The sequence below is a fragment of the Trifolium pratense genome, linkage group LG1 (assembly GCF_020283565.1).
Source record: "Trifolium pratense cultivar HEN17-A07 linkage group LG1, ARS_RC_1.1, whole genome shotgun sequence".
In the NCBI taxonomy this organism is placed as follows: Eukaryota; Viridiplantae; Streptophyta; class Magnoliopsida; order Fabales; family Fabaceae; genus Trifolium; species Trifolium pratense.
Window position 1 is genome coordinate 36,777,463 of NC_060059.1, and position 125,161 is coordinate 36,902,623.

The 125,161-nt window shown below is 31.8% G+C and overlaps 12 protein-coding genes and 1 long non-coding RNA gene across 20 annotated transcripts; 7 read left to right on the forward strand and 6 right to left on the reverse strand.

The window, feature by feature from the left end:
• Nucleotides 1-7,759: 7,759 nt before the first annotated feature.
• Nucleotides 7,760-14,975, forward strand: LOC123887428 (wax ester synthase/diacylglycerol acyltransferase 11-like). Of its 2 annotated transcripts, none has more exons than XM_045936748.1 (8): nucleotides 7,760-7,962; nucleotides 10,648-10,904; nucleotides 11,680-12,261; nucleotides 12,673-12,739; nucleotides 12,881-12,993; nucleotides 13,322-13,531; nucleotides 14,009-14,146; nucleotides 14,713-14,975. In XM_045936748.1, exons 2-8 carry the CDS (start codon nucleotides 10,719-10,721, stop codon nucleotides 14,878-14,880), a joined length of 1,464 nt encoding a protein of 487 aa, XP_045792704.1. In that variant the 5' UTR covers nucleotides 7,760-7,962; nucleotides 10,648-10,718; the 3' UTR covers nucleotides 14,881-14,975. The 2 variants fall into 2 exon arrangements, 1 of the variants encoding a protein (XP_045792704.1); XR_006801491.1 differs by having other exon boundaries at nucleotides 7,783-7,962; nucleotides 13,996-14,146; nucleotides 14,713-14,848.
• A 118-nt stretch (nucleotides 14,976-15,093) lies between these two features.
• On the reverse strand, nucleotides 15,094-17,379 carry LOC123887442 (protein BOBBER 1-like). The gene is made up of 6 exons (XM_045936761.1): nucleotides 16,913-17,379; nucleotides 16,164-16,336; nucleotides 15,936-15,984; nucleotides 15,626-15,792; nucleotides 15,374-15,457; nucleotides 15,094-15,269 (listed from the first exon to the last, which is right to left on the reverse strand). The coding sequence occupies exons 1-6, from the start codon at nucleotides 17,295-17,297 to the stop codon at nucleotides 15,231-15,233; spliced, it is 897 nt and encodes a 298-aa protein (XP_045792717.1). The 5' UTR covers nucleotides 17,298-17,379; the 3' UTR covers nucleotides 15,094-15,230.
• A 3,341-nt stretch (nucleotides 17,380-20,720) lies between these two features.
• LOC123893469 lies at nucleotides 20,721-32,895 on the forward strand. Its single transcript, XM_045943248.1, has 11 exons — nucleotides 20,721-21,201; nucleotides 21,958-22,130; nucleotides 22,310-22,358; nucleotides 22,506-22,672; nucleotides 22,906-22,989; nucleotides 30,190-30,631; nucleotides 31,557-31,729; nucleotides 31,910-31,958; nucleotides 32,038-32,204; nucleotides 32,440-32,523; nucleotides 32,638-32,895. The coding sequence occupies exons 1-11, from the start codon at nucleotides 20,808-20,810 to the stop codon at nucleotides 32,674-32,676; spliced, it is 1,821 nt and encodes a 606-aa protein (XP_045799204.1). The 5' UTR covers nucleotides 20,721-20,807; the 3' UTR covers nucleotides 32,677-32,895.
• Nucleotides 32,896-50,014: 17,119 nt separating this feature from the next.
• On the forward strand, nucleotides 50,015-54,107 carry LOC123905324 (zinc finger protein CONSTANS-LIKE 12-like). Of its 2 annotated transcripts, XM_045954941.1 has the most exons (5): nucleotides 50,181-50,319; nucleotides 51,966-52,041; nucleotides 52,282-52,788; nucleotides 53,003-53,149; nucleotides 53,608-54,107. In XM_045954941.1, the coding sequence occupies exons 3-5, from the start codon at nucleotides 52,306-52,308 to the stop codon at nucleotides 53,695-53,697; spliced, it is 720 nt and encodes a 239-aa protein (XP_045810897.1). In that variant the 5' UTR covers nucleotides 50,181-50,319; nucleotides 51,966-52,041; nucleotides 52,282-52,305; the 3' UTR covers nucleotides 53,698-54,107. The 2 variants fall into 2 exon arrangements, with proteins under 2 accessions (XP_045810890.1, XP_045810897.1); XM_045954934.1 differs by lacking the exon at nucleotides 51,966-52,041 and having other exon boundaries at nucleotides 50,015-50,319.
• Nucleotides 54,108-57,899: 3,792 nt separating this feature from the next.
• LOC123905337 (histone-lysine N-methyltransferase ATX4-like) lies at nucleotides 57,900-67,976 on the forward strand. Of its 2 annotated transcripts, XM_045954947.1 has the most exons (23): nucleotides 57,900-59,742; nucleotides 59,863-59,918; nucleotides 60,016-60,232; nucleotides 60,573-60,701; nucleotides 60,836-60,904; nucleotides 60,997-61,065; nucleotides 61,173-61,264; nucleotides 61,479-61,571; nucleotides 62,337-62,472; nucleotides 62,672-62,774; nucleotides 62,871-62,970; nucleotides 63,147-63,271; nucleotides 63,548-63,693; nucleotides 64,065-64,169; nucleotides 64,509-64,573; nucleotides 64,710-64,923; nucleotides 65,350-65,436; nucleotides 65,560-65,616; nucleotides 65,705-65,794; nucleotides 66,727-66,813; nucleotides 66,936-67,010; nucleotides 67,168-67,268; nucleotides 67,572-67,976. In XM_045954947.1, exons 1-23 carry the CDS (start codon nucleotides 58,876-58,878, stop codon nucleotides 67,660-67,662), a joined length of 3,174 nt encoding a protein of 1,057 aa, XP_045810903.1. In that variant the 5' UTR covers nucleotides 57,900-58,875; the 3' UTR covers nucleotides 67,663-67,976. The 2 variants fall into 2 exon arrangements, 1 of the variants encoding a protein (XP_045810903.1); XR_006808366.1 differs by lacking the exons at nucleotides 65,705-65,794; nucleotides 66,727-66,813; nucleotides 66,936-67,010; nucleotides 67,168-67,268; nucleotides 67,572-67,976 and having other exon boundaries at nucleotides 58,054-59,742; nucleotides 64,710-64,922; nucleotides 65,348-65,436; nucleotides 65,560-65,622.
• On the reverse strand, nucleotides 67,022-67,664 carry LOC123905347. The gene is made up of 2 exons (XR_006808367.1): nucleotides 67,525-67,664; nucleotides 67,022-67,386 (listed from the first exon to the last, which is right to left on the reverse strand). It is a non-coding gene; the product is annotated as an uncharacterized LOC123905347 (long non-coding RNA).
• A 1,311-nt stretch (nucleotides 67,977-69,287) lies between the features above and the next one.
• LOC123905352 (signal peptide peptidase-like) lies at nucleotides 69,288-74,043 on the reverse strand. 2 transcript variants are annotated; one of them, XM_045954960.1, is made up of 13 exons: nucleotides 73,851-74,043; nucleotides 73,699-73,749; nucleotides 72,833-72,948; nucleotides 72,580-72,731; nucleotides 72,375-72,460; nucleotides 71,528-71,655; nucleotides 71,334-71,360; nucleotides 71,190-71,240; nucleotides 70,974-71,060; nucleotides 70,791-70,860; nucleotides 70,575-70,711; nucleotides 70,314-70,391; nucleotides 69,288-69,544 (listed from the first exon to the last, which is right to left on the reverse strand). In XM_045954960.1, exons 2-13 carry the CDS (start codon nucleotides 73,736-73,738, stop codon nucleotides 69,419-69,421), a joined length of 1,098 nt encoding a protein of 365 aa, XP_045810916.1. In that variant the 5' UTR covers nucleotides 73,739-73,749; nucleotides 73,851-74,043; the 3' UTR covers nucleotides 69,288-69,418. The 2 variants fall into 2 exon arrangements, with proteins under 2 accessions (XP_045810916.1, XP_045810923.1); XM_045954967.1 differs by lacking the exon at nucleotides 71,334-71,360.
• Nucleotides 74,044-78,574: 4,531 nt separating this feature from the next.
• On the forward strand, nucleotides 78,575-81,389 carry LOC123905366 (rhomboid-like protein 11, chloroplastic). Its single transcript, XM_045954973.1, has 7 exons — nucleotides 78,575-79,065; nucleotides 79,242-79,369; nucleotides 79,723-79,808; nucleotides 79,965-80,005; nucleotides 80,099-80,265; nucleotides 80,354-80,416; nucleotides 80,968-81,389. Exons 1-7 carry the CDS (start codon nucleotides 78,864-78,866, stop codon nucleotides 81,124-81,126), a joined length of 846 nt encoding a protein of 281 aa, XP_045810929.1. The 5' UTR covers nucleotides 78,575-78,863; the 3' UTR covers nucleotides 81,127-81,389.
• A 5,530-nt stretch (nucleotides 81,390-86,919) lies between these two features.
• On the forward strand, nucleotides 86,920-90,920 carry LOC123905374 (PXMP2/4 family protein 2). Of its 2 annotated transcripts, none has more exons than XM_045954979.1 (3): nucleotides 86,920-87,401; nucleotides 89,607-89,710; nucleotides 90,119-90,920. In XM_045954979.1, exons 1-3 carry the CDS (start codon nucleotides 87,252-87,254, stop codon nucleotides 90,504-90,506), a joined length of 642 nt encoding a protein of 213 aa, XP_045810935.1. In that variant the 5' UTR covers nucleotides 86,920-87,251; the 3' UTR covers nucleotides 90,507-90,920. The 2 variants fall into 2 exon arrangements, with proteins under 2 accessions (XP_045810935.1, XP_045810939.1); XM_045954983.1 differs by having other exon boundaries at nucleotides 89,619-89,710.
• A 1,365-nt stretch (nucleotides 90,921-92,285) lies between these two features.
• LOC123905383 (pentatricopeptide repeat-containing protein At2g30780-like) lies at nucleotides 92,286-94,406 on the reverse strand. Its single transcript, XM_045954988.1, has 2 exons — nucleotides 94,136-94,406; nucleotides 92,286-93,448 (listed from the first exon to the last, which is right to left on the reverse strand). Exons 1-2 carry the CDS (start codon nucleotides 94,394-94,396, stop codon nucleotides 92,450-92,452), a joined length of 1,260 nt encoding a protein of 419 aa, XP_045810944.1. The 5' UTR covers nucleotides 94,397-94,406; the 3' UTR covers nucleotides 92,286-92,449.
• Nucleotides 94,407-95,877: 1,471 nt separating this feature from the next.
• Nucleotides 95,878-96,225, reverse strand: LOC123893485 (cold and drought-regulated protein CORA-like). Its single transcript, XM_045943249.1, has one exon. It carries the CDS (start codon nucleotides 96,223-96,225, stop codon nucleotides 95,878-95,880), a length of 348 nt encoding a protein of 115 aa, XP_045799205.1.
• A 365-nt stretch (nucleotides 96,226-96,590) lies between these two features.
• LOC123905391 (2-(3-amino-3-carboxypropyl)histidine synthase subunit 2) lies at nucleotides 96,591-103,106 on the forward strand. Of its 2 annotated transcripts, none has more exons than XM_045955002.1 (10): nucleotides 96,591-96,845; nucleotides 98,118-98,341; nucleotides 98,661-98,769; nucleotides 99,013-99,364; nucleotides 100,176-100,245; nucleotides 100,331-100,398; nucleotides 101,148-101,263; nucleotides 101,344-101,450; nucleotides 102,295-102,431; nucleotides 102,715-103,106. In XM_045955002.1, exons 1-10 carry the CDS (start codon nucleotides 96,765-96,767, stop codon nucleotides 102,951-102,953), a joined length of 1,503 nt encoding a protein of 500 aa, XP_045810958.1. In that variant the 5' UTR covers nucleotides 96,591-96,764; the 3' UTR covers nucleotides 102,954-103,106. The 2 variants fall into 2 exon arrangements, with proteins under 2 accessions (XP_045810958.1, XP_045810952.1); XM_045954996.1 differs by having other exon boundaries at nucleotides 96,598-96,845; nucleotides 102,712-103,106.
• Nucleotides 103,107-106,832: 3,726 nt separating this feature from the next.
• On the reverse strand, nucleotides 106,833-112,044 carry LOC123905407 (indole-3-pyruvate monooxygenase YUCCA6-like). 2 transcript variants are annotated; one of them, XM_045955007.1, is made up of 4 exons: nucleotides 110,801-112,044; nucleotides 108,985-109,233; nucleotides 108,453-108,575; nucleotides 106,833-107,674 (listed from the first exon to the last, which is right to left on the reverse strand). In XM_045955007.1, the coding sequence occupies exons 1-4, from the start codon at nucleotides 111,518-111,520 to the stop codon at nucleotides 107,447-107,449; spliced, it is 1,320 nt and encodes a 439-aa protein (XP_045810963.1). In that variant the 5' UTR covers nucleotides 111,521-112,044; the 3' UTR covers nucleotides 106,833-107,446. The 2 variants fall into 2 exon arrangements, 1 of the variants encoding a protein (XP_045810963.1); XR_006808369.1 differs by having other exon boundaries at nucleotides 107,541-107,674; nucleotides 108,453-108,588; nucleotides 110,801-111,967.
• Between the last annotated feature and the right edge of the window lie 13,117 nt (nucleotides 112,045-125,161).

The window sequence follows — 125,161 nt, forward strand, 5'->3', positions numbered from 1 at the left end:
ATTTTCACCCGCATTCGATTACGAACTTCGCAGTTATGTGTGTTTCTTATAGTTCTTGTTGCATCATCTATTGGCCAAAAAAAAAACCACCTCACAATGTTATGAAAACAATTTATAAATAAGAATTTAAATGATAAAGCTTTCATTAAATAAGTACAATTATGCTTATTTATGTCTTGTTTGCTTTGTTAAAATAAAAACATTTTCTAATTTTTTATAAAGTAGCAAAGATATCATCCACACAAAATTGTACTAATTCTCTAAAATAACTTAAATTCATTCAAGAGATTGACTTTATAATTGTAAGATTTAAAATTTTAAAATATATCCTATAAAAAGAGATAAAAACAATACATCTTATAAAAAAGGATAAAAATAAATCTCAAAAGTGTCATATATTTAAGGAAAGAAGCAATATTGTTGTTAAATTAATGTATTTGTTATTTTTATAATCAATTGAAATTTTTGTATATAAAGTCATGATTGATGGCTTACTAGTATATACTATGTTCACTATAACTATTTCATTATTCTAACTATTTATAACAAGACTTTCAAGATTTTGTCAAAAAAAAAAAAAAACAAGACTTTCAAGAAATGTTATTAATTCATCAATGTAGGATAAACCCCCCAACCCCCATAGTGGAATTAAGGGTACGTTGTATTGGGCAAGTAATTAATAATTAAGGACCACAATATTAACAATTTGTCCTAAATGAATATGGAAATTTTACCTACGAAGAATAGTATAGTAGTAGTGAGTGGTCCATGCACTCAGATAGTTAAGGACCACAAACCTTTTTTCTTTTTCATCAACGAATAAAGACTTTTATCTATGAGTCACAAGTGGTTCATGAACTATCATTTTGCTCAAATGCTAGACTAACAACTCACTCATTCGTGTGCTTTCATTACCAAGTTTCTCACAAGCTAAGATTTCTAGCTACAGTGTTCATGTGTATAAAGGGAGGTAATGAAAGAGAAAGTTCAAGTGACACGATTGAGATTAATGTGGCCATCAATTGTTAACATGACACTTTAGGAAAGTTGCTTCAATTATTTTTGTTATAACATGGTTTCATTAAAAGGGAAAGTTCTATGGCTTAAAAATAGATGACTTGTAAAAATATTTATGATTTTTGGAGTGATAAGAATTGGTGGCTGACGTCAAACAGTGAACCGTTAAAATTCAAGTTGGTAGAGGTACAACGCTCAAGTATTTATGATTTGGAGTGATCAGAATCAATGGTCGGCGTTGAATAGTGAACTGTCATGGTTAAAGTTGGTGGAGATGTTTGCAAACATTCCGACGCTCAAGTTAGTATGAGAACATGAAGTGAGAGATTTTAGAATAGAAAATCTCTATCTTAGTCCTTATGGTAAAGAAGTATATATAGACCTGGGTGGAGATGTTAATCATTGATAACAACACTCATAAATGATCAAATTGATGGTCATTAAATTTTTTTATTAGCAGTAGAAACGTTTAAGAATTGGAAAGATCCAACAATTTGTGATTTCGTCAGTTGAGGTTTCCAGAATGAATCTATTGACTCTGTGTTATTGGGCCGAAATAATTAGTGGTGAACATATGGGCCTCAGCCCAGTTCAAAACAATTTATGATGACATTCACAACATTTTTTGTATATTTCTATTAATTTATCTTAAAAACATCTACTAATGATACATAAACATTCACGACATTTTTTTACTTGAATACAATCTTGTTAATTAATCATGCTTATATCAACATGCAATTTTTTCACTTCATTTAAGTTGTGATAATAAAAAGTGAATATTTCCAAGAATGATGAATATAGTAAGGCAATGGCGTTATCAATAAGGCAATAGCAATAGTGGAGACTTCATCAATAAGCAATCATTTGTGATGCTTATGTAATTCCTTCCCCTTCTTTGCCTAAATGCTTTACAAAAGTGTTTTCCACTATAACAGTAAACCATATTGGATAGTACATTATATGTTCCTTATGACACGATTTGTAAAATTATTCTTTTTTCTATTTTGAGCTCTTACTTCAAATAATATGATTAATAGCTTTTTGTATAGTTCTCATATCCAGCTTGATGATACATTAATGTTTCTATAACTGTGATTAAAGTATTACTCCAATATTCTTTTTTAAATTATTTTAAAAAATATTTTCCAATATTCTTAATTAAAAAAAAGCCCTATCTTCACCACCCTTTTAAAAACCAAGTTGCAAACAAAATGCAATCCAAGCAACTAGGTATGGTCTAGTGATGAGGGGTTTGGGTAGTACGCTATAGGTTCTGGATTCGATTCTCAGCTCATTGTAAACCAAAACAAAATGTAATCCGCACTATGATTTTTCAAAGTTAACATTTGAGTTTGTCAAAATCCCTAATATATTATGGTTAGATTAGATGTTTGGCCCCCAAACCGAATTCACCCAAAATTGATATGTGAAAAGTAGTTGTCTTCCTATGAGATGAGATCAATGTAATGGACCCATTTAACACCGCCAATTTTATCCATGTTAATTTATCAACAAAACAATCATCTAGGTCTGATGGTATCGGTGTTACAAAGAACTCCTCATCGCTCAAGTAAAACGATACCAAACATGGTCCAACGTTGCTATAATTTTCTTCACACAACCAATGACATACTCCATCCATGTAGACTTGGGTGTCGTCAATATAAAACAATAAATACGGCATGTCAACATGAAGTTTCCTCAACGAGTTACTTCTTAGACTATATATCTCCCAAAAGGAGTCAAAACATGTGAGCCTCAACTGGTCTAAAGTTATAATTTCTTCTTCGGTGTCGTCATCGGATTGAGCTGATGATTCTAAATAAACATCTATAAACCGAATGACCTTATAGTCATTTATATATAACAGGGTCCTAACCAAATCCGTGAAGATAATAATCAACAGAACAACAAACATAACCCCGAGCCTCATCTGGGATAGACAACTCAATCAATTGTGCCTCACTGTCAGGAAGGAGCTTGATTGTTTGGGTAGCTGGGTTCCACAATACAATGTCATCATAACCTCTTAGGATGAAAGATGGTGGAACATGTTCATTATTATAAGATAAGAACTTGTTAAGGAACATGAAGTGATGATTTTCAAATAAGAGAGACCATGATTTTTGAACACATTCAAATCCTTTCAATGACTTAAGAGGCAATTGGTGGGTGGGGTGTTTTGTTTCATTGTGTCTCTTGAGGGAGACGAGCCTCTCCATTTTTTATCCTTGCTTTATCGTTACTAATGACAACGTTTTGAGAATATAAATGTAGCAATGTGAGAATAGGTAAGTAGTTTTTTTTTTTTTTACAATATCGGCAAATGATGATCGAACCTAAACATCATGCATATTACCAAATTCTTCACCGCTAGACTAAATCTAGTGGCTTAAATAGTTAGACCAACTAAATGTTACATTATTGCATTGGTAGGTGGTAATAAGAAATCAAGCTCTGATACCGACAGACGCAGTACGGAAGCGGGAAGGATCAGCAAGCGCTAATCCTATAACAAAACACAGGTTCACAAGCGACAAACCTGTCGGATAAAAGCTCTGGAATCCACCAGATTTCCGGAATCCAGCCGAAAGAATAATTTAAAATCCACCAAATTCTCTATATTTTATTGAATGAAAAAGTTACCTTGAAGGCTACAATATTTTACTTAAAACTAGAGAAATATAAAATTAACAAATCTAGCTAAAAGATAGTAAAATAAAATAACAAACTTAGCTAAATAAAATTATCAAATCCAGCTAAAATATAATAAAATTAAATCTATTTAAAATAATAAGAACAAACCGCTTCTCCTTTGTAACCAAGCTCCGCAATTATTTTGGTACTTAAATCAAGCCAACCTAGTTCATTATATTTTCTCATGAAGAATATTTCTCCTTTCATCTCCACTCCAATAAGACGCTCAACACAAGATAATGGTCCAACAATTAAGAGTTTAGTCCACGATTCCTTCGTACCAAATTCACCCAATATTTTTATGTGAAAAGTAGCCATCTCTTTATAACATGAGATCAATGTAATGGACCCATTTAACAACGCTAATTTTATCTATGGTGCTTTAACATCAAAACCACAATCTACATCTGAGAGTAAGGGTGTTATGGAGAACGTCTCATTGCTCAAGTAAAATGATACCAAACATGATCCACAATGCTATAAGTCATTTAAATTTTAAAAATATTCGGCTATTAATTTAAAGATTAAATGTACCGGTATATGCCAAATTGAATAATGCACCGTTAAAATTTTATAATTTAGGTAATTCAATAATGTGTAGGGTATGACGTAAATTATTCTACTTTGCATAAATAAATAAAAAATGTGTAGGGTAGAGGTATAGTTTGAGGGGTATGAAATAAATTATTCTACTTTTTTTTGTTTTGTTTAGAGGAGCTTTGCTAGTTGGGTTGGGGGCGGGGCGGGGCGTGGTACTGAAAAATTCTCTTTCCACCCCTCACGTTTCGGTAAAATTTACACTAAAAAACAACTTCAGAATGTATTTTCTGAAATTTTTTATGTGCTAGGGGATGAAAAGGAAACATGAAGGGTGGGAAGAGAATGTTTCCGTGTGACTTGCACTAGAGAAATTTATTAAGCCCAAGTAGCAGAGGCTATGATCAAATATTGGTTTTTCTTGAGAGGACTGCTTTTCAGAACCTTACTTTTACTAATATATACTCAATCTTAAGTTATAAATAACTTTAAAAAAAAATATCAAAAACTATAAATCATTTTACAGTATTAATTTACTAGTGAATTAAATAAATTTTTTAGCAATTTTTTTATCTCTCAAATATTTTTCGTCACAATATTTGGATCCTGCTTTTAAATCAACTCATATGTATCTTCACATATTTGAATGAGTTTTTGTCTTCATATTATAATATATACTATAAGAATCTCTGGTACAAAAATCTAAAACTTTTCAACCCAAGGATAAGATGTCTCTCCAAATAAGTTGTGTAGTGTTGTATTCAAAGAAAAAATGCTCCAAAGATTCTGCATCATTACAGAAGTTACACACACCATCTGTCATTACTCTGATACCAGCCAATCTATCCTTAGTAAAAATGCAGTGCATAAGTATTAACTAAAGAATAAATGTAGCACACATTTGTTTGTAGGTTGTGTATTTTTTCTTCTCCTATTGAGTACTTCTTATACATTGGAGCTTATTTATATATATTTTCGCTGATTAAAAAAATTAGTAGTATTTATTACTCTATTTGTTTTTAGTTCTTTTAATTTATCTTTTTCATATCATTTATATATCTTTCTCATACCATTTATATATGAAAGATATTTTTATGAAATAAGTATAATATTTTTTGTGTGGAAATACTGAAATGACTTAAAATTTATTATTTAAAATACAGTTGTTCAAACTAATATATGAGTGGTTGATGGTATGATAACACCTTATTTTCATACGGAATTTATTGTGGTTGATGGTCTTTTCAATTTTAGTAACCTTACCAAGCATTTAGATTTCAAGCACTAAAAGTAAAAATGCTATTCATTTATTTTATACACAGTATGGTAGAGAGAAATGATTCAACTTGAGGCATGGCAACAGAACCCGTACCCGCGGGTACCCGCCCGAACCCACCCCGAGTTTGACGGGGAAAAACCGATTTGACTGGGTTTGGGTTCGGGTTTGGGTTTTCCCCGATTTCAAAACATGGGGATGGGGCGGGTAACGGAGATATTGGTACCTACCCCGAACCCGTCCCCGAACCCGCCCGTTTATATAAAATTACTATATTTTGGAATATTGGTTTGTACCGGTACTATTTTATGGTTTTGATAATTTTGGTTTGATATTTTGGAATATCATTTCATTTGTATGTTTAATGCATTGAAAATTTGGTTTGTACTTTATTATTTGAAATTTTTTGTATTGTATGTATGTCAGCGTTTAGGAAAATTTAGCGTTTAGAAAAATTTTGGGTTCGGGTAAGGTTCAGCAGGGCAGGGCAAGGTTCGGGGATACTCGAACCCATTTGGGTATACCCGAACCCATTTGGGACGGGGATTGGGTTCAATTTTTCATCCCCATCGGGTAATGGGCGGGGAACGGGTATTTATCAATGATTCGGGTATGGGGAACGGGGAAGGTAAAAACCGTACCCGCGGGTACCCATTGCCATGCCTAGATTCAAGACATAACAAAATATTTCTTACACTTCCTAAATGCCTATTTTTATAGTCCAGCATCCCTTGATCTATAACGAGTCTTTTCTTAGATTGAGGTGTCAATGCTAATAAATTGTGACATTGAGATTCATATGCAGCTCGTCCGTTCACGACATGTGAGGTTGAAACACGCGTAGCTCACGTCATTCGTTCGTGCAAATCATGTGGAGCAGGAGCATGTGTAGTTTACATCATTATGTTCGAACAATATAACTAGAGGTAGAGCTCAACACGGTATGAATGATCACTCTGAGCTCGTCGTGGTGTAAGTTGGGTTTAACATGACCTAGACGGTCAAGTTGAGGTAGATATGTTGCATGTTGAAGTGGAGCTGATGATAAAGTTGAGCTAGCCCTGTAGAAGCGGGACTCGTGATGGTCTGGTGGTCAAAGTGTAATATAATTCATATGGTATGGTCTTCGTACTAGTCCAAAACTAAAGTTGGAATCACAAACTCATATTTAACATCCAACACGCCTCAAATAAGATTAATGAAGAGATAGAAAACTTCTTTTTTTTTTGACTAAATAAAAGATAAGAGAGATAGAAAACTTAAATTAAAAAGGCTAAACTGCAGTTTTGAACCCTCATGTTTTCTAATTGTGTGATTTTGGTCTGGCTAGTTTCAAACGAGCGATTTTGGTCCCCCTAGTTTCAAACGAGCGATTTTGGTCCCCATATTTGCCCCATTTTGCATTTCTTGATCCCCGTTGACTATTTTGACCAAAAAATTGCTGACATGAATTTTTTGACACATGTCTTAATTATATTGGACAACCTATAAAAAAATTTATATTTATTTTAGAGAAAAAAAACAAAGAAGGGTCACCCGAGTCTGTTGAAACTAGCCACATGCATACAATGTTCCTTGCCATGACGGATGGAAGAGTTGTTCTCATTAAATTGACAGATCGATTATATAATATGATGATGTTGAATGCATTGTCGGTTAATCAGCAGATATTTGCAAAAGAGACTTTGAAAATTTTTACACTTTTGGTCAATCCCTTGGGAATAAAATTAAAAAGTAATAAAATTAAAAAAGAGACATAAACCAAACTTGTGTACAATCATTAATTCACCACATATCCAAAAGTGAAAGTGTCTGAAAAATTAATTAATATTTCAGTCACATACTGTAACTGTGGAGACCCCGTAATTAAAGAAGAAAGAAGAAGAAAAAATAGAATAAATAAAGGGTCTTGTTAACATGTGCCCTTAGGGCACATGTTAAGATATATCAAAATAGAAATTTATCATTTAATGATATAAGAAATTTAATGCTTCAAAAGTTAAAATGCACAAATTAGCATTTAATAATTTCTATTTTTACTTTCTTAACATGTGCCTTAAGGGCACAAATTAACATTCTCCATAAATAAATACTAACGGAGTGAGTATATGTGTCCTGCTACCACATTTAAAGGAGCATCATTGTCAAATATTAAAACCTCAACTTTTTATAATCAAACATATTGTCAATGATGTTGACTATGTGAACAATGAAGAAACTATCCAATTATCTATTCCCACAAAACATAAGACAGAAGGGGTCAGAGAGACCACAACACAACACAACACAACACAAGAGTTATTAACAAGAACAGAACAGAACAGAGATCAATCTATATATCAAGTTTCAAGGACAAAGTTTGTTTCATCTTTATATCTTCTTGTCCTTCATCCAGACACAAGCTTCGTTCTTGGCCCAGATCAGTTTTTCAGGTTCCTTCCTTCAACTTTCTCCCTTACAATTTTTACTTTTCAACAATCTCCAAACTCCAAAGTATTTAACAAAACATAAGATGGTAAGATATATAGTCCAATTTAACTAGAAGTTAAATTTCTTAAGGAATTAGTCTTTGTAGTTCGCACAAAATATTTGATTTTAAAAACTGATTAAATTCCTAACATATGTGTGTGTGTCATGCCTATGGAGTTAAGGTGTGTTTACGGGTACAAATTTGATCGCGGTTATCCAAACTTATTTTTTAGATTCATTGAAAAATTGATATATCTTGCCTATCTATGCTCAATACATCAATTGTTCAATCTATACCAAACTGTTTAAATTCAAAGGTACTTGGTTCGTATATTGGATTTCACATTTTGAACCCATAATCTCAAATGAGTTGGCATAGGTCTATATAAATGATATTAAAATGTCAAACTTTTTATATGACATTTTCGATAATTCTTTATCCGATAATCGTATTACAAAATTGACCGTTAAATTGAAAGATATTATAATATAGATCATATATAAAAAATATAACATTAATTGGAAATCATTTGATACGTCAATGAGATACATCAAAATTAACATCTTACGAATATTCAAAAAGTGAGTTAATTTTGATGTATTTCATTGACATATCAAATGATTTTTGATTAATGTAATGACATACAGTATTTTATAGACATAATTCTATGTTATAATATATTTCAATCTAACGGTCAATTTTATAAGACGATTATCCACTACGTAAGATTGATGTAATGTCATATTTTAAAGACATAATTCTAAGTTTGACACCCTCTTTCATTTGATCCTAACTCATGTATATATATCAACAATTATAAGTTGTGTATTTTCATAAGGTGTTAAATTTTGAATATTTAAGTCCCCGTGAGCTTAGTTTAGTTCGTAGGAACATCAGACTATATGTGCAGGAACCGAGTTTGAACCCGAGGTACTCCACTTATTCACTAGGATAGATTTTCTAGCAATTAGGCTACTTGACAAAAAAAAATTAAATATTTAAAAAGCTAGCACCACTCTTTCTTTTTTTCATAATAAAATAGCACCACTCTTAATAATATGTACAAGTATGGTTCATATAAATTTTATTTTTCTATATATCTCCGCCAAATGTAGAGACAAGTTAGTTATTATCATCATAAAAAAGGGACTAGTTAGTTACTATAAAAAAAAAAAGGACAAGTTAGTTATTCAAGTAAGATTTGGACCACTGGAGTTGTAAAATTTTCTCTAAAAAGTTTAACTTTGTTATATTTTCATAGATAAAATTTAATTAATTTATTTACAAAAATAAATAAATTTTCAAGTAAGATAGAACAAGTTGCTTATTCTCCATCACAATTTTATGCTATAGTCCCTGTCTCATGTCTATTTGATTACATTCCTCCTTTATTGAGAAACATTGTTTAGATTAAAATTTATTTATAAATTTGTTATGGGAAAAAAATAAATGGAAAAAAATAAAATATTATCCCATCCAAACATTATTAGTATTCAGATATACCAATGTATGTATGTCTCTTGCTATATAAGAAAAAAGATAAATACATATATAGAAAAGACGTTTGAGGGGTCCCTGAGCTCAACTTAGTTAGTAGGCAGTAGGCACATCACTTATATTATGCAGGTGCTGAGGTTCGAACTCCGAACATTCTATTTATTCATCTTTAAGGTGAAATTTCAAGCCACTAATATAGCCTACTAGACAAAAAAAAAACGTTTGAGGGGGTTCAATTGATCTTAAAATATTGTCACCCCTTAAAAATTGTGAATATTTAGGGGTTTGACTCCACTAATTGGTATAATTTTTTATTTTATTTGTCAAGCACTTGGTATAATATTTTTTGGAGAAGGTTAACATGTTAAGGAAATAAATTTAGAAATTATTTATTGAAATTAGTTGTGCATTTTATCACTCAAGCATTAAATTTCTTATATAATTAAATATAAAATTTATATGTTAAAGTATCTTAACATGTGCGTTAACATGACCCGTATTTTTTAAGGAAAAAGAAGAAGATAAATTGGTGCATCTTAAGCTCACATTGATTGTTGACCGTTATAATATATGTTGGGTTTATTTAACATGTGCAATATTGAACATGTTAAACTGTTAAAGTAACAAAAAATGATAACTATTTAATAAAAAACAACAATTATTTATTAAAAAATTATATATTTAATAGGAAATCACAAGTTCCCATTCAAACTTATTTTTTAAAATTTCTTGTGCAAATTTTTGCCCATGATAGAAAAACTCACACATGTTATCCACCCATCCCACATGTGTAAGGACAGTTCCTTAATTTATCTACTGCCTAATTCCCCACCCGCCCACCTACCGACGTTTTAAATGACATATTCAATATTATTTTTTTAATATTTTTTTTCATTAGCAGTATTCGGTTTATTGGACCATTTAATCTGATTTGGGGATCAGTTCTGGGATCAACTAGTTCCAGCCCCTTTTTTATCGTAGTTGTGGGGATCAAACGATGGTCTCTATCAAATCCAGTATCAGTCATTACTGAATCAACTAACGATTGATTTTATAATATATTTTTTTTTATAATACCTATATGCAATATTATATAATATCTAGAAAAAGTTCATTAATTTTTGTTAGTTTGATAACATTAATTGATCAGGCACATATATATGTTGGCGGGGTGTCCCTAGCCAAACAGTTGTGTCTTGAGGGTTATCTAAGTAAATTAACATGGCATTGGCATCTTCAAGAGATGTTGATCAACCATTGAGTCCAGCTGCAAGGTTGTTTCATTCACCATCCTTTAACTGTTATGTGATTGCCATCATTGGTTGCAAGACAAACATCAATCTTCAAGTCATTAGAGAAGGTTTATGTCAAACTCTTCTTAAGCATCCAAGATTTACCAGCAAACTTGTAAGTGATCACACACTATCCAACCCTTTTTTGTTCAAATTTTATGTGTTTCATTAGAATTTTTTAAAAAGCATACTTTCTATTTATAGAATAGAAATGGTGAGTCCAAGCAAACATTGTATTGCTTTTATATCTTTTTGGATTTTTTTATCTCACCTCGAAATATACACACTTATATGATGTCGACATACAATAATATAGACTTTCTTATGTGTGGATTACATATTTGTTACAAAATTATCATTAAATTGAATTTGTTGCATTTTAACAACATATCAAATATTATTACTAACCAAAGTGATTAATGATTACCAATAGAGCGCTTAGAAGAGATGATACGTATATTTTCTAGTTTAACCAATGTCCTGAGTTTGATCTATGGTTTGGGTATGAAGCAGCGTTAAAACTCTTAGAGAGTTTGCAGCCTATTTAAGTCACATGAGGCTTGAAAAATTAGCTTCTGCAGTTGTGCGCAAAGGATACCTGACTTATGACAAAAAAAATTGACTAATGATTGATTTTACAATCTCACATTACAAAGTCAAATTCTTTTTTTTTTTTGACAAATACAAAGTCAAATTCTTGACACTTTGAGTTCATAGATAGACATGCAATGTACATTTGTACTTCATTATATTTAGGAGAGAGATAAAAGGAGATAAGATGAAAAAACAAACCAACAAACAAACTAGAATGAGAAATATTTGTCTTATCTTATAGTTTATGATTTTCACATGACCATATATATCTTTGAGTTCTTTGTTTCAAATTTCAGGTTAAGAATGGAAGAAAAACAAGATGGACACAAACAACAATTGACTTAGACAACCACATCATAGTTCCTAAAATAGATTCCAAACCAGATTTCCCAGATAGATTTGTTGAAGACTACATTTCAAATTTGACCAAAACACCACTAGACATATCAAAACCATTATGGGAACTTCATCTTCTCAACATCAAAACCTCAAATGCAGAATCAGTTGGTATATTTAGAATCCATCATTCACTTGGTGATGGTACATCTCTTATATCACTTCTCATTGCAGCTACTCGAAAAACCTCCGATCCTAATGCATTACCAACTGTTCCTACAACTCATAAGAGAGTTGAGTCTGTCTCAAATGGGACCAATTGTTCAATTGTTGTCAAGTTTTTGTTGAGTATTTTGTGGGGGTTGAGGTTGATTTGGAACACTATTGTGGATGTTTTGTTTCTTGTTTTGACCATTTTGTTCTTTAAGGACACTCAAACTCCTTTAAAAGGTGCACATGGAGTTGAGCTCAGTACCAAGAGATTTGTGTATCGGATGGTTAGTATGGATGACATTAAGCTTGTCAAGGCTGAAATGAAAACGGTAACTTAATTTTCCCTCTTTCTTCTTTATGTTTTTTTATCGGAAGATATGTCTAATGTCTGATATGTGTCACTGTCAATACGACACTAATGTTTGTAAGGCAGTAAACCTACAACTGCAAGGGAATTTGAATTTCTCATTTTGAATTCCTCATTTTCTCAGATCTGTTGACATATGTCATTGCATTTAATCACTTCTATTTTTATAAATTATTACCGATGTAAATATGTACTATCGTCTCACGTGCTTGTGTTCATATTTAACAATGCACTACTTAATTATACTTTCTTATTCTTGTACAAATGCTACTACTTAATTCCTGCTACACATGAATCTTGCTTCTAAAGAAACGATTGGGAAAGTATTTTGATTATTGTATGTGTCTAATTGTGATAAATGTTGATTAACTAGACCATCAATGACGTTTTGTTGGGTTTGACACAAGCTGGTCTCGCTCGCTACTTGAGTCGGGAATATGGTAAGCTTCTACTTTTCTTTTTCTCATTTAGATTTTCTCAAATTTAAGTTACATCGATCCAACAGCGTTTAAATAAGATAATACAGACCTAATTGTTTTTCAGTAACATTCTGTAAACCATGTTATATATCCTCTAATTAGGTAAGGAATATACAAATGATGGTGCTGCAAAGCAGAGGAAAAGTAGCATCCCCAACAACATTCGCATGAGGGCATCAATTCTTGTTAACATTAGACCTTCTCCTGGAATCCAGGTAATTTTCGTTTCTAAACTAATACATCTTATCCTTTTTATAAGAAACAGTTGACTTTTTAGATTTATTGAATATTGATGCATTTGGTTTATATTATACACAAAATAGATATAATAAATTTAAAAAATGAGTTGTTTCGTATTAAAAGGACCGGAGAGCGCAATATAGAGTTATATGCTTCTTTGTCATTTCATAAATTAGTAAGTACATACATTTTGTTTTGTTACTGTAAGTACATAATCTTTTTTATGATTAGTTTTTCTTTTCTACAGTTAAAAATAGTTTCAACTAATGAAAGAAACTGATACATTAATATTATGTTAATTAGGATATAGCAAATATGATGGCTGAGAAAGGAAAAGCCAGATGGGGTAATCATATGGGATATATAATGTGTCCTTTTAGCATTGCTTTACATGAAGATCCATTGGAATATGTTCGTCAAGCTAAGGCCACAATTGAAAGGAAAAAACAATCATTGGAAGCTATTTGCTCTTATGCTTTTGCAAAGTTGGTACTCAATTTATTTGGAGTTAAGGTATACAATATTAACAATAACTTGTTTCTAGATTTTTATTATGTTATATTATTATATTTTAAAAATTGAATCGGCAAGACCTCTGAATTATGGTTCAACCGCCTTAAATAATAGTTCAGTTTGTTCAAACTAAAATAAAATTGTGATCGAACTGTAAATATAACCGAACCGTAGTCAATAGTAAAGGTTGATTCAAGGTTTTGTTGTGTAGTAAATGTGAGTTAGAAGTCCCACAATCATAGACATGATACCTTAAGATTTTAGGTAAAGATGTGGTGTCCAATCATGATCCAACAGGTTCAACTTTTGATTCGATTTTTAAAACATTGATTTTACAATCCAATTATACTAAAAAAAGATGTGTGTATCCATGTTAAACTACTCTTAGGAAAGCTAAATTGATCAAGTAGTTAGTGTTATCATTCTTGTATTTTAAATTTTTTGGATAACATTTTTACATTTAGAATTTGCATACAGATTGCTGGTGCCATTACAAGAAGAGTTCTCTTCCACACTACCATGGCTTTTTCTAATGTACCTGGTCCAGTGGAAGAAATTAGTTTCTATGGACATCCTGTTGCATACATTGCTCCAAGTGTATATGGACACCCACATGTAAGCATTTAATTTCTCACTGTCATTCTTGTTTTGGGGAGTGTGAATAGGAAGTGATATAGTATTGTTTAATAGGAGAAAAACCAAAATTCGTCCAAAGTATGTTGTAGTAAGTGTGAGATAAACTAAGTTTTACATTGTTTGAAAAAATAAAGGTTGAGTATTTTATAGGTGAGAGTATCTATAAATCTATTATTTTAAGATTTTGGGTAAAGACATGGTGTCAATGTGGATAAATCCCGAGTTACCCCCTGGCCCAACTGTTGTATCATAGCCGATGGTTTGACAAAAGGTTCGGTCGGCCCCTTGTATCAAAAGTTCTCCTAACAAAGGTGATCAGGCGACGAGACACGTTTAACACACAACGTATCCAACTCACTTTTATAATTATTTTGATCTCAATGTGGATAATCGTTTGGTTGCCCCTTCGTAACCAAACAATATTATATGCCGAAAGGAGCTTTAACCATAGATTATTTAAGTAGTCTTGTCTTTATCCAGTAATTTTATACTTACTCTAATATTTATAAGAGTTCGTTTAAATCTTTCATTTATTTATTTTGCAGGCACTAACCATCCATTTTCAAAGTTATGCTAATCAGATGACTATTTCTTTGGCTGTGGATCCAACCATCATTCCAGATCCTTACCTACTATGTGATGATTTAGAAGAATCACTCAAACTCATTTGTGATAATGTTGTTAAGAAAAGGCATATTACTGAAATAATTTAAATATTTAAACAATTTAATGACAAGCTACTGTGAAACTTTACTATCACCATTGAGTTTTCTTAAATTAAAATTTACTTAATGAATGAAATTATTTATATAACTTATGATTTTTATAGTAATAAACTTCAATGCTTCAAAAAAATTAATAAATTTCATAAAATGTAACGAAGTAATCATTAGAGGAACTAGTCACAATATAATCATTGGAGGAGCTAGTCACAAATGTAACTTCATAAAACTAGTCAAAATATGTAATCTAAGGTCATCACAAAATGTAAGCTGAGATCATCACAATATATATTTCCAAAGAGATGTAATATTTTCAATTTTAAAAAAAGCACGAGACCAGTCTAAGATAATTTTGCCCCGGAGAAGTCCATCTCAGGATGCTGCAATACAAAATTTAACATATTAGCTTATATACGAGAGATCGAAAAAGAGTGCACGAGTATTGAGAAGGAAGAAAAAATCAGTACAAAAGTCAAATGTTCACCTGGCTCATAAATTTCTTCATCATTTCCTGTTTTTGAATCTCCTCACTTGTAGGAAGGCCCCTAGACTTCTGCCTCTGATCAAACTGTTGAACAACACGAGATAACAACATTAAACAAACAAGCACACAACAATCCGTAAATCTAAAATAACCCGTTTTAACTTTGGCATGTTATTTCCATTGATAATTTTATTTTTTATACTTAAGTGCAAGTTGTATAAGTACTTGAAGTAACACAAATCAACTAGTTACCATCATTTTTTCAACAGTTTGTCGAGTCTCAGGATCGAGGTCACCAAGGTTGCTGGTCTGAGGTTCAACTTTCTGGGTGTTAATTTCAGGATCACCCTTTACCAAACATTTCCACCAATCCATTTGATCATGCTTGGTTAAAAGAATAGAAACCACACTCTGATCCTCTGCAAAAATTGGTTGCAAAACAATTGACAAAACGTCAACAAAAAAACCTTATGATCAGACGCCAACAAAATTAAAAGTATCCATCATGTTATTGTAACATAAAAAACAGAATTTCCACAAATGCAATTTAGTAGTTTTATACCTATGCTCCAATAACATTCATCAGGCTTGATAGATTTGTATAGCTCCCCCTGGGAAATTTAAAAATCATAATCAATCAGCACAAACGTCATAAAAACATCAAATAAGCTACAAACTTCTGATTGAAGAACAGAACGAACAGTCAATTTCAAAACATAAAACAAACAAATGTTCTAAGCAGGAAATATCTTTCAATAGCAACTATTAGTATAACTTAGTACAAGCTTACATCAATAATCGGTGGCTGGCCTTTGAGTCCGACTGTCAGATGGTTCTTCTTTATCTCACAGGTGAGAAATCTTGATTTTGTTCCATGTGGCACTGGAACATTCACATTGAGCTCTTGGAGAGTTTGAGTCCAAGAATACTTCTCCAGATCCATACCATTACCCTTATTTGGAGCTGTCCATTAAAAAGAGCAAAAGTGTAAAGAAAAAACCTTCAGATATAGAGTTCATTACCGCTTCAATGTTAATTGTTACTATTCAATTAGTTAACAAAGAGTAAAATTATATCAAATGACAACAACAAAATATACAATAAAATTACTACTCCATCCTTTGGATAATTTTACAGTATAAAACATAGAACCGATTCCTCACACACCATCAAATTAGAGAGGAGAGACAAAAGATAGAATACTAGTGTCAAAGTCTATTGGGGTTCCTAGTATTTAAACAGTTATTGCTTCCCATTCTCTCCAAATTCCCTCCACCAACGATATCAAATTCATCATTAAAAAAAACACCATAAAAAAACCAATTAACAATTAAAATTTTCAGCTCAATAATCAACATCATAACATAACTAAGTATTATCATATAAATTTCAAACAGGCACAATGCAGTCATTAATCAAAAACACTCTACAATAAATCACTACCACAATGTTCATAACTAACACAGTTCAATATTAATAACAATATTTTCAAAAAATAAATAATAATTAAACAAATTAATCAAATTGTAAATCTCTTACCGGCTAATGAACTTTCTTGATCCTTCTTCTCATCTTCCTTATCTTTCTTCGCGACGGCCGCAACCTTCTCAGCCTTCGCCTTCTCCTCAGCAGCAATCTTAGCTTTCTCAGCAGCAACGACCTTAGCTTTCTTCACCTTTGCAGCGCTACCGGCAGACAAAATCACTTTCTCAGCGGAATCCTTTTCGAAGAAATCGCTTTCCTTAGCGATGAAATCGAAAACCTTATCAAGAAAAGCGGTTGGATTTGATGGATCGAAGGTGGAAGTGAATGGAATGGATTTGGAGGGTTTTGATTGAGAATATGATGATGATGATGATGATGATGATGGAGGAGTTTGTTTCTTGGTTTGTTCATCGTCTTGATAATCGGAGATAATCGCCATTGTTGGTGAGTTTGTTAGGGATTCAAAAGAGGTCTCAGAGTCAGAGTGATGTTAGTTTTCAATTTCAAAGTATAAATAAACACGAGACAAGGTTTATGTATTTATACATGTGACGAAGATTTTAGAATTTGTTTTTACTTTTTGGCCCAATTTTTTTTTTTTTAAGTAGTATAAATTTTTATTAAGAGATATATTTTTGAAGGAATTTAATTTATATGTATTGTCAGTGTAAAGTTATTATACACATGCGTCTATATCTTATTGAAGTGTACTATATCTTATTGAAAAAAAGTAAAAATACATAAACCTTGTCTCGTGTTTATTTATATCTTCAAAAATTATCTCTTTTAATAAGTGATAATTTTTGAAGTGTACTATATCTTATTGAAAAGATTCCTTCAAAAAAATTATTAATTTGTGGTCAATTTTAAGTTTACTATTAGTTAGATGATATGAATATTTTTCTAAAGATGAGATAGCTTTCTTTCAACAAAGAAAAGTTTTGTCAAAAAAAAAAAACAAAAAAAGTTATCAATAAAGTTCTCATTATCATTGTCTTATACTTACACTTTTATTATTGGGGTTACTTTTCATCGTGCTAAATAAAATATGAAATATGAACTGCATTTTTAAGAGTCAGGTGGAAAAACTCCTCGTTTTCCATTTTACACCACTGAGACTCTCTCTATTTTTATCTATCTTTCGTCTCTGTTATAGGACTTTATAGCTGCTCTATGAACAAAAGATAATTGTTCATTCTTTATTATTTTTTAAATGAATATCAATAAAATTTTAATGCTTAGTTCTCAATATCATCTACACACACTTTTCATCACGAGGATCACTTTTCGTAGAACATAAAACACGTATCCAACCATGGGGATTGTTTTCCTAATGAACATAATTTTTTCTTTAAAATAAAATAAAATGTATTTACATAAAACATATAAATTTGTATAAGCTTAGTTGTTAATATAACATAGAACATAACTTATATATATCCAATTAATTTAGTTGTATGTATCTAATCATCCAACAAGTAAGTGGAAAACGAAGTGGGAGAGAAGGTTTTTTTTTTTAAATAATGGGTTAGATAAGATTAAATTGAATGTCATGTAAGCAAGCTCTCGACGAAGTGGGTTAGAGAATTTTTTTTTTTAATAATAGGTTAAAGAAGATTCAATTGAATGCCAAGTAAACAAGCTCTCTAATTGAATGCCAACAAAGTGGGTTAGAGAAAAAAAATTTCATACTTTTTTTATAATGAGTAAGAGAAGATTCAATTGTTTTAAAAAAAAAAAAAGATTTAATTGAATGACAGGTAAGCAGCTTTTTAATTGAATGTCACCTAAACAATTTTTATTGAAAATGCACGAAAGAGCTCTGTAGGAATCTCTTAATGTATATAATGGAGATGAAGATAGAAATTTTTCAATCAACGACATGTAAAGATGTACATTATTTAAATTATGAACTTTTTGTTATGCCTACCATATTTCGTCAATTTCAAACAATACATTAACCTTTTATTTCAACAAAATACTCTAGGTCTTGTTCCTACCGTTCCCAATCATAATTTTACATGTGTATTCTTTTATTCTCATTAAAAAATTTGTATAAGCTTAGTTGTTAATATAACATAGAACATAACTTATATATATCCAATTAATTTAGTTGTATGTATCTAATAATCCAACAAATAAGTGGAAAACGAAGTGGGAGAGAAGGTTTTTTTTTTAAATAATGGGTTAGATAAGATTAAATTGAATGTCATGTAAGCAAGCTCTCGATGAAGTGGGTTAGAGATTTTTTTTTTTTTTTAATAATAGGTTAAAGAAGATTCAATTGAATGCCAAGTAAACAAGCTCTCTAATTGAATGCCAACAAAGTGGGTTAGAGAAAAAAAATTTAATACTTTTTTTATAATGAGTAAGAGAAGATTCAATTGTTTTAACAAAAAAAAAAAATTAATTGAATGACAGGTAAGCAGCTTTTAAATTGAATGTCACCTAAACAATTTTTATTGAAAATGCACGAAAGAGCTCTGTAGGAATCTCTTAATGTATATAATGGAGATGAAGATAGAAATTTTTCAATCAACGACATGTAAAGATGTACATTATTTAAATTATGAACTTTTTGTGATGCCTACCATATTCCGTCAATTTCAAACAATACATTAACCTTTTATTTCAACAAAATACTCTAAGTCTTGTTCCTACCGTTCCCAATCATAATTTTACATGTGTATTCTTTTATTCTCATTAAAAAATTACACGGTTAACAAACACCGCCCTGAAGCTATATTCATTTTCCTTTTTGCGAGTGAATTTTTTCTCTACCATTTATCTTCAACTATGACAACTCACCGCCATGAATACGTCACACCCACCATTGGATATTTTCATTCATCTCACAAAAACTCTCACCGCCATGAATAAGTCAATCCAATGCACTATAAGTACTGATCTTTATCATGTTTGCTACATTAAAAAATTAACAATATGTTTGCCGAAAAAAAATAGTTTTTGAACAATATAAAGTCTTTCAACAATAAAGTAATTTTTAAGGGCAATATACCGGATGTTTCGTCGTTATTGGAGACAGGGCCGGTCCAATCAAATTGGAGACCCTGCTCTAATATTAAAAATGGACCCCTACTAAAGAAGAGATGGTTTTTTTAAAAAAAGTCATTCTCTATTTAAATTGTAAAAATCATATAAAAAAGTTTTCTACCGACTTAAGTATAAGACAAATATGATCTACAAATTTCTGCTTAAATTTATGAATAACTTGATTGAGGAATAATGGACATTTGTTGAAGGCAAAAAAGTGAACAAGTAATGACTAAAGTTTCCAAATCATATGCATTCTTAGTCCACATCGCCTGTATGAAAAATTAAATGATGCTAAAGCCTATATAAAAACAAGTGTAGTTGCTTTTCAATAAGAAGTGGATGCTAGGCCTATAGTGGATTAAACTTGAAATAGTATATTTTATCTCATATACATATATATTAATGAAGTTTTAAAAAATTTGGCCCCCTATAATTACGTGGCCCTGCGCTGCAGCACACTCTGCACCTGCACTTTGCCGGCCCTGATTGGAGACAACCAAACTTTATTTTTGATTGTGGTTCACTAGTCGGTATGGGCGTAAGACTTGTACTCTTTTCCTTTTTTGGTGATTAAATCTTATGTCTTGAATTATAAACACTTAGTTTAGTGCTGTATGTTGTAAGGATTTGAGTATACCTCCGTACTCCCTTATAATAAATTTTTAAATTTTTGCTTATAAAAAAAAAGTACACTTCAAAAATATCTCTCATAATAAAAATTTATACTACTAAAAAAAAAGATTTGGGCCAAAAAGTAAAAACAGATTCTAGAATCTTCGTCACATGTATAAATAAATAAACTTTGTCTCGTGTTTATTTATACTTTGAAATTGAAAACTAACATCACTCTGACTCTGACACCTCTTTTGAATCCCTAATAAACTCATCAACAATGGCGATTATCTCCGATTTTCAAGACGATGAACAAACCAAGAAACAAACTCCTCCATCATCATCATCATCTTCTTCTCAATCAAAACCCTCCAAATCCATTCCATTCACTTCCACCTTCGATCCATCAAATCCAACCGCTTTTCTTGATAAGGTTTTCGATTTCATCGCTAAGGAAAGCGATTTCTTCGAAAAAGATTCTGCTGAGAAAGTGATTCTGTCCGCCGGTCGCGCTGCCAAGGTAAAGAAAGCTAAGGTCGTTGCTGCCGAGAAAGCTAAGATTGCTGCTGAGGAGAAGGCGAAGGCTGAGAAGGTTGCGGCCGCGGCAAAGGCTGAGAAGAAGGATGTCGAAGGTAAGGAAGATGAGAAGAAGGATCAAGAAAGTACATTAGCTGGTAAGAGATTTACGATTTGATTTTATTAATTTGCTTAATTAATATTTTTTTTTTTAATATTGTAATTAATATTGAACTGTGTTAGTTATGAAAATTGTGGTAGTGATTTATTGTTGAGTGTTTTTGATAATTAGTTATGTTATGATGTTGATTATTGAGATGAGAATGTCAATTGATTTTGTATATGGTTTTTTATTGTAATGTTGAATCATAGACAATAGGCTCATAAAGGTTTGATGAATTCACACACATTTTGTTTAGCTTGCTTCTAGACAATGTGACATTAATACACACACATTTGAATTGTATCACTCTGCTTATACCACTGCGGTTGATTGGTAATAGAAAAACTGCCTAACCTCACTTAATTGTAGTAGTTAGGAAGACTTTTGATGCAGTGATCCATACACTCTTCCATCGATTTTAACCATTGATTTGACACTGTTAGTTGAGGGAATTTGGAGAGAACGGGAGCAGTAACTGTTTAAATACGGAACCCCGAGAGACTTTGACACTAGTGTTCTATCTTTGTTTCTCCTCTCTAATTTGATGGTGTGCGAGGAATCGATTCCATGTTTTATACTGTGATATTATCCAAAGGATGGAGTGATAATTTTATTGTATTTGTTGTTGTTGCTATTTGATATGATTTATGTCTTTGTTAGCTAATGGAATAATAACAATTAACATTGAAGCGGTACTGAACCCTATATCTGAAGGTTTTTTCTTTATACTTTTGCTCTTTTTAATGGACAGCTCCAAATAAGGGTAATGGTATGGATCTGGAGAAATATTCTTGGACTCAAACTCTCCAAGAGCTCAATGTGAATGTTCCGGTGCCACATGGAACAAAATCAAGATTTCTCATCTGTGAGATAAAGAAGAACCATCTGACAGTCGGACTCAAAGGCCAGCCACCGATTATTGATGTAAGCTTGTACTAAGTTATACTAACAGTTGCTATTGAAAGATATTTCCTGCTTAGAACATTCGTTTGTTTTATGTTTTGAAATTGACTGTTCCTTCTGTTCTTCAATCTGAAGTTTGTAGCTTATTTGATGTTTTTATGACGTTAGTGCTGATTGACTGTGATTGTTAAATTTCGCAGGGGGAGCTATATAAATCTATCAAGCCTGATGAATGTTATTGGAGCATAGGTATGAGATGAGACTACTAAATTGCATATGTGGAAATTCTGTTTTTATGTTACAATAACATGATGGATACTTTTAATTTTGTTGGGGTCTAATCATAAGGTTTTCTTGTTGACGTTTTGTTAATTATTTTGCAACCAATATTTGCAGAGGATCAGAGTATTGTTTCTATTCTTTTAACTAAGCATGATCAAATGGATTGGTGGAAATGCTTGGTAAAGGGTGATCCTGAAATTAACACCCAAAAAGTTGAACCTGAGACCAGCAAACTAGGTGATCTTGATCCCGAGACTCGATCGACCGTTGAAAAAATGATGGTAATTAGTTGATTTTTGTCACTTTCAGTATTTATACAATTTGCATTTGTTTTTGAAATCATTTTTATTTTTATTTCATCAAACTGTTGAAAGTATGTATCCATTATTTTGTTTGGTTTACTTCGTAATAAAATGATTGATGAAAATAACATGACAGTCAAAGTGAGTTATTTTAGAGTTAAGAATTTTTATATGTTTGTTTGTTTAATGTTATGCTGTATTTTTTTCAACAGTTTGATCAGAGGCAAAAGTCCATGGGCCTTCCTACAAGTGAAGAGCTTCAGAAACAGGAGATGATGAAGAAATTTATGAGTCAGGTGAATATTTGACTTTTGTGCTGTTATTTTCTTCTTTCTCAGTACTGTGCACTCTTTGCTGATCTCTTGTATACAGCATATGCTAACATGTTATATTTTATGCATTCCAGCATCCTGAAATGGACTTCTCCAGGACAAAGTTATCTTAAAAGATTGGAGCTCTGATCATACCGTGGTTTCTGAAAATATTACTTTTTTTGGGATAATATCTTAGCTTACATATGTTTTGACTGGTTCTAGTTCCACCAATTGGATTTTTATTCACAAATGTTTGTTTGGTGAAATTACATTGCCTTATCTTTTGAACATACATTAGAGTTTTATATCGCTGATTAAGCAATAGCTAGAAAAAGTTAATTTTCTCTATTGATTCATATCTTGTTTATATATTCTTCCTACGTAATGCTAAAATAGATCATTTTAACAAAAATAAAATAATTTATAGGGCAATTTGCCAGCAAAAAATAAAAATTGTAGTGCATGATGGGCCTTAGGTAGGCATGGCAATGGGACGGATCCCTTATTTGGTGAAATCCCTATAGGCATGAGATAAATAGCTTAACTGATACATAAAAATAAAATAAATGTAAACAATCGTAGCCTTGAGCTTGAGCAAGATTGATGACTGTCTAGGACCCCCTTATTTAAAGAGACAACAAATATTTTTTAATAATGCATATAATACATATAAATATTGGATGAACATAACATTTATTTATTTATTTTTGATAAGAAACATAACATTTATTTTAATAATATTATAAATAGTTATAGGATATATAGTAATAGCAATATAGCCCGTATATTTACACAAATATCTTTTGTTTTTACGAATTTATGCAAAAAAGAGGAGAAGACAAGGAAAAAAGAAAATATGAAAAGAAATAACAGATCAAAGAAATGATTATGTATGTAGTATTACATAAAAAATTAAGGAGAACCAATTCTAATATATTAATGGTGTTGTATATATAGTATTTTAATTGGTTGTGTGTGTTTTTGGTGATATATTGATATGCATATAATACACGAAGATGAGATAATTGTTTATAACTTATTACTATTAAAATTTAAATATTTTAATTTAAACTTCATAGTTGGTAGTGTCATGCGTGTAATTTGTTGGTGGTATTTTTTATGATTGTTATGTATGAGTTCAAGAGTCATATTAAACACAAGAAAATAATGGAAAAACCAATTGTGTATTTTGTCTAAAGAAAACAAATTGTATATTAATTTTTTTTTTTTGTAGATCTTATAAATGGTATTTTAAACTACTCCATCCGTCCCAATTTGATTGACATAGTTGACTGTTTCACGCATGCCGATGCATAACTTTGACGATTAATATTTTTAATTGTATAATAGTAAAAGAATTAAAAATTTGATATTTTAAAAATACACTTCGAGACGAATAAAACAACATCTTAAATGCTAATATTTATTTTTGTTTATTAGTAGAAAAATAAGGTCAAAGCAACATGTGTGAATAGTGCACAACAGTCAACTGTGTCAATCAAATTGGGACAGAGCGAGTACTTAAAAGGTTATAATAGAAAAAGGAGAATGTTAACTTGTGCCCTTAAGGGCACATGTTAAGGAGATAAATGTGGAAAAAATTTATTGAACTTGTGGTGCATTCAATTCTCTAGACATTAAATGTTTTCTATCATTAAAAGCTATATTTCTATTTTTAGGTAGCTTAACATGTGCCCTTAGGGTACAAGTTAACATAACCCATAGAAAAAATATAGAGTAAATTATACTCCCCTTCCTTGAAAGAAGCTTGAATTACACTCCTCTTCCTTATGTTAAAATATACACTTTAGTCCATTTTAGCAAAAATAAATATTTTTGTAATAACACATAAATTTAAATCCCTATTTTATGTCCAAAAAAAATTTGAGTCACCATTTAAGAAATTATTTTTAATCTTCAGAAAACTATTATTACTGATTATATGATTTTAGTATCTAAATTCAATTTAAAATATTTTTAAAATTGGCTTTAGTAATTTATCCAAATTTTTAATTTTATTTTGTATAGTTTCATAGTTTATGACAACGTTTAAAACTATACGTTAAGAATGTGAATAAAAAGTGATGAAAAATAGGTATTATAAGATTAGATTATATTAAAATGAAGTGTTTATTAAAGGACAAAAATGTGGGTTAAATATAAGGGGGATAAGAATGAAATTCAAGCTTCTATCAAGGGAGGAGAGTGTAATTTTTTCAAAATATTTTGTATAAGAGGGGACGAGAGTGTATATTTTAACATAAGATGAAAGGATAGTTTAATTTAAGCATCTATTAAGGGAGGAGAGTGTAGTTTACCGATTATAAATGTAGTACCTTAACTAAATTTTTATGAGAATCTATTTACTTTTTTTACTAAAAAAAAATAGATACTATTTAAATTAACATATATACTACTCTTTTTTTTTAATGAAAATAGATCATTTATTGATTAATAAGGTCCAAAGTGGACAAATGTACAATGTTATGGGAGCCTCTTCAAGCCACACACGGTTCAGCTTAGTAAGGGCTAACTCATGGGCAGACCTATTTTATTCCGGTCGAATATGGCCAAATTTGCAACTTCTAAACTTGACTCAGTTACAATGAATACCGCAAAAGTAATTCCGCGGGTAAGATCTAAAATGTGATTCCTCTGTCTTCATTGCTTGAACAAGGAGACAGTAGTCGCTTTCGAAGATAACAGAGGTGAAGCAACACTCAGCTTCGAGTCGCGTGGTGTTATAGAGGGCTTGTGCTTCGGCGTGTAGAGGGTTCGGATCTCTAACCATTTCCCAAGTAGCTGCCGCGAGAATCAGCCCCATTTCATCACGGAAAATGGCTTTAATATATCCTCGCTTTGGTTTTTTCCACTTTATCTTCTCGTTAGGGTGTGCTCTGATTTCCTCTCTTAGTTAAAGACTTAGTGTTCCAATCCTTAACTTGTAACTGAGTTTTATTGTATTCACTAGTGCTTTGGAAAGCTTTCTGAATAATGGTGTTATCAGACATATAAATGTTTTCAAAAGTGAATTGGTTCCTTGCATACCAAATGCCATAAGTTTGCATACCAAATGCCATAAGTTAAAGCCCCAATTTGGATTAACCCATCCTCTTTAACCTTAGGAATAATATGATAGAGCCAATCTATGAAGTGCAGACCCTTAGTTTTAGAGTAAATGATAGTTTAGTCTAGCTATACAAAACCAAACTTTGGATAATCTTGGACATTTCATGAAAGTATAGTCTATAGTTTCCTCTTGTTGAAAGCATCGAGGATACAAAAATATTGCAATTTACTTCTCGTTTAGCTAACTAACTCGTGAAAGGGAGAACATTGTTGAGGATGCGTCATAAGATACTAGGGATAAACCCGTGCGTTGCACGGGTTTGGTTAAAATATATAATTAAAATATTTTTATAAATGAAAAATAATAATTGTGATAAGTATAATTACATATGGTTAAAAGATAGATACTAACTTTTAAAATATGATTATGTTTCTATATATATATAAAAAAATGATTATGTTTAATATTAGTATATGTATAAAAAATAAAAATAGGTTGTTTAGAAATATGAGATTTTTTATTGATTTATATCGTAATTTTGTTAATATTTTAATGTAATAGATCTCTTATAATGTTTTATAAATTTGAAAGGATACATCATATTTTAGTTTAATAGTGTGATTGTATAAGATCTTAGTTTTCTTTATATAAGTTGCAATTGTATAGTCACATGTCACTTTGCTTTTTATTTTTGACGTATCCATTATTTTATTTTCAATAAGAGTTGGAGGCATGCATACATACATACATACTTTTTTATCACGTGATCTCATTTTTTGAAAATTACATATAAAATAGCGTAATAGCTTACTTCCTTCTATGAAATTTAAAGTACCAAATAACTTTTCTACTTACTTATTATTTTTTGTTGATATAAGTTTGGATACTAATTTCATATATTTGAATTTAGGTTTAGTTATTTGGCTAAGGTAAAGAAAGTTTAGTATTTTAGAAGAATTTAACATGTCAACTTATTATTTGGTTAAAAAAGTGATATTATTCTTATAAATATCTCACTATTTTTTTTCGAGCCGTAACTTACATATTTTTTTAATACTTTAGAATATGTACTTATTTTATTTAAATAGTTAAATTATTATTATTTAAATCAAATTAATAATTTTGGAAATTTTAGTAAATTTCAGAGCACATACACACACACACACTATATTTTGACGCATGAGCATTGATAATTGATGATTTTCATTTTTTTTCTTGAAAAATTATAACTATTTACTCTACTCCTTCATACAATTGAAAGTCTCTCATATTTATAAAAAAGATGATTCTTGTTCTAATAATAAATTGATTTTTATTGAAGTTTCTTCTCAAACATTTACTTGGTAAAATTATATCTCATATTTATTGGTCAAAAATTTAGAATATTTTTAGCCAGCGATTTTTTTTTTCTTGGTTACAATTATTTATTTTCTTTTTACTAAGCTTAATTCATTTTTTTTTATATATTTCTCATTTTTTTATGAGTTTTGTCCCCTCATTTTTGTCTTTTTTTTATTTAATAATTTTTATTTGGATTTCCAGTTTAGTTTAGTAGTGCTTGTTAGAATGTAATTTGTTTAGAAGTTTTTTTTTAGAGTTGTCACATTATTACAATTAAGTATTTTATAAAGAGCAGTTCAAAGCCATTTTTTTATACAATCGACACTTTTTCATTATGTACCCATTTCCTTATACAATTCTCTATGTATTCTTATACAATCGACATTTTTTTATACAATTCTCTATATTGTCAAAAAAAAAAAGAGTATCGAATTCTAATAAGGCAATTTCTTGAAAATATAAACATTTTCAAGAAATTTAAATCAATAAAACCAATATCATTCAGAAATTCATACACAAACCCATGCATGTTTTTGTGTTTTATCATCCTATCATTGTCATACATATTCATTTTTTTTATCCATCAAAAACGTGTCTGGAATTAATTTCCACACTAACTAAACTAAAGATCACAATGAGCATAACTTGTTTTCAAATTGATTGCAGGTACCATTGCAATCCCGACATATTTTTTCTTGGCAAAATACTAATTAGAGTACACAATATACATGAAGTGATACATCATTCACTTCAAAATTGCTCAATCAATATATAGAGCAGACAGTATATAAAATATGTACTAATTACACCACACATACGTAAAAGATGGTAAAAGAGAAGTAAAGTTTTTGCATCAAACACAAATTGTTAGTGCTAGTTATTGCTAGAAATAAATGTATAAAATATGCTTGCAACATTAACAATAATATCTCACTCGTTGAATACAAAGAAAAAGAAAAAATACAATGAGATCACAAAAGTTTCAGAAAACTACCATTCTTCTAAAATACTAATAACCCTTTGAAATAGAAACTTCACATGCCCATATATGTATAAGGAGGGGTTGTATATAATATATATAATAATTAATTCACACAACCGTTTTTTATTAGTATGAGATTGAAAAGTTAAGAAGAATGAAAGACTTAGTACCTACCCAAAAAATCAACATTAAAAGAGGTGATTGTTTCATCTTTCATAACAATTTATTTAATTTCATTATTTTATTAATCTTTCATAACATTTTTCTTATAGGGGGTGCACGCATATACTTATTATTCAATTATTAATTAATATTAGTAGGTGAAGGAAACAAAAGGATGTAGACAACATGCTTTGGAGATAATTGGACAAAGACACTAAATTGTGGTTACAAATACTATTAATTAATTGAGAGTTACATAATAAAGTAGATGAGGGAAATGCAAAGGCAAAAGATGTTATAGACCATTGACTATCAACAAAAAAATAACAAAAATGAATCATTGATTTGGAGTATGAATTATAACCAACAAATAAATTTTGATCCATTGGCCTGCTCTATAAAAATAATTTTTTAGTAATTATAACTTTTTTGAAGACACTTAGTAATTATAACTTGAAAAGATAAAAAATAATCAGAAAAGTGAATAAATAAAATAGTTGGAAATAAATTTATAAAATATTATAATTTCAAACAATAAATAAATATAAAATAATTCAACAAATAAAAGAAATTACTTTTATTTATCTCCAATATTAACTACTATACAAAACACTCATTAAAATTATTTTAAAAAAGAATAGGATAATACGAAATTAATAAAAATTGTTAAATGTCAAATTATTAATTTAGATTTTGCATTAGTACAATCTTTTTAAAAAAGTAGTATAAATTTTTTATCAGTGAAGCAAAGAAATTACTTTTGGATTTGGTAACCATAATTTGTAAGAAGTTTTTTTATTTTTACGATAATTGTATATAGTGATAATTTAAAATGATTTAGAAAAAAGTTGATGAAAATGTTTTAATAGAGATTGTAAACTTTTCTTATAGAGTGCCACATCATCACAATGCTTGCTTATGAGCAATTCAACATTCCTTTTATTAGTAAAAGATACTGTAATACTTAAACTAAAATTTTATGTACTTGACAAAAAAAAACTAAATTATTATTAGACTCTATTTAAATTTTTTTTTTTGAATGAAAAATAATTAAATTAAAGAACATATTTCTAGTAAAAAAAAATTAAGATATTCTCAATTATTAAAAAAAGAAATCTCTCTCCCTGTCTCTCTGTTTTTTATTTCCAAGATCTTACCTCTTTTTTTATTGAAAGAAAGTTATTATCTTTTGAAGTTTTTTTTTTCTTCAAAGATTTTACCTCTTTTTCTTGGTCAAGAATATACATATTATTTATTTTATTTTTTTGACGAAAAGAATATGTATATTATTTAACTATTAGTAAACTCGCAAATTAAATATTTTTTACACATACATCCAATAATGTGTTGTCACATCATTTAATGAATGTGACACATCATGTGTTTTTAATTACCATACATAATGTGTCGGTATATTATTAGACGCATGTGTATAATAACTTTACACTGTACAATGCATATAAATTAAATTCCTTCAAAAATATATCTCTTAATAAAAATTTATACTACTTAAAAAAAATAAGATTTGGGCCCAAAAATAAAAACAAATTCCAGAATCTTCGTCACATGTATAAATAAATAAACCTTGTCTCGTCTTTGTTTATACATTGAAATTGAAAACTAACATCACTCTGACTCTGAGACCTCTTTTGAATCCCTAACAAACTCATCATCAATGGCGATTATCTCCGATTATCAAGACGATGAACAAACCAAGAAACAAACTCCTCCATCATCATCATCATCATCTTCTCAACCAAAACCCTCCAAATCCATTCCATTCACTTCCACCTTCGATCCATCAAATCCAACCGCTTTTCTTGATAAGGTTTTCGATTTCATCGCTAAGGAAAGCGATTTCTTCGAAAAGGATTCCGCTGAGAAAGTGATTTTGTCTGCCGGTCGTGCTGCGAAGGTGAAGAAAGCTAAGGTCGTTGCTGCTGAGAAAGCTAAGATTGCTGCTGAGGAGAAGGCGAAAGCTGAGAAGGTTGCGGCCGCGGCAAAGGCTGAGAAGAAGGATGTCGAAGGTAAGGAAGATGAGAAGAAGGATCAAGAAAGTTCATTAGCTGGTAAGAGGTTTACGATTTGATTTCAATTTTTGCCCTAGTTTTATTAATTTGCTTAATTATTATTAATTTTTTTTAAAAATATTGTAATTAATATTGAACTGTGTTAGTTATGAACATTGTGGTAGTGATTTATTGTTGAGTGTTTTTGATTAATGATTGGAATTGTGACTTGTTGAAATTTATACGATGATAATTAGTTATGTTATGATGTTGATTATTGAGATGAGAATGTCAATTGATTTTGTATATGGTTTTTTATTGTAATGCTGAATCATAGACAATAGGCTAATGATTTGGACCATCCATTAAGATTTGATGAATTCACACACATTAATTTAATTTGTTTAGCTTGCCTCTAGACAATGTGACATGAATACACACATTCGAACAATTTTTCGTTGAAGTGTGAGTCTCGATCATCGTATATAACTAATAATATTCATCGTATATAACTAATAATATAATTGCATCACTCAGCTTATACCACGGCGGTTGATTGGTATTAGAAAAACTGCCTAACCTCACTTAATTGTAATAGTTAGGAAGACTTTTGATGCAGTGATCCATACACTCTTCCATCGATTTTAACCATTGATTTGATACTGTTATTTGAGGGAATTTGGAGAGAACGGAAGCAGTAACTGTTTAAATACTAGGAACCCCGAGAGACTTTGACGCTAGTTTTCTATCTTTTGTTTCTCCTCTCTAATTTGATGGTGTGTGAGGAATCGATTCTATGTTTTATACTGCGAAATTATCCAAAGTATGGAGTAATAATTTTATTGTATTTGTTATTGCCATTTGATATGATTTAACATTTTAACTCTTTGTTAGCTAATGTAATAATAACAATTAACATTGAAGCGGTAATGAACTCTATATCTAAAGGTTTTTTCTTTACACTTTTGCTCTTTTTAATCAACAGCTCCAAATAAGGGTAATGGTATGGATCTGGAGAAGTATTCTTGGACTCAATCTCTCCAAGAGCTCAATGTGAATGTTCCAGTGCCACATGGAACAAAATCAAGATTTCTCACCTGTGAGATAAAGAAGAACCATCTGACAGTCGGACTCAAAGGCCAGCCACCGATTATTGATGTAAGCTTGTACTAAGTTATACTAACAGTGCCACATTCGTTTGTTTTACCAATTACCCTTATTTGGACCTAAGTTACACCGATTATTGTCTGTTCCTTCTGTTCTTCAATCTGAAGTTTTTAGCTGTTTTGATGTTTTTATGACGTTTGTGCTGATGACTGTGATTATTAAATTTCCCAGGGTGAGCTATATAAATCTATCAAGCCTGATGATTGTTTTTGGAGCATAGGTATGAGACTACTAAATTGCATCTGCATAAGGTTTTCTTGTTGACGTTTTGTTAATTATTTTGCAACCAATTTTTGCAGAGGATCAGAGTATTGTTTCCATTCTTTTGACCAAGCATGATCAAATGGATTGGTGGAAATGCTTGGTAAAGGGTGATCCTGAAATTAACACCCAAAAAGTTGAACCTGAGAACAGCAAATTAGGTGATCTTGATCCTGAGACTCGATCGACTGTTGAAAAAATGATGGTAATTAGTTGATTTTTGTCACTTCCGGTATTTATACAACTTGCATTTGTTTTTGAAATCATTTTTATTTTTATTTCATCAAACTGTTGAAAGTATCCATTATTTTGTTTGGTTTACTCCGTAAAAAATAAAATGATTGATGAAAATAAAATGACAGTCGAAGTGGGTTATTTTAGATTTAAGAATTTTCATGTGTTTGTTTGTTTGTTTAATATTATGCTGTGTTGTTCAACAGTTTGATCAGAGGCAAAAGTCCATGGGCCTTCCTACAAGTGAGGAGCTTCAAAAACAGGAGATGATGAAGAAATTTATGAGTCAGGTGAACATTTGACTTTTGTACCGTTGTTTTCTTCTTTCTCAATAATGTGCACCCTTTGCTGATCTCTTGTATACGGTCAGTATATGCTAACATGTTATATTTTATGCATTGCAGCATCCTGAAATGGACTTCTCAAGGGCAAAGTTATCTTAGAAGATTGGAGCTATGATCTTACCATGCTTTCTGAAAATATTATTCCTCTTTTGAATGCTTTTTGGGATAATATATTAGCTTACATATATTTTGATAAGTTCTAGTCCAAATCAATTGGGTTTTTATTCACAAACATATTTGTTTGGTGAAATTACATTGCCTTATCTTTTGAACATATATTAGAGTTTTATATCACTGATTAAGCAATAGTTAGAAAAAGTTAATTCTCTCTATTGTTTCATATTTTGTTTATATATTCTTCCTACGTAATGCTAAAATAGACCATTTTAACAAAAATAAAATAATTTGTAGTGCAATTTGCCAACAAAAAATAAAAATTTGTAGTGCATGATGGGATTTAGGATCAATGTGATATGTGATTGAACTATTTAAGCTAAATTGCACTTTTGGGCCCTTAAGTTTCACAAAGTTGCGATATTGGTTTCTAATTTTCAGAATAGCACTTATGACTCTATCTTTACTCCCTTTTGCAAAAAAGTCATTTTTGACTAAGTCTGTTTTTATTGTTATCTTTACTCCCCCTGTTCCCAGTCTTGGTGTTTTTATGTTTGACATTGGACTATCTAGCTTCAGGTGTTTTCAGTTTCCTTCGATCTGGTGGTATTCTCTGCTATGGCAAAGATATTTGTTAATTGTGAGTAGGCATCTTATGACTCTTAAACTAGATTGGATTGATTCTTAGCTTTTTTGGATGGGAGTAGGCATCTTATGGTTTTGTTCATTGTGGTGGTATTCTCTGCTATGACAAAGATATTTGTTCATTGTCATTGTGAGTAGCCAGTTTCCTCCTCCTGCAGCTACTTTCCTTCAATTCATATTCCTTCTCATTTCACTATTTCAGCTTCGGTCTTTGCTTTTGCATTTATAGAGTCACCTAAACAGCCCCTAATAACACATACATAACTGTATCGAAAAAACTTATTTTGGTTAGTTTGCCCTCTCTTCCAAATCTCCCTCACCGGCACTGCAACTGAAAATGGAATAATTAAACGCGCTTTTAACCCTTACGATTTTGCTGCTTATAACTTCATCACCATGGGAGCTATAGAGGTGTCTTAACTCTTAAACTCTTTTGCCATTGTTGGTATTTTAGGTAAAGGAACTTTGATAAGAGTTTTCCCTTATTATTGAAACTGAGATGAAGAAAAATATGAAGCTTCTCGGTGTCACTTTTTTTCATTCCTTTTTCTTTATTTTTTTTATTAATTATTAGGTAGCAAAAGAGGTTGATGTGACAGCTGAGTCACTTAAGTGACTTGCCACATCAACATTGACTTGATCAAAATTAACCTTTTGCAAAAAAGGATAAATATAGGAGGCCATAAGTGTTATTTTAAAAATTATAGAACCGAAATTGCAACTTTATGAAATTTAGAGACCAAAAATGTAATTTAGCAACTATTTATTATCCTATAGTTTAGGAAAATGGGACCATTTTAGTACTTCAAATAAAGCAGTCTTGTATTGTTCTTAAATTACAAGTCCCAAACTAAAAAATAAATTTATAAACTAAATAACAAAAGGATACTCTAGTAAAAAAAAAAACAAAACAAAAGGATGCTAATATCGAACATATCAATATACTAGAACATTGACCCGTGCGGTGCACGGGTATGATTAACGGTAAGATATATAATAATTAAATAAGATATGATAATTCCAATAATGTAAGGTATACGAAAAAAGTTGAGTAACATTAAACGATAGTTCAACAATAATTTTGGATAAATATTCATACAAAGAAAATTATGTTATATTACGGAAGACTTCTTTATTGACCACATTCGAAGTCTTAGTCGTATCTTCACCATCGTCATCGATGATCAATATTTTTAATCCTTTTCTAGAAGTAACTCTTGAAATTGCAACAAACAACTGACCATGTGAAAACACTGGCGACGGAAGATATATCCCAACATGCTTTAAAGATTGTCCCTGACTCTTATTAATAGTCATCGCAAAGAAATCATTATAGGAAATTGTCTCCGTTGAAATTTAAAAGGAATTCTCACATCAGATGGTGTCAGAGAAAATCTAGGTATGAAAACTTGATCACCAATATTACTTTATGAAGTAAATTTTTCTTCAAAAGCACGTTTTCTCAATCTCGTAATAATAAGTCTTGTTCCATTGCATAATTCTAATTTTTTATTCAAATTCCTTAATAGCATAACTGGAACTCCAACTTTAAGTCTCAACTTGTGATTTGGAAGTCCCGACGTATAAATCGTGTTCAAAAATTCGGGAGTATGAACATCATCCACTGTTTAACCGTCTACATTTTGTGTGAGTGGAGTATTATAACTCAAATATGTTTTTTCTTCATCAGGAATTAAATCCAACATATAATCATTTATTGTGTCGACTATTGAATTTTTAAGAGCTAGTATAGCTCTATTTTGGAAATACGTTATATCGTTCATGCTTTGTAAAAGTTAGGGATAAGTGTTTTCAACGATAGAAGCAAGAGGATTACCTGAATTTGGAATCAATAAATCTGATGGAATGTCAAGTTCTAAATCATCGTCGTTGTCATCTCCAATTTCTCCATCGCCAACACCCAAAACTCATTCAGAAAACAATCTTCTTTGTTCAACGTCTGCACTTGAAGCACCACCGAGAAGCCTCATGTTTTTACTCAATGTTAAAACTTCAAAAAAATTCCAAAGAACCGAAGAATTAATAGTAGCATGAACAACTTCTGGCCTTGTACCTTTGGGTATTACTGGTAGAATTTGTCTAAAATCTCTGCAAAAAAAAACCAACTTTTCCACCGAAGGAAATATGTTTATTTTTTTCATCAACAGACTTGAGAATATCTTTTAAAGTTCTATCAACAACTTCGAAACAGTGTTTATGCATCGGTGGTGCTTCATCCCATATAATGAGCTTTGCTTTTTGTATTAATAGCACCAAAGGGCTTTTAGGAACTATAGTACATGTTGAAAACTCGTCAACATTTAGAGAAATACAAAACCTTGAATGTGTTGTTCTACCGCCATGTATAAGCAATGCAGCGATCCCACTTGAGACAACTGTTAGAACTATCTCACCTTTTGAGCGTAATGCGGCTGACATGGCCCTCTAGATAAATGTCTTCCCCGTACCGCCATAACCATAAAGAAAAAACACATCAGGTTTATTTTCGTTAACTCTTGTCATGATTGTGTCATATAGTTTACGTTGCTATGAAATCATAGTTGACATCAATCTAACATGTTCCTCAGCTAATGATTGTTTGTTATAATTCAATTCGTCGTGTATTAAACTATTTTGTATATCAGGAACTAATGATGTGTCTGCTCTATGCATTGGAGGATAATCTTTTAAACTCTTCCACAACTACGTAACATCATCTCAATATCTGCTAGTGCATATTGTATCAATTGATCATCAGTTAATATTAAATCTGCAATGTTAAAATCAAAATAATGAATGTGATTAGTGACATGACTATGGTTGTGTTCGGTTGTATTGCAAAAAAAATTGATTTAGCAGAATTGAGTTTGATGAATTTGATTTTGGTTAAAAGTGAGTTAAACAGAATTGATTTATGTTTGGATACATTAACGTAAAAATAAAGGGTATTTATAAAAAATATCAATTCTTTTTCCATTATTTTTTTTGACAAAATTCTTTTTCCAATTTTAAAAAACTACAATTTAATAAACTGCATAATAAATAATTTAAAAAGTTATATAAGCAAAGTTACATGAGATATTGAAATGTGAAAGATGTTTTTTTTTAATAGATTTTAATATTGTTGAAGATGTTATAGTATGAGTATATATATATATATATATATATATATATATATATATATATATATATATATATATATATATATATATATATATATATATATAGAGGATGTATCACATGAGAATGACAAAAATATATGAGAATGATGAGAATAAATAGGAGCCATTAGATTAAAAATGAAGGGCTTAGATTAAAATATAACTTAAATGAGCATGTGCAGGTAATCCAATTCGTTGTCTCTTCCCAAGCAAAACACTTATGGCTGGTTCATATTTCTCCCTCTTTCTCCCTGGCAATCTCTCTTACCGGCAACCATCTCACTCTTGGCGACCCATCTCTCTCCCGGCGGCCGTTTCTTTCTCTCTCTCTCTCTCTCTCTCTATGCGAGCTGTTCATATTCTCCCTTTGTTCCTCTTTCAATTTCTCTGTTAAATATATCTTCTTTCTTAACATCCATGATTTTAATCGAGTTCTGGATCTGGCAAAAAACATTGAAAATGGGTTGGAGAAGATGTACGGTGAGTTGAAAATTGATTTTGTGCCAATTTCTTCAACAACAAAAAACTGATTTTGTGGCAAAGAGAAAAAAAATCCACCTCCGCAAATTGAAACCTGCAAAACACACAAACACAATGAAATTGAACAGAAGGAGTGGGTAATGTTCAAATTGATGCAACGACCATAGATAGAGAATCCATTGGCGGCAGCGTGGCGTTAAGAGATGAGAAATCTGTCCAGGGAAGGAAGAGAAAGTGAGAGAAGTTGAGTGGTTTGTGAATGAAATCGCGTACATGACACAATTAAAAGATTATTTTAATCTCTGCCACACGATTCTAATCTAATGGTTAAGATTCATTCTCATATTCTCATATAACTATATCATTCTCATAGTATACGTCCTCTCTCTCTCTCTCTCTCTCTCTCTCTCTCTCTTTATATATATATATATATATATAGGGAGGGATCAAATTACACCGGTGTAACATTTGAGTAATGTTACACCGCTCAATAACACTTCAACAAATACAAATTTTACAAAATCCACCGTTGGATTGAAAGTTTATATCATATAGATCATTCATGTTCAATTATATAAAAATCTAAAATCATTTGATATGTTATTGAGATTGATCAAGCTTAAGGGTATTCAATAAAAACACATAAAGCGTTAATCTTGTTCGGTCTCAATAACATATCAAACGATTTTGATTTTTTTAAAATTGAACATGAATGATCTAAATGATATAAACTTTCAATCCAACGGTAGATTTTGTAAAATTTGTATTCGTTGAAGCGTTATTGAGCGGTGTAACATTACTCAAATATTACACCGGTGTAATTTGATCCCTATATATATATACTTTCCAAATCACACGTGATAATAACTTTCCAAATCTCACATGATAATTATTCTCTAAATTTATGATCCGGTAGAAAAAAAATCATTGATCAGGAAAGAAATAAAAATATTTCGTGATGAATAATATAGTCAACAATAATTTTGATATGATATACTTTTAAAATTGATGGTGCTTATCAATTATTGCACATAATTTTAATCACAATTCGTATACTTGCCATAGTGGTTGGAAATATTGCCTTGCATTGAAGGGTTTTGGGTTCGAATTATAGCTAAGACAAAATTGTATTATTTTTTAATAAAAATTACAAGATAAAATGGAGGGAAAACATGAAAAACAAATTAGGGTTTAGGGTTTGCTTGTGGATACAAGCTTATAATATAAAAGATGTCTGGTATTATAATGGATACGTCAAAATATCGATTAGTTATCGAGGTGTAGTCACGACAAAAATACCAATACTGGCAATACCTAAAATTTAATGTTACTCACAAGTCACAACTATTTTAAACATGGTTATAGCCAATAGTTAACCACAGTCAAATTCAAAATTAGCCACAAAAAACCGTGGTAAATTAGTACTCGACCATATTCTTTGAAATTGAACGGTTACTAAAAAGTGTTGCCTATTAATATATGCAATCAATTTTATTTTTTATAAGCAAAATTTAAATTATGATAAGTATAAGGGATACTCAACACTCACAATTTAAATGTAATCACCTTAGATATAACATAAGCAAGCTAAGTGATTATAAATAATTTTATCCTTTAACGTACATTAACAAAATCTCCTTTATATAAAATGTTATCATGCTTACCCCATATGTTCCATATTATTGTCGACCAAACAGGGACGGAGCTACGTTGGCTCCTATGCAGGCATGAGCCCCCACTAATTTTTGAAATTCTTGATACCCCATCTTATACAATACATGTCCACCCACATATATACTAGTATTACTCCCGCATGTGTTTCTTATTTTATTTTTTATTTATTTAGCTTCAAATTTTTTAAACATCCTTCTATAATATAGTATTTTATAACTAAATTAAATCCACTTATTAATTATTTGAAATAATAATTTTATTTTAGTTCTTAAAAATAAAAATAAATTGTTTTCATCCTCCAAAAAAATTTCTATTTCATTTTTTATTCATAAATTTATGTTCATGTTAATGTTAATATTGTGACTCTTTTGTGTTTATGATGTGTTCATCTATTATGTCGAACATCTTTATGTTCAAAATATATTACGAACATATAAAAATTATATTGATTTTTATGGACTATAATCATAGTTCGATTGCCCCCACTGCTCAATATTTCTGGCTCCGTCACTGCGACCAAATAATGTGGTGGAACCTCTTTACTTTTATCTCCTGTTACTAATTCTCCAAAAATGTTAAAATGGTTGGAAACACCACCTGATCTGCAACTCCATATATGCAATCAATTAGTTATTGTACTCTAATTAAATCAGTGAGATCACATCAAGTAATAATGTTTTACATAATGTCCGTGCTAATCACAACATATTTGTATTGTATTTTTATGGACATCGATGTGATCAATTCATGTGGCAATGGCATGCCTGATTCTGATTTAATATTTGGCATCTTCTCCAAAGCATGCATTAAGTGATTTATTCTGATTTAATATTTGGCATCTTCTCCAAATTAAGGACAAAGCATGCATTAAGTGATTTTTTCTATAATTTGAAATGGCCCATATACCAATCCTATCGTGTAACTCTCACCAATCACAATTGGCTTAATAATACACAAGAAACTTAGGGTGTTATCCTTATTTATCTTTTTTCACTTTTACTGTGTTATCAATAAGATTTCAATAGTTAAGTAAATAGGTTTTTATTCCCGTAAAGTATGTGAGTTTTGGTTTACCCGCGACGGATCCAATTGTCTTTTGAAGGTAATTTGTTATAAAAAAAATTCCATGCAAAAGGGATACCTTTAACAGAACAACATTATTTCAAATATTGTCCTTGTGTGTTGCCATCATGATTGGAACGGAACCAGATGCATTAGCAGATGATATGCACTTCTGATTAAGTACCAATTGGAAGGATCAGGACGTCACATCCTCTTAGAATTGGGAGTTGGGTCAAACTTAACCCTACAAAATTGGCTTGTAAGGTAAGAACTGCCTCTACTTTATAAACACATATTCAGGTCATCTCGCAACTGATGTGAGACTTCTTAAGACACCCTCTCACGCCAAACATTTTTGGGTTTGAGGCGCGAGTATAAATGGTGGATGATCCGATCAGAACTTGATAGCAGGCGGCCCATCGGACGGAGGAGGAGGCTGTGATACCATCTTAAGGGTGACACTGGATTAATTTCAACAATCTCCCCTAGTGTCAGTCGGGGGATTCAAACCTAAGACCTTGCTCTGATACCATCTTAGAATTTGGAGTTAGATCTAACTCAACCCTATAAAACAGGCTTTTAAGATGAGAATAACTCTAATTTATAAACACTCATTCAAGTCATCTCACAACTGATTTAAGACTTCTTAAGATATTCATTTATCCAAAACATCAACTTGCAAAAATTTTTTTTCCAAAACAACACAATACTCCAAAACCAAATTTTCCTCTCATGCAAAGAGATGTCTACGCCATCTCCACTCATTATCCCCAACCACCGATGCTTCAAAAATAGAGTCCCTTCTCCATTTGAGGATTCAAAATAATTTCTATCAAATAATTCCTAGGATATATAAAATAAATTTTTCTCAACCAATTTTTTATACATATGATGAGGTAGAAATCAAACTCATGATAATCATTTGCTTATAGGAATCATAACATTATTATTCTAACATATATATTGTCTTCTAAAGAATAATTAAATATATACTTTTTATTTACACAACTAGAATACATACTTTTTTTTTGACAAACTAGCATACATACTTTTTTTTTTGACAAAACTAGCATACATAATTAAAATCTACTTGTTTTGCATGATTATGGCCACGACTCTTCACAACCAATTAGTGAGAAAAGAACGAATATTCTTGTATGAGAAGACGAATGGTAAAATAATTTTCAATACTTTAATTAACAAGTGGAAATTAAATTATATATAAGATGCGAGTGGCTTGCAAAGATCCAAATCAATATGATTGAAATCAAGACATGAAATTCAGCACTTGGTGTGTTTTGATTGCTTGAGCAAAAATAATTTGAATAAATTTTCATATAACTTGGAAGTATTTCTATATACAATTTTTTAAAATGACACCCTCGTTTATTTGTGAATGATAAATTGTGTTATCTTTTATTCTTCACTATTAAAAAAATAAAATCAGACTAATGCTAATGGACTAATAGGGTCGGGTCTAACAAACCCAAATTTTTGTAAGATGACCCTATCACTTAATACTACAAAATGAGACTATTTTCATAAATATGGTACTCCTATAGGACAAAAATAGTATTATCAAACCTATTTCAAAACTGAATTTTTTAATGAATAGGTGTAAAAAGACAAAGTTAACCTAGAAAGTGGTCTCGGCTGTGGCTAACTGTGACTAGAGTCAGACTCTGCATCAGTTGTCTCGGCTGTTAGTAATGTTGCTGATACTATACCTTGGTCATTAAAAAATAGATGGCACAATGCAATGGTTCTCTTCAGGCAAATGAACTGTATTGTCACTCATATTTCGAGAAGGAAACTAAGTTGCTGATACACTTGCTAATCAAGGTCTTACTTTACAATCTATTACTTACTGGCATGAAGCACCTATGTTTATTAGGGATAGTTATGTAAAAAACAAGTTTGGCGTACCTGTTTTCAGGTTTTGTGTTTCTTAAATGGAGTCTTGGTCTAATCCCCTCCATTTATATCTACTTGTTATTATATATTTATATATTTTGGTAGCACTTAGCTAGCATCTTTTTGGTTTAAAAAAAAAAAACCTAGAAAGTGATTGAAACTTTTTTTTTTCTTTTCTAGATTCAAATTGAGGTGATTAACAAAGACATATAGAAATCAACTTTAATTTGTGAGTTGTCATACTCATGATCATCATGCTCAACTAGTTGAAGAACACTACTTTGAGAGCCTTAGATACTTTCATTTTCACACACGTAATATCAAAGGGTGTTTACATCCAAAAGAATCCAAAAAGTGTCTTCAAGTTTGGGCCATGAAAAGGGACAGTAAGGGTCCCATTTACCAAAACAATTCCAATCACAATTCGTCTCAAAAGAGACAAACCACAACCAGACGGTACCTCCAGCTGTTTCTTTCTAATTTCAATTTATTTTTCATAAGACTGAAAATGCAATGAAACTTTTGTATTTTGGACAAAAAATGTAATGAAACATATATACTGAAATCATAGAAAATATATGAAAAATATTATTTCAACACCAATTTTCAAACAATAATACAATAATCTATATATCCGTGTCAATTTTTAATTTTTTAATATTTTTTATACAATAATCTAACATATTTCAAAATATATATGGTTTAATTAATTTTGTTTACTTGAATTATTTGAAAAAATTTAAATAAGTCTTTTGTGATGCTAATTTTATTTTATTAATTTATTATTGACTCCTTAAATTTTGATCGGGTATAATTTATAAATTTTCTTTTTAGTTTGACCTTAAATGGAGAAAATGATCTTAAAATGCATAAATAAATTATATTTGTTACATTCACTAGTTTCAAAAAAGTACAAAACATCTTATCAAAAAAAGAAAGTACAAACATGTTTCTTTCTCTTAAAAAATAATAAGGAAAAAAGAAGGACAGCAATAATAAGCTTAAATTTTTTTACTCGATATAAATGCTTTCTCTTACAAAAAAAAAAAAAACTACTGTATATATTACAAGCTCTGTCGGCCGACAAAAGCTTATAAATCTAAGGCTATGTTTGGATTGGTGGTACAAAATGGAATGGAGCGGAATGAAACATAATGGAATGAAGTGGAACGGAGCGGAATGAAGTAAAGATACCATTCCATTGTTCGGATATATTTTATAAATATTCATTCCATTGCATACATCCTAATTTGGAGGGGAAAGAAAATTAGAAGATTGGATGGTATGAGATGGAATGGGTTCCATTGTGTTCCATTCCACTCCATTCATTTTTTGCAAATCCAAACAATGGAACTTAGTTAGTTACCACTTCATTCCATTCCATTCCATCCTTTACCACCAATCCAAACATAGCCTAAGTTATATTTTTTTCAGTTTTTTATAAGAAACACTTCTTATGTTTAGATTTATTAAATAATTAATGTATTTATTTATAATAAATATATTAATTATTCTTTAAATCAGAAAAAGTCAAAAAAAAATTTATAAAAAGAATCAGAGAAAGTATAATATATTTATAAGTTTATTTTTAACCCTTCCCCACTAGAAAAAGTAAGGCTAATTATTAAAATTACTATATAGTTTTCTCTTCTTTTCTTGTTGAACCGTATAAGTTTCTTTGAGTGGACTTATACAAAATTTATTTTAGTGGGATTATTGTGTTCATTGATTTGAACAATATCAATATACTATATAACTAACGATTATAATTGGGTGCTTCTATATAAGTTATAGTAAGTGAGGAAACTTAATGTGATGATGAGTGGTGAAAATGTGACACTACACAAAATGCTAATTTAACATACTCAAAACGATACCATATTCATTTAATAACCCTTTTTCTTTAAGTCAACTTTGCAAATAATTTTTGTTGGCAATTAATTGAGTTGTAGGCCAATCCCATTGCTTGATAGTTCACAATATGTACATATTACAATTTCTTTTCACATGAATCTATTCCCTTTAGAATCAAAGAATACCACAACCACAAAGCAATTACTCACATTCCACTCCCCTACCCCAAAATAAATAAACACGTTTCCGACCCACAAAAGTGGGGAAGGGAAAATTTAACTAATTTTAACCAGAAGTTAAGAAACAAAAAAAAACATAGTGTTCATCATTTGTCTGCTTCAAAGAAGCCATAAATCACCCCATAATGAAAATGCCAAGTGGCGTGACTAGAAGCATCCACATGTCATGAAAATCACAAAAAAAACAAATTCTATATGGCACGAAATAGACGGATTCGGCGCCGTCATCATTACCCTCATTCACGCATGTAGAATATTGGTGATCATTCGATCAAAATATAATATATGAATTTAAACATAAACTTTGAATTGTTAATACTCTTAAAATTGAATATCGGGCGTAACTCAACAATATAAAATCGGTTTGTACAATGATGATTGCATCTACTTATAACTCGTGGTCAAGTCATCTCTTAACTGATGTAAGATACTTTAACACACACCCCTCCCCCCAATGCCTAATGGGAGTATTAATTAGATTTGGTGTGTTAATATAAATGATGATAGATGATTCGATAGCGAAAACCTAATAACATGTAGCTTAAAAAAACTCCCCATCAATAATTCAATTGCATGAATGCGAAATTTCATGATTGCACTTAATCTAAATTCAAAATAGACATGTACATTCCAAAAAGAATTTTGTTGGGTTGCACATTTAGTAAGTACAATAGTACTACTAGCTAGCTGGCACCAACCTAATAAAAAGGTCTTTTCTTTTAGGTAGGTTCCTAGAGAGTTCTCTTTTCATCATCAAATATTTTTATTTTCTAATTTATTTTATGGGAATAATTTCCAATTTCCTAATATGGGAAATTAAGGTTATGATGCCCTTCTATTTGAACCTTCTTGGGCTGAAACTTGTTGCTTCCTGCCCTTAAAAAGATGGAAAAAAGATAAGCATATACCCTCTAAGTTAGTGAATCCTCTTTTAAATTGAATTGAAAGAAAGAAAGAGTGTGATTGAAATTCCTTAGGACCTTTTCCCCCGCGGTTACTTTACAGCTTAACATCATATTCCTTTAGGCAATAAATTTCTTTATATATTGAAATAAATGTTTTTTTGGTTCATATTATATGGTGATAAAAATATGGTTGTGATAATTCGGAAGAGCGCAAATTCAAATTTTAGTTGGAATAATCGAACTACAAATTACTTACATGAACCATTTCTATTAAAATCAGATGGTTAAGACTAAAAAAATGGTTGTGACATTGAAAAATATTTTGCTTTAATTTGAACTTCTACTTACTCATCTTGTCCAAAAAAAATTGAGGAAAAAAAATAGGTTTCAATAGTTGACATTCTTTATAACTTTGCATTATACAATTACTTAGTCTTTTTTCATAGGTTTCCTCCATAAAAATTAAGTAGTTACATGTATAAGAATATTAAATATATAACTATTTTTTTCAGCTGAAATTTGAACATTACTCAACTTCAATCCAATTGAGGAAGTAAAATGAGTTTTACTTTGAGATTGTTGATATTAATTAACTTTTCCATTGAGTGGCTAACAATTATTCTTTACTTTATGCTTTTTGAGAAAAGGACAAAAATTAGGTTAAAATTTCACAAAATAATGTTTCTTAAACTCAATTTGCAAATGTGGACGAATAGGGCTCACCATATTGAAAGGGAATTTGAATAATCTCATCAAATTGGAACATAGAATCTATCCATTCATTATCTCATTTTTTACAGCTATAATACTATATATACAAAAATGTTAGATATTTTTAATCAATTATTATATATCCATAAAAAAAATTCTTGACTTGTACAATAACTAGATAAGTTATTATAATATTATTCAATTAGATAAGCATGCTTTAATTTTATTATAGGCTTCTAAAGAGGTTAAAGGGTCTTATACATATCTTGTAATTTTATTAAGAATGTCTTAGTCTAACATTATCTCTATATTCTATACTTATGTCAAAGATTATTATATGAAATCTAAAATCAAGTAAATCTGATATTAGATCTTTCAATCTAATCCATCTAATTATTTACCAGCTTTTGGCTAGAAACCATAAGATCCTATTAGGCATATGAAAATGACTTCATGCAATTGGAGTTCATATTGAAGCTTCAATGAGTTGTCCATAGTTTTTTCAATTATTTTTTCAGCTATTTCTTTACTAAATTAATTCTTAGTCATAGCTCTAGCCATACAAAATGCCACTACATGATAAATTGCAAAACATGAAATTTGATCAGAGAAATTTGTTATTTAGGAAATGTGATGTTATATTTTACAATTCAAGGATATGTTTCCTTATTTATAGGAATCTTTTGCTAGATTAAGAAATTTTTAATTTTGTTTTGGTTTAGGTGAAGTGACAAAGTATTAATTATGAATCTCATACATATATTTTATAAAGTTTTAAGATCGAACCCGAATAAAAATATTCAACCTAATAATTTTAATATTTTTCAGTTGAAATATAAGAAATATGTATCATATCATGCATTCATGATTTATATTTGATTTTAATCAATCTATATTTTATATCTCTAGGAAAGAAATACTATAAGAATTTGTAGGATCCGTATTTGCTGCAATAATAAAAATACGTGGTTACACACTGTAATCGATCTCAATCATTAACTTTACATCAGACAGCTTATAGAGTATACATGCATTAAAATAATTCTGACAATTGATTGAAATCGAACGGCTAATTTACTTATAATTGCAAATTTGTCTACATTTATTAAATATTAATATTAAAAAACAAAAGAATAATGTGGTCATATTACCAGGAACGTAATCATAAATCAAATTTGGCAGCATATCATATTTTATATATCTTTCTAATTCTTTTAAATGGGTAATAAATATAGTGACAATATATTTTAATTAATAAAGTTAATTATTACTATTTTTGAAGTAAATTAAGTGAGATATTAGTTAATTAAATACACCTTAAAATATGTCATTGGGGCACATGTTAGCATTTGCCCAAAATTTATGCTTTAAGTTGTTGAGATTCACTTCACACTCGAACTAAATTATTTACTTAAGATAAAAAATGCTAAAAAAAGTGTTTCTTACTGAATCATGTTTATTAACTACCCTTGTGATGCTACTTTTAACTCAAAAATAACTTGACGAGTAGGGATGTCAACGGGATAGAGAATATGCGGGGGAAGCTTCCCCGTCCCGTCCCCGTCCCCCCCACCGAAATGCATGTGGGGAAAATTTTGCCTCCATTCCCGTCCCCATGGGGGAATATTTGTCTCCATCCTCATCCCCACGGTTCCCGCGAGGATCCACAGATATAAAATATTAACAAAATTTCTATATTTTTCGGTCAAATTATGACAGTAGTATGACGTTATTTTTTCTATCTTATTTAAAAAAACAAATATTTTGCATCTTTCTTTTTTAAAAAATAAAAACAACACGTAATGCATTCATAACCGCAAAAACATTTGGCTACTAATAATCATACAAAACCTAACAGCCATCTCTTACTATCAAGTTTAAGATATGCGCACAACAACGTAATTGAAATAATTCCCCATTCAAAACAAATCTATTAATTGGTATCTTATCGAAAAAACGATCAATCATAGCGCCATTGGTGCTACAATTATCAACGGTTAATGTAGACAATAATAATAATAATAATAATAATATAGTATATATATGGACGGATTTAGGGAATCCGCGGGGACGGATGCTTCGTCCCCGATTCCTGCCCCGAAGTGCCTACGGCGGGATTTTTGCCTTCATCCCCATCTCAACGGAAATAAAATCTTTGTTTTCGAAGCTTCAAACGGGACAATTCCCGCGGGGATCCGCTCCACCGGATACAAATTGACAACCATATTAAATGAGTTTAACTAATACACATATTTTATAGTAAAAAGTTTTAGTCGAGTTGAATATAATTACAGTTTTAGAGAGATTTTAAGACTCCGAAAGTCAGAGTATGATTCAAGTTCTTACATACAAAACCAATATTTGTTGGCCAAATATACACATTTAATTAATTAAGATTCATTGATTAAATTAATCAATGCATACAAAGGAAAATTTGAGCATGCTATATATGGTATAAAATACAAAGAGGAAAAAATCAAATAGTTTGGGCCTTTGGGCCTCATATATCTTTAAAATTAGGCTGATAGAAAAGTGAATAATTTTCTACCAAAAAAAAAAAGAAAAGTGAATAATTAATTTACCAACAAAAAAAAGTGAATAATTATTTCATTCCCATCCATATAAACAAAGTTATCAACTCATTCCACAAATGCAGTACATCATATATGGATGGGATGAGATGAGATTAAATTGATATTCTTTTTTGACAAATAGAGCCAAAAGTTGTTGGAGATAAAAACATAAAAGTTATTTATTTCATTGAGACTAAAAAGTATTTAATCCAAAATAATCATTTCTTTATAGAGAACAAACCAAAATAATAATTAGCTGAATCAACACAAATAGAGGTATGTTATTTAATGAAATGTACCCGACAATCTATTTTTATTCCTCCTTTACTTTTTACTTTTCACATTTTTGTTTTGTACAAACTTTTCACATTTTTCATGCATTTAAAAAATACACACGAAAAACACTTGACGACAAAATTAACAGCTAAATTTTGATGTTCAAACATCTTTTTTCATGCAAATAAAATTAAGTAACCATCACTTAGAGCAGTTATATATAATATATGATAATTTTTTTTTAAAAAAAAGACATTATTATTAATTTTTTTATAAAAATGACATCAATTACTATTTAATTAAAGGAAAAAGTAAAAAAATAGTACAAGCCATAATAAAATGGCTATATTTACTCTTTACATGAAAAAAGCATCATACGATCCATGTACACAAGTGATGTATTTTTACATGAAAAGGGCAACATGGCTCCAAAAAAATATAAAAATGAAAAGGGCAACATGTGAGCACAATGATATGGACATGTGAATGAATCTTAGGCTATATAATATTTAATATTTTTTGCTACAAATATTTATATTTTATATATATATATATATATATATATATATATATATATATATATATATATATACTGCTCCATCCAATATTTGCAGTTGATAGAGAGTGATGACTATTCACTGCTAAGTGATGAACACTATTCATTTCCAAGGTCCACAACCTATTATTATTGCTTAGGTTCATTTCACCTCTATTCTATATGCTCCAATTTGCAATTATTTTATCACATAAATTCATTTTATCTTTTTCTTATTATAACCCTTTTTATTTTTTCTTCTTTATTCAGACATGGGGTCACTGCATTATAATACATCATCATGTCCTTTTCCTAACTTTGTCTTTATTTTAGCAATTCTTACATCACCTTTTCATTTTTTATTTATTTTATTCACAAAAATATATTTAATTATACATAAATTTATTTTGATGTCAAGTACAACATCTTTTGTCTTATACATGTAATTTTCTAAAATTTAATTTATTAGACCATCATTATAATTATTTTACAAAGTAAATCGATCATAGTTGTTAGATCATTGTAACATATTAACTTTAATTATAATTAGGAAAATGTTAAATAGTGCACCTAATATACTAGTTAAACAGATAAATAAGGAAATTTTATCTTGTTTCAAAAAAAAAAAGAAAATTTTATCTTGAAACTCATGTATTCAATGCGTGTAAAAAATTGTTTTTATCATCATTAACTTTATATTCAATTTCTATTTTTGGTATGATTGAATGCACTGTTTAACATAACTTTATAACTATTAACTTTTTTGATTGACATTATCTTATTTTTAAAATATGTATAAGTCGTAAAAATAAAAAGATAAATATATTATATTAAAAGTACATAGAATATTAATGTCAAGGATATTAAATACACAGTGTTTATATTTTTTTTTTGTATTAATTATCTGAATTTATCGATAGATAATTGATTTAATAGTGATTGACGTTGTACTTGGTATAAAAAATCACGGTTTGATTTCCCGCGACTACGGTTAGTAGGAGATTGGAACCACTTAATGACAAAATTGACCCTGAATAAGATTAGACGATTCAGTTGGCCAAATACTGATGGTGAAATTTTTTCAGATTTTTAAGAGAAGAGCATCCGGTACTTCAAAATTCGGCCTTGAGGGAAATAAGATCTGGTTAAAAGTTAAACTCAAATCCTCCAAAATGATTTATCGTAAAGAAGAATTCATTAACCACTTGAATTCAAATGCGTTATTTTAAAGTATCTCTTGATGTTGAAATAATGTTGCTAAATTTTATATGATATAAATTCCCTTTCATGTTGGTCTTAAATTCATTCATCAAACCTCAAAACCCTCTCTCACAATATTCACACACATTCTCTCTCTTGCTTCAAGTGAAACTGTGTTTGTCTTGTTTCCTTTTGTGTCTCTCATTGAAACTTTGATATTTCCAAACAGTGTTTCACTATTTCTTTCTACTAACAAAAATGTTTGCAGAAACTGGTCTTCTCTTCCCTTATTTACAGAATTACTCTCAAGACTTTCAACAACTTGATGAACAGAATTACTCTCAAGAATTTCAACAACTTGAAGAATATTGCATGACTCACAAATCCAATGCTTCAATGGTACCTCTATTTTTCTCTCTTTCTATTTCCAATTTCTTAAGAATTTTTTTTTTATTTATTTATTTTTAAAATTTTTACTATGGTTCTAACTATTTCTTTGTCCCTTTGAACTGCATTTGCTTGATGGGTTTTTACTTATATGAAAGAAATTTTGTTTCTTTGTTTTTGTTTGATTCTATGTTCTGTTTTTCTTATGTGTTTTGAAGATTAATTTCCTCATAGTTTTGTCTCAACTAAATATTTCTATATTTGTACTTTAGTTTTTCATTTTTCTAAATTTGGAAACTCTTTTTTATCTCAATTTATACATATCAATCTATATATAGTGAGTGATATTTAATCATAATCATGTGGATGGTCACAATTTAGTTTTTAATCATATTTATCATGATAATTTCTCTATGAACATATGGTTAAATTAAGTAATTAAGTTTAGTTACTTACTCTAATCTTTCATTTCTCACTTCATGAACTTGTTGATTGAAAATATCAAGCTTAATGATTATTTTTTAATCATTAAGTATGAAAGTATTGAGAATGTTTCTACTAAGTCATATTCATAGCACAAGTGGAAACAGCTAAGTTAGCTTTAATTGCTGGATCTAGAAAAGTGTTACAAAAGGAAAAAGAAAAAAAAGATTGATTTAGATGGAAAGTTTTTTTTTTTTAAATTTTTTTTTTAATTTTGTGATACTTCCGTGTTCTTTAATTTTTCTTCCATTTTTATTTATTGGTTTTATTTTATGGTTATGAAATGTGAATGAACTCTTAGTGGAGTTTGTCTTTTTCTCTCCCACTAAGGGGAGGTTTATTGAAGAAGGAAAAAGTCATTTTATTCCCTTTTTTTTGGTAATATTGAAAATGGTTTAGATGAAAAGGACTTATGAATGCACAAGTTAATGATTTTTATTTTTGGTCTTTTGTCTTGCACTAAATATAATAGTTACAAAAATGGAAATCATGATATTTTGCTTCTATTTTTGTTCTTCAACAATATAAGATAAAAGTATTAGTGGGTTGGTTTTCATGTAATGTTTCTTGGTCTTTTGGTCACTCAAATTGAAACAATTCTAAAGACATGAACTAACTTAAGATCTTTTGATGGACTTGAATTATTTGCCACATGTGCGGCTTCTCCAGCCGCACCTTTTAAGTTGGATTACTTTAATAGTTGAGTGTATTATATCTCAGCTGTTAGATTAATCCAACGGTTGAGGTGTTGTTGGAGAGGCTAGGTTCGATGTCGCCTATGCAGTATATCCAGCCGCACCTTGAAGTTGGATTAGTTTAGCAGCAGAGTGTGTATATCTCGGTTGTTAGATTAAACCCATAATTGACGCGCGGTTGGAGAGGATGCAGAAGCAACCGAGGATCTGGATTATATTTTGATACCCTTGTTCACTTTTATGTTCAAGAATTGTCTCAACATTGGTTTGACTATTATGTCTGTAGCAAAATTTCAATGTTTTGTCTATTCATAAAAAAAAAAAGTTTGCACGTACAGTCTCTCCGGCTTCACTAAAAAGTTGGATTAATTGAACGGCCGAATATATTATATCTCAGCCGTTAGATTAATCCAACAGTTGAGGTGCGGTTGGAAAGTCTGTACTGAATTATGATGTCTGATTGCAGTTTCAATGTTTCAGCCATCAACTTGGTGGGCTCTTTCAAAGTCAGCTTTTTTGGGTGAAGCATGGGCTTTGAATTTGCAATCATGTGAAGGTTCAACTGAATTGTATTTGCGCCTTTCGTTTATGCAAATCTTCTGCTATGTTCTATGAATGTGTTGTTTAGTTACAATTATTTCATAAATACAATACAATACTAGTATTTAACATAAGATAAAGAGGGTTATGATAATTTCCTATTTTCGATTAATTATTCGACATTTGGTGTGTTTTATGTCTTTTGTGATTCTATGATTCTTTGTTAACTGTTTTCATTTTCTGTCTTTTAATGCAGAGTGACTTAGCTCAATCATCTGCAATGTCGGAATTTGATTTATTTGTAGAGGGAGATCTGTTCAAAGCGCCTGAGACGATTATGGAAGAACCGGCGATGGACCTTGATCCAATGCAAGCTGCCATGTCAATGATATCTTGTGGAGAAAATGTGTCGTCACAAGGTTTAAAATCTTCGGAGATTGACGATGTGTTTCAAAATGAACAGCTTTTGAGTGAGGTATACTATGAATGCAAAAAGGATATGTTAGAAAAGGCGGCTATTGAGTCACCTCTTTCTGAAATTCTTGAAATCAAGATTCCTGCTCTGAACATCGACGAGAATTCGATTCAAGAAAACAAACCAATTCCTGATGTACTATTACCGAAGAGTGTCAGTTCCGGAAGTTTGAATTCAATGGATTGGATGAATGGAGCTGCAATGAAGCCTGCTTTCCTTGATTTCCCTCGAATTGATTTCAGCGCAGTTTATGGAATGCGGAGAGCATTTAGTGAAGGAGATATAAAGGTCAACTTAAATTTTTAAAGTATTTTGTGTTGCTTCTTATAAATTAAGTAACATCTATGCAAAGTTGCTCCACAATACAACAGTTGCAAAGTTGTCAAGTCTGGGTGGATCCAATGTTGCACCCAGATCTAACGGCTCTGCATTGTTTGCAGCGCTGCAGAGTGATGTTTTCTTAACAAGATTTGGCTTATAATTGACCTTTTTTTTATGACAGACTCTTGGCAATGGCAACATGAGTGTTGGTCTATCTACTCTTGAGAGGCCTTTTCTTCTCAGCAACTGCACGAGCGAGCAACGTCAAGAAAAACTCTCTAGATACAGGAATAAGAAGACAAGGAGAAACTTTGGGAGGAAAATCAAGGTAAATGGTTAACCTTGTATACAAATTGCAAATTTCACAAGAGCATAGAAGCCTTTAAATTTCTATGAAATTCCTTGCCTCACATATCTGTTGAAATTTTCTATATTTGCTTGTCATTAAATATTAAGGATCTCGATTCCATGATGTAAGAGAAGCGCGGCATAGTAAAAAATCAATGCTGTTAAGATCAGACAACTCAGATCACGCATTCACGAAACTAGTTTTTAACAATCTCGTCCATTAATTTAGATCAGACGGTCCAGATCAGTAACTGCATGATGCAGTTACCGCAAGGAATCCGTTTCCAAATATTTATATTAAGTATAATACGTGTCATAAAGTTCAACTCCAAGTTTTTTCTGAAATCATTTAGTTCAATTATTTGCGATCGATATCAAATATGTCCTCAATGAGTAGCTTAATTTCTTGTGTAAATAATCATTATATTTTTTTTTCAGTATGCTTGCAGGAAGGCGCTCGCTGACAGCCAACCAAGAATCCGTGGAAGATTTGCGAAAACGGAGGAATATGATGTCAAGAGACAATAACTTATTAATTGATTTATTAGTTGGAAAAACAAGAAAGTAGAATCAATCAAGTTGATGAATCAGATCAAGAAAGATGAAAAAGCTTATAACTTGAGCAGGTATCATGGAATAAGATAAACCTCAAACTCCTAAGTTAGGTCCTAAGTAGTTACCTTATATCTGCTGTAGTAGCATTTTCTTTGTAGATGGATATAACCTTCTTAGACATGTACAAAAGTTTGATGAATAAAAGAAGGGGAAAAAAAAGAAGAAAAAAGGATAAGGTTGTATCTGTGAACTTTTTCTTTAATTGTATTATGTTAAATAATGATGTTAATTAGAATTTAGAATTATTTCTAACAATTATTGGTGGAAGTACTAAGTACTAACTTTTGGCCATATTGATGCATGCAAATTGCCATTAGTACTAACTTTGGTGTATATATTTTTTCATTTATTATATTGAACCAAATATTATATTTATCATAGACTAGACAATTCTTTTACACTATTGATATGATTGATTGTCACATTGCAATTCAGAATGAAAAATGTCACACTAGATGTACACTTGAAGAGGAAAGGGTTAGGGTGGAACTAAAATAAATGATGGATGGTATTTAAGTTTTTGTGAAAATATCGTTGAATTTTCGATTAAGATAGTTTGAGTATAGGTAGAGGAGGCTCGTAGATTCTGTAGTAAGGAGAATAGATATGATCGAGTGAAACCTAATATGTAGAAGGGAAAATAAAAGTAATAGGCAAAACTCTAAACGGAAATTTAGATTTTAGCTGCAAATCACGCGATTTATGATAGAATATTATGCCGTTGTTTGTTAAAGTAGCCGACTCTACTAGTCGAGGTATGGATTGATTGTTGTTGTAGTTAAGTTTTTGTGAAATAGTTACTTGTGAAACACAATTACCAACTTAAGTTGGTTTAAGTGGTGAAAAGCTTTGTTCTATTTTAGTTTGAGTATTGTGAGTGAGATACATATGACATAGAAGTGTTAGCAACAAACTCTTTAATACACTAGTTTTTCAACTTTTTATCTATAATTAGGTAAGATTTAGGTGTATTTCTCTAAACTATGTGTATCCTATTTTTAAAACAAGGAAACATAATATAATGAATTACTTAGACAATACTCTTTTAGGGGAGTATATAATAATATACCTCCCTTTGCAAGTTGTGGGCTCTATAATTAAGTTATTCCATGATGTGAACCCTTGCATTATGGATTATATATTATGTAGCATATCACTATCAAATATCATAAGCACCATACATTAACAAGACACCGCGTTCTTTTGTCGGGTATGACTCGTATTTATTGATAAGTGAACAAATATCTAAGTCTAGCGGAGGTATGATTTAGAAGTAAACTTGTAAATTTGACTATAGTAGCCGTGATTAATAGAATCATAGCAGGTGCTTTGTTGTTCGAGATGCAAAACCACGATTGACATAACTTCGTAATCAAACCGCGTATCCACTTTATCGGATTTTTCAATATCTATTTATCTTTAGTTTTTTAGTTGCTATCAACATTTATTTTGGTGCAATGTTTACCAATATCTTATTATCCATAAGATAGAAAAGTAGAACTTTTATTCAGATCATATCTACTATCCTAATAAGAAAATGTTGTCAAATTGATGGAGATATTTTGTTAGAGTCAAATCATGTTTATATTCTATAATAATATCTTTTCTTGCCCTAATATTTCTGTCTTAGTCAATGGATCCTATTACACTACTATCAGAGAGAGGTTATTATAAATTATTACGTTGAAGTTGAATCGACTTATTTCTATTTTTCAGTTTATCTCCTAACATAATTTAATTTAGAGAGAATTTTTGAAGAAAAAAGATTAATGCTACCCCCAACTTATAAGCAACTCATGCAGCATGCCATATCGAAGAGAGTATATTAGAAAATGTCAGCTCTTTAAATAAATCTCAATTAATTTAAAAAAGTAATAAACAGTCAATTTTCTCTCTAAATTAACATTATCCTCTCTACAATATAGTGTCAGGGGGACAGGCCGACAATATAGTCATTTTGATGACAAATTACATGTCCCACCCCATTTTTTAAAATCGGGGAAAACACAAACCCGAACCCAATCAATTCGGATTTTCCCCGTAAAAAATGGAGCAAAGAGGATGGATACTGCAAGTATGAGTTATATTATCATTGAATTTAATATATTTGGTTATATCCATATAAAAAATGAGTTAAATAATTGGTGCTCCACCAATCGTTAGTTGATTCAGTGGTGATTGACACTTGATTTGGTAGGGAGACTACGGTTCGATCCCCTACAACTACGATTGAAAGATAACTGAAACCACTTGATGTCCAGTGAGCCAACAGAATGGGAACAACAGCTCCCAAGAGCTAAGATTAAAAACCCCGAGGAGAGTTAGTAGAAGACAAATCGGTAATTAGAGGCACCACAAATAATTGAGGACATAATCAAAACTCTTACAATAGTCATAGTGAGATAAACTATATTTTGTTTATGTTTCCTTTATATATAGCTTGGATTAATTGGAAAGTTGTGTTCTCTGGAGCAACCTTCTTTGATCAAATCTATTGCTAATGCTACTGTTGAGTCGAATTCTACACGGATGAGCCTACCTCCTCTGTATTTCGAGCAAACAAAACAAAAAAAAAAAGTAAGCGCGTATGCGCCAATCTTTGACTTTCTTTGAAGGTTGGTTTTCGAACAGAATGGTTTTGACCTTGAAAACCTTTGTAGATCTCTCCATAGTTCAACTTTTTTTTTTTTTTGACAACACTCCATAGTTCAACTTGAAAAACGAGAAAGTTAACAAAAAAAATTCATTAGTGTTTCAAAAGAACTCCGCCACCCAACATTACAAGCCACTGCACCATCACAGTTGAGGCTCACAAAACCTTCACGAATCAAGAGGACTGGTCCAACTGGTTGTATATGCATTATTATGTAGATTCTCTTGTTGAGAAAAGACCAAACTTTTTTCTTGACAATAAGAACAACCAACCTTATCTAGCAAACCAAAATTTATCCAACACCACAACACCACCCCAAATAGGAAAAAAAAATAAAAACTTCAATTTTATAAAGTATTATTGAAATCAAGAAGTAACATACTTAAGTATACGAAAGGCCTTTTTTTAAAAAAAAAAACTTTGAATATTGTAATTACATACTTAAAAAAAATACACTATTACGTGTACGAAACTGTCTTATTTCAATCGTGTATCTGATAAACGCTTTTGAGTCTTGAGATCTGATCGAGTTTCTGAAATCTAAATCACCGAAACTTTTGAGTTTTTTTTTTTTTCTCTAATAGGAAAAACAAAAGTGTGTCCTCCTCCTATCCTAAGTATAAAAAGTCCATGAATAAAATCTGCCTAAAATCGTTTGAAAGAAAGAGAAAAGTTTCCTCAAATTAACACAATAGAAGGACAAACATTTCTCTATACTCTGAATCTTGCTTAATTCATCTTCAAACGCCACCAACAGATTGCAAGTTTACAACATGTACTTATACTTATACTCAACAAAACAACCTCGTACCTTCTTCCTCAAAATAACACAAACAACCTCGTACCTTCCTTTAAAAAAAAAAAGAAGAAAAAGAAAAATCTTGTACCTCGTTGATTCCATGATAGCAAACTCAGTTTGACTTCAAAATCAAAAGATCACTATTCAACTCATGGATCCAACTTTCTCCTTCAGATCCATAGATCGCAATATCCAAATTACTTTTCATCTTTTCAATAAGAACATAAAATTTTTATTTTTATTTATATAATAATAACGAAATAGAAGAAATACCCTTTAAGTTTCCAATATTAAAAAAACCAAAAAAAAACAACCCATGTAACTTGCTTTGCCACCGTGCAAACAGCCAAACACCATCGTTTTTCTCTTCAACCCAAAATAGTAAAAAAATTAAAACCAAACCATTTTTTTTTATAAGAAATCAAAATAGTTCTCAAATTGTTCAAAGATGGAGAAGATAGACGGTGTGAATAAAATTCATCCATCACCACCACCACCACCACCACTGATCCATGGATTAACTTTTTTTTTTCACTAAAACAATTCAAAAATTGAGATTTAAGTGACAATTTACAAGATAAAAATGTACAAACCAATTTTATTTTTTTTGAAACAAAAAATACAACCCAATTAAACATGTTGAAGAAAGGAAATTCATGTTTCATCATGCGTACCATGAAATCAACCCTGTTCCACAAAATCATACAAAAAACAACACCACTTTACACATGCTGCCTCAAACTCCATCACATTACATCATCACTATAAATTCCAAAATCTAAACCCAAACTTTTATTTTAACAAACTTATCAAACCTTCAAAATATGTTTCCTTTGTACTTCTCTTCTTGCGTGTGTACACTGTTCCGTACTCAATCGTACAAAATGAACAAAAAGATACTCAAATTCCATTTTTTTTCCTTTAAGTCCTCAAAAAAGTTCCAATTTAACTCAAAAACCTCATCACCATTATCATCATCACACACACACAAACAAAAAATTCACAAACACACAAATTAAGCTCAAAATCATAGCAAATTAACATTTAATCCTCCAAATTACACGGAACAAAGAAAATCTTATACAATCTTGTTTATTAAAATCCACTCTCAAATGTAGCAATTAACATAAAGTTGCAAATTAATCTCTGCAACATCAAACAAAAAAACAGGCCCAAGAATCACCAAAAAAAATTCTTCACCAACACGTGACTAACACTCACCAAATCCATCATCACATTAAAAAAAAAAAAAAAAAATCAAAATTCATTCAATTTTTATTATTAATATTTATCTCAGAGTTTGATTTATTTATTTTTTTATTATTTTCTCTCCAAATAGATCGCTCTTTCTTTCTTTTTTTCTTCTATCTTCAATTTTCTGCGATCGATCTCGTAATCGAATTTCGCCGACATTTTTATAACTTAGTAACCTTATTCTCTTCGAACCTTAATTTCTTGTCGTGTTTTTTTTCTTCTCTGAACGCGATTTCAATTTTCAACTTCTTCGTTACTTTGTTACTCTGTTTCTTCGTTATTAAATTTTAGTATCAAATTAGGGTTTATGTTTTGATTAATCGTAATGCGAATTTGATAATTATTGATTATTATTATTATTATTCGAATTTGATAATTCGAGAATATGATAATTAAGAAGAATCTCAAATCGGAAATGCCGAGTCGGAAACGGACTAGACTCGGTAACTCGGAGGAAGAAGAAGACGAGTCAAAGTTGACTCAGATGAAGAACAAGAAGAAGAAAATTAATGGTAATTATCCGTTAAATCTTCTCGCCGGTGCAATTCCGGCTAGTATTAAGGGATTACTCGGTGCAATTCCGGCAACCACCGTGGCATCATCGGAAAATTGCTTTTCTGTATCTAACGGAAAAGCTGATATTAAGAACACGGCAAACGGAACACGGCCTCCGCTTGTTCGAACGTCGCGGGGCCGGCTTCAAGTGTTGCCGTCGCGGTTTAATGATTCTATTATTGTAAATTGGAAGAAGGATGGAAGGAATTATGCTGGTGTTGGTGTTGGTGCTGGTGCCGGTGCCGGCGTCACTGCCGGTGCTGCCACGAGCTTTCGTGAATTTGAATTTGATGAATTAAGTTTGAAGAATTGTGGTGGAAAAGGGAAGAATGGTGCAAGTGCAACTTCCGGCCGCCACGGGTATTCGGTTTTGTGTGAAGAGGTTTTGCATAAGAATTTTGGTGTTGCTGCTGCTAACAATAAAGAATTGAGTTTGCGTGAGATTTTTGAGGAAACAAAGTTGAATAATGAAGTTTTGAAGAAGGAAGAGAAGAAGAAGAAGAAAGAAGGGTTTTTTGGGCCAGAAGATTTTTATGCTGGTGATTTAGTGTGGGCTAAAGCTATGAAAAAGGAACCTTTTTGGCCTGCAATTGTTCTTGAGCCAATGTCTCAAGCACCTGAGCTGGTTTTGAGATCATGTATAGCTGATGCTACTTGTGTCATGTTTCTTGGATACTCTAAGAATGAAAATCACAGGGTATTGTTTGAATTAGTTAATACAGTTATTACTACTAGTTTATGGAAAGTTTATTTAATTTGCCTTTTTAATATAATAGGTATTTATTTAATGTGTTTTTTTACTGATGGTTGTGAACAGGATTTTGCATGGGTGAAATGTGGAATGATTTTTCCATTTATGGATAATGTAGACAGGTGAGGATTTTTTCTATTTGTTGTACATTGTATTAGAATTGTTGTTTCTGGAAGAGTTTGTGTTGTGTTTACGAGGAATGATGTTATTTTGTATTAGGTTTCAAGAGCAGTCTGAATTGAGCTACTGTGATTCGTCGCAATTTCTAGCGGCAGTTGAGGAGGCATTTTTGGCTGATCAGGGGATTGTAGAGAATATTATAGAAGATATAAATGCGGTGGCTGGTAGTAATGGTCGCAGTAATAGTTCTATTCTTAAAGAATTTCAGAATGTCAGTGTTTCAAGACGGAATGTGGATGGTCTTGTTCAAAAGAAGGTAAGTCAGTTTCGTTGCATGTTTTCTTTTGTTTTTGAGTTCTGCATGGTTTACAGTGATTATTAGTGACGTCGTGCATTATATTTGGAGGATATTTAGGGATACTAGATATAATTGCAAACTTCAATTTGCAACTGGAAATCGACTAAGTCACTACTTTGCTCTTTTTCTGACTAGTAGTGTTTAGACGTGTAGATTTGACGTACTGATTTGTTCTGCTTTGATAGTGCAATTATTATGCAATTCACAATAGTTATACTACAACAAAATGTAGAAGTGACGTAGCATGCTGATATGTGTTCAAATGGACATAATACTATTGATTGGATTCCATATGTAGGATATATTTAACGGAAAGAAAAACATGCGACTTTGTGATGAATGTGGATTGGACCTTCCTTTCAATACGTCAAAGAAAACAAGGGATTTGACTCCCGGTGGTCAACTCCTATGTAAAACATGTGCTAAGGTTTGTATAACTTGCCTTTTTCTTCTAACAATTCATATTTAAGTCTGAAATGGAAACGTCATGATTGAAGTACATTGTATTTGTTGTAGAAAGTCATATATTGTCGTCTTTGAAATCGATTTCTTTTTGGACAGTTAACAAAGTCAAAACATTATTGCGGCATATGTAATAAAGTTTGGAATCGATCAGATAGCGGAAGCTGGGTGAGTTAGTTGGATCTTGTCATCTATTTAAAGCATTGTCTTTTTTAGCGGTATTAAAATTTCCTCCTTTCCGGATGTTCGCCTTGAATTAGGTACGTTGTGATGGATGTAAAGTATGGGTGCATGCCGAATGCGACAAAATCTCCAGCATCCTTTTTAAGGTTTATCCATTACGCCGTCACACTTCATATCTAATTGTTGTCTCTTCGTGGAATTTGAAGCTCAGAAAGAGACTTTTTTATTCTGACTTTTTTTATGTTTCTTGAAGAATCTTGGAAGCACTGATTACTTCTGTCCTGCTTGCAAAGTGAAGTTTAATTTTGAATTATCTGATTCAGAAAAATCACATCCAAAAGTCAAGTAAGTTTATAGATATGCTTCATGCTTTTTCTCCACACCCCCTATTTGTGGCCTAACTGAGTATTTCCGTGTAACTTATGAAACCAATCCTATTTTTTATGAGTCAATTATGCCTTCCGTTTTAACATATCTCTTTAGGTTTTTGAATAAACATCATTTTGTTTTACTTCCAGTAGTTTGTATTTCTAACTATAGTTGTGTTTTTTTTGTATAGATGGAACAAAAACAATGGGCAGCTAGAACTTCCAAAGAAGGTCACTGTTCTCTGCAATGGTGTAGAAGGCATATATTTTCCAAGCCTTCACTTGTAAGCATAAACTCCTTCAGAATTGTTTTACATGATTTGTTTTTTCTATCTGTGCTTTGTTTATCATCATAGATTTTGTCTGTTATAGTTATTGATTACATAAACTTAGCCGGTTTGTTTGTAAAATATGTGGCAAGTAGTAAAAGAATAGTGCCTTTTTTAAATTGGTAATTACAAGTTTAAAACAACTAACCACGGCCCACAATGCTATTTGATTGTGTTCTTTTCTTAAAAAGTGAGAAGATGGCAGTAGCTCATCAATGAAATTTTCTTTTTACTAAAATGAACACCTGACGGGAATTTTTAACATGTAGGTTCACTGTGATTAGTAGTTTACTCAATAGTATTTTGATACACTTTGAAAAAATGTTTATAAAATATGAGTGTTTGGAATTTTGATTAACAAGGCTACATTAAGTTGTTTTAAGCTATCGCAAAGGCATATACCTCATGAAAATATACCTAAAAACATCTTTTTTATAATCTCATTGAAACAATAGCTATATGATAAACGTGGGTTTATAGGAAATATTTGTTGGCTTTGTTCTCTTTCTTTTGTGTGTTTGATTTGGTATTGGTGGGTTCAAGTAAAATGCAAGATAATGTCTGTCTAATTTCCAGTGACATTGCCTGTTCTAAACTGTTTGATGCTAATTTCATATGAATATTGTTGGATATTGTTATCATTTTTGTATGATGCATTTCTTCGTTCTAGTTATGATTTGGAGGAATATTTTCCCCTTGGTTTTCCATGTTCTCCTACAGAGTAATGTGCAAGTGTGGTTTTTGTGAGACTGAAAAACAAGCACTTAGTGAATGGGAACGCCACACAGGTTCCAAATTTAGAAACTGGAAAGCAAGTATTCAGGTTAAAGGATCCATGGTATCACTGGAACAATGGGTGCGTATATGACTGTATCATTTAATTTTGGTGCATATTATTCCCCATCTCTTTGCCCTAAAAATTTCACTACTTATTTATTTGATTACTCTAATATAAAATGACTGCCTGATCAAGTGTCCAATCATCCGCGGGGCAGGACCTTTATTGTGAGACATGAGTGTATTTGTAACTGATACAATCTGTTTTGACTTCTCAGATGCTGCAGTTGGCTGAATTTCATGCTAAAGCTATAGTTTCTGTCAAACCTAAAAGACCGTCTTCAAAAGCAAGAAAGCAGAAATTGCTTACCTTTCTGCAAGGTACCTTTTAAGTCTATCCTCTTTTATACAGCTATACAATTTCCGTAGATAAATTTCTCAGAGTGATGATTGTAATGAAACTATTGTCTCTGGCAGACAAGTATGAACCTGTTTGTGCTAAGTGGACTACAGAACGATGTGCTATATGTAGATGGGTTGAAGATTGGGACTACAACAAAATTATAATCTGCGTCAGGTAATATAGCATCCTAAGTTTATTATAAATATTTAAACCATGAAAACTAGGTATGAGTATTTAACGAAAATATGCGCCCTATATGTGTGTCTGTGTCTCTCCGATCCTTCTTATCAATGAGATGAAAAATGGTATTTGCAATTGATATGAAAAATGTGTTATTATGTATTTTATAGATGTCAAATAGCCGTTCATCAAGAATGCTATGGAGCAAGACATGTTCGAGACTTTACATCGTGGGTTTGTAAAGCTTGTGAAACACCAGACATCACGCGAGAGTGTTGCCTTTGTCCTGTAAAAGGTGTGTCTTCCACAATATTTTAGATGTATTGTATTATGTATGTCACTCGTTTATTTGTATGAGCTATATCTCCCCCTGTGTATTTTATTTTTTGGAATTTACCCTCTAGGTTATTATAACCTTACATATGCAATGCATGTATGAATAAATCTTGCTTTTCTTTCTTATGATTGTAGCATAAATTATATCTTGTAGATTTGGTAACTTTATTTTAAACTTTGTTTCGTTATTAGTATGTATGATCTAATAATCTGAAATGTATTGTTGGACACTCAGGTGGTGCTCTAAAGCCTACTGATATTGATCCATTATGGGTTCATGTCACTTGTGCCTGGTTTCGACCTGAAGTATCTTTTGCTAGTGATGAGAAAATGGAGCCTGCTTTGGGTATCTTGAGTATTCCATCAAATTCTTTTGTGAAGGTAGTGTATTTGTAACTCTTCCTTTGTCTGTTCAGAAAATGTACTTCATATCTAATTTCAAAAGAAGAACTATAGTTTGATAGTATCACTAATGTGTACATTTTATCATAATAAAATATAGTAATGGTAGATCCATTTGGTGTCCACACCTAATTAATGTTAGTCACCAATTCATGTAGTTTACTCTTTGCATATTTCACACTAAGTTACATCATTCACTCCTACCACATTGTTAAGCTGGAGAGTGAGTCCTTTTTCACATGAAACAACCTCGGCTCCGGTCCATATTTCTAAACATGATTATCTTTTAGATGTCTCTTTAGTTTTGTTCATTCCAATTCAATCTAAACTCTGCATTACTTCAATTTCAGATATGTGTTATTTGTAAGCAAATTCATGGTTCGTGCACACAATGTGTCAAGTGTTCCACATTTTTCCATGTCATGTGTGCTTCAAGGGCCGGTTATCGCATGGAGGTGAGGAGGCTTCACTTAGATTGACTGGGTTTCTATTTGCATAATTTTTGTTGATATGTTCTAATATTTACTTTCATTTAATTTAAAACAGGTTTAATGCCACTTTTAATTAATACTGTCCTGGTTTATGCAAACATGACTTAGCTTTAATAAATACTGTTTGATTATTTATTACAATTATTCATCAGACCCCTGCCTAGAGCTTCACCAATCTTTTGATGATTGAAATTGAACTTTTATTCTGTATCATGGTTGACTTTAAGTTGATAATTTTCATTTATCATATGTATAATTATGATCCGTGAAATAGTTATTGACTTTTGTCCTCTGTAAATGCAGTTGCATTGTTCAGAGAAAAATGGTAAACAGACAACAAGAATGGTTTGTTATTGTGCTTATCACAGGTATGTAATCCTCAATTATGACAATATTGTTTCTCCTTTGTCCCTCATTGTTTTTGGAATTGTATGGGTATGGGTGTATTTGAATTCATCTTACTCCTGTAGCTTTTCATCTTTGTGATTTCTGTATTTCTTGCAGGGCTCCCAATCCAGACACTGTTTTGATTATACAAACCCCTCATGGGGTCATTTCAACTAAAATACTTATCCAAAATAAGAGAAAAGTTGGGTCAAGATTAATTTCATCGAACAGAATAAAGGTAGAAGAAACTCCTCCAGCAGATAACACCGAACATGATCCATTTTCTGCTGCTAGGTGCCGAGTCTTTGTAAGAACAAACCACACAAAAAAGGTAACTTGGAAAATATTTTTCTCCTTGGTGAATGTTTGAACTTTTTCTCTGTTATTTATGTTTTAATTTTGGCCTTAGTTGCGGCCACTCTGTGGTCTGTTATTGGTCCACTTTGTTTGCCTTTATTGCAGATGTACAATACCTTTAGTATGCTGGTTTATATTGCCACATATCTTAGAGATTTGGCCATTCTAGTACTTGTATAACTTGACTCCTTGTATCCTCACCTTAGACTTTTATTTTGTATGTTATTGTGATGTAATGGTAAAATATCATACTCATTGCTTATTGTATTGATTCCTCAACTTCCATGCTTGCTATTAAGGCCTTGTTAGTAACCATTACCTCTAATATATCCTTTGGCATCTTTATCTGTTCTTCTGAACCAACAACACATTTATCATCTTTATGTTTTCTACTTGCCAGAGAGCAGCTGATGAAGCCATTCCTCATAAAGTGAGGGGTCACTGCCATCATTCTTTAGATGCAATACAGAGATTAAATGCAAGCAAAGTAAGTCTTTTACTCTGATATAAATGGGATTTTCCTATTCTTTGTTTAAAGCTTGAATGTAAGGTTTAAAGTGTGTACCCCCTTATTTTCATTCTCTTGCTCATATCTTTCCCTAAAAAATAGGTGGTAGATGAGTCTCAGACATTTTCATCTTTTAGGGAGCGCCTTCATCACTTACAGGTAGAACTTATTTTTCTTCGGTGGTGGTTTATTGGCTTTTCTCATCGATTTTCTAATTTTTATTTTGGATACACTTGCATGACTCCAGAGAACCGAAAATGAACGAGTGTGCTTTGGTAGATCTGGCATACATGGATGGGGTCTATTTGCACGAAAAAGTATTCAAGAAGGAGAAATGGTATGAAATGTCATACTCAAATGATGAAATATGAAAATATTACGAAAACCTCTTTGGCTATTTGAGAATATGATAGTTTTTTTTTTTTGAGGGGGGATTCAAGAGGGCCAAAGCCCAGAAAAATATATTTAAGAAGCACATTAAAGGGTACCCTTGGACCCTGCACGGGAACATCCATCTTCGAAGCTTGTTTACTCAAGGCTTTGCCAATCATTATTGACATAAAGAACTGTATAATGATATATTCCAATCAAATATTTATCAATATTTGGTTTTTTAACAATTTTACTTTCGCAGTTGCTAAAACTTAGAAATGATGAATGTTTAGTCACATTCCTGGGCATAGTTTTCAATGTATGCATATCGATGCAGCAGTTTCTAAATGACATAGAACATGATAAAGTTTAGGTCCTGTTTACTTTGCAAAAACATTTTCTAATTTTCATTTTTAAAATACATGTTCATTTTAACTTGCTAATAAGTTGCGAGACTTTTGAAGTGAACTATCATGATGGAAAGAAGTTGCTAGCTTCAGATGATGCATTTTTGGAAATAATGAAAACACAATTGTTCACTTCAAGAGTCTGTTATCTCCTTGTTAGTAATAGTAAGTAAAATCAACACAAAATTTAGAAAATGGAAATTGGAAATGTTTTTACAAAGTAAATGGGTCCTAAATTTTCATTTCCTTCCCTCTGTATATTTTCTCTTTTTGAGCTGTTTTTGTCTCAAGAGTATCCTTTGGTGGTTGGTTTCGGGTTCAGATGTTGACATAATTTAATTCTCTTTTGCTTCTATTATGGTATGAAATATGGATTTAATATTTGCAAAAACATAACATCATTAATCCAATGATCCTGTGTTTCAGTTTTCCATCTAAATCAGTAAAACTTTTATTGTAGAAATAATGATCATCATTTTCTCCAATGCAGGTCCTTGAATATCGTGGTGAACAAGTAAGGCGCAGTGTTGCAGATCTAAGGGAGGCACGTTATAAATTAGAAAGGAAAGACTGCTATGTGAGTTCATTCTCCTCCTCTTCCCATGGACTGATCCCTCTGTTTTGTAGCTGATTTCTGTTGTGCGTCTTAATTATTAATATTATATCAGATTAAATTATTCTGGTTTTTTTTTTTGGCAGCTGTTCAAAATAAGTGAAGAAGTGGTAGTTGATGCAACTGATAAAGGAAATATTGCGCGGCTAATTAACCATTCTGTAAGTCAACCTATCTCAAATTGCACAGTACCCTGCTCAAAAATCAATCGCCAATCTTAAAAACACAGCTGATATTTGCCTATATTTAGTTGTTTTAGTACATATTACTGGTTATTAGTCATCTCATCTTACCCCTTCTTGGTTTACGTTAATACAGTGTATGCCAAATTGCTATGCAAGGATCATGAGTGTAGGTCATGACGAGAGCCGGATCGCACTCATTGCCAAGACTAATGTATCTGCTGGTGATGAACTAACGTATATTCTCTATCTATGCTTCCCTCTTCTGTAGCATGCTTTCCTGTGTCATTTCAGCATGCATTTTAGAGTGAATCGTCATTTTGGTCTATGAATTCATGAAATGATTCATGAAATTCTGCAACATTAGAATTTAGTCTATGAATTTCGATCAAGAATATTCAATATCAGGCATCATATTAGAATTTCATGAATTTCAAATAAACAAATGGCCTAATTCTTACAATTTGAAAGACTAGATTGGTGATTTACTCACTTTTGTTTTATCGAAGTCGGTCTAACGAAGTTTATTGTACCTGACAGGTATGACTACTTGTTTGATCCTGATGAGCCAGATGAGTTTAAAGTCCCTTGTTTATGTAAATCTCCAAACTGCAGAAAATTCATGAATTAGGATTTATTCAGATCATGTTGACAAGTATTGTTTCTCCGCAAGGAGCTCTAACCCGTCGCATCATCAATGGGAACCTCACAGTTATACACAAGCTGTAATTTTAATCAAAGCATAAGAAAAAATATAGAAAATAATAGCTGTGGCATAGTTTTTCTTTTTACCCTCAAATGCTTTCTTAGAGTTTATTTCTTCTTTGACATTCATCAAAGCCTATTGAATTTTGTATAGATTTTGTAGCTTTTGGCTCTTGGCTTCTTTGTAAATGTGTCACAAAATATTACCTTATTTTCTTAATTTAATGCTGATTTATTATTTGATGTTATTCCATGTCTCATTCTATTTTGCTTATATTCCTTCTTATCTAGTTGCATGGGGAAAGTTTTCTTTTTTGCACTGTTGAAGAGATTGAAATTGTATATTTCACAAAGTACTTAGTACAGTTACTATAGAGATAGGTACATGTGAAACTGTTATCCTATTAAAATGTGACACATGGATAATCTTTTTATGTGATTTAATTTAGAAAAACAATATGCAAGATTTTATGAAGATTACTCAAAAAAAAAATGAAGATTGTTATTTTTATAATATAACAGCAATTTTTTAAGACAGATTTTTAAAATTACGAAGACAATTTCACCTATATGAAATAAAGTTTTTTTTTTTTGGTAAAGAAATAAAGTTGTTATTTTGACACAAAATGTATATAAGATGTTGCAATTCATTATTCAGTTATGAAAAATGGTGGGTCTAAATAAATTGTACCGGGGAAAAATAGTCTAAAATATTCGAACAAAATAATATTTGAGACTTTTATAAAATAAACAATTTTATGAACTAAATCTTCCAAAATTGTCTTATAATATGTTAGGGTGGTTTTTCCTTTTTAAAATATGAGATATTCAAATTAGTACTAATTTATTTGTTTTATCTTTTACAATTTTATACGTTTATTTTCATAAAAAAATTATTTATATAGGCAGCTATTTTTTATGGGAATAGAATAAAAATTAGTAGTATATTTTCAAACAATAAACTACAATTTTGAGTCGTTAACCACAATTTTTGGTGTATAGTTGAACAAAAATTGTATATTAAGAACCTCAAAATCATACTTAAACTTAATTAGGAAATAAACATTATGTCAAGAATTTGAGTGAAAATCCACTCCGTTTTTTTTTTTGTTTTGTTTTCACCCATCAGTTTAATCTGATTCGGGGGTCAGTTCTGGCATCAAGTGATTTCAGCCCATCCGGATTATAGTTGCAGGGGATCGAACCGTGGTCTAATCCACTCCATTTTATAGAAACAATGGAAGTGTAATTAAACATTTATACACCAAAACTTTAGTATTGGACGTTTTCATTTCTTTTAAAAAAAATGGAGAGGATTGTAACCCGTGACAAGCATCACCTAAAACTCACTCAACTGCGAGATTTTGGTTTCAAACTCGGATGAATGTGTCTAGCCTAACAATTTCAACGTTGTCGGTTTAGCTAGATCTTATGAACATACGTATCTCATCAAATTAACCCCGTTTAACAAGTTTGCACTAAAGGGAAAATTTGATTTTATCAAGAAAAGTAAAATATGAGAAACATTATTGAGGTGAAAACAAACCATAATCAGTGCCGAAAATAAGACTAATAGTTTTTCTCAATAAAAAAATCTATTACAATGTTTGCTTCTGAATAAGTTACTATTACAGGTAATTTGGTATTCTATGACTTAAAAAAGTATTTGTATTGAAAGTGCTTTATTCATCCTTTTTGGTGGATTTGGCATCACTCTCTTCTTCAGATGATTCAACCTTTTTGCTAGATTTGGCATCACTTTCTTCTTCAGATGATTTGGCCGTCTTCGCCTCATCGAACGCCAATAACTATATTGAAACAAAGAAAAAAGTTATTACGCATCAAGCAATCTTAGCTTAAAGAATCACAAAAAATTGGACCGTGTCTCCAAGCCGATAAGATGAACCTTAAAAGTTTTCAAATCAATAATAAAAGCATAAAAGTTAGTTATCATTGACAGAACATTTGTAATGTGAAAGAAACTTGTCTCTTTTTATATGACCCTCGCACTATCAATATCAATGAACAATTATGCACAAAAAACTACCGAAGTTTTCCGCTAAGTAGAGTCAGCATCGTAGATCAAAAATTGCCATATTGATTGCAATGAATTAAAACTAAATGTAGATCAGTTATAGCTATATTATCCATGTAATTAAACCCTTCTTACCGATCATTCAACATATCTTCCCTTGCATGTCCAAACCTCGTAATTCGAGGCTCTACCAATTTTATTTACCATGGGAACTACCTGAACTTCCCATTTAATGATTGTATTCTTAATCATATCTATTTTATAGCTATGTTAACATTCTCATCTCCCCTACATTCGGTGCATCGTGTTTGAAAATTTGTTAGATGGTTTTATAGCAAGTGAAAAACTATGGCACGTGTATTAATGGTTCAAAGAAATGGTAGCTCGTAGTTAAACTTTGTGAACTATGCATGGTTACAACAGAAAACTAACATGTTTTATTTCAGGAGAAAAGGCGCAAGCAAATGAGATGCGAACAAAGAAAATAGAGTAATGTCATTTGAGAAAAATAGAATAGAAAAAAATTAGGAAGTGAAACAAACCTGTTTGACATCACCATTCCATATGCAATGAGCAGCCAAAAATCCAATAACAGCAGGTACAATATACAAAAGTGCGGGCTGAAAACAAGGATAAAAAGAAAAGTAAAAATGTTAATGGAGAAAAAAAATCCGTGACAAATTCATATACTCTACCAGTCTGACTTGTTAGTCTTGAGTACGATACTGTTACAATTCTCTTCCATAAAAACTTGAAAAGCATGTCAACAAAATGAAAAAGAATGAAACTACAGATCCAATTACCTGAGCAGCCTGAAACCAGTTCATCACAACTATTGTGACGACCAAGCCAACAGTGTATCCTAAAAATGCACTCTTGAAATATTGGGGTTGGTTTCCTCTAGAAACGTCAAAACGCAAGGCCAGTGCTACAAAGATACCTGAAGGGAAAACATCCCAGCTCAAAAAACAGTGGCCACATTTACAAGAAATTCAATCAACATAAAAGATTCAGCCTACCAGGGATAACAATATCACCGAGACCAAGCATCGAAAATGGCTTTGCAGCATTTGATGTGGGGAACAAAAGCTGAAAAACGATTGGAATAATTATTAATACGAAGAAATAGTATAACATATCATTTCAAAGTTCATATCAAGATGAAAGAAACAAAGATCATTTCAATAAGCCAAGATCTTAACCTTTATTGGGGCATCAAATGATTTTGCAACGCTAACCATCACCGGTGTGAAGAAAACCCAGAATATGTCATAAAAGAAAAGTCCAACCTACAAAACAAAAAAATGGAAAGATTCAAAACTCATATTAACAAACAAGGATTGCATGAGATGGATAAAATTGCGAGCTGATAAAGTGAGACAGAGGAACTTTTATCCAAAAAGTGATAAAATATTTACCAACAGAATAGCACCAGTCTTGAAAGAGCCGAGAGAGAGCATTTCAATTCCCTGTAAATATTAAACATTGAATCATTGTGGCCATTTTACTGCTTACAATTTGAATGTGGATATCATTTTGCAGAAACAGTCATAAAAGATCACCTCTGGTTGATTTCCCATGCTAACTCCCTTAGGAATATGAAAACTATTATTTAGCACATCTTATAGCTCATATTATGTAACAACATTCAACAGATGGCATCCAAAAAATACCAACCGAACCAAAAAGGCTTCTTTTAAAACCAGTGAAGTGGAATTCAAACAATTATACATAGGTAATAGCTTAAGAACCGAACCTGAATACAGAAAGCAAGACCCAATATATTATTTGCCAGCCAATGCTTCTTTAAAGCGTACCATCCACAAAAGAAGGTTCCCGGGATTGCAGCAATGACCTGTGACTTCGTAAACTCAATCTCCAAAGCTGTGTAAGAAAGGTGTAATGAAAAATATCATTCTGCATGATAGAAGCAAGTTATTGACAACTAGATCAAATGCAAAGAGCCAAAAAAAGACAAACATGCATGCTATGACTGTGAGATAAACAAGATGATCATATCATGATTTTTTTTAACTCATCAACAATAAAGATAATCAACCTTAACATGTTTGGCCAGTAAAGGAAAGAAAGAAACAATGGAAACTCTTATGGTCATAAGACCACAATCATCTTGCCAACATGTCCAGGAAATAGAAATCTAAAAACATGTTATGTTATTGCAAAATTATCTTTTCTCTCAACCAATTACCATGCCTTTATAAAAAGAATTCCTTAGCTCCTATTGGTCTAAGTAAAATTTGCCCTTAATAAAGTCAGCGACCCATCTAGAAAAGAAGCGTATATTTGAGATATGACAAAATTCTCCAAATGCTGTTAACTAATATGCTCTCTCATGTGAGATAAGAGTATCAACATTATTAGCTATTAGCAAATTTAGTCAAAAAAAATATATCAAATATCTGATAGATACTTCATATAAGCAATATCATACTTGCAGAAATCAACAGAAATATAAGCCACACTGTCACCATTGACAATCAGACACGAGGAATCGAATAATTCTGATACCACAGTTTTGAGATACAGCATTATTAAATCACAGCAAGAGAGCAGACAAATAAGGTAGCAAGCACATGACATACAAGTAAAATATGGAAAACGCCAGACTATGACATCCTCATTCCATTGCTTTGGCAAAAAACGTTTGATAGATGGTAGTAATGTTGCCCTGTAGGAAGAGAGAGAACAAAGATGTCATAAAATAGAAAACAAAATTTATTTAATAAGTACTGTCTAGTGTTTACATAATCACAAAGGGAAAACAATGGGCCGAAGAAAATAACATACGACAAGGCAACAATCCCCAGTACAAAGAAGTAGAGTGTCAAGACAGTGTTGACCAAGTCCTTAGATAGAAACTTAAAGAGCAAGAAAAGTGATAATAACATTGCACTCCCAACAAAGGGAAAACGCATGGCATGTTCATTGGACATGGTCTCCTGCATTATTGCAACGCAACTCATATAAGTCAGATCATGATTCTTGAGACTTGAAAAGAGTTACAACACGGAAGAAATTGAGGATAAAAAATACTACTTACAGAAGGCGGAGTTGGTTTGACGGAACGATAGCATCCCACAAACACAGTGATACAAGCAGTCAAGATAACATTTACATTTGGATTTATTTTCACAACAAGAGGTGCCAAGGTTAAACCTACAAGCAGCGATAAAAAATAGTTAATAAAAATAGATCTAGGAACAAAAAAAAGCCACCACCTTACGTCTCAATGATACAATACCATTTAGAAAACAAAGAACTTGAAAGCTATAAACATCACTGGATTTTAAATTGACTCATCGAAATAAAACCAAAACGTAAACAACAGCACAGCCATCTAAATGTCAGACCCTATTAAGGGTGCATTAAAAAAAGTTTATTTAGACTTATCATATGGCAAAAGCACTTGAATAAATGTTTATAAGAACTGTGAAAATTGCTTTTATTTTCTCGATTTTATTTTTTAAGCACCCGAAGATAGATTGTAAAAACAACTTATATATTAAGCACTTAATGAATAAGATCTTAATTGAACTGTTTATCCGAACGCTCCCTAAGCACTATAAGGCTATACCACAATCACCGAAATCAAACACGACACTAACACTGACACGTTGACACCAATAATAATTAAAAAAATAAAAATAAAAGCAATCTGACATAACCACACGTGTCAAACACCGAACACACATTCAATCCGAAGTGTCAATACTACATAGCAACATCATCACTAAAGAATATAAACAGCAAGTACATTGTACTAAAACACCTCAAAACCAATTTTATTTCAGCAACATTAAGCATATATTGGAACCAAAAATTGAAACCCACATAAGTATTTGATTTTAATTGAATAAAAATCAAATACAATAACAAAAGAAGAAATTTTACGAAACAAAAACCAACCTGCTAAAGCCAAATTCGCAATTCTCTCCGTATTTTTCATCTTGCTTCACCCTGCAATCATAAACAACATCAATTCAATAAACCCAAATATATCGTTAATTTAACCCCAAAAAGAAAATACTTTTTTTTTTCAATTTTTTTATAAAAACTACCTCTTTGCAATAGAAAATCGTTCCCTTATAAAAATGCACAAACGTTTGTTGCAGATCGGAGAAGACAAAGTAGAAATTGGGATGAATTTTGAAGAATTTAAAGAGTTAGGGTTTAAAGATTTTTTATATTTTTTTGGCAATAAATTAATTTTGGTATATTTAATGTTTGTAATTTTTGAGCCCGCGGTTACGAGGAAAGGATGAATGAAGATTTGGCTCCTAGTAACTGACCCACGTGTTTTGAGGCATTTCAACCAATCACAAACTTGCTTAATGCCACGTCGGATTTATGGAATATTTAACCCAAAAAATATTAATACCTTATAGATCTCTTGACCAAAAAAAAAAAAACCTTATAAATCTCATTAAAAAAATTAATATGGATTCAATAAAATCAGATTGATATCTCTATAAAAAAAATCAGATGATATATTTTTTAAATTAATTTTTTAAATATTTTTTAAAATATTAACTTGTCATGATGAAGTATAAACTAAAAACGTTTTACACTTACTCAATATTAGAGCTGTCAAAGGGATCGGCCCGGTCCGGCCTGGAGGGGTCCGGTCAAATAAAGGGGCCGACCTAGTCTGGTCCGCTAACTTCATGGCCCGGTCCGCTTAGCTCGGTCAGATAAGCAAAAGCCTACATGGCCCGATGGGCCGACCCACTAATTTTCATAGTTTTTTTTTTTTGAAAAAAAAAACATATTCTACTAAATTTATGTTATATTTTTCAGATAAATCTTCAAGAAGGTAATTCGTATTCCTATATTTTCTCACATAATCTCCCAAACAATAATATCTTCCTCTTTATCCTCATCAAACAAACAAACAAATCTCTAACAAATAATCTCATTATAATCCAATAAGTTTTTTGTCATATTATTATTATTACTACAAAAAAAAATCCAAGTTTTATATCTTTCATTCATCCATTGTAATTTAAGTAAAAAAAAAAAATATAGAAAGAATATAAAATAAATACAATAAAAAGATGATAGACTTATAATAAACATATTCCAAGCTTTATATCCTTTGTTGTAATTGCACAAAAAAAAAATATAAAAAGATGATATGCTTAAAAATAGGAATAAGACAGATTATAGATATGAACAAAACACAAATAACAACAATAAAACAAAAAAAAAATTATATATAAATTTATGCATAAAAATAGGACCAAAATATAATAATAAAAAGATTATAAAAAATTTTTAAATAATTTTTTTAATTCTTTAAAGGGCCGGCCTAAAAGTCTGTGGGCCGCCCCATGACAGCCCATGAAAAAGCCTGACCCGATAAGGTCCGACCCGATAAGGCACAGCCCCCCTTTTTATGAAGCCTGGCCCGTGTAAAAGGATAGGGCTAATGGGCCGGCCCGATGGCCCGATAGCCCGACCTTTTTTGACAACTCTACTCAATATAGAAGTTAATCTCAATATAAAAGTTTTATGTGTAAGAGCATCCACAATGGAGCACTCCATTTTTTAGTAATTAAATGGTCCCACATAGACACATCATCAATTTATTATTTTTTTAATAATAGTACCTAATAGGTACTCAACCCCTCCAATGGAACATTTCTTAAAAAGTTCTAAAATGGGTCCCATCAATGACTTCACATCATTACAATATATTTAATTATCTATTTTATAATATAAATTGATTGAATTAATGATAAAATTACAAAATTAGTATGGACTATTTTTTCTATAATTCGAAAAAATAATTAAAATTCAAAATTTAATTTAAAATAATATTGCCAAATTTTAAGAATTACATAATTAAAAAATAATTTAAAATAATTAATAAAATGGTAATTTATATGATAGGAGTATTTATTTTTTTCCAACGTTAAAAAGAAACAAACAATGACTATTAACGTCTATATATGGTTGACATTAAATTTTTATGCCAATTTAAAAATTGTGATTTTTTTATTTTCTGAATATATTAAATAAAGTGGGTCCCATAAAAAGAAGAGAGAGAGAGAGTTCTTATATTAGAATTGGTACCTATTAAGTACTAAAATGTGTTGTGCTCCAATGGTAGTACCTAATAAGTACCATGAGTACCTAATAGGTACTACACCATTGGAGATGGTCTAAAATATAGAAGTTAGTGTTTATTCTTTGACCAACACAGTGTGACATAAGTGGTAGATATTTTAGTATATTAACCATTTGATCTTGGGTTTGATCCTCGGTCGTTGCGTATGTTGAGAGAGATCAACCTCTTAAATAGATCTCAGTTACCTCGAGGGGATTGGTAGTTGTTGTTGCGCTCGGAGGATACCTTTGGTTTACCAAAATAAAAGTACTTACTTTTTGCGTGTCCACATTATTAAATGAGTCTGTGTGGCATCTATGTGTTATTTTTCGTCTATCTGATCAACCAAAATTAGGTAAGGACCAATGTTAAAAACGGCAAGAATGTGGGGAATAAAAAAATGTAGAAACTATTTTTACAAATATATTTAACTCAAATTTAAATTGTAGTAAAAAAAAATGTTTATCCAATTGATTCTTAAATCTTATATCTCTTTGGTCCTTTTTATAATGAATACTTTGGATTTTTTTTTATAAGAAACTCTCTTTCAATTTATTCTTTATTAAATATACAGTTTTATTTGTACCCTTATTAAATAAAATCAAATAATTTATTCTAATATTAGTGTATTAATGAGAGAAATTAATTTTCTTCATCTGTGTGATATTTTCAAAGTACTTCTTATAAAAAATGACCGAATAAAATAGTAAAATTTCATCAAAAAAAAGTATGAAGTATAATGACAAAAAAGAAAAAACACACAAGGATCGTACTAGTTAAAGATTAAATTTGATACGGTTGATTGGAAATTTAATTTTTAACTTAATCTAAAATTGATAATTTTATTTTTAATTTAGAAATTTAAATGTTGCAATTTTTTTAATATTGGATAAATAATAAACATTTTATTTTACAATATAAATAATACACAATTTGTTTTCTCTCGTTTTCGTGTGTTACACATGACTCTTGAAATCATACGTATCAATTACCAAGAACACCATTGACCAATTATAAAGTTTAATTTATCTTGTCAATTTTTTTTTTTATAAAGTTTAATTTTAAAAATTAAAATTTTAATATTAATAAATCGTAGATAATTTTCTCATTTTCATACGTTAAATATGACTCTTTGGAATCATGCATAACAATCACAAAAAAAATACTCACAACCAATTATTACGTGCATAACACTATAAATATATTAGAATTTGTTCTTCTTAATTTTTCATGTAATCAGAAATGCATCATTATTTCTTTGGTCTCTCTTTTTTTTTGACATTTCTTTCGTCGCTCAATCTTTTCATATTTCATATTTTATTTTGTATTTTTATCTTTTCTTTCCTTTCATCTTTTCTAGATACATACATTCTTAAAAATCAAAAATCATTGTGCAAACTTACGAATTGCATTGCTACTACAAAAACAAACAAATATATATCGGATGTGTGTGACTTTGTCTAATGTGAAAGACCTTTACATGTTACATATATAATGCTTTAACTATTTATCATACTACTATTAAAATAAATTTATGTTCATCAAGTGTTTGTACATATTATATGTATTATTAAAAAAATACCCCGCACCTCTCTAAATATGGGACCCTGAGCAGCCGTCCACCTCAAATTGTGCTCAGGGCCGCCATTGTTTACGTGTATTTACTGTTTAAGTTTATGAATTTTTTGTTATTCCTAAAATATTTATTTTAATCAATTTTTTTTATATATATATATATATATATATATATATATATATATATATATATATATATATATATATATATATATATATATATATATAATGAAATAAATTTTATGCTTAATGTGTACTCATTTTATTCATTCTAAACATATAATCTTGATTTCTATTTTAACTTCGACAAAACAAAACTTTTTCATTTTATACTTTAGGGATTTATATTAATTAATAAATCATTTACTAAATTGTAGGTTCTAATATCATGATCATTTCTTCTTTTCGTTATTAATAAATACTAGGCTTAAATATCACATTCATTCTTGTATTGTATGTTGGCGCTTTTTTGGTTTTAGTCCCTGTATCGTTTTTTTTTAAATGTCCCTGAATGTGCAAATCTTGTTGATTCTCGTCCATAACGACTGCGTTTATAGCTAATTGGTAAACACAGTCGTTATTTTTCATTACGCTTTTTTTTAAGGAAAAGCTTATCAAGTTATTTTACTTTTTTGAAATTTAAACAATTTTTTAAGACTATGAAAATCTAAATGGTAAAAAAAAAAGTTTATCCAATTGCTCCATAAATCCTTTATTAACATTTTTAGTAAAATAGTAAAATTTCATCAAAAAGTATTAATTATTAGTCATCATCTAAAAAAATAAATACTTTTTAGTCAAAACCAATCACATAATACTATTTTAAAGTTGGAATAATTACTTATTTTTAAAAAATAAAAAATACACAAAAACAAAGTATTAATGGACTAATCATTTAGAAAAAAATGATGTTCAGTGATGGAGATGAACAATTTTTTATCATATTTTACTAAACTTTAATTAAAACATTAAATATAGATGGTAAGTGGAGACTCCCTCGTCTGGGATGATCAAAAGATTAACACTAATGAGATAAGTATGACGGGGTGGTTTGATTACACCATCAAATATGCAATAATTTGAAACCGATTATGGAGAACGGTCGAAGCTTTGGAATTGGCCTATATCAAATGATATAAGTTTTAGTTACATTTAGAAGCAAAAGACACTCTCTGTTTGAAGACGCTAGGGATTATGAAAAAATATGAAAAATTCTAACCGGATTTAAAAGTAAACGAAATTGTACTATAATTTTTTTTTTTTTTTGAAAAATGCTGCTGTTAAATAGAAAATCTTGTCTTCCTCTAAAAAAATAAAATAAAATAAAAACGTTCTTTCTTCTTCTTCTACCTCACATTCGTCCATACATTCTCAGAAACGAAGAAAAATGACACAACTTGTAGCAGCTGCAACGTTCAAATTCAACTCATCTTACAAACCCATTCATCATCATCTTCACATCCCCTCCTTCTTCTCTCCACCTCCAACCTCCTTCAATATCAAACACCCTCCAAATCTTCGTCTTTCTCGCCATTTCCTCTTCACGCTTCCTTCCCCCTCTCTCACTTCATGCTATAACAACAAATCAGGTACCACTCTACCACTTAATTTTGCATTAATTTAAACTGTCACTAATTGTTTTCGTTCACGCTTCGTTGGGGCATTTTATCGAACACCTTACTTGCTTGTTGTGCAAGAATTAAAAAACTTCAAACTTGTTCTGTTGTTTATCTTATCTCATTGTTATTTTGGGTTGGTTGGTTAGATATGATATCACAGTTGGAAGTAGCGAAACCGGAGCCGAAGAAGAGGGAACCGGATAAACGTGTCAATGGGATTTTCTGGATCATTCTCCTTAACATTGGAATATTCGTCGCCGACCATTTTTTTCAGGTAGATTCTGACTTTTGCTTATATTTAGGACCGGAGGGAGTATAACGTGTCATCATATGGCTAGGTGTCATGTTTGTGTATGGCTAATGTTTGTGTCTGTATTAGTGCTTCTTAGTTTAGACCGTGCAAATAAACCTAAGTCTTCAAAACTCACTTTTGAACTTTAATTGTCTACATATATCAATTAATTTTAACCTTAGTTCTTTCAAAGTAAGTTCTATCCACATCAATATTTTCAAAATCAATACTTGAAAGTCTAAATCAAACAGACCCTAGTATGAACTCATCATATGTTTTTCGTCCTATTTCAGGAGTTCTTTATGATGAATGGTTTTCCGTCATTTCTTCTGTAGGTTGATGGCATCAAAGCATTGTATTTGTTTCACAGCAGGCCTGATTGGTTCCAGTTTCTCACAGCAACATTTTGTCATGCTAATTGGTGAGTCCACTCTTCTTTGATTTCAATTTTCTCTGGTTGTGTTTCTTATCTTTGTTTTTTTTAAGAATTTGCATTGCACAGGAACAAAATTTAAAGTTTTTTTTTTCTTTTCATTTTCTATTTTCAGTTTTATGACTAATACTTTAACTTGTGCAGGAAGCATCTTTCTAGCAACCTTTTCTTCTTATACATTTTTGGTAAGGCTGTGACAGAGTCACTGTTCTTTCTGGGATGTGACTTGTCATCAGATTGAAGCATGAACATTTGATATTTTGTTGCTTTCACAACAGGAAAGCTTGTTGAAGAAGAGGGAGGAAGCTTTGCTTTGTGGCTTTCATACATTCTTACTGGTGTTGGAGCAAACCTTGTTTCCTGGCTACTTTTACCAAGAAACACAGTCTCAGTTGGAGCTTCTGGTGCCGTTTTTGGGTTATTTACAATCAGCGTCCTTGTAAAGGTACCTGAAATTGTATTCTGAAATTTATTGTTCTTATGTTTCCGGTTGCTCTTCTAAGTTCTTACACTTTTGGTTGAACTTGATTTAGATGTCCTGGGATTGGAGGAAGATCCTTGAAGTGCTTATATTGGGTCAGTTTGTCGTAGAGAAGGTGAGCACAAGCAACAAATGTTCTTTTTCTTTTTGCAGGACTTTGCAAAAGTTACTAAAATGAAAATATCACAACCTTTCAGATTTGCATCTTTGAAAGATATACTGGAATTATGATCCTGTAAATTTCACCGGTGTACTTTGGCGACTAAAGTGTAATTATAATCATTTGTGGGTCATAATCATTGATTTGAAACTCAATGGTTGAGATTGCGATAAAATACAGGTGTATAACAAACTATGAAGTAGTTAGAACCCAAACTATTGGTTTTTCAATTAATGATCATAACTCTGCACATTAATTAACCTCTAAAATGCTCCCTTCACTTTATGGTGTGTCTAATATGTAACATTAACTTGTTTGTTTTTGTATGTGTCCAGTTTCATAATGTGTCATTCATGACCTGTGCTGTGTAAATGGCTGGCAATATATTATGATTTCTTTCCTTTTCTATACTGATCGTTTAATTTAATGATTTATTTGTTTGGAGAGATAAAAAAGCTCAACTTTTGGTCTTATTATAATTGATCTGTTGTTTGCGAGTGTAATAGGTCATGGAAGCAGCTCAAGCTTCAACATCATTACCAGGAACATTTCGTGGAGGCTCATTGCAAAATGTCAATCATATTGCACATCTTTCTGGTGCTCTTGTCGGCGTGCTCTTGGTTTGGCTCCTCAGCAAAGTTCCTTCTGATTCTCCAGACCGATAATCCACTTTGGAATTGTTAAATGCCCGCGATTATTTATAGATCAGAATCAGAATGGTGCTACTTATATAAATTCCATACCATGTGAATCTATATTTAACAACCAAATGTAATCATCTGAGATGAGGTTCCCTTGTGCAACTGCATATAAATGTAGATGTAATATTTGTGGAAATAACATTAATCATTGATCCCAACCAACACAGTGTGGTAAGGGTAGATAATCTGAAATGTAGAGCTTCCTTAATTTTACCTTCTTTACAATATCCGCTTACAACGACGGTAAAAGTTCTCTCGTTTGGTCTCAAACCTTTCCTCTGCATTTCTAAAACCATTGCTTCAGCCTAAGCAGAATCACACTATTATGATGAGCATACTATTGCCATAGTGTTTTAGTTCAATATCCACTAAAATAAGTTAAAGGGATAAATATGTTTCTCTGTAAATATTCAAGGTTTCGTTTTTAGTCCCCAAAAATTTGTCTTCCAATATTAGTCCCCTAAAATTTTTCTGTTTCTAAAAATGGTCTTTGCTGTTAAGTTGAGTTAACGGAAGTTGGCGTGGCACTATGACGTGGCACTAGGGGACCATTTTTGAAAATGAAAATTTTTTGTGGACTAAAAACAAAATTTTGAATATTTAGAGGGACCAGAAACATATTTATCCCAAATATTTATGATTAATTTACTTTTAATTTCAAGAATGTTGTAAAAACATAGAAATAATTTAAATAAAATATTTATGATAAGTTAATTTATCATAAGTTAATTTTAAAATACATTGCCAGTTAATTTTAAAGTACTTGACTATGAAAAATGAAAAAATTGAAAAAAGCAAAATAGTACATGAAATTGATGAGTGAAAATGATTTGAATAATCTTATATTCTTAAACTATAGGATAGTAGGACAACATGGTAATAAGAAATAAAAACATAATAGTAATCATAAAATAAAATGCCATGATTCCTAACAAAATCCACCCTTTTGAAAGGGAAATTTTTTTTTTTGTTCCTACCATATCCTTGCTATTCTTTTTGTTCGCATAACACAACTGTAAAAACTAATTTTTCGATAGTATCAATTGACAAAGTTCCCATTTTATAATTGGATAAATATGTTTTTGGTTCCGCTAATTATATCAACTTTCACTTTTCATCCTTCTAAAAATTTTCATCGAATAATAGTCCCCTACATTTTTTTGGTCCCCAAATTTGATCACCACTCGCTAACAAACGTTGACATGTGGGCAATTTTAATGATGGGGAGTTTATTGGCACACGTGGCAAGGTTGTGTGATATTATTTTAAATTAAATAAAAACCTAAGAAATGATTTTATTAGTGGGCTTAATTGCGCATTTTTTAACATTTGATCTATTAGGGTGCGTTTGATCTGTTAAACAATAAGGACTGAACATGACAATTTCAGTTGTACTGTGTTTGATTTTAAAACTATTTTTGAGACTAGATAAACTAGAAGTCAATATACTGGACAAAAACTAAAATCTTGTACCCCACCGAACCTGAGAACAACACTTTGTCCACGTAACAACGTACATGTCAAAATTTGTTAAATATCTTAAACTTTATCTAGTATTTTGGTTTCCCACTAGTTTAGATGATGTGTTGCCTCATTAATGACGTGACCTTGACTTAGCATTAAACTATATGTTTAGATTGATGAAATGAGATGGAATGAAATAGAAGGGGATTAAATAAAATAATGTTTTATTGTTTGAATTTGAAAAATAATATACCACCACTTATCGTCAATTTTGTTCCTCTCCTTTTTAAAATATGCAAACAATGGAATGAAAGATTTATTTCATTCCACTTCATTTCGCTCCGCTCCATTTCATTATATTCCATAAATCTAAATAGAGGCCTTAGTGATTTGAAAAATAATAATTTCCATGTCATTATTTTTTATTTAGTTAGGTAACCTAGTGACTACAAATTACACCCTTAAAGTGGATAAGTGAATAAATTTGATGTCCCTACCAACTGAGTTAAACTCACGAGAACTTCATATCATTATTATACTCCTTCCGTCCCAAAACTTTAATCTTTTTGGAGTTTTGCACGGAGATTAAGAAATGATAAAAAAACAATAAGTTAAGTAATTTTTACCCTTACTTTATTAAGAAAAAGAAAATATATTTAATTAATGTTTTAGCTTTAGTAAGGGTGCAAATAGTAAAATATCACTTATTGTGCATTTGTTTCTTAAAATGACTAAAGATTTGGGACAAAACTAAAAAAACAAAAGGACCAAAGATTTGGGACGGAGGGAGTAGCAATTAACCTTTTTTTTTTAAACTAAAATAAAAAATATTCATTCATTCAACTTCGTAAAGTGCATCAAATTCAGTCGCTAAAAATAAAAATGAAGAAAAAAAACCTTTACTTTTTTGTGTTGTATTGGAAATAAGCATTGCAACGGGACAGGGCGGATTGTACACCCGCACCTGTCCTCACCTCCCTATATTTTATTATCTTAAAAAGAATGAGTAGGTAATAATGTTATTATATATAAGGACAATATGGTAATTTTAAGAATGACGAGACGGGCGTGGGTGGATGCGAGTGTAAGCACACCATGTCCCCGCACCCACATTTAAAATTCGGATTTTCCCCATACTCGTCTCCGCACCTAGTTAGATCGTGTGCATTTTGTTGTTAAGTGATTTTGGGATTTGATTGAATATTTAAATTTTTTTATGGATTTTGATTTTAATCCCATATTGGGAGTATTATAGTACAAAATAGGATTCAGAGGGTTTGAGAGTGGAATTTCTTGAAAAAAAATTATGGGTTCTTTGATGGTGGGTGTAATGATAGTGGTGGATGTTAATCATGATGAATTAGTCTTTGATTAAACCGAGTAAATGGAACAAACACAGGCTATATAAAACAAACACAAAGAGTAAATGATTTTAGTACATAATTAATTTATTACAAATTCAAAATAAAGACAACTAATGTTATAATAAAGTTCACACAAATTCAAGTTTCCGGCAAGTCATAAGAAAGTCTTTACAAACTGGAAAATAAAGATAATAGGTGTCATAATAAACTCATTACAAATTGCAAAATAAAGGTCACAAAAGTCATTAAAAAGTCGATACAATTTCAAATTAAATGCAATAGTTGTCATAAGTGTGGTAATAGAGCCCAACAATGTTGTGGTAACCCTATGTTGTCTCACCTTATTTTCAATATCAAGTAGATTGAGTATACATGGGTTTATACTTTATACTTTCCCAAACCTCTATTTTCCCACCAATATAATCAAGTTTCCGGTACAAAACTTCCTCCATGATGAAGTATCAAAGTGATGAATTTGTCCATCCTATAAAGTTCATAAAAATCAACAACACAATAATGTGAATATGAAGAACGTAACAATACACAAAATCTCTAATACATTTGTATTATTTTGGTGTGGACGGACCACGATAAAATCTCTAATTGGATAGAAATTGTATGATAGATGATGGTCTATTCACTCAAAAACAAGTAACTATACGCAAGAAGGAAGAAAAGGTCGATAATTGTGGCGAAATTAATCTTCAATTTTATCGAATGAGAAGAACTCTAGAGCAGGAAGCACGTTAAAGGAATGTGTGAATACAAATTTAGGGATTGTGGCGACTAGGATTTTGTCGTGGGGAAGAAAAGAGGTGGTGTATGTTCTTGTGGAGTTAGGGTTACTTATATAAAATCGGATCGAAATTAAGTACAGTCACGTGGTTGTGATTGCATGTAGTCACATGCTTCTTTATTGTCTGATTAAGATCGTCGAACATAAATTTCAAGCTTGATATTTTAAATTAATAAATATAAAAATTGATTTAAATCTAGACCATCAAATCTTGATTAGACTACCAAATTGTGTGTGATGCACCTAATCTTATAGAATCACAAGAGTGGAATGATAAATACAAAATGACTTGTTCTTTTCTCACCTCCTTACCTTCTCGCTTGCCTTCTAGATTTCTAAAAATGCTCCGCTCGCATTCTAGGATCCAGACATTGTAGAAACACAAAATTTGAAAAAAACATATGGTTCAAGACCATTTCTATAAGGTTTCACATTCTAAAATGCGAACGTTGTCTACAGTCAGTTTTTAGGGGTGGTCACAATCAAATGGTCTTGAACATTGGCCAATGCCCAATTCTAATAGGCCATCAAAGAGGTTGTGACATATTTTTGACCAATCGTATACTTCGCCCGCCAAAGTCTATAAATATAAACCTCAAATTCAACTTTTATCATTCATCCTCCTCTCCTTTATTCTCTCAATTTTTGTCTCATTGTGTTTGGTTATTTTCGACATTTTGTTTATAAATGACTGCGTAGTCTGTCAACGATTAGTCATAATGTTTTCATCGATATTCGTTGATGATATGATTGAAAGTGGTATACTGATCAACGAGAGAATTTTTGAGGCTATAAAAGAAGTTCAATGACATGCGAAACCAAACCTGTTCAGTTCTTGTACATGCACAATTCGCACCGTAAGTAGCAAACACCCCAGTTTATTGTCTAAGTAGTGAGCTATGACAGTACACAAATGTGTGATATTCAACGCACCACATAGTTTGTATGGTCTAAAATGCACATAAACTTGTATAATAAATAAATATGCGGGGTTCATTTTCCTTTCACAACTCGGAAAAATAGACATTTTTCTATTCCAAAAGAAAATTCACCTAGTTGTAGTCTACTACAACAACTGAAATCGATTTTCTTTTAGGATCTACATCAATGTCATAGCCAATCAAAATTGACCACATATCAACATAGTTTGATTGTAGGAGGATTTTTTTTACTACCGATAAGTTTGCTGGTTAAAATGCGAACTCAGTTCACAGTGTAGATTAGGGGTGATCGTATCCGAACCAATCCAAAAGTAAAACCGCAAATCGAACCAAACCAAACCGAAAACCGCAAAAACCGCATTTGGTTTGGATGTATTTGGATGGCTTTCTTACTGAACCGCAAACCGCAAAACCGCAAACCGCAAAAACCGCAAAAACCGCGGATAACCGCAAAAACCGCATTAAGTTACTATTATATATTTATATTCCAATATCGTAAAAGAAAATATATTTATATTCCAATATACATGCCCAATTACCAAGTCAGTCGACCAAATTAATCGAACTTCAAGTTGTTTTTATTTTTTGTACTGAAATTTTATTTTGGTGTTGTAATGTTATTTTAAATAAACAAATTTTATCGGTACCGTGATGTTATTTTGAAAATTCAATTTTTTTATATATTTAAAATTGTAAGTTACTATAATGTTATTTTGGATAAATAATTTTTGTTGGTACTACAATGTTATTTTGGAACTTCAATTTTTTATTTTTTTTTATGCTTAAAATTGTTCGGTACAATCGTTATGTTTTAAACCGCACCAACCGAACCGATCCAAACCGCATTGGTTTGGTTTGGTTTGGTTTGGATGACTTTTTAAAAATCAACCGAACCAAACCGAACCGCATGCATTTTTATCTCGCGGTTAGGATGACTTTTATGCTCAAAACCGAACCAAACCGCACCGCGATCACCCCTAGTGTAGATAACAAAGAATATTTTTTTTTAGATTTTATTATTTTATACACTAGCTACCTAAGCTTCAAGGGGGTAAAATTGGAAGCTTAGCAGCGCGAAAAGAAAAATACCAAAACAAATAAAAACCCGAGCCCAAAGAGAACACTTGATTGAAATTACAAGTTTACCCCTCACCAATATATGAATTTCCCATAATACCACTTACAATGGAAGAAATTTCAACCTGAACTTCCCAAATTCTCATTCTTCATCTTCACCTTTCTGACCCAAATTTCATTCCTTTCTTCTTCTCTCAATGTCTTTGATCGAACGAAATCAAACGAATTCCTCAAAAACAAGTTCAAATAGAATCACAAATCCATAGACAAAAAAACCTAAGTCCCATTCCTCATAAAGAAAATTTCAATCTTTTTGTTCCTTGTGCGGCGAATTTATGCACGTTTGAGTAAATCAAGAAAAAGGGGTGTTGTGATTTTCCATGATCAAGAACAAAAATACCCAATTTCATATTTCGTTTGAATCACTTGTTTTGAATATTTTTGATTATGTTGAAGTTGTGGAGATGGTACCAAAATTGTTTGGCTGTTCATCCTGTAAAGACGCAGGTTATTAGCTCTGGATTCATTTGGGGTGCTGGTGATGTTGCTGCTCAGTGTGTTACTCACTATACTGCCAAGAATCATACTAAAATTGAGGTAGATAGATAGATACCCTTTGGAAAAAGATTTTGTTTTTGGATGGTGGGTGTGTTTGTTTTTTGCATGTGATTGTTGAATAGTTAATGGTTTTGTTTTGGTTTTGTTGTTGAATTGAAATGATAACTTGCATTTTGTGTTGTTGTGGGGTGAGTGGGGTGGGTGGGTTAAAGGGTTTGAGATCATAGTGTGAATCCTTGGAAAATGTGGGTGTTTTCTTGTTACCTTTACAATGTGGTCAATGTTTGCAAGTGTCATTTTTGTTGTTGTAGCGGAATTTAGAGAATGGGGTTTTGTAGGTCATAGAGAGTGACTAAACTATATAAAGTTTAATGAGATATTGATGGAGGGGTTATTTAATGAGATATCTTGTTTTGGTTGAGGAGAGGGGAGGGAATATTCATGTGATTTTGGTGAAAGGTTATTTTAGTCAATAAAATGTTATTTTGGTATTCCGTTAGGGTATCGTTTCAAAGAATATAGAGAACAGAAGGGAATGAGTGATCATGGAATGAAAAGAAAAGAAAAAATGCACCAAAGATCTGTATTTTTTTGGTCCTTTAATGAAGGAAGGATAGTCATAGTCCTACCAAAAGTGGTGCCTTCCTCCTTGAACTCCCCAACTCCAAAATTTGAAAGGACACAAGTTTGGGGTTGTAGATATCAAGGAGAGGTGGAATTTTTATATTGTTGTTTTATTCCTTTGAAAGATATCCTAATATACTTATTTGATGTCGTCTTTCAAATAATTGCCATTTTGTTGAAAGTTGTTAAACACCCTTCTTTTGCACTTGAATGATAGAAAGAAAATAACAGTAGGGAAAAGGTAAATTGTGGCTGTCGGTTTAATTGTGTTGTGATTACAGAAGTTGCAGAAAATTGTGAGCAAATGCTTCTGATACAGCTGTAATTGCAGCTGCAGTGCAGTTTTGGAAACATATCCTTAGTTTTGTACTTGAACCATAGGCAGAGGGGTATGGAAAAGGAAACCATGTCAATGCAATCGCAAAGCAGTGTTATCTGTATCTTACGATTAGTGTGATTTGGATCTCGAATTGAAACGAAATCAAACACAGTTGATACTTATCGTACTGCGGATTTCTTGTACTTGAATCCTAATTCACTCTGCTGAATTTCGAATCAGTAGTCCCGTTGAATTGTATGTTATGAATTCCACAGTGGATGCAACACAGAAACGGGTTGAGTTGCGAAACCCGGTTTCTAAAAGGCCTGCTTGGGTTGTTTCTAATTTTGCCTTTTCTTTCTTAAATGGTACATAATCAGCCAAAAATCAAACCTTCTGAATAAACCCAAGTCAGATGCACAAACAAACAACCCTTGCACAATATGTTTTTAGTTTGCAAGCCTCTTAAATACGTTTTTTTTAATTCGTTATTCCTATATAGTTCTTCCTGCCCTCTCTTCTCCACTGTTTGTCAATGATTGTTGGTACCCTTTATCTTGTTTGAAGACAATGCTCTCTCTTTCGTCTCCACATGCCATGCTCTCTCTTTCTACTTGCTTCTCTATTGTTTTATTGTTGCTCTTTATTTGATTTATGACTTGAATATTGAATAGTTTTGAAGTGCATATACGACATATTAGCTTTTTATTATTTGCTTATGTCTTTTGTTTTGTCTTATAAATAAATGTTGCATTTTTGTTGATCATCTATCTCACAATTCATGATAAGATTCAATTCACAATCCGGAAAATAGGTTTTCCTATTCACAGTTGGAATCACGATTTGATAACCAAAATTGCAGCTGCACTGTGATATCAAAATTGTAGAAAATTGAAGGATAATGCCAGCCAATATGGCCACAATTGTTCTTTAAAACACTCAATTCTCTTTAAAATATTTGGTTTTGTGAAACTGTATAGAAATATTTGATTTATCGGTGACTATACTCCAGAGAAATTTTACTTTTTCATTCCTTCAAATATAGTGAGACACGGAAATTAAATTTCACTGTTTTTTCTGGCTTTGGTGAAGCTGCAAAGCACATGCTTTAAGTGGATGATATATTGTCAACAATTTAATGGAACTGAATCAACTGATTATATTTATTTAAAATAAATTCCCAAATTGTGGATTAACATGTTGTATCTTTGCTCTTTATAGCAACTTTTTTAGCTTGCATATGTATATGATAATGCGACAGTTTACTCTTTGTAATTCTTATTTCTCTTGTTTAATAACAGTCTCACTCACAGGATGACAATAAAGAATTCAAGATCAACTGGAAACGTGTGTCTACAACCAGCTTGTTTGGATTAGCATTTGTTGGCCCTGTTGGCCACTACTGGTAAAAAGCATCGCCTTTTTCTATATTATATTGGCTGGTTATTCATTGGTGCTGTCATTGGCTGGTTATCCCATAATAACAAACTCAAATTAAATCAATAATAATTACGAGTTTGTTTATTAGAAATTTTTTATAGCACCGACACTTCAGATTGAAAGTGTGTCTATTGTCCAACACGTGTGGGTGTTTGACATCAATACACATGGTTATATTCCATCACTTCTATTTTCTCAAATCATTGTTGGTGTCTACGTGCTAGTCTTGTGTCTAGTGTCCGTGAGACTTTTTATATGCGAGAGTGTTTGTTTTTCTCCGTTTGGAGGAGAGAGATGTTAGCAAGTGCTATTTATACTGTAAAACAAATCAGCTTACCAATTATCCTTGTTTAAATTATGTTAATCATTACAGGTATGAAGGTTTGGACAAATTTATAAGATATAGACTCTTGCTTAAACCCAATTCCTTCCGCTTTGTTGCTGCCAAGGTTGGCGCCGATGGATTTCTCTTTGGACCATTGGATTTACTCGTGTTTTTTACTTACATGGGTTTTTCTACCGGAAAGAGTCTTCCTCAAATAAAAGAAGACGTGAAGAGAGACTTTCTCCCGGCGTTTATTTTAGAAGGAGGCATATGGCCAGTTGTTCAGGTTGCGAATTTTCGGTATGTACCTGTAAGGTACCAGCTACTTTATGTGAACTTCTTCTGCTTGTTGGATAGCTGTTTCTTGTCTTGGGTTGAGCAACAACAGGACGCTCCGTGGAAAGAATGGGTGAAGTCATTTCTACCTCTCAAGTAACCAAGTATTCAAGTTTGATAAGTGCTTTCAAATCTCTCTCAATCGAACCTTTCTCGTGAAGTTCATTTCTGAAAACAAGTGATTAGATTAGATTGCGTATAATCAAGTGACTAGATTGTATGACTTTCGGAATTTTAATTCTGAAAGTGATGGAATTGCTTTCGCACATGATATGACTAATGATTTCATCTTAAATACAAGTTGATACCTTTTCCATTGAATAAATCAAAGTCACATTTGTTCATTATTTCCTAGTATTTTAGTCTTTATGTCAATCTAGTTTTACCAAATATCTTTTGCAGGATTTGTAATGTTTTTTTCAAATCATTTTTGGCTTATAGAATTTTTTTTGATAAGGTCTTTGTATGTAAGACATAAATTATTAGGTGCTTAATTTTGGTTCCTTATCGCTCACTTCTGGCCCTAGAATAATGCATTTGCTTTCTTCATTTCTGTTTGGGAGCTCTACTGCTTTTTTTGGGCGAGAATACAATTTTTCCCGTGTTTTCATGATGATAGATAATATGAATTAAGTATTTTTTGAGCTCAAAATCTTCACCAGCAGTAGAGCTAAATAAAAAGTATGAAAATTTTATGGATGACTCATGACTTTGTGTTGAGAAATATGGATAGAATCATGTGCAAGTCTTGAACATAATTGCGCAGAATGAGTCCCCTAGTTTTTCATCTATTCTCAGCAAACTTAGACGAGTTTTTTTGTCTTGTCTTCTAACAAACTCAACACTAGAGTATCAACAATGAGAAGAAAATAAGTGCTGACACGCACAACATCTCCGCATTCAATAATGTCATATTTATAAAATTAAAGTTATCAACAACTTTAGAATCTAGCTCAAAATCCATAGAATCCAAGTAAGTGCGCCGAGAAAAAAAATCAAGAGCCTCATCAATACAAACCCCACAACTGAGTGAGAGCAATTCAATTTTAGCAAAGACATCGTCCAAATTCATTTTGAATGAACATGCCTAAATAGTAAGAATTCTAGTTGTTGAGTTAATTTTTTATTTTTTATCAAAAATTCATTTTGTTCTTAATCTCTACTTGATTGGAAGTGATTAATAATAACTGTGTTAGGTTGGTTAAAATCATATTTGTCAAACATGGATCTAAACCAAGCCACTAGATTTGATCCAGTGGTGAGGGATTTGGGTAGTACGCTATAGATACTGGGTTCGATCCCCAACTCATTGTAAAAAAAAAAAATGGATCTAAGCCAAAATATAATAATTGCATCAACAATTTACACCAACTCCATCAACCATGATTTTGACAGCTAAGTTGCCTTCTTCAGCAACCAACACCAAGGATAGTAAGTGTTTTATTGTATCAATGATCATGGTAGAACAAATCTAGCATAAATATTTGTATTCATAAAAAGTGAACCTAAGCAATCCAAGTTTTAGCAAATCATAAGATCATGTTTCAACAAATGCAGCAAATAGGTTAAGTTATAGTTGAAAACAAGACATAGGCCAACGTGATTCTTTCATTGCAGCATCCAATCTTTTTTTTATGAATAGAAATTGAACTCGGTACTCTGGAATTTACAACATTCACACATTGTGCATCAACCCCTTGCGCCAGATCACAATGGTATTGAATCATCCCATCTTAGTACAATGCTTTTGCATAAACATAGCTTACAGAAAATCATCTCTAAATGCTATCAAGATAAAGTTAAGATATATCACAGTAAAAAAGTTGCAGAATTTTGTATTAGATGATCTCTCTGACAATCCAAATGGAATTAGACAGCGTTGAACAATTAATGGAATATCAAATATCCAGCTACAAAGTTAAGTTATACAACACATGAAATTTGGTTTCATCATTATTTCAGCTGTGCCATACAAATGTCTCTACCATCATCCTGTGGCATGTTATCAACTATACAGAAAACTTAATTTAACGACATAAGCTGTTATGTTAATCCCACTGATTTCATGTCTACCAATAATGAATCAACTTTTTCATGCAAGTTTGCTCTTCTATAGCCAGATATCAACAAAACATAAGTTGATCTAGTAAGCACATAACAGTTCTTTATACATTCCAAGAATATGTCTAACCTATCATAAGCTTCACTCCTAAAGTATGAGCATATAACCTTTTCAACATCATCTGAACTTCTGAATGACACCCCTTGTTTCAGCATTCTACCGACCGATAACTCTACCTCGTCCAATCTATCCAACACAGCATAAATCTTTACAATCCCACAATGTATTCGCGAGAGGACACCAGAATCAATTGGATACTTTGTTATAGTTTCGAGTAGCTCTTCCATCTTTTCCATTTGCCCTTCTTCATGATACAATGTTACTAACATCTCAGCCATGGTTTCGCTGATTTGCCATCCGTTATCTAGCACAATCTTGAAAAACTCATTAGCTCGACACAAACTCTTTTGCGAGCAATGCCTTTTAAGCATACTTTCGAGTATGGTAACATTAGGTATAATTTCAGAAATCACCATTTCTTGAAAAACTCTATCAGCAATCTCAAAGTTCTTTGAATTAACAGAGCCTGATATAATCGATTCGAAAAATTGAAGATCAAGACCAAGTCCAGCAGCCTTCTTAGCTGAGTACCAAGCTAACATGTCATCAACATTCCCTGACTTGGAAAATGCTGAAATGAAGTTATTATAAGTGTGAAAATCAGGTTTATAGCTCTCTGAATTCTCCATTATCTCAAATAAACTATATGCTGTAACAATGTCATGTGAAGACAGGCATGCACTTATAAGGGAATTGAAAACCTCGGATGTCGGTTTAACTCCAACAGTCTCCATAGAAGTAAAAACACGCATTCCTAGTTGCACATTCTTCAACTTTCCACATAGAAAGATGAGCTCAGAGAAAAGACTACGGTCTTTAACATTTTCTTTCAGCAATCTCTCCAAAATCCATTCCAAAACCTGACCATTCAATAATAAAATGAGAAATGTATTATCACAAATTCACAATTTCTCTATAGGTAATCCAGGAAATATACTTGGAAACTAAAACCATATTGTACACAAAACTCGTCACATAATTTGGTAAAAATCTCCATTTTTCAATAAATAAAGTTTTGAACTTTGATGAGTTAAGGTCTCACAAGCTACTTAGCAATTAGTGCAAGCACTTCAAATTGAAGGTGTGTCCGTTTTCTGACACATATATGTCCAACATCAACATGACACTAACACATGTAGTTATTATACTCTATCACTTCTATTTTTTCAAATTTTTACGTTTTACCGTGTCTATGTATCAGTAATAGTACCATGTATAATAATGTTTGTGTAAGTGTTTCATAGCTCACGAGGATTCAATGTTGTGCATAACGTCCGTGCTTCATAACTCCCGAGCTATGAAACACGGACACAGACACACAAAGACACACAAATAACAGACACTACATGACACTGACACGTCTACACTGATGTTAATTTAAGAAAATGACATAATTCAATGTAAACATATACTTATAATGTTAACCCTAGATTCCAATACTCAATGTGCTTAATGCTTAATTTTTGTTCATGTAAAACATCAATGAGTTACATTTCAAATAAAATAAAATAAAAAACTTGAATGAGGAAAAGATGAATGGTGATTACCAAGTTGGGTTTTAGAGAAGAAGGGGATAGAGTGGTAATAAGAAAGTCGAAAGAAAGTAGTGAGGTTGGAAGAGATGGAAATTCGTGATCCAGCGTTGTTTTGATGTATGAATTAGGGAGCTGAAGCAATTTGAGGAGAAGAGGATTGGAAGATGAAGTTGAATTGGAGTGTTGTTGGCGGAAGAAGAAGAAGAAATTGTGTGGTAGTATTGCTCTGTAACTCTTTCTGGCTATGGATAAAACCCTAATTCCTGACGCCATCTCTTCTTCATTTCTGGCTATGGATAAAACTCTTTTTTATTTATTTTTTATTTTTTTTATACTATTTATTTCTTATTTTTATAGAATTCATCTTTAAGTTGTTATTATTTTTTTTAAGTTTGTTATTATTATCATAATTATCTATTATTATCTTTTTTGTGTTTGTTTTATTATATTTTTTCGATGTTTAGCCCAATATTTGTTTACATTGAAGTTTCTTATTATTAAAATAATTATCTTTTAAAAATCATGTCTCTGTAAATTATAATATTTTTTTTATTAAAAAAACATGAATTTCATAAGTTTTTTTTTTATAAGAAAAATTTAGTGTGAGCGGATGATGCCCCAGTCCAAGACAAAAAAGATTTTAAGACTCAAAAAGCGCTTCAAGACATGGTTTTTTACCACTGGACCAAGTCTTTGAAGTTTAAATTTCATAAGCTTATTATTTACCATAAATTTGCATTAAAATATCAAAACTTTTATAAAAATATTTTACTAAACGAAAATTTTAACTTATAAATGATAAAAAAAATCAAATAACTTCATCTTTAAATTTTTTATTTTCAAATTTATTGTTAAAATAGTTTTTAAACACATCACTAGCACCTACCACTATATTTGGATACAAAACTTTATTGAACAAAATAGGGAATAAACTCTTAAAACAAACTGGTACCAATCAAACATCATGCCAAAATCTCAAAGAAAGACCACCACCCAACACATTGCTCATGATTTTTTTGAACCAATCTCCATTCACAACTCCCCTAATCTTCATGATATCGCGCCACCACAATGAATGTCCTATTACATCGTTGGTTGAGTGCGACATAAAATTATCTACCATATTCCCATATCTATACTTCAACAAAGTGGACCACAAAGCATTTTCATCACTAATTCCTCTCCATTTCCATTTACAAAGTAAAGATTGATTGAATAAATCAAGATTTTTAATACCCAACCCACCTCTGTCTTTTGGTAGGCAAATAGTGTCCCAACTAACCTAGCAAATCTTCTTTGTATTGGAACCTCCACCCCATAAAAACTTCTGTTGAATGTTAACCAATTCTTTTAAGACACATGACGGTGCCTTAAAAAAAGAGAAAAAATAAAGAGGTAGACTAGAAAGTACCGAATTGATAAGCGTTACTCTTCCACCAATAGATAGATGCCGACCATTCCAAACATTTAGACGCTTCTTCATTGCTTCCACAATAGGATTCCAGGTTATCTTCCTCCTTGGGTTGACACCCACCAGAATGCCTAAAAAACGGAAGAGAATATAATCTACCTCACAGTGTTTTAAAGAAGAGTGATAAATTAACCTGAATATAAATAAAAGAAAATCCTTTGATACCCTTATTCTACTTTTAGTTCTAGTTCTAATACTCATAAAACAAAATAAACAAGTTTCATAAACCATTATTAAGTTCTAACTAACTACCACTAAGTTTGTATATCGACCAACCAGTTAACTAGCCGCCTCCTCCGCATCCTCCATCGCCTCCACAACCACCTCCTCCTCCACACCCTCCACTGTGTCCTCCATGTCCTCCGCCATCGTGTCCTCCATGTCCTCCTCCACTGTGGTGTCCTCCATGTCCTCCACTTTGTCCTCCTTGAATTACATCAACATTCATAATCATAATAACCACGTTATCGCTCTTGGAAGCACTAGAACTACCATTATGACGTCTTGTGACATTCTCAGGAGGTTTAGAGATTCGAACACTTTCACTCTTGATCTCTTTTATTTTTGACGCAAAGTCACTCTTCTTGTTTACGAGTAAACTTCCTGTAGGTTTAGAGCAACAACTTCCCATATCGTAAACAAATTTTGAGAATAAAATTGTCTATTTGCAATTTCAATCGCTTAATGATACACAAAGCTATCATGTGTGCACATATATATATACACAAACAAAATTTCGAAGTAATGTAACAAACCGAAGATAAAAATAATGGAGGAGAAGTAGCTAAAGTAATGTAAGAAACTGAAAATAAATTAAGATATGAATCATAAACTTAATTTGAATTACATAAAGAAAAATATAAATGCTAAATATATGAAGAGAGATATATACTAAATAAAAAGAAGATAAATTTAAATATATAGTTTGTTAAGATAAAATTTTCATCTTAGATTTCAACCGTGCGATTAATCTAGTGGCCGAGATGGAAGCAGCAGAGAGAGCTGCAGACACCTTCAGCTGCCGAGGATCCAAATCGGTAAAACCCTACGAACAACAAAAACTCAGCTTGACCGTAAAACGTAACATTCTCGCCGGAAAATCCACCTTGAGTCGGTGGTCGACCGCCAGAAACAAGTTTTCCTTTTCTTCATTGATCTTCTTCTGTGGCAATGGATTTTGAATCAAATTACGATATTGCTGCCACTTCCGATTTCATTCGCACTCACAATTTCACCAGAGTTGCTTTACAAGTAAGTCCCCTTTCCTCTAATTTTAAATTCTTTAGATTCATAAGTGCTTATGTATAAGTTATTTGATATCCGTAGCTTCATGGGATTGCTACTGAACAGTTAGCTTAGTTTAAATGCTTTTAAATGATTATTATTGAACAGTTAGCTTCATGGATAAGTGCTTTTGGATAAATAAATTGATCACTAAGCTAATTGTATAACAAAAGAAAAAATAAATTCAGGGGGATTAGCTTATTTTTGAGCTTATGAAAAATAGTTTATACAAATAAATAAGCTCATAAGTTCTCAGTAGCAAAAAATTGTATCTTTATAAGTTATTTTTTCATAAACTATCTTGATAGGCTTATGAATAGTACATAAAAACTTATTTATTTGCATAATCTGTTTTGCATTAGCTCAAAAATAAGCCAATCCAAATGGGCCTATAAACTATTTCTATAGCAAAAGATAAAATAAAGTCAAATTGTTTTCATATAAGCTATATGATGTTTTCATAAGTTAACTTGAAGTCTAGAGAGCTTATAGAAATAAGCTGAAAATAGTTTATGAACATGTCATAAACTGTTTCCATAAACTCTCCCAAACATTCTTACAAGTGCTTATGTCAGTAGATAAACTTAAATAAACCTAAAGTCAAAACCTTTCAAACCGTTTAATACATGAGATACTAGACTCGTGTTTAGTTACTTACAAGTTTGAAGAAATTAACTAGTAATAGTAAAATTTTAAGGTAATGTATGTAGCACTTGAAAATTTTGTCTTTATCAACACTACCCTATACCCCAAATGAAATTTGAATTTTGTAGGTTTTTATGCATCGATTTTCTTTGCAAAACAAGTGAAGTTACTTTTTTTTTTTAATTTTTTTTAATTTTTTTTTTGGCTTAACTACACATTTGGTCCCTTACGTTTATTTTAGGTTTCAATTTGGTCCCTTACGTTTAAAAAGTATCAATTTGGTCCCTTACGTTTATTTTAAGTTTCAAGTTAGTCCTTTCCGTTAGTTTTGTCACTAACACCGTTGGAACAGTACACGTGTCAGCGTGTCCAAGTGCCACGTGTCAGTCCACGTATGCAAATTGACTGCCACATGTGACAAAATTGACGGAAAGGACCAACTTGAAACCTAAAATAAACGTAAGGGACCAAATTGATACTTTTTAAACGTAAGGGACCAAATTGAAACCTAAAATAAACGTAAGGGACCAAATGTATAGTTAAGCCTTTTTTTTTTATATATTGGTTGCAATGATTTTCCTTTGTGAGTTTCAGTTTCCAGATGATCTCCTAAAGGATTCAACAAGAGTGGTCGCTGTTTTGCGCAAGAGACTACAATCTTTGAGAGAATCGGATATTACAGTAAGTGGGGAGGAGACAGAAATTGGATTGTATGTCATGGCTGATACGGCCTATGGCAGTTGTTGTGTTGATGAAGTTGGAGCATCACACATTAATGCTGACTGTGTCATACATTATGGACATACATGTTTTAGCCCGTGAGTACCATATTTTTTTCTTTCTCATATCTTGTTATAAAGTGTGCAGATATACTTGATATAATCATCACTATTTGTTTATGATTTGGTCAACAATTTCTTTGGTTCTATAGCATGTATTACATCATCTATTTTGTAATGCTGAAAATGCCATGATTTGCAAAGCTTCTTTTGGATTCAATTCATTCCCTGAGTACCTATTTTCAAAAGTTCTTACAGTTTCTGTGGTAATAATTTATTGTTTTTAATTCTTTATGTTGTTTATGCGCTGAATTTGAACTTTATGTGCTTCCATTGACATCCTATTTTCTCTCTACAGGACAACAGCTCTACCAGCATTTTTTGTTTTTGGGAAGGCTTCCATTGGCATAGCTGATTGTGTTGAAAGTATGTTACAATATGCGCTGACAAATAGCAAACCTATCATGGTATAGAAAATAAAATAGCTGACATTATCATGTAATTTATAAAGGGAAAATTTCATGAATAGTTGTTAGTGTCCTTTTTCACATCTCTACAAAGCTCAGTTGGGCCGATGTACTCTATTGTGCATGCAATATGTATTAATTTTTGTTTTTCTGCAAGCCTAGGCTAGACAAGTTTAAGGGTATTTTATCAATAAAAGTTTCTTACTTTGTATGTTTTTTGGACCATTTGTTCTCCAATTGTAGGTCCTGTTTGGGTTGGAATATGCACATTCAATACAACAAATTAGAAAAGAACTGTTAGAATCATCAACTTGCAAATCTGACCTCAAGTCAGAAGTTCATTTTGCCGATGTTCCATCTCCATATATGTTTCCATCAAAAGATATGAAAAAGTTAAGTGGGATCCAAGAAGAAGCTTGTGGTTGTGGTAATAATTCCAGTTCTGATGGGGCAAATGGGATTATATATAACATTGGAGGTTTGACTTGGAAATTACCTGAGGGACAAAGCATGGAAGACTACTCGCTCTTTTGGATTGGACAAGATAATTCTGCTTTTGCAAATGTTGTGCTCACATTCAATGCCTGTGAAATAGGTTAATAATTTACTCCTATCTTTGCTGAAACTTTTCCTAATATGTATGTATTGTCATGATTCTCTCTGCTTGCTACAATATATAGAAACTTATCTTTCGTTTACAACTTCTAGGGACCTTTACATATTTTCATGAAATGATTATAACCATTACTCAACCTTATAATTTGACTTCCATTCTTTTGCTTTACAATGTTATTTTACCATGACATGACATGAGGACATTACATATCTTTGCAGGAAATGATTATATCAATTACTCAACCTTATATCATCTTTTTTAGTCCTGCATCTCTATCAAAAGGATTTATTTTGGGAAGACATTCTCCCGATATTATTGCATTGTTTGGAATAACTTTTTTATCCACATATTATGGCTTAACTACACATTTGGTCCCTTACGTTTATTTTAGGTTTCAATTTGGTCCCTTACGTTTAAAAAGTATCAATTTGGTCCCTTACGTTTATTTTAGGTTTCAAGTTAGTCCTTTCCGTTAGTTTTGTCACTAACACCGTTTGAACAGTACACGTGTCAGCGTGTCAAAGTGCCACGTGTCAGTCCACGTATGCAAATTGACTGCCACATGTGACAAAATTGACGGAAAGGACTAACTTGAAACCTAAAATAAACGTAAGGGACCAAATTGATACTTTTTAAACGTAAGGGACCAAATTGAAACCTAAAATAAACGTAAGGGACCAAATGTATAGTTAAGCCACATATTATCTATCTAGTGTGAATGCACCTTCACTTCTTTTCCGGTGTAGGTTCTTTTTAGATATTGTTTTAATAATGGTGTTGTTGGTTTTAGTCAGGTATGATGCAACTAAGAATCAAATGGTGACAGACTTGTCTCAACAGAGGAGGATTCTTAAACGTAGGTATGTATCCTATATGAACACACTATCCTTTTGTAAACCATCTTATGTCTTTGAAATTTACCAAGTTCAGTTGTGAACTGTGCAGATATTACCTGGTGGAGAGGGCTAAGGATGCTAATATTGTCGGGATTTTGGTTGGAACTCTTGGAGTTGGTATGTTTTGTTATCAATTTTGTGTTTTTTTATCTTGTATAGTTATTTCTAAGTAACATAAGTATATGCAAATTTATATTGTCACACGCCTTATTAAGCATGAATTTGACACCCAAGTATGTTTGATTTTTTTTTTGACACCCAAGTATGTTTGATTTAATCAGCTAATTCTAATGAGAAAAGTATCTAGATAGGGATCCCTTGTTACTAACCATTTATGTATCTTCAAGTAGTAGCTTAAGCTTTTGGGATAGTTTGTTCAACACCTGAGAGCAAAACCTTTACAAATTATGAGTATGACCAAATACTGTACAGTTCAATCCTTGCCGCCTCCATTTTTCTAATTGAATGTTAATCTTCAAAACAAGGTAAATGAACTTGTGTATTGGCCATGATTCAAGTTGAAAGGGCTCTTGCATGAAGGGATGTGTTTTATATATTAAAAACCATTCATGTAATTGATTCATGATAAATGTGCAAATGATCTCTTAGCTTGTTGTTATGATTTGTCAGTAAATAACTATGAAGCAAAGACACAAACACATACACCGGACACGACACTGACATGTCGACACCAATAATAATTTGAGAAAACGACACAATTCAATGTAACTATAAGTGTCGGTGTCGAGTCGGTATCCAACACTGACGTGTGTCCGAAATCGGGACACACCTAATCCGATGAGTGTCCATGCTTATCCATTTGATGCATAAATGGGGTTAATTTAACATACTGGATTTTGATGCAGCTGGTTATCTACACATAATTAATCAGATGATGGAGCTTATTACCGCGGCAGGCAAGAAAGCCTATACTTTGGTTATGGGAAAACCAAACCCAGCTAAACTTGCTAACTTTCCTGAGGTGAAGTTTGATTCAATTTTAGTACATACTTCAACTTGCTAATTCGTCTGAAAGTTTACTAATAATTTGTTTTTCATCAGTGTGATGTATTCCTATATGTCTCTTGTGCCCAAACTGCTTTACTGGATAGCAAAGAGTATCTAGCTCCAGTTATTACTCCATTTGAAGCAACAATTGCTTTCAACAGGTACCGTGTCACAGTGATTCCTACCTATATGTATCACAAATTTTCTATTTTACAGTGTATTTCCTAATGATTGCTAAGATTTTCATGTGACCTCTTTTGAATTTGTTGTTGAATTCATATGTGTTGTAATTGGATATAACCGATTATGTTAGTAATTGGATATAACTGCAACTATAAAAAGGGAAAATAACCAAAATATTCTATCTATTTGTTGCCGGGAAGTAAGCTTGGAACTTATTTGATTTACTTTGTATGAGCCTAAGATGCAATTTTTTCTTGTTAACTCCTACATGACAAAATCTGTTTTATGGAAACTTTGAATCTGGTTGCCGTCTCTGTTCTGAACAGTTATGGTTGAATATGCAAGCTGTAAATTTCCACACATAAACACCATCACTTCACTTACTCTCACCCATTAAAAATTTAAAATGGCTTATCTTTCATATTCTTTGTAGAAAACCATTTGTTTCTTATTCTTCTTCCTTTGTATTCACCGATCACACATTGCCGTGCCTTCTGCATGCTTTATTCTACAATGATATTAAAGTTTTGTAGATTTCATAAAACCAAATATATCTAAATAAAAAGTTGACTTTTCTTCTCTCTACATGTTTTTCTAATAGATTTAGTACAATCCATCTTTATTGACATCTATACCTGAGTTCATGTGAATATATATATATATATATATATATATATATATATATATATATATATATATATATATATATATATATATATATATATATATATATATATATCTTACTTTTTTGTTTTTTCTAGGCTTTTGAATTATGATATACATTTCTTAATTTCTGATTCTAATGACTTAATCGATTCCCAGGGGAAGCCAGTGGACAGGAGCCTATGTAATGGGATTTGGAGATCTAATTAATCTCCCTCAAGTACAGGCCGGAAACCAGGAAGAAGCACGATTTTCATTCATATGGGGTGGATATGTAGAAGATTTTGAAAATCAAGGTAGTTTATATTCCTTGCTTCTATGTTAGCAACAATACGAAAAAGATTCATGTTTTGGTTATTCGATGGTTATATACCTTAGAGACATTCAGTTCAATTTTTTTTTTGGTTTCAAAGAGCTTAACGGCGGAACTCACATATCACGCAGTGTTTTACTATATAAGTTGCACTTGTGGAATACATTCAATTCAATTCTAATTCCACCATATCTCGGAACATCTAAACAACATAAGATTGGTCTGTTTCATGAGATAACTAAATTTGTTTGCTTGTATCTCAGCAGAAAATGTTGAGGAAGAAAGAGAAGATCTTGCTTTAGCCAATGCAACAGAGAAGGCATTGCAGTTGCGGGACAACTGCAATACTCTAATCAAAGGGGATGCTAAGTCAGGAGCAGAATTTTTCGCAAATCGAACTTATCAAGGTCTGAATATGCCTGAAGAGAATACCACCCCACAACCATTTGTCACAGGAAGGAAAGGAAGGGCAGCTGTGTATGAGGATGAGAATAACAAACATTGAAATTTATGACAAGTGCCTCAAAGATGTATTCTTTGCTTTGTATTTTGTAATGAATGAGAAGGGAAAGAAGAGCATATACATAGATTGTTTTCTTAGTCTAGTGAGTTAAAATCACTCATGTATTTTATTTATTTATTAAGAATTAAACACGAATTCTTTTCTTAGTATTTATTTACAAAATGAACTATCGGGTCCTAGATATGCCACCGAATGTATTATTAAGAAAACAACTAAAACTCGGATGCTTTTATTATTATTTGGATATTTTTTGAATACTTTATTCAATACTTACATTTTCAAAAGTAAACGAAACTACACTACATTTTCAGAGTTACCGTATTATATGTATGAAGTTTTCAGCATCGTTTATGAGTGACCAATGTTGTCAGACTCACGAGTCTACTCAAACTCGTAAAAGGTCCATAAATTTGGCTCGTAGACTTGATTCGTAAACTCGTACGAGTTTATAGAAAATTAAAAATGACTTTTGAAAACTTAAGCAACACATATATGACAAGCTAAAGTTGTAACCGACACAAACACACAAAATTTGCTAACAAAAAAACTCCATAATAAAACAAAAGAAAATAGTAAAGTATATAGATAAGACACCATTTCCTTCTTAATTGGCTACTACATAAATCAAACAATCATAAAAATATATGCTAATGACTTCAAACATTCAAAGTTTCAACGAAATCACCCCACCAACATCATCGGCACAAACAAATGTTGATGAAGGACGAGAGACGTTCGTTAACACATCAAAAGACAAACAGGACCATGCCGTCAATGAAGGGTAGAAAAAAATGCCAATGACGAGGAGACACTTCAAATGTCATCCTCGCTGAAGGTGGAAACTAGAAGAGTGGGAGTTCTTTAACATTTCTAGTTTTAAATGTATACTGTCATACCCAATAAAAAAAGGTTTAGAGAAAAATAAGTTGGGGAATTTGTGCCCATTTTGTTTTTTTTTTTCTTTTTCAAAAGAACTTATAGATTCATAAACTTGCCACAAACTCGCGAGTTTATACGAGTTTGTGCGAGTCTACCCGAGTCTATCTGAGTCTATCAAAAATTGATTCTATACACGAGTCCACTCGTTTTTGCTTCATAGACTCGTAAACTCGTACGAATTTAAGAGTCTACTTACGAGTTTGACGAAAAAATATGTTAAGTTGAACACACAGATAAATTCTTTCCTTTTAACCGAATATTTTTATACACAAAAGCCAGTAATTGAATCCTTTAACCAATTACTAAGGGGTCCAAATTTGTTACTTGGACCAATCCTACCCAATAAATAAATGATGTTACATTTTCAAATAGCGTATCTGTGAGGGTACTATACTATTGCGGCCACTTGACAAATACATAGACAGACATTCTACTTACTGCATTTCTCTGCATAAAGAAATAGTTACTGCATTTCTCTACCTAACATAAATATAGTAGCAATTTTGCAAATAAAAAGATAATCAACTACCAAAATAAAATTTATGAAATGACATTCATAGTATCAAATGGTTTCTCTATTTGTCTTGCACATAATAATTAACAGAAGCCTAACAAAAAGACTAGTTTGTTTGAGTACAAGGTACATACCTAACCAACAACCAATATCATATAACTTTTGGGCAGAAATAACAATAAGATTATTGGTTTATTCCTCCAATTGGCAGGCAACTTAAGGGACAAAACTTATAGAGTTTAGTCCATGATTCCTTCACGCCAATTTCACCTAAAACTGATATATAAAAATTGTTTATTTCTTCACAAACTGAGATTAAAGCAATCGACCCGTTCAACACCAACAAGTTTTTCCAGAAATGGGTGTTATATGAAATACCTAATTGCTTAGGTCAATTGATATAATAGATATACTTCATAATTGTTATCATCGTCATAACCATCTTCACCCAACCAATGACACATTCCATCCAGAGACACTCCTTCATCTCTATAATCACATGAGACTTCAAAATGAAGTTTCTTCCGGGAGTTACTTCTTAGGCTATATATTTCCCAAAAGAGATCATGAGATATATCATCCAATGACAGGTCATCGGTATCACTATCAATATCACTATTTCCATTATGCATTACGTGTCGAATAACCTTATAGTCATCATTGATCGAATCATAAACAAAACCATGTCGACTAATTTCAACATCCATATAGCGTACAGACGCACATAGGCTGGTAGGAATAACCTTTAATTCCTTGGTAGTTGGATTCCACAATACAACTCTATTATTCGGTTGAACAATGAGAAAATTAGATATAAATGACTTATTTTTTGAAGAAGAATATAAATGACTTATTTATAGACTAACCAACTATACTAACTAACTAGTAACATGTAAAACTAACTATATCTCTAATAAATCATTCTTGTATTCTTTCCGTTACATTTAAAGTCATACCAACTGAAATATCCTATAAGACTGAATGCTCTTCTTTTTCTCTTGGATAAATCAACAAAAAATTAGAATTACTAAGTAGAACATTGCTCATATAAAATTGAGAGTTAAAACATGTGATTTTTTTTATATGAATGAAAATAAAAATTCATTAATTTTATAGAAATAAATGATACATTTAATTTAACACTAAAATCATACAAAACTACTAACACAACCCAAAATTTGTCAACATATATATGAAGACAAGTATTTGAGTACACTATCCATCACTATCTTCCTAACAACAAAATATGCATTGTGAATGAATACGTACACCTATTAAAGCATATATAGTAGAAAAATGAATAGCTTGGACCACAATTCTACACACACTTATAAAGCATATTTAGATTAAAACGAGTTGGGGTTATGTCTGTACACTGCTCTCTCTTTGTGGCATATATGGTACAGTGTGTGGGAAGTGGGTGACTGAAAAAAAGGGCCATTTTGTTGCAGAGCTCTTAAGAACTGTATCAATTTAATAGAGTTGGTGTGTGAGGAAATAGGTAATAAATGTAGTAGCAGCTGTACTTTTGTAAATTATGAAACCAACAGTTAATTGGTCTAACGGTGATTGATGCTGGACTTGGTAGGGAGGACTATAGCTTAATCCTCCACAACTGTCATCTTGAGAGGGCTGAAACTAGTTGATGTCAGAACTGACCCCTGAGCCGATTTAGTCAAGTGGGTCTGATACTGATGGTGAAAATAAAATAAAAAAATTATGAAACCCAACTTAAAACTAGTGCGATACAATATGATTATATAAAAAAAAATACAAAATTAGATTCCTTTGAATAATTATAAGAGGGATTATTAATCACTTAAATTTAATTATTGGTTTATTAATCTCTACTGCATTTCAAGCTGGACTCCATGAAGTGATGAATGCTATTGAGATAACTTAATAGAAAAAATAGGAGTAAGCTTTGATTAAAGACTAACTCTTAACTAGTTACAACGGCTTCCAGAAATTCTAGTATTGTTCTTTCACACATAAAGACCAAATGATTTAATTGTACTAAGTTAACAAAAAAAAAAAAATACAATTTTATATTTCTTATGTACTCTTTTTTTCTTAGCTAGATTTTATCTCTCCTAGTTTTCTTGACAAATTTTTTAATGAGGCATATATGTTAAGTTACTTTTGTTATTATGGCTTGAATTTTGGTCTAGCCACTAAATGCTTTTGTATATTTTATTATTTCAATAAAAAAAAATTGTTTTTAGGGTGTTGCAAATCATGAATTTGACGATCAAGAGGTGTCAACATAGTTAAAATGTCTTCTTAATTTATCATGTATGATGTATTTGGACATTTTGTTTTTTAAAAAATACCTTCAAAGTTTACTAAAAATAATAAATAAAAAATAAACCGTGAACTGCAAAATGGCATAGAAAAAACCAACCATCAAAAAACTCTATTCCATTAAATGAAAAATCCATGGGAATATAGGTTAACCACAATTACACTTACAAACATTCACTCTTGAAAATTACTATCTCCTATAAACCCTCACCCTCATTTTTTGTCACTTTGTTTCCCTTTCTCTCTAGCAAGTCAAACCTACATAGCAAAAAATTACCTATACAATATTCATATGTTCATCCCTCTCTCAAAAAACAAAAAACCACAAGAAAATTAATAAAATAAAAACTCATCATCACCAACAGAAGTTGAATCCGATGACAGTCTCTCATAATATGACAAACTATTGTTCAAATTCTACTTAAAAAAGGTGTCCTCATTTCGTGTCCGACAGACGACAATACCACAAAAAGATTAGTTACCTCAAAATTATGTTTTCTCAAATTTTCACCATAGGAAAAAAATTTCTCACCATTTTCTTTTTTGTCAATTTTTTTTCTTTCCTTTTTATGGATAGCATTATGCACATATGTAATGGTATACCAAATTTCCTCCATCACCATACATATGTCATGACACACCAAACTTTTTTTGGTCAAAATGACACACCCAACTTTCATATAACATGTAATTAATTTGGCCTAATTAATCAAACCAATTAATAATCATGAATTAGATTGTGTGGCAATAGAGCAAAAACAGTAGTATGTTTTGCCTCAGCTTTCCAACATCTTTCAATATCTTCAGCTATATTCTTGGCATCCATGGATGCACCAAGAAGTCCACGTTTGGTGAAACCAACAGCATAGAGGCCATTTTCACCTTTCCATCCATTAGGGAATGGCTTTGTAGGATATCCATCTACCTTTGAGAACATATCCTTATCCTGCACATATATACCATTTCAATTATTTATATTACTCTCTTTTTTCTTGCTTTATATCATTTTCAAAATTTAGATAGGTAGATAATTAGATAGACTCTTTGAATTTATTCCATTTTGTTTTTTCCTTGTTGAAAATGGAAAAGTTTAGCACATGCATGTTATTCTAAGGGTTAACACAAAAAAATCGACATGGTTCATTAATATATTTGTTTACACATATTTTTTAACGAGTACTGTTATATGCAGCGAAAATATTTCCACGAAATCCAATCAAGCCTTATTTGGGCCTTTTGGGATTAGTGGAATTCAATGACAAAATATTTTTATTTATTTTAATTTCAGATTTTGTGGAAATCAGGTTAATAGTGGTATTATGTAACAAAATCAAATTATCGTGATGCCTTCATGAAAATCATTTTCCCTATATTTAGCATTTAGCATTATTGTTTTTAACATATCTTTCATAAGTTAAATTTCACACGAGTCCACATAAATTTGATGGGACCCAAATAAATTTTAATTATACATGATAAAGTGTTGAAATGTGTGTTAAATAATGCACTGTTAACAATTTTTTATGTTTAATTATTTTGAAGCGAATTATAATTTTAAACCAATTTTGCATTCAATATACCAATACCCAATTAAATTCTAAATTACCAAGTAATTTTCCTTATAATTTTGTTTTTTGACTAATGACTAATGTTTGAAAAATATTTTTTTTTTACCTTGAAAAAAATATATTATAGAGTGCATAATGGGATTTATGATTGAATACCTTTAGCCAATAGGGAACATTACTTTTGTAACCAGTTGCCAATATGATGGCATCAAAATTCTCTGTTCTTCCATCAACAAATTCCACTTTGTGGTGTTTTAACCTCTTGATGCCTGGACATACCTGAATCAGGGGACTACGAAGTTCAACCAAACAATTTAATGAAAATAGTAGTACATTACACTCGCGAAAATATATTTTATACTGTTAATTAATTATAATCGTCAAATTATTAAAAAAAAATACATTTAATTGTGATTGTCTTTTTTTTTGTTGTTGACAAAACTCATAAATCTTAAAGTATGATTTGGTTGAAAAAGCACATAATGATGGAAAATCTTTCAAACATAAAAAGAGAGGTGGAACACAAAATATACACAGGCCATTTGATCATTAGTTTAACTATTCCTATGACTAAAAAGAAAAAAACACTAATTTCCCAATGACACTAAAATCTTTCTTTTGTACTCAAAGTGATACTAAAATCTTTGAGGATATTAAAAAAAGTTGAACCTGATTTGATAGAAAGTACCTTAATGTCTCCTCTTTTAATCTTGGCAAGGGCACCCACATCTAGTACTGGTGTCTTTCCACACAATTTTTTGAGTTCAAGGGGACCCAATTGAGGCCGAACCAATCCAAACCGTTCTGTGTCGCCAAGCATTAGCCATGATACGATGAGAAGGATGCGATCGACAAGTTGCACGGGCAACCACTTGAGCAACCACATGGACAACCCAAAAGTTGATTTTCCCAGCATATCTCTTGGTAGGATGTGTACCTTAAATCAAACCAACAGAAAAAGTACCATGATAAGATAGTTTTCTTGCATGATTGAGTATACTTTTTTTTTAATAAAAAATATCATAGTAGAAAATTATTATAATTGTTTCTGAGAAAAATTTAAACTTTGTCTTTTAAAATTAAAAGATCAGACTCTTACTATATTAAGCGTGGCGCTTCATAAATAATTTTTTAATATACTCAATCCAATAAAAGTTTAGTGTAAAACAACACGAACACTTTAAATTTATAATATGTTTACGTTATAAAATTTAGCTAAAATATAAATCGTATATAGTTAATATGTTTGTAATTACAATTTAAATCATAGTATCAAATTTTTTGATACGACAACAGCTGTCACCAAACAATCATGGTGACTGCTACAATTTTGGTTAAGGTCACATTTCTTCGTTGTGATATGAATGTTATTTTTCACATTATTAAGGAAAGATGTGACACATCAAACCATGACTAGACTTAAAACTTAGTTGTGGAGGTGCCTTGGTGTTTCCCATCATAACAGCTTAATTCCAAACACCAAAAAAGTGAAAGGAAAAAAACAATAAAGAGAAAAGGGAAGGAGCTTATGTGGGGTGATTTTGGCCCTTGGTAGGTCTATTGTTTGGGGCCATACTCCATTTGCAATAGGCAAAAGTATCTCTTTTGCAAAGAACATCATGGGAAGGAAAAAGGAGAAGAAAAAAGCAACTGGGGTTTCTTCTATCCCATGCTAGGCATGCTTGAGAATCCCAAAAAAAGTGAAATATCATACTTTTTATGATACTAGTGCTAAAAAATGAAATATTCAAAATACTTTTGAATTTGCTCTAAATTAACAATTCATTGTACCTGTAGCCACTAGGTGAAAGTATGAATAATTTTCTTGAATTTATATGCTAAATTAGAAAAATAAAACACACAACTTTGAAGATGAATTTTACTTGCATATTATGTCTCACAATATAATTTTATAATTTATATATATAAAAGATAATTATACTTGAATGAAAGACAAACAAAAAATAAGTTGCGTGGGTAATCTAAATTGTGTCGTAAGTTTATAACCTCTTTTCACCTCCAAGGCTTACAATTTCCATGTTACTTAAAGTTTGTAACCTCTTTTTATTGATATTGGATTTTATGCTAGGAGGAACTTTCAACATTTTCTATTTATGTAAACATCCTATTTTTTTGAATAAAACAAAAATCAACCCAAATCTGGGTTTGACATAACAAGTAATCTATATTCCAAATTTGACAAAACCCATAAAAAAACAAAAATTGATAAAAAGAAGAAAAAAGTGAATGTCTTGTTACTATGCCTAAATTAGTTTTATTCATGTTAAATCACCAGTTCCAAAAAAATGATGGTTGTACAAACTTTTAACCAAAAATAGAAACATATTTATAGTATTTTTTTGTACATGACAATTTTCATAATCACTTACAACTACGGCACGGTGTAGCAGCTCTGAAAATCATTAGATCAACTGTTGCACCGTGCCGTGGTAGGAAATTGATGTATGCAAAATGAGAAAGATTTAGTACTTAGGAATACTTACTGAATCTCTAACCACAATAGAAGGAGCAGCATCATGATTACAAAGATCCAAACAAACTTCCATACCTGAATTTCCACATCCAACAACCAAAACTTTCTTCCCTCTAAACTCTTCACCAGTTTTATACAAACTAGTATGCTTAATACTACCACCAAATTCACCAACACCTTCAATCTCCGGCATAACCGCTTCCGCATTCTCTCCGGTCGCAACGATCAACCACCGACAAACAAACTCGGTAACCATCCCCACTTTCCCTTCGCTCCTAACCCTCCAAAAACCAAGTGCATCATCAAACTCGGCATGCATAACTGTCTCATTGAACCATGGCCTGATATCAAATTTTTCTGAGTAACTCTCCAAATACTCTATGAACTGTTGTTTGGTTGGATATGTTGGAAAACCACAAGGAAATTTCATCAATGGAAGCTCACAAACTTGTTTTGGTAAATGAAGACGAAGTCGATCGTATGTTTTTAGTTTCCATAGTGAAGCTATGCAATTTGATCTTTCTAGTATTAAACTTGGAACACCTTTTTGTTTTAAATATGCTGCTACTGCTAGTCCCGAAGGTCCTGCTCCTACAATCAATGGACCTGGAATCCATAAACATCTATCACTTGAAGAAGTTGAGTTCTTGTTGCTATTGTTGTTCATTTTCTCCATGAATAAAGGGTCATTTGCTTGTTTTCCTTCTAATTCTCTTAGGTAATAGTCCATATTGAAAATATGTATAAAACCAGATTTTTTGACTTTTCACGAATCGAAGCAACAAGAGCTGATACTAATACCTGAATAAGGAAATAGGGAGGAAAACGAAATTTTAGCAAGTAGAGTTTAAGAATGAAATGGACAGGATGAAGTCAATGTCTTGAAATTAATGTTGGGTTTATGGTTGATTGGTTTTGGATTTTTGTTGTGTTTGAAAATTGTAGGTTGAATTTCAAGAGAGAAAACAGAGGAAGCTCTGTTTCTAAATGAAGTTTTTGGTGATCGGTTGAATTGTGGAAAATGAAAGTTTTGTTATGTGAGTTTGTGTTTTGTGTGTAAGTTGTTTTCAATGGAGGAGGGTATTAAAGGGAAGGATGAGCACTAACTAAGAGGCTAAATCAGCATTGATCATAGAGAGGGACTGAGAAGAATAATTGTGATATCTCTTTGTATCTATATGTGTGTGTATATATTCCTAGAGTGGTTCATTGTACAATATATATGAACGGGAGCAAGTGGTAAAATCTATGAAGTCCTGGTACGTGACATGATACCGATATGATATGACATGATACGGCGATATGGGAAAATTTTCAAAATTCCCGATACGATACGGGATACGTTATTTAAAAATTAAATTTAAAATTAAATATATAAATGCACAATATATAAACATAACTAAAATTGATAATGATAAAAAATTAACATTCAAATTACTCAAAATAATAAAACAAGTTACAATTACATATATTAAGTTAAGTACTACCCAAAAGGGGGTGGCATGGATAGCTTAACTGGTTAAGCTAGTTGAGCTAAGGGTTAAGGAGTTGGAGGTCCAGAGTTCAAGTCATGACAATGAGAAAAACTAATAAAGACATGGTAGTTGGTAACATCATACTCTAACATTCAATAATTAATAGAAAATACGAATTGTATCAGTCTCCTCTCCTACGTTTCTATCATCAAAGAACATTAATTGCCCAATACTTTTTCGATCGATACGCGTATCAGAGAAGTATCCGACAAGTATTGGTTATATTATTTTAAAAAATAATATTAATTGTCGATACTTCTCCGATACGATACTTCTCCGATACGTGTATCAGAAAGTATCAGATGAGTATTGATATTGAGTACATATCGGACACGATAGTTTGTCATTTTTGGAGTATCGGGGCTTCACAGGGTAAAATACTAAAATGAGAAACAACATCAATAATAGTGGGACAGAGAGTTTGGGTGTTTTTGATCGGCTAAAAAATAAGGGACTGGACACAACAACTTTAGTTGTATAACGTTTGATTTTAAAACTATTTTTGAGACTGGACAAACTGAAGGCCAAATGGCTGGTCAAAACCTGAAATTCTTGTCCCTTACTAAACCACGATATCACTTTTTGTTCTTTGCACAACTTGTCTAAAATAGAAAAACAACATTTTTTCCACCAAACATCGTACATGACAAAATTTATTCAATACCTTAAATTTTGTCATGTGTTGTTCTGTCCAGTATATACATTTAGCAAATCAAACGAACCCTTTTGAGTGTCATAAACGAACGTGAATTTGGTTTTGAGATTTTAAGTGTTGTGGACGAAGTAATAAAATGGTGCCTTGTAACTTTTCTTTATTTACTCAAACAATTTAATGGCATTTCATTCATAATTATTAATCGGATACATATTAGAAAAGGAAAGAAAAAAAAAGATTTCGAGGCTCCAACAAAAAGGGCCCTGCGCGGTCGCCCATCCCACTCACCCTCAAGACTGTCATAGATTAGTCGGTAGGTTTTATTATTCTGGCTTAATTGTATTTTTAGTGGTGTCTTTGTCCAATGTTATATATTTCTATTTTTAATTGAAGTTATTATAGAATAAAACAAGGATACAATAAAACTTATATAATCAATGAGAATAATTAATTAGTGTAACTCAAAGACAATTTTTGATATTTTGAATATCATGTACGAACTATGAAGTTGATACTCTTTTTTTATAGGGTAAGTCACATAAATAGTAGACACACTCAAGTTTTGTTTATATAAATGTAGTGGGTCAAATTTAGGCCACAACCCGGCCCAAATGTTTTCAATCCAAAAGACATTATATAGCTCCTCTTCAAAAGCATTTTACTACTCATCATATATATGAAAGACATGAATATGGTTTATATTTCTTTACCACTTATTTCTTCATCTTCTTCATGGTAGGATTTGAGGTATATATACTGGACTGGGCAATGGGCTTAGAAGCAAATTCAACAAGCCCAAGTAATATAGGAAAGAGTATTAGGCCCAAATCCAGAAAGCCCTAAACGCCCCATTAGGCGACTCGAGACCAAGGCGTGACCAACAACAACATGGCAACGCCCAGAAGTGAATTCCGTATTGTTATAAAATATCTTCTTCTGCGACAGCAACTGACTTGGGGAGGAAGAAACCAACCTCCCGCAACTGCCATAGCTTGGAAACCAAGGTCTTCATCCCTATTTTCACGCTATAAGGCGTTGTAGGCCGGATTTCTAGGAATCCTTACTTGGAGAAGAAGACTAGAGTCTCTATAAATAGCTCCATGCTTTCATTTGTAAAAGTCTCCTCTTTCTGACTTATTAAACTCCCTGGGTTGTTGGGATTGAACCAAGTGTAATCACACCATTTACTCAATAATACAACCCCCTTTGAGTTTTTACCAGAACATTTTGGCGCCCACCGTGGGGGGCGTCAGAAACAGAAATTAAATCAGGGTTGAGAGGCCTTGGCGTCACCCGTAGGGGGCGTCAGAAACATAAATTAAATCAGGGTTGAGAGGCCTTGGCGTCACCCGTAGGGGGCGTCAGAAACAGAAATTAAATCAGGGTTGAGAGGCCTTGGCGTCACCCGTAGGGGGCGTCAGAAACAGAAATTAAATCAGGGTTGAGAGGCCTTGGCGTCACCCGTAGGGGGCGTCAGAAACAGAAATTAAATCAGGGTTGAGAGGGCTTGGCGTCACCCGTAGGGGGCGTCAGAAACAGAAATTAAATCAGGGTTGAGAGGCCTTGGCGTCACCCGTAGGGGGCGTCAGAAACAGAAATTAAATCAGGGTTGAGAGGCCTTGGCGTCACCCGTAGGGGGCGTCAGAAACAGAAAATAAAACAAGGTTGAAAGGCCCTGGCGTCACCCGTAGGGGACGTCAAGAACAGAAAATAAAACAAGGTTGAAAGGCCCTGGCGTCACCCGTAGGGGACGTCAAGAACAGAAAATGTACAGCGAAGAAAGGCAAGATTATCAACATCACCAAGAGGAAAACCTTGCACGCACTCAAAACAAGGCGACATATCGCCATACCAGCTACAATCGCCAAAAAGGCAACAGGTATAAATTTATTCTCAAACAACTCACAATTATGTTAAAATGTCAAAGACATCACAGGTGTAGGGGTAAAAGTTTCCAAAGCAAGAATGATAAGAGGCGTTATATCAGAATAATCCGCGAAATTATGAAGAAAAGACTTGAGGGCGAATGAAGAAATTAATAAAGGACCCAACAAAGGGCAAAATTGTTCAAAGCCACAAAGGGGCATACAAAATAGTTACAAGAAAGCCACAGAAGGGCAAAAACAAAATCATTACAAAAGAGATCATTCACTGAGGAGGAACGTAGGGAACGAGCTTGCCGTCAACAATCTGATTCATTGCATCAGCTTCGCCAAGGCGCTTAGCATCGAGATCTGGAAAAAGAAGCTTGACCTGTTCTATAGCAAAAGAAAAGCCTTCGTCATATTGGTTGGCGGCATAGAGCTGAAGCTCTGTGACATCACTCTCCAACCTAGCCTTCTCATCAGCTAGGGTCCCAACAGACAGTACCGCTTCATCCTTCTCCTTGGAAAGCTTAGAAAGTTTCTCATCCTGGGCAGCAACATTCTCCTTAAGCCTGGTCTCAGAAGCGGCATAGCTTTCTTTAATCTTGGCCAGCTTCTCTTCATACTCTTTCCTCAACCTCTCCGCCTCGCCTTCCTGTTCTTCCTTCAGCTTCTTGATGTCTGCCTCCAGCTTGGTCTTGGTCTCAGTATACCTCTTCTCAATATCAGCAAGGTTATCATCAACGGTCTTCACCTTCTGCTTCGCCTCTTGGACCTCTTGTTCTTGGCGATTTGTCAGCAAGTAGTTGAGAAGAGTTCCTTTAACTTCGTACTCCAAAGCCTTCCTTCTCAAATCTTCAGTAGAAGTGTTGGTAAAACGAGTCATATCGCCAACCATAGTCACCCCCCTTTCAATGAATTCAAAAGGATCAAAGGAGCTCCAAGTAAGAGAGGCACCGGCGTCGGGGTCTTGAGAGGAGCTGGAAGCCACACCTTTGCCTTTGGAGGCGTCTTTGGCAGTTTGAGCGGTACTCTCAACCTTTTGCTTTTTGGGAGGAGGAGGAGCAACACCCTCGGTTCCCTCTGCTCCAGAAGCCGTTTTCCCCGGGATCTCGACACGGATACGCCCCTCATGCTTCTTCTTGCTCCGCCCTTCCTTTATAGCAGCTTCCTCCACTTGCAGCTGCTTCAACGGATCAACCACAGTAACGGCAGGATTGGCCTTCTGTTGGCGAGCTTTTGCCAAAAACGCCAATCTTTCCTCGTTAGAAATAGTCCTCATTCTCTCTGCAAAAATAAGGAGACAAAGAAACACAAGTTAGCAATAAGACGAGATCAATATTAAACAGGAGTAAAAAAACACCAAAATCAGTACTTACGTAAATACTCTGTCAGGGCATCACTATTACCCTCACACCTAAGAATGTCAGCGGTATCCATGAGAGCGTAGGAATCGAGAAAGTTGACAGTATCTTGCTCAAAATCGTTTAAGGCCTCAAAGATAGCACCCTTGATAAGCCTAGGGTTATCGGTCCAGTAGAAAGGAAATAGAGGATCATCAACCTCATCATACATCAAGTCAGAAAATTTCTCATCACTACGAACCCGAAAGAAAGAATTCTTAAAGTTCTTGAAGTTGGAAGCGTATAGATTCAGAAGACGACGGTTAGGTTGACTGCTAAGGGAGACCAAAGTTTGAGGTTTTAAGTTCTTTATGTGGTAGAAAGAGAAAAAAACGCCAATTGAGGGCTCCAGTTCGAAGCCTAAACACATTACCTCGTAGGCTTTGATAAAGGCCCAACTATTAGGATGGAGTTGGGTAGGGGCGACGTTAAGAACCTTCAATATCTCCGCCTCAAAGGGAGTAAAAGGCAACCAAATGTTGAGGGGTTGGATCACGCCAGTATAAAGGTAGAAATAATGCGGCGGGTTGTCATTCTTAGAAAACACAAACTCGTCCTCTCTGACTGGTTCGGTTATAATAGAGTCTTCATGAGAGGGGTCAGAAAGCTTGACGGCTTTCCTAAAGCTCCTCACCATTTCCATACTGGTATACTTTGAAGAAACTTCCATGGTGACGGGAGTATAACCAGCAACAACCAGATCTCGACAAGGATTCTTCCGCTTTCCTGTGAAAGAGGAAGGGGAGATTATGACGCAATCACTGTCATTACCACTATCAGCACTACTACTATCACTATCACTATCACTACTACTACTCCCAACATCAAAACCCCATAATTCCGAGTAAAACCCTCGGCTATTAAGAACGCCGTTAGCCCTAGTATAGTGGGCGCGAACTTGTTGCGCCCATTCGAGATAACTAGGAGAAGAAATAGGAACCCTCCCTTCATTATCATCTAACTCCCTCAAAATAACCATCTTTTTAAAACCTAAATCAGAAAATTAGGGTTCCTACTCAAGACAGACCAAATCGGCGAAAAGGAGTAAGGTATAAAAGTAGAATACCTTAAGAAATTGACAAAGCTTGGAGCAATAAACTGGAAGCGTCCTAACACGAAGCGTTGAACAAAGGCTTGCTGGAGGATCGAAGAAGGATATGCGAAAGAGAATACGGATTTGCGAGAAGAAGTAAGTAAAGGGAAAGAGAAACGGAGATACTATTTAAAGAGGGAAACCTTTTCGGCTGGTTGAAGTCCAGAAGTTGAAGCAAGAGGTAACGCACGCGTCGTCGGATTAAATACGTGTCAAAAGCGTGTATCCCGAGAGTAAACCTTGGAAGATTTATCGTCAAATAGTTATTATCCTAAAAGGCGAAATCGAAGTCGCCAAATTACTACCTCGAAGCACAACGCGCCTCAAGAATAAACACGCCAAGGATACAAACCTCGCCCTGTTTAAGGCGTAACAGAAGTAAAAAGGGAAAACGCCCAAAAAGAAAAGATTCAAGATTAAGGAGAAGGCGAAACATAGGAACAATAAATTCAGTCGGAGACCAAAAATCTTTATTTATTTTGAAAAATAAAGGTACAATGATAGAAAGCAAAATTACAAAGAAAGACCTAGTCCTAAATCTTGTCAATCAGACTCCGAATCCTTCTGCGCAGGCTCAGGAAAAGTCATCTTGGATTCCACGGTGACCCGGGACCCCTCTTCTTCACTGGACGAAGAAGCACGAAGCTCAGGAGGAATATAGGTCTCCAGAAACGAAACGTAATCCTCATCACCACTACCAGAATCGGAGGTATCTGAGGAAAGAACGATAACCTCCACCTTTTTGACCTCTTTAGACCTTCGGGAGCGAGTGGAGTTAGAGGTAGATTCCTCTACCCTTTTCTTCCTTCGCTGAGGTTGAGACTTCTCAGCAGCAGGTACTTTGGCATTGCTCTTTTCCATCGGAAGGATTCAAAACAAGTTGATGGAAATTCGAGTTTTAGCAGGTGATATTTATAGTCAATTTTTAACCTTAACATCGTTATTAACGGTAGTAATAAATGCTTGGACGGTTGTAACCACCAAGTTTTGACTGTCTCGAGAAATGTCACTTTTACGTTTCCAAGGAGTCAAAAATTTGACCCATTTTAGTTATCGAAGACTGCAAAGGGAGGCGGTACTAAAAGGAACAAAAGAACAACACATAAGGAAAGGAAATTGCTTAATATTCAAATTTTTTGCAAAGGAAATACAACGGAAGCAAAGAAACAGAATGAAAATAACGAAGGTTCAAAAATACGGAAACAAATTACAAACATAAAAAAAAAAAGACATAAAAAAGCAAGCAAGTAAAGACTTCATGGCATGGTAGAACTCCCCAATTCACCAGCATCGGCGACGGCGATACGGTGCATTTCCTCCAGTGCCCGTTTCACCCTCTTCGCCTTCACCATGTTTTCTTCAATAGGCTTCAAATCTTCTTTCAGCTCGCCCTGCTTGTCCAAAAGGTCCACCAAAGAGTGACGTCTGGAAATCAGCTTAGTAACATCATCCCTAATCTCACCCTGAAGAGCCCTCTTCCTCTTCAAGAGTGGCTTCATCTATTTGTTCAACATCGCCAAACGATCATCCACCCTTCGCTCCTCGTTAAAGCATATACCCAGGATCTCCTCCTGCACATCCATGGTCTCTTTCGTAATCTCTATCTGGCTGTCGACAACTTCGGTAACTTCGGCATGGCATTCTTTGACATTCTCCACAGCAATCACAAAGGATGCACTATCCTTCAACTCCTTCTCCAGACGCAGCACACTGTCAAGAAAACGCTTCTCTTCCTTGGTCAACCTCCAGCAATAATCATTAAGCTCTATGACAAACTCTGAGAACTCACCAAAATCGTCCATTAAGTCCTCCGTACTCAGGGTCAACATACGCCGGAGCCGCTTGATGACGGGGGAAGCAGGGGATTGACCACATTCAAAGGGAGGATTTTTGGGAGACATACTGCAAAAAGAAAACTCTTAAGCAAGCAGGTGAGAATGTGATGAGTTGATCCCAGCATCGAATGCTTCATTTTATAGAAGAAAAATCTCATCGTGGTTGCAGGAAGTGGAGAAACGGTTAATAAACATGGTGTAAATAAAACAACGTGCATTAGAAAATGGGTAAGGACGTGACAAGATTCACCTCGCGCCAAAAATTTTAGAGGGAAATTTGAATCATATTCAAGCACTTCGCTCCTATGGATTTCGTGCTTGGGGGGGCTGTGGACTGGGCAATGGGCTTAGAAGCAAATTCAACAAGCCCAAGTAATATAGGAAAGAGTATTAGGCCCAAATCCAGAAAGCCCTAAACGCCCCATTAGGCGACTCGAGACCAAGGCGTGACCAACAACAACATGGCAACGCCCAGAAGTGAATTCCGTATTGTTATAAAATATCTTCTTCTGCGACAGCAACTGACTTGGGGAGGAAGAAACCAACCTCCCGCAACTGCCATAGCTTGGAAACCAAGGTCTTCATCCCTATTTTCACGCTATAAGGCGTTGTAGGCCGGATTTCTAGGAATCCTTACTTGGAGAAGAAGACTAGAGTCTCTATAAATAGCTCCATGCTTTCATTTGTAAAAGTCTCCTCTTTCTGACTTATTAAACTCCCAGGGTTGTTGGGATTGAACCAAGTGTAATCACACCATTTACTCAATAATACAACCCCCTTTGAGTTTTTACCAGAACATATACCATAAAAAATATTTATACATTTTTAAGTATTGTGAGAATTCACAAATCATTCATAAAAAAGACATGGTTAAATTTAGATCTTGTCAGAAATCAATTCTAAGACCTAACAATAAGGTCCAAGATCCTACCAAAATCCACGCATTCATTAGGTCGTAACAATTATGGAAGAATGTTTGGATAGTTATATGTCCTTGGAATAATGTCAATCAATTTTCGGAAGAACACAAAGAAAGTACACCTAAATGGCAATGCACAAAAATTAAAATTCTGTTCAAATATATATATTAAATTCAGAATTTGTCTAATATTGAGATATATATTTTATTCATATATAAATTTGTTTTCACTATTTGATCAATAAGTCTCGCAATTAAATCATTTGATCAAATGATAAGACTTATTAATTTAATAGTGAAAACAAGTTTTATAAATAATGAAAGATTTGTTTCACCTAAGCTCAGAAATGAATTGAATACAATCGGCTAAAATGCAGCCAATGTTTCAGAGTCGTGTCTTCCAAGACTTAATAAGTACAAATTTGGTTGTAAAAATACAGCAACATTAATTTTGAAGTTTTTTCATCTATTATTAACTTGCTTTCTTTAGAAACTACTACTCCGTCCCAAAATATAAGCAAAAGGAGGTCAACAAAAGTGAATGTATCTGGACTAAATTTTAAACCAAATACATCAACTTTCATTGACCAATTTTTGCTTATATTTTGGGACGGAGGGAGTACTTCTCATAATGAAATATGCACTTCAGTCTCTACAGTATGCCAGGCTTAATAAGGGATTAGGGCATTTTTGAAGTTAATGAATTGGATACATACACTTGCATATTAATTTATGTCTTAGTCTTGAAAGATACTACTAAAATTTTCTTGGACACTATAAATTTGATATTCAAATATATATCAGCAAATAATATTTATTGTAATACTAATTGCCTAACTATTTGGCAATGAAGATGGAAGAATCATTTAATGAGTTTGTGTTGCCTTTGTTGACATCTGTTCCCTTAATTTCATTTTAATTTGCATGTGTTTTAAAAAATACATCTCATATTATAAAAAAATATAAAAATACATCTTTTTTCTTTTCTTTTTTAAAAAAGTATCTCTTATTGTTTCAGAAAAGAATAATTAATAATATATTTTTTTGTTTACCTTCTTAAAGCTTCTCAACCTCTGTTTTTTTTTTTTTTAAGTAATGATCAATGGGAACCACATAGTTGCTCTTCCCACTAATGAGACACCTTTTGATGATTTTGATTTTTGAGGGAAAATTTAATTCAAATGGGGTTTACTAAATTACTATAAACCAGGTTGGATAAAAATATAACAAATAAACAACTAAATTAACTAAAAACTATAAAGCGGGTAATGGTGTGTTAGGAGTTAAATCTATGAGGAGAGTCCAACTCAAAATACCAGTCCAATAAATAAGAGAACTTTATGCATTAAAAAGGAATGAAAGCTACAAAAGGTGGAAAAAAGAGTTGAGTTCGACAAACTAACTCGTTTAACCTATAATTTTAAATGAAGTGTGTCAAGATCTACCACTTAGTTTAAATATTTTATATTTCCATCAGTTATTTTTTACTAACTCAATTATTTTTTATACAAAAAATTATTTGATTTTCTAGTTACAACCAATAAATATTCTTTATTATTTCTGATATTTGTTTAAACAGTCAATATTATAGATTAAACTCATTAAAGAAAGAGTGAAATACAAGGAGGGGGCAAAACCAAACCCTCAAGCAGACTTAACATTTATATTGAGGTAGACCTAGTTTGCTATGAGCTAAATCCCCCAAATACTAACAAGAGCATAATTCCACCAAGTGAAATCAAATAAGGTATGACCAATTGCCGCAAGTTTATACGCATAGTGATTCCCTTCTCTATAGATATGTGAGATGATGAAATTCATTGTGTTAAGATTTCTGGAATGATATTGACTTTTAGTAGTAGACTAATTTTGAATTTTTTAAGTCTATTTTAACATATCAACTCGCATAAAAATTAATAGGATTCATTTGTTTTAAATTTTTTGTTCTTGTTTTTCGAAACAAGAAAAGTTAATAATTAGTATTTGCCAATATGAATATTTCTTTTCTCCTTCATCAAAATTTAAAATTTAATTCCAACTTTTTCAACTACTCAACCCGTCAATCAATAAAGGCGCCACAATAGGGTGTAGTGGGGGTTTTAACTTGCTTACCTAACTTGACTCACGTCACTCCTTTTTTAAAAAGTACGTGTTAACAAATGATAACTAAAAAATAGTTAAATATACCCTAAAATGTATATTGTTAATATACACCTTCATTAAAAAAAATGGATGTGCATTAACAAATTCCTATATATAAAATTACAAAAATTTAGATAGTAGAGTTGATTAATGTGGTGGCATAGAGTCTATCTCCAATTCAAAGTGGAACATGCAAGAGTGGCCTATATGCTTTCATTTTTAAACTAATCTTATAAAATGAACAAATGGAGTCTATGCCTATGAAAATGGGATACATATTTAGTAACCTAAGTTTCAGTCCCTCACAAATGGGAATTGAACCTATACCTAGCTATAAACTATGCCCCATCCTATGTTTACAATGTTTATTTAATTTTATATTCTACGTAAAAATAAATGTTTACTTTATATTCTATGTATATAGTCCTTTATTTAGAAATAGAAAATGTGGGCTGATCTAATAAAAGTTAAAACAAATATGTGGACCATTTATATAGATTTTTCTTTGAAAATTTCTCTTTATCCTTCATGTTTCTCCCGGTCTTAAAAATTCCTCTTTTACTCGAGTTATTCAACTGAAGTAAAAAAAATTTAAAAATTATAGAAAATAGAATCCAAATTTTTCTTATATTTATTTATTTTTTTACTTCAAAAAATAGATTCCAAATAATTTTAAAAGGGCAAAAATAGAATTTGGGGGGTCTGAAAAAAACATGAGGGAAATAAAGTGAAAAAAAAATGAAAACCAAGCCTAGCCAATAATCTGGGCTTTTTTAAGCACGCGAATACAGCTGATCAAAATCACTATTTTTCTTCCAAATTTTTGTAGTGAATTTTTTGTTCTTTCGAATTAGACATGTTGGAGTATTTCTTTTTTAAAATAAAATAAAATTAATTCATTCATCTGCTAAAATAACAACATAACAAGTGATGAAGATAGCTAAATACTCACTAAAAATACATACAAAACTTTCAGTCGATAATAAAGCATTAACAAACCAAAATCTAAATGTCAACAACTAGACTAAATCTTTCAAAATATGACCAAAAATCAATAAAAGTTTGAGATCCATAATCTTTGATGCCGTCCAACTCCGAAAAAAAAGATATTTTCATGAATTCGCACAAAAAATCGATTATATGTAATCTTTGAGACAATCAATTCTGCCACGAGAGAATATTGACATTTATGATAGCCACCATAAGCCTCTTACTCGAACTATAATACATATGCCTCCAAATTTATATATATTATTATAATATGTAATAGTCAAAACTGATATAAGTTAAATTAAACTAAATTAAAATTAATATTTTAAAATCCAACTAAACAGGTCGGTTAAAATGGACCGGCTGGTTTAATGAGATATCAGTTAGTTTATTGGTTTGTTTGATCCTGATCGTAACATAGTCTTATTAAATCGTTGAACCAATTTTATTTATTTATTTACTTATTTTTTTTTGCATATTTTTAACTTTTTTTTTTATTATTTATTTATTTATTTTCAATTTTCAATGATTAAACCAAAATTGTAAGGCCTCGTCCATTCGACTTTTGGTTATTTTTCAAAATGTTGTTAAATACAGAGACACGTGTTCGCACGCACACACATGTCAATGAGATAGTATATCAAAAGTAACCCATTTAATAAAACTTTACAAAATTTAATTTTGATGTATCTTATTAAGATATCTAATAATTTCAAATTTTTGTCAAATCTTAGAGACCAAACCATATTTAATTAGTGCAAGCTACCTACACATTCATTTGCCAGAAAATCTCACTCTAAAAGCTCTCTCTGACTTGAGTGTCGTTTGTATTGAGATAAATCAAATGTGATCGCTAAGTTCTTTGGTTGAAATTGTTTAACTTGAACAATATATAAATGAGATAACTCATAACTCTATGCCTTAAGGTTTTGGGAAAAGAAATGATGTCAAAAGTCACCTGTGTGATTTCTCTTAATCCAATGTACCGAACCAAACCCATGATATTTTTTCTCACGGTCCAACAATGATATCAGAATCTGGTTGAACATGATAGGAAACCATAAGAGAGTGGAGATGGCATACAAGAAGTACTATAATATTTCTCATAAATGGAACACAATACTTTAGTTAGGTGTCCTTTTTTACTTTTTTTTCCCCGCAACTTATTCATTCTTTATAATACCAATACGATATTTTATTGTTCATTTTCAGTCCTACCCTCATTTAAAACTACTGCACTATACCTATTTAAAACTACATTCAACACCACTTCAATAAAGTAGTAGTGGTAATATATATTTTAGTCTCAACATAGTAGTGTTGGGGTTGACATTCCTACACATTTACTTTGAATATTTTACTTTAATAAGTTGAAAGCATAATTAAAATCACCCTAAAATAGTAATATCTTATAACTACTCCATTTGTATTATTATAACAACTGTCCATTGTTTTTTGAGACAAATACTACACGTATATTTATGCTATAATAGTGGATAAAGTACTTCTGCTTCCATTCTTTAATATAATTTATATTTTTATTGTTCAAAAAAAAATTTATTGATGTACTCACCGTTATTATAAACTATAAATACAAAATAATGTTGAATATTTGAGATGATGCCTATAATAATAATTACAAAATATATACAATTAGAAAAAGTAATTAATGTTATATTAATTAAAAATCGAAAATGATATTATTTTTGAGACAATTTTATTGTTATTTGATACAAATGATAGTTGGTTGTGAATGAGGAAGTAATAGTTTTTAGGGAATTGCTAACATGTCCCTTAATAGCACATCTTAAAAACTCAAAATTAGAAACATTTTTTTAAATTTTGTATAATTAATTTGTGATCAAGTTTAAAAAGTGAATTAGATATATGAATTATGATAAAATATTTCTTTTTTTGAGTCACCAACATGTGCT

What these genes read in the sequence shown, in the direction of transcription:
- LOC123905407 (XM_045955007.1), bottom strand. Translation starts at nt 111,520, where the DNA reads ATGGACTATTACCTAAGAGAATTAGAAGGAAAACAAGCAAATGACCCT. An exon ending in CTATTGTGGTTAGAGATTCA is followed by an intron (nt 109,234 to 110,800) that starts GTAAGTATTCCT and finishes GTTTGATTTAAG; the next exon opens with GTACACATCCTACCAAGAGA. An exon ending in ATGTTCCCTATTGGCTAAAG is followed by an intron (nt 107,675 to 108,452) that starts GTATTCAATCAT and finishes ATATATGTGCAG; the next exon opens with GATAAGGATATGTTCTCAAA.
- LOC123905366 (XM_045954973.1), top strand. Translation starts at nt 78,864, where the DNA reads ATGACACAACTTGTAGCAGCTGCAACGTTCAAATTCAACTCATCTTAC. An exon ending in ATGCTATAACAACAAATCAG is followed by an intron (nt 79,066 to 79,241) that starts GTACCACTCTAC and finishes TTGGTTGGTTAG; the next exon opens with ATATGATATCACAGTTGGAA. An exon ending in ACATTTTGTCATGCTAATTG is followed by an intron (nt 79,809 to 79,964) that starts GTGAGTCCACTC and finishes TAACTTGTGCAG; the next exon opens with GAAGCATCTTTCTAGCAACC.
- LOC123905391 (XM_045954996.1), top strand. Translation starts at nt 96,765, where the DNA reads ATGGATTTTGAATCAAATTACGATATTGCTGCCACTTCCGATTTCATT. An exon ending in ATTCAATGCCTGTGAAATAG is followed by an intron (nt 99,365 to 100,175) that starts GTTAATAATTTA and finishes TGTTGGTTTTAG; the next exon opens with TCAGGTATGATGCAACTAAG. An exon ending in AACTTGCTAACTTTCCTGAG is followed by an intron (nt 101,264 to 101,343) that starts GTGAAGTTTGAT and finishes GTTTTTCATCAG; the next exon opens with TGTGATGTATTCCTATATGT.
- LOC123893469 (XM_045943248.1), top strand. Translation starts at nt 20,808, where the DNA reads ATGGCGATTATCTCCGATTTTCAAGACGATGAACAAACCAAGAAACAA. An exon ending in TCAAGAAAGTTCATTAGCTG is followed by an intron (nt 30,632 to 31,556) that starts GTAAGAGGTTTA and finishes TTTAATCAACAG; the next exon opens with CTCCAAATAAGGGTAATGGT. An exon ending in TGATTGTTTTTGGAGCATAG is followed by an intron (nt 31,959 to 32,037) that starts GTATGAGACTAC and finishes CAATTTTTGCAG; the next exon opens with AGGATCAGAGTATTGTTTCC.
- LOC123887442 (XM_045936761.1), bottom strand. Translation starts at nt 17,297, where the DNA reads ATGGCGATTATCTCCGATTATCAAGACGATGAACAAACCAAGAAACAA. An exon ending in GCCAGCCACCGATTATTGAT is followed by an intron (nt 15,985 to 16,163) that starts GTAAGCTTGTAC and finishes TAAATTTCCCAG; the next exon opens with GGGGAGCTATACAAATCTAT. An exon ending in TGAAGAAATTTATGAGCCAG is followed by an intron (nt 15,270 to 15,373) that starts GTGAACATTTGA and finishes TTTGTATTGCAG; the next exon opens with CATCCTGAGATGGACTTCTC.
- LOC123905374 (XM_045954979.1), top strand. Translation starts at nt 87,252, where the DNA reads ATGTTGAAGTTGTGGAGATGGTACCAAAATTGTTTGGCTGTTCATCCT. An exon ending in AGAATCATACTAAAATTGAG is followed by an intron (nt 87,402 to 89,606) that starts GTAGATAGATAG and finishes GTTTAATAACAG; the next exon opens with TCTCACTCACAGGATGACAA. An exon ending in GGCCCTGTTGGCCACTACTG is followed by an intron (nt 89,711 to 90,118) that starts GTAAAAAGCATC and finishes TAATCATTACAG; the next exon opens with GTATGAAGGTTTGGACAAAT.
- LOC123887428 (XM_045936748.1), top strand. Translation starts at nt 10,719, where the DNA reads ATGGCATTGGCATCTTCAAGAGATGTTGATCAACCATTGAGTCCAGCT. An exon ending in GACCTTCTCCTGGAATCCAG is followed by an intron (nt 12,994 to 13,321) that starts GTAATTTTCGTT and finishes TATGTTAATTAG; the next exon opens with GATATAGCAAATATGATGGC. An exon ending in GTGTATATGGACACCCACAT is followed by an intron (nt 14,147 to 14,712) that starts GTAAGCATTTAA and finishes TTTATTTTGCAG; the next exon opens with GCACTAACCATCCATTTTCA.
- LOC123905352 (XM_045954960.1), bottom strand. Translation starts at nt 73,738, where the DNA reads ATGAAAAATACGGAGAGAATTGCGAATTTGGCTTTAGCAG. An exon ending in GTCTTGCTTTCTGTATTCAG is followed by an intron (nt 71,361 to 71,527) that starts GTTCGGTTCTTA and finishes CATATTCCTAAG; the next exon opens with GGAGTTAGCATGGGAAATCA. An exon ending in AGACTGGTGCTATTCTGTTG is followed by an intron (nt 71,061 to 71,189) that starts GTAAATATTTTA and finishes TTTGTTTTGTAG; the next exon opens with GTTGGACTTTTCTTTTATGA.
- LOC123905324 (XM_045954934.1), top strand. Translation starts at nt 50,179, where the DNA reads ATGTTTGCAGAAACTGGTCTTCTCTTCCCTTATTTACAGAATTACTCT. An exon ending in ACAAATCCAATGCTTCAATG is followed by an intron (nt 50,320 to 52,281) that starts GTACCTCTATTT and finishes CTTTTAATGCAG; the next exon opens with AGTGACTTAGCTCAATCATC. An exon ending in ACTTTGGGAGGAAAATCAAG is followed by an intron (nt 53,150 to 53,607) that starts GTAAATGGTTAA and finishes TTTTTTTTTCAG; the next exon opens with TATGCTTGCAGGAAGGCGCT.
- LOC123893485 (XM_045943249.1), bottom strand. Translation starts at nt 96,225, where the DNA reads ATGGGAAGTTGTTGCTCTAAACCTACAGGAAGTTTACTCGTAAACAAG.
- LOC123905337 (XM_045954947.1), top strand. Translation starts at nt 58,876, where the DNA reads ATGATAATTAAGAAGAATCTCAAATCGGAAATGCCGAGTCGGAAACGG. An exon ending in TATGTAAAACATGTGCTAAG is followed by an intron (nt 60,702 to 60,835) that starts GTTTGTATAACT and finishes CTTTTTGGACAG; the next exon opens with TTAACAAAGTCAAAACATTA. An exon ending in GATCAGATAGCGGAAGCTGG is followed by an intron (nt 60,905 to 60,996) that starts GTGAGTTAGTTG and finishes GCCTTGAATTAG; the next exon opens with GTACGTTGTGATGGATGTAA.
- LOC123905383 (XM_045954988.1), bottom strand. Translation starts at nt 94,396, where the DNA reads ATGGCGTCAGGAATTAGGGTTTTATCCATAGCCAGAAAGAGTTACAGA. An exon ending in CTTCTCTAAAACCCAACTTG is followed by an intron (nt 93,449 to 94,135) that starts GTAATCACCATT and finishes TTGAATGGTCAG; the next exon opens with GTTTTGGAATGGATTTTGGA.